Source organism: Brachypodium distachyon, chromosome 3 (genome assembly GCF_000005505.3).
Source record: "Brachypodium distachyon strain Bd21 chromosome 3, Brachypodium_distachyon_v3.0, whole genome shotgun sequence".
NCBI lineage: Eukaryota > Viridiplantae > Streptophyta > Magnoliopsida > Poales > Poaceae > Brachypodium > Brachypodium distachyon.
In genome coordinates, this window is record NC_016133.3 from 9627504 (window position 1) to 9765066 (window position 137563).

The 137563-nt window shown below is 43.1% G+C and overlaps 13 protein-coding genes, 3 long non-coding RNA genes and 1 pseudogene across 27 annotated transcripts; 12 read left to right on the forward strand and 5 right to left on the reverse strand.

The window, feature by feature from the left end:
• The first annotated feature begins 9561 nt into the window (after positions 1-9561).
• Positions 9562-16950, forward strand: LOC100845706 (phosphatidylinositol/phosphatidylcholine transfer protein SFH8). Of its 3 annotated transcripts, none has more exons than XM_010235874.3 (14): positions 9562-9831; positions 11838-12153; positions 12465-12564; positions 13071-13337; positions 13423-13500; positions 13586-13687; positions 13767-13816; positions 13908-14007; positions 14082-14180; positions 14262-14378; positions 15609-15714; positions 15876-16279; positions 16406-16480; positions 16581-16950. In XM_010235874.3, the coding sequence occupies exons 1-14, from the start codon at positions 9798-9800 to the stop codon at positions 16605-16607; spliced, it is 1875 nt and encodes a 624-aa protein (XP_010234176.1). In that variant the 5' UTR covers positions 9562-9797; the 3' UTR covers positions 16608-16950. The 3 variants fall into 3 exon arrangements, with proteins under 3 accessions (XP_010234176.1, XP_014757024.1, XP_003573093.1); XM_014901538.2 differs by having other exon boundaries at positions 16584-16950; XM_003573045.4 differs by having other exon boundaries at positions 9563-9831; positions 11853-12153; positions 16581-16830.
• A 1197-nt stretch (positions 16951-18147) lies between these two features.
• LOC106866477 lies at positions 18148-22793 on the forward strand. Of its 4 annotated transcripts, none has more exons than XR_001406848.2 (5): positions 18149-18480; positions 18560-18840; positions 18950-19253; positions 19340-20484; positions 21353-22793. It is a non-coding gene; the product is annotated as an uncharacterized LOC106866477 (long non-coding RNA). The 4 variants fall into 4 exon arrangements; XR_002965629.1 differs by having other exon boundaries at positions 18950-18991; positions 19077-20484; XR_002965628.1 differs by having other exon boundaries at positions 18154-18480; positions 18950-19407; positions 19710-20484.
• A 2065-nt stretch (positions 22794-24858) lies between these two features.
• Positions 24859-29265, forward strand: LOC106866326. The gene is made up of 5 exons (XM_024461352.1): positions 24859-24874; positions 25258-25442; positions 26356-26412; positions 28672-28744; positions 28911-29265. The coding sequence occupies exons 1-5, from the start codon at positions 24859-24861 to the stop codon at positions 28946-28948; spliced, it is 369 nt and encodes a 122-aa protein (XP_024317120.1). The 3' UTR covers positions 28949-29265.
• Positions 29266-30476: 1211 nt separating this feature from the next.
• Positions 30477-42773, forward strand: LOC100840830 (annotated as a pseudogene).
• On the forward strand, positions 38778-41039 carry LOC112271399. The gene is made up of 2 exons (XR_002964280.1): positions 38778-39204; positions 40480-41039. It is a non-coding gene; the product is annotated as an uncharacterized LOC112271399 (long non-coding RNA).
• On the reverse strand, positions 39211-40482 carry LOC112271398. The gene is made up of 2 exons (XR_002964279.1): positions 39479-40482; positions 39211-39336 (listed from the first exon to the last, which is right to left on the reverse strand). It is a non-coding gene; the product is annotated as an uncharacterized LOC112271398 (long non-coding RNA).
• A 3577-nt stretch (positions 42774-46350) lies between the features above and the next one.
• LOC100824201 (vacuolar protein sorting-associated protein 45 homolog) lies at positions 46351-53596 on the forward strand. Its single transcript, XM_003573056.3, has 13 exons — positions 46351-46664; positions 46765-46966; positions 47654-47733; positions 47833-48060; positions 49235-49360; positions 49445-49525; positions 49621-49762; positions 50388-50566; positions 51319-51474; positions 52390-52497; positions 52572-52693; positions 52887-53018; positions 53216-53596. The coding sequence occupies exons 1-13, from the start codon at positions 46575-46577 to the stop codon at positions 53271-53273; spliced, it is 1704 nt and encodes a 567-aa protein (XP_003573104.1). The 5' UTR covers positions 46351-46574; the 3' UTR covers positions 53274-53596.
• A 660-nt stretch (positions 53597-54256) lies between these two features.
• Positions 54257-56902, forward strand: LOC100827287 (SNAP25 homologous protein SNAP33). The gene is made up of 6 exons (XM_003573066.4): positions 54257-54699; positions 54872-55420; positions 55741-55834; positions 55954-56081; positions 56191-56288; positions 56585-56902. The coding sequence occupies exons 2-6, from the start codon at positions 54932-54934 to the stop codon at positions 56682-56684; spliced, it is 909 nt and encodes a 302-aa protein (XP_003573114.1). The 5' UTR covers positions 54257-54699; positions 54872-54931; the 3' UTR covers positions 56685-56902.
• An 819-nt stretch (positions 56903-57721) lies between these two features.
• LOC100829720 (disheveled-associated activator of morphogenesis 2) lies at positions 57722-62307 on the forward strand. The gene is made up of 4 exons (XM_003573074.4): positions 57722-58079; positions 58417-58815; positions 60613-61027; positions 61831-62307. Exons 1-4 carry the CDS (start codon positions 57854-57856, stop codon positions 62018-62020), a joined length of 1230 nt encoding a protein of 409 aa, XP_003573122.1. The 5' UTR covers positions 57722-57853; the 3' UTR covers positions 62021-62307.
• Positions 62308-69148: 6841 nt separating this feature from the next.
• LOC100841137 lies at positions 69149-74290 on the forward strand. Of its 2 annotated transcripts, none has more exons than XM_014901028.2 (7): positions 69149-69409; positions 71395-71589; positions 71700-71746; positions 71861-71891; positions 71982-72034; positions 72164-72188; positions 72598-74290. In XM_014901028.2, exons 2-7 carry the CDS (start codon positions 71400-71402, stop codon positions 73701-73703), a joined length of 1452 nt encoding a protein of 483 aa, XP_014756514.1. In that variant the 5' UTR covers positions 69149-69409; positions 71395-71399; the 3' UTR covers positions 73704-74290. The 2 variants fall into 2 exon arrangements, with proteins under 2 accessions (XP_014756514.1, XP_010234179.1); XM_010235877.3 differs by having other exon boundaries at positions 69151-69409; positions 72161-72188.
• Positions 74291-74483: 193 nt separating this feature from the next.
• LOC100834627 (mitogen-activated protein kinase kinase 3) lies at positions 74484-81142 on the reverse strand. Of its 4 annotated transcripts, none has more exons than XM_014901025.2 (10): positions 80565-81057; positions 79601-79852; positions 78719-78937; positions 78475-78612; positions 78182-78349; positions 77643-77756; positions 77205-77312; positions 75604-75695; positions 74998-75362; positions 74484-74891 (listed from the first exon to the last, which is right to left on the reverse strand). In XM_014901025.2, the coding sequence occupies exons 1-9, from the start codon at positions 80892-80894 to the stop codon at positions 74999-75001; spliced, it is 1785 nt and encodes a 594-aa protein (XP_014756511.1). In that variant the 5' UTR covers positions 80895-81057; the 3' UTR covers positions 74484-74891; position 74998. The 4 variants fall into 4 exon arrangements, with proteins under 4 accessions (XP_014756511.1, XP_003573136.2, XP_014756512.1 ...); XM_003573088.4 differs by having other exon boundaries at positions 74980-75362; positions 80565-81045; XM_014901026.2 differs by lacking the exon at positions 74484-74891 and having other exon boundaries at positions 75169-75382; positions 80565-81142.
• A 694-nt stretch (positions 81143-81836) lies between these two features.
• On the reverse strand, positions 81837-91860 carry LOC100841440 (alpha-glucan water dikinase, chloroplastic). The gene is made up of 29 exons (XM_003571200.4): positions 91762-91860; positions 91519-91667; positions 91307-91385; positions 88388-88479; positions 88011-88308; positions 87826-87933; positions 87651-87749; positions 87394-87528; positions 87188-87279; positions 86979-87113; positions 86676-86838; positions 86482-86571; positions 86214-86399; positions 85986-86048; positions 85844-85906; positions 85702-85761; positions 85409-85561; positions 85229-85312; positions 84750-84926; positions 84563-84669; positions 84216-84429; positions 84006-84109; positions 83767-83905; positions 83463-83588; positions 83059-83169; positions 82868-82966; positions 82517-82783; positions 82317-82432; positions 81837-82222 (listed from the first exon to the last, which is right to left on the reverse strand). The coding sequence occupies exons 5-29, from the start codon at positions 88182-88184 to the stop codon at positions 82018-82020; spliced, it is 3270 nt and encodes a 1089-aa protein (XP_003571248.2). The 5' UTR covers positions 88185-88308; positions 88388-88479; positions 91307-91385; positions 91519-91667; positions 91762-91860; the 3' UTR covers positions 81837-82017.
• A 5162-nt stretch (positions 91861-97022) lies between these two features.
• On the forward strand, positions 97023-100954 carry LOC100840540 (T-complex protein 1 subunit delta). Its single transcript, XM_003573104.2, has 2 exons — positions 97023-98348; positions 100316-100954. The coding sequence occupies exons 1-2, from the start codon at positions 97135-97137 to the stop codon at positions 100695-100697; spliced, it is 1596 nt and encodes a 531-aa protein (XP_003573152.1). The 5' UTR covers positions 97023-97134; the 3' UTR covers positions 100698-100954.
• Positions 100955-102060: 1106 nt separating this feature from the next.
• On the forward strand, positions 102061-104953 carry LOC100842970 (protein WALLS ARE THIN 1). Its single transcript, XM_003573108.4, has 7 exons — positions 102061-102376; positions 102496-102558; positions 102691-102807; positions 103237-103477; positions 103930-104088; positions 104269-104420; positions 104537-104953. Exons 1-7 carry the CDS (start codon positions 102180-102182, stop codon positions 104706-104708), a joined length of 1101 nt encoding a protein of 366 aa, XP_003573156.3. The 5' UTR covers positions 102061-102179; the 3' UTR covers positions 104709-104953.
• A 6705-nt stretch (positions 104954-111658) lies between these two features.
• On the reverse strand, positions 111659-114112 carry LOC100838010. Of its 2 annotated transcripts, none has more exons than XM_010235880.3 (3): positions 113726-114112; positions 113531-113632; positions 111659-113257 (listed from the first exon to the last, which is right to left on the reverse strand). In XM_010235880.3, the coding sequence occupies exons 1-3, from the start codon at positions 113850-113852 to the stop codon at positions 111984-111986; spliced, it is 1503 nt and encodes a 500-aa protein (XP_010234182.1). In that variant the 5' UTR covers positions 113853-114112; the 3' UTR covers positions 111659-111983. The 2 variants fall into 2 exon arrangements, with proteins under 2 accessions (XP_010234182.1, XP_010234181.1); XM_010235879.3 differs by having other exon boundaries at positions 111659-113260; positions 113726-114111.
• A 2338-nt stretch (positions 114113-116450) lies between these two features.
• Positions 116451-119440, forward strand: LOC100845100. The gene is made up of 6 exons (XM_003573114.4): positions 116451-116914; positions 117027-117155; positions 117335-117424; positions 117604-117729; positions 117840-117914; positions 118037-119440. The coding sequence occupies exons 1-6, from the start codon at positions 116770-116772 to the stop codon at positions 119197-119199; spliced, it is 1728 nt and encodes a 575-aa protein (XP_003573162.1). The 5' UTR covers positions 116451-116769; the 3' UTR covers positions 119200-119440.
• A 9965-nt stretch (positions 119441-129405) lies between these two features.
• Positions 129406-132854, reverse strand: LOC100824509 (reticulon-like protein B17). Of its 2 annotated transcripts, none has more exons than XM_003573131.4 (8): positions 132252-132854; positions 131944-132103; positions 131787-131861; positions 131557-131698; positions 131397-131466; positions 131234-131299; positions 131021-131143; positions 129406-129830 (listed from the first exon to the last, which is right to left on the reverse strand). In XM_003573131.4, exons 1-8 carry the CDS (start codon positions 132787-132789, stop codon positions 129706-129708), a joined length of 1299 nt encoding a protein of 432 aa, XP_003573179.1. In that variant the 5' UTR covers positions 132790-132854; the 3' UTR covers positions 129406-129705. The 2 variants fall into 2 exon arrangements, with proteins under 2 accessions (XP_003573179.1, XP_014755805.1); XM_014900319.2 differs by having other exon boundaries at positions 131557-131701.
• Between the last annotated feature and the right edge of the window lie 4709 nt (positions 132855-137563).

Here is a 137563-nt window from a genome sequence, read left to right on the forward strand (position 1 = left end):
ATTGTGGTTTAAAACCATCTATTTTGCTTGTTTAGGTTCATGTGCTTTTATTTGCTTGTAGATCTACCCCTTGCATCTGCCCTTGATACCCAGTATTTTCATACTCTTATGTTTTTAGATGTACCATAGTGTTAGTATTGTTTTGTAATCTATGATCGCGATTCACCTGTTTTTGTTTCCTTTTGCTCTAATCTAAAATGCGTCCTCCTACGAAGGGTTCAAAGTCAGGTATGAAAAAGCTGCGGCGCAAGTTAAGATTGAAAAATAATTCAGAGGATGCAGCCAACGATAAAGTACATGAAGAGCTACCTTTGGATGAAAATGTTGTGCAAGCTAAGAAGCAGGTCCGTTATTCTTTCATTTCCTGTCGAAGCAAAATTTGTCCCCTTGTCTTTTAATCTTCTTGTAAAAGTTCATCTATATTTTTATGTTGCAGAAACGTTTTAATCGAGCTTCACCCATGAAGCTCATCAGGGTGTGCAAGAATTTTAATAGGCAACAACGGACCAGAATAGTTAATTCTGGCTTCGGTAGTTTTCTGGATATAAAGTGCAGCAAGTTGGACCCTGAGGCATGCAAGTACATCATGGATCATTTTAATCCAGAGAGTTGTGCTCTTGAGTTTGATGATAGAGGCAGCATTCCCATTACTATCGAGGTCGTCAAGTAAGTTCTCGGGATACCAAATGGTCCTTTACCTGTTATATATCAATATGACAGTGATTCAGTCAAGGATGTTCAAGATCTGTTGGATGTTCAAGATCTGTTGGATGTTCGAGATGGTTTCCAGCCCAAGATTAAAGATGTTGAGAACCGTTTGACAAAGATGTCTACAGATGATGAATCTTTCGTTCTGCTTTGGATGATCTATGTGGTTTGTTTTCTTGCTCAAACAACTGGAGTAAGGGTCAGCCCAAAGTGTTACCCTTCTTTGGTGGCAACATCTGAGATATCAAAACTCAGCTGGTGTAGATTTGTGATAAAAATTCTTGTTCAAACTGCCAATGCCAGAAATAGGAAGAACATCTTCAAGGCATGCATGCCATTGTTAATGGTAATACACCCTTGTTCAGTTAATGTTGTTTTCTCTCAATTATTTTTTGTTTTTTGTTTACAGTTACTTATACGACCGTTTACTGTACTTGTATTTGTTTCTTATATCAAGTATGTTGATTCTTTGGATACCAAAGGCATTTCTGTTGAAGTTGAGGGTCCTCGCATTTGTGTTTGGACTATCAAAATGGTTAAGGAAGCCATTGCGCAAGACAGAAATGATGATGGAAGTTTTGGGAAATTGCCTGTATGTTCAGCTACATATCTTCCCTACTCGATATTTAGGCTTCTCGGATTTTTAGCTTTAAGCATGCTTGCGTCTCTTCTCTTTCTATATCTTGCATGCAGTTGAAGCAAATATTTAGGACTAGGTCTAATGTGACAACAACTGCATCTTCTTCTAGTGAATTTTATTTTGTTGACCCAGAGAGACTCGAATCATTTTTAGCAGCTCACACACCAGCGGATTGCAACAACCAAGTAAGGACTTGCTCTTTTCTGTACCTCCAAACTGCAGACACAAAGTGTCTTGTAGTTACTTCCATTTTTCCAACAGTGTAACTATTGTATTGTGGGTTGGTTGTTAGATGTAATTATTATCTTCTAAGTTACATTATTTTGTTATTAGTAGTAATTATTAACTTGTGAGTAACTGAGTATTCTAAGTTTAGATGTAATTATTAGCTTTGGAGCTACTTTCATATTTTTTTTAGATGTAATTTCAATGCCCATAGGTACTTCCATCATTATTGAACTTACCTTTTGTGTCCTTTTCATTAAGTATGAAAATTTTAGAAGCACATGTATATGTGGGATGTTCATGTGCACTCAGGTAGCTTGTATATTGGCATGATGTAGTTTTTCTTTCTCTATAATCAAAGTACTTTGTACTGACTTATATAGATTTAGTTCATTGTTAATTACAACTGAAATGTACTCTAAGTTTGATTGCACTGTATAACCTGTAGGAACGATCAAGGTACAGAGTAGCAGCTTATGAGATGATTAAAGATTTCGAGAAGTCACTGGGCAAGGTTATGGATACATTAACTTACAGAGGCGAAAATGTCAATGTTGTGTCTGATTCAAAACAAGAATCATCTCGTGCACGCCATACAAGAGTGAAGAACAAAGCTGCAGATCTTAAGGGGAAGTATAAAGCATCTCCAGAAGACTACAATTCTCTAGAAGATACCTCTGATGAGGATTTTGTTGGTGAAGTTGGTGATTCTGACCATTCGGGTTCTGACAGCAACACTGATCTTGTTGATGAAAATGATGCCAATGATATTGATGATAAAGATGATTTTGTGGAGAGAGATCCTGAACCAAAGAAGAGGAGATGTGCCAAGGAAATTCAGAAGAAGAGTACACTTGGCAAGAAAGTTCAGAAGGGTGCAAAGGCAAGCAAAGTGTCATTTATGGAAGCAAAGGAGTTGAAGATTATTGAGCCCAAGCAACATTTGGATGCGAACAAGCCAAGCAAATTGTTAGGAAAGGATACATAGAAGCAGAATTTTGTTGAGTCCAAGCAACCTTTGGAATTGAAGAAGGCAAGCAAAGTGTCAGTTATGGAAGCAACGAAGGTTAAGATTGTTCGGTCCAAGCAACCTGTGGAAATGGATAAGGCAGGCAAAGTTTCAGTTCATGAAGTAAAGAAGCTGAAGATGGTTGAGCCAAAGAAAACTTTGGAAGTGAACAAGGCAACTGAAGTGCCAGTTAATGATTCGAAGAAGCTCAAGAATGTGGATGCCAATGAAACTTTAGATCTGAAGAAGGCATGTAAAGTGTCTGTTAATGATTCAAAGAAGCGGAAGATTGTTGATGAGAAGCAAGTTACTTATTCAGAGTTGGAGATTGATGGGCAACTCAAATCTAAGAGAAAGCAGTCTGCAATTAAAAATGAAACAGTTGTTAGAAGAACTAAGAAGTCAGCCAATCTTATAGGAAAGGATGAAGGATGTGTTAAGGATCAGTCTTTAAATGTGCTCCCAGATTGTGATAGATTTTCAGGGCCTAATGAAAACCTTGTCAGGAATACCAGATCACGTTCAAAGTCTTCTATGGCTCATCAGTTGAAGAAGGCTTCTGTTCCACATGTTGAAATGTCACTTACCCAATTGGGTACTAATCATTTGCCATCAGCTTCTGATAAAGTATTGGAAGTTACTAGCAACGATGATGAAAATGTGCAGCTTTTATTGGTTCTGCATTACGAAATCTAAACATTTATGACACCGATTCTGCATGCAGCGGTGATTCCAAGAATGATCAAGCCCTTCATACAATAGAAGCCCAAGATGTGTTGGAGCCTGCGTTGTTAGAAACCACCTCTTTTGTTGGCAAAGAAGAAGAAGCACATAGTGTCCATGCTGACCAATCTGTTGTATTTAACCCTGATGTGCTCCCTGTAGAAAAGAAGCAATCTGTCAACCACACCTTGTATTGCCAATCAACAAGCATCTGTTGCTAGCAAAGATCATAATGCAGAGCAGGATGCAAATATTTCCCTGCAAGCTACTTCTGGATTAAATAAGAATGCAGTTTCTGTTGTTAATCTGGATGTTAAAGCGCAACATGCTATTATACTGGAGTCAACTAGTGTTGCTGCTAAAACAGAAGATAAGAATATGAAGGATGAATTGGATTGTATTGTCAGGGGTCAGCAATTGAGGTTTCGATCACTAAGCCATTCAATCCAATCAGAGACATTCAGGGAGAAACACCCACCACTGCTGCAGAGACTATGCGTAACAGATCCAACCATGATACTTTTACGGATCCTTGTTTCATTGATGACAAACTTGCTGAGTCAATTTTGAAGAATAGTATGTGCAGGGAGCTGAATTTTGATAGTGCTGAATCAAGTCACAATGTTGAATCAAGTCAGAAGGCCAGAAATAGACAAGCATTGATTTACTCTGCACCTTCTTTTCACATGGATTTAGATGAAATAGATGACATCATCATTGTCCCCCTTGTGCAAAATGTTCCCACAGTTCATTCATCTCTTATAGAGGTCAAGGAAAAAGAAGTTTTGGAACCTGGTATTTGTGAAGATTACCCTTTGGTTGTTTCATCAAGTTTTGAAAATGAGGTGCATGATGGATCTGCTGTTGTTCAACCTTAGGCAGCTCATAATGTTGTTGTTGAGATGGATGTTGATGTCAATGCAAAACAGCAAGTGCAACGTAATCCTTTAATTGATGAGCAGAGAAGTATCACCCCGGTTCCTTTGGCACATCAAAAAAGAGTTATCAGGGCTGCGAAAGCTAAAAGAACTCCGTTTACTGATTTGGAAAATGATAATCAGTTTATTGTGCCCAGGGCCACGGTTGCATTGTACAACAAACTGTTCAAGCATGGATCAAAGAAAGGATGCAAACCAAAAGAAGTGAAAATCATTGACATAGATGACAACTTCATCTATCTTTACGATCTTGCTGACTCTATAAGGCCATTGCATGAGTTAAGCAACTCAGTTTGTGATATTGCACTTCAGATATTAGCTAAGGAAATGGCGTCATAGAAGAAACTTGTCTTCCCATTGCGTATATCGGTAAGTACACTTCTTTGCTTTCAATTGTGAACCAACAAACTCTAGTTCTTAGTTGTTAGTTAGTTATTGTGGTTTCTGACTCTTAATGCTACAAGTGGCACCTCTGACTGTTCTTTACATGATCTATTTGTTATAGCCCTTGTTATAGAGTTAATTTTTTTTGGATGTAGCTTTCATGGTGATAATTACTTGTATATTAAATTTGCATGTAACTTTAATATTAGAATATACTTTCTCCATATGTTTTAACAGTAACTTTACTGTTGTAAGTTACTTTATACTATTCAGAGTTACTTTCCTGCATCATAGCTCAGAATATACTTTCTCCATATGTTTTAACAGTAACTTTACTGTTAGAAGTTACTTTATACTATTCAGAGTTACTTTCCTGCATCATAGCTAGGTGTTGATATTCCTTTTCTAATTTGTGACCACTTATATAGGTTGATGTTATGTTTTCTAATGTAAATAACTTTTGTATGTTAAATTACAGTACTTCCTAAGGCAGAATTCTTTTGCCAATAAGGAGTTGCTAAGGCTTTTTAGTAATTCATCATCTAATCGGCTTGATCACAAAGAGTAGGTAAGTTTTGTTGACGGACACTATCTCATTGCATTTACGTTCTTTCCTAGATTTTACATCTGAACAAATCTTTTTGTTCTTCTTAAACATTCAGATAATGTTCCCTATACTGCAAGTGCTATCATCAGAAGATAAAAGAAGCAAGGGTGTTGCACATTATTTTCTCATTAACCTCAATCTTAAGGCAGAGAGATTTGAAATAATGGATTCATTGAGAATGGAAGGAGATGCCAAGATGATGGAAGCCATGCAACAACTAGTGTCAGCGGTTAAGTTCCTTTGGTTATAGGAATACAAAGACTTGAAAATAAGCATATCAACATATCCTGTTCAATATGTTCCTGCCCCTTAGCAAGGGAACCTGTAAGTACTCTATTACGACTTGTTGTTGTTTATTTCTTCAATGTGTTCACATAATGTACTAGGTGATTAACTACCATCCATTTTTTGGTTGTCAAACAGCACAGACATGACTGTGGGTTCTTTATGCTCAAATACATTGAAAGCTGGGATGGTAGAAGGATGTCAGATTTCAACCAGGGCAACATATTCAACATAAGGATGTTTTTTATGAAGAAATGGATCGAGTGGCCTGAGAACATGATAGAATGGCAGAAAATCCTGCTTCCAAGCTGATCAGAAAAGCATAAAAAGGTAATTTGTTCTCAACAAGTCATGTATTTCTTCACAACTACAGAAAATTGTAAATTCCAGTCCAAAATAGATATTAATTCTAACTGGGAGATAGCAATTACAACGAAAACATTTGACATGATTGAAACTTCTTTCCATTCATCTAGACACCATGTGGTAGCTTCTCTTTCTCTGGAATTAGCTTCAGTGGGCACCTTGCAGAAGTATGTTCCCGTGAACCACAAAGGTTGCATTCATTAGGACGTGTATGTTTTATTCCCAGCCCTGTTTTTTTGTTCTTGAAACTGGTCTGCCTTTTGTGATTGTGCTCGGCGGGTCTTGGACCTTCTGATCTTGTGTTGGTTGTACATCATCGTTCTCTGTAGCTTCATTTTCACCTGCTGTAGGAGTAGTTCTGGCTGGCTCCTTCTTCTTTTTTTACTTGCATTGGTAGCAGCAGCCCTTCTAGCAGCATTTACATCCAACTCCATTGCTGTCATGTGTTTCCTAGCAATAGCTGTTATTTTCTCTGAAGTTGATGCGTTCGCTGCTATTTTGGTGAAATCTTGGCACATGTTTCCATATCTGATCAATCTCATATCTTTCCTAGACAACTTCCCTATTGTTTCTGTTGGTTTCTCAAACTGTATGGGTTCTAGCCCGTCATTTGGGTTACACTATCTTGCGAGAATGTACTGTTCTGGAATTTCATCTGTTTGAGCCATGTATGCCATAACTTTGTACACATGGCAGCATAGTAGCCCATCTCTTTGAAATTTTGAGCACTCACAACTGTAGTTCTTCTCAGCTAAGTTTGCTTCCACTGTGTATGACCTATCACCATAACCAGGAACAAACCCTCTTATTGGCAGAACCTCATACACATATCCACCCACTTGCTGTACATTGTACGATGTAACTTTCCTCAGCTCAGCTCAGAAACGCAAGTAAATGGGTTGTGTGTAGACGGCCATAGCTTCTTCCTCCAATGGATAATCTAACCAAGGCCTTAGAATCTTGTCCTCTCCTGCAAATTCTTGCTCGTCTTCTGCCACTTCTATGCTTTCTTGTAATTTCTTGTACTGAAGGAAGAACTGGAAGTTGCTGTTATGAGGATTCACATATTTTTTTAGGACAGCATTGAAGCCTTCGCTGCGAGCAGTTATTGGAGGAAGGGGAAGAAATGGTCCTTGCAATAGGCAGAAACAAAGCTTTCTCTCAACGCATAGAGATCCAACAAATGGGTGTTGTCTCCGACATTGTGCTTTTCTATCATCTGTGCCCATTTTTGTTCAAATTCATCTATTGTCATGCTGCAGTCAAGAACAGAGTTGAACTCTCTCCGCAAAGCTTCCCTTCTAGTCATGAAATTTCCTAGTTTTTCCTGTGCTTTTTTCATGATATGCCATCTACAGTTCCTATGCACGGTTGTAGGGAAGACTTCTGTAATTGCACTCTTCATAGCAATGTCCTGATCTGTGATCATGTTCTTTGGCTACAAAAACTCCATTACTTCCAAGAACGCTTGGAACAACCAAACGAAGTTGTCTATCCGCTCGTTTCTAAGGAACCCACAGCCAAGTTGAATAGATTGCCCGTATCGATTGATTCCGATGAAAGGAGCACAGGGCATGTTATACATATTGGTCAGGTATGTTGTGTCGAAGGAAATGCAGTCATTGTACACTTTGTAGGCTGTCCTAGCTGCGTCGTCCACCCAAAACAAACTCTCAACACGGTGGTGATGATCAAGATTCAGTTTGTAGAAGAAAGCCGGATCTTCCTTTTTCAGTTCATCAAAGTGATTTAGCAGCTGTCCCATATCCCCAACCTTCTCCAATTCATTGAATATTGCCTTCAGGTTAGATACATCTTTTGTGTTGTAAGGCACATTCTTGAGCCCTCCATATATTTCAGACATGAAGTGCATTATCTTCCCAGAAGATAGATTAACTGCATGCAGCATCCTAACGAAATATCTCTCTCTTCTTTTGAGATGTGCCTATGTGACCTTAAGAATTTCTTTAGGGAAAATTTCTTGATCAACTCGTGTGTGTGCTGTTCTTCAAAAAAAGTAACTTCCCACTTGGCACCAATACTCTTTACTCTAAGCCTTGCAATCTGTTCGCTTAGTTATGCTGCGGTTCCTTGTCTTCACCAAGGGTACTTCTTCAAGCTTGTCATTGTTTCTGCCATTTTTGTTGCACACAAATAGATACTTGTCCTTCTCCTTGTCTAAAGTAGATCTCCTAGAAGTACTGCTTTTGATTGAGAAACCTACATGTTTGGCATACTTGTTGTAGTGTAACTTGGCTTCCTGCCAAGAATCAAAAGACATTGAAGGGAAAGGAGTTTGTGGAGATTTCTGGCTGCTTGGTGTTGAATCCACTTCATCATCACTCTTTGGTTCATTGCTTGAATTTGTTTTTCATGATGTTGTTTGTTCCAATGAAACTGTATTGTGACTCATATGGGAATCACCAACTGCATCCAAACTAGGCTCACTTGGTGGTGCAGTAGCAGGAGTAGCAATGTCAACCTCAACTTGTGGCCCACTTGATTTTGCAACAGCTGGAGTTGATGTCATAACATGATCTTCAAGCAAATTTGGGTCACTTTTTTGTGCATTAGAAGTAGCTGTCATGATAACCGGTTCTTCATGCATCAAAAGTTCTTCTTGTTCCTCATCATATTCTTTAGGTGGTAGATTCAGATCCATATCTGCATGTGCAACAAAAATTAAAGAGAAAAGTTAATTTCTGTGTACTTTTGTTCATCATATTCTATGTTGGTTTGCCCTTCTAATCCCTCTTTTTTTGTACAGGGTAAGGTATACTTTTGTTCAGAATCTGAAGCTGTATATACCAAGGTGCAATTTCTGTGCAGAAGGCCTCCTGGAGTTCCAATGGTGGAGCTATGAACCCCATGTATCACAAGTTACTATAGCTGTCATGGTGAATTTGTCAATGCAGATGCTATGCAACATGCTATCATGGTGGAGCTGCGAACTATACAGTTGGTTTCAGATGACTGGAGATGTCAATTTGTAGGTAGGTAATGTAAAGCTACATCCCTCAAGCTACATCTATGCCCCTATGCAACATGCTAATCTCGTATGAAGTCTGTAATCTCATATGCACTGGAGTTGGTTGTAAATTTTAGCAGTTACCTGTGATGTCCTGTGAAGTAACTCTGGTTGGATGTTGTAGTTCCTCCTCCTGCGTGTTGTTTAACCTTGATTAGCTGCCATTGTTGAAGAAAAAGTAAATCTGAGGAAGAAGTCTTCGATGGGGAAAGTAGGGCGAAGGATGGCGATGGGGAAAGGAGAACGTGAGATTCTGTTACTTTGGTTGTCGTGGTCCAGACTGTCTTTTGTTGTTGTTGGGCTGCTTTCTTACCGTGGGCCGAGCGCGGGATCTCGCGGGGCCGAGCGCGGGATCGCAGGGTCGAGCGCGGGGACGAGCGGAGTGCGCGCGGGATACCGTTTCGGGATCGCACGCCACCTGGTCAGGGCGCACTGCGTAAGTCAGAAAGTGCGCGCGCACCCCCTAGCCAAGCCCTGATTTTAAAGGAGATTGTAAAGAAAAATGACTATTTCCTTTTGATTATATTTTACCTACACTGCCATTTGCGGGGAACACCTACGGAGTATTACTAATTGGGCCGGAATCCCCAGCACGCCACAAGCGTTTTCTTTTTTCTTTCCGAAACTCCAGCTGCACGCTATAACGTCTACTTGTCTCAATTCCCCACTTCGCCTCCTTCGATCCTTTCCCATCCCCGCAAAAGGCATTGAGAAGGAAGGTGACCTCTCTTGCCCTGAACGCTGCGCTGCACACCACCGTGCCGCGTCCCGCCCGCGTCTCCGAGTTCCCGGCCGTCGCCTCCTCCCGCGGGGTCACCGTACGACTGAGGCGCGATCAGGCCGCCGCGTCTTGCCGCCCGACGGGGAGAAGGAGGACGGGGGATATGTCGGGGTCCCTCGATCGGTTCGCCAGGCCATGTGAGTTCTCAATCGGTCTGGGTCGCTGGTTTTGGGCATTCTAAGAGAGATTTTGTGTATTTTTGTGAGGAATGTTTGGGGTTATGAATCGGTCGATTAGAGGAAACGAGTTCTGTAGGAGCTGGGACCTGGGAGTTCAATTTCTGTGACTATTTTTGCATTTCTGGAGGTCTAGGAGAGTCCTTATATTTCCACTGAATAGAGTTTGTTAGTAGAAACTGGAGATGTCAGTGCTTGTTATTCTGAAATTTTCGTGCTTATTACCCGATTTTAATGTGGTCGGCCGGTCACCGCAAATCTGTGGAGAAAAATGGACCGCGTATGGTGCTCTAGATTAACCCTTTATCTCTGGGTTGCCATACCCGACCCGCATCACCACATGTTTGCAAGAATCCGACTGATCTTTATTTTAATACTGCGAAGCTTCGTAGACGACTTTGATTTGTTAGTTCTATTGTTTCAACAACCTTGGAATTACATCCTTTCTTTATTGGATAGTATTGTTTACGCAAAACCAAACAAAATATCCATGCTTTTTCTTTCCTTCCTTTTCTCTTTTGATTTAATTTAAGGGGTTCGTAGAATAGCTTCTTTTCTTAGGTAGGAGTAGCAATCATTAGCTGCTCAGGCCGCGCTTCCGCTGGAGGCTGTACGAGTCCTGATTTCCGGACAGTTTTGGTCTGCACTGTGGGATAACTGAGGCGCTTGAGCTGAACTCAGGACAAAATACTAAGGGCCTCTTTGGATCAGAGGAATTGTAAAACACATGAACATGAAAAATGCAGGAATATGGTGCCATGGCATGTCAAATCCTACAGGAATTCAGAAGTCAAAACACAGGAATCATTAGTAAAAGTTGTTTGGTTGACCACAGGAAAAATGTACGAATTTTGCGTAGACACTAGTGTAAGCATAGTTGTCATAGACAAAGAATTCCATAGGATTAGGGTGTCGTAAACCAATCCATTGGGATTTTGGAGGATGCATTTCTTAGAACCAAAGAGTCTCTATAGGAAAAAAATCCTATGAGTTAGAATCCTACCAAAATGCTGTGAAAATCCTCCAATCCAAAGAGGCCCTGAGTCATGGCAAGTATTGTAGCAGACAGTTCTTTAACCGCTGACCATCTGTGAGTTCTTGCAGATCTACGTGTACTGATGGCAGTTTCATATAGTAGTTTCTTGCAGGTCTGTGTGTTCTTGTGCTGCTCTGCTCTGATGTGTAGCTTACTAGATTAGATCACATGCCCTAATCAGTTATTGGTCCTGGGGAAACAACACATAAGGGCCCTTCGTTGTTCAGTTGGGCTAATTGGAAGTATTCAGTTCTCTTATACAATAATGGTTGGTTTATCTTATTCTCCTTCTGGCATGTGCCGTGAGAGTGGGGGGTGGGGGGCATGATTGTGGCGGATCTGGCGTGTTGCATGTAATCCAACCGTCAAGCCTTTAAAATATGCCGTTTAGATTGGGGATGAGTGTATCGAAGATTCATTCATGTTGAATAGGTATTGGGCAGGATTTGGATTTAGCATCTTTCCAAGTTTTATCTAATGTGCCAGAAAATAAGGGTACGAAAGATTCCCAACGGTGAATGGAGTCTTCCTGTGTGAATTGTTTCATTTGTAGTATCACTTATTTCAGAGTGAAGATGCATTTTTTTGCGAGGAAGATGCATTGGTATTTTGGTTGATGCTATACAACATTTAAAGGCAAATAGTATGCTGGACAAGAAGGGCATAGTGGATTAGTGTGAAATATCTGACCAGTAGTGGTCAATCCTGCCGTCCCATGATGCTCTTTGCATTGTTCATGAAATCGTGTTCTATCCAAAATATATTTTCATGCTCTGTTGAACTTGGTGCCCCTCTGTACTATATCAGTCCTAGGTTGGTTGCATGTCAAGGCACTATGATATATCTTTCTAATTTTGACTAGCATTCTTCACATTTTTCTAGTAATGCCACATGCTTGTTTTGACAATTGGACTCACTGGATTAACCTTAGCTGTGCAATTATCAGGTCTCGAGGGTTCATCTAGTCATGATGAACGGAGAGAACGGAAATCAGATGTGGACAACTCTGACGATGATAGAAGAACGAGAATGGGGTCCCTTAAGAAGAAGGCCATAAATGCTTCTAATAAATTCAAGCACTCCTTAAAGAAAACGAGCAGGAGAAAGAGTGAGAGTCGAGGACACTCTATTTCCATTGAAGATGTGAGGGACTTTGAGGAGCTACAAACAGTCGATGCATTTCGCCAGTCATTAATATTAGATGAATTGTTACCTGCAAAGCATGATGACTATCATATGCTGTTACGGTAATTTGATACTATTTCTTCTCAGTTACTCTCTGTAATATAATATCATCTGTGTGTTTTGATTGATGAACTTAAAAAACCAGAATTATTTTTGAGTACTTTTGTTCTCCAGTATACCTTCTTACGCATTGTTCATGGCTTCATTTTACTGCAAGTCTTGAATATTTTGCCCTGCACAAACTAAATTGCTAAATACGCTGTCACATTGTCAGCTATCTTTACTGAACTAAGTGATTGGTTTTGTTGCTGAACTGTAAGTATATATACTTCAATCTTTTCACATAGTTATTGTCCTTCATTATTTTAAACAGATTCTTGAAGGCGAGAAAGTTTGACATTGAGAAAGCAAAACGTATGTGGGCGGACATGCTTCTGTGGAGGAGAGACTTTGGTGCTGACACTATAACAGAGGTAATGGTTTTGAGTCGTGAGTCAGTAATTTATTTCCCTGATTTTCTTTTACCAACAAACTTGTTCCTATAGGCCATAACTTACAAGCAACAGGTTCCGTGTCAACATTTCATAACAGTCATTTATATCAATTTGAGAAATATAATTTTAGTTATTCTTCTTCATTGCAAGACAATATATTTCACTTGTGCAGTATGCCACTTGCAAATGCGTCATCTGAGTTATTTGCTCAACTAGTACACTGTGGCTTACAGCGGTAATTGTCAGCATGATGTGTACCTAATCCTGATATGATGTGTTTTGATGCGTGCCTAATTGAAAAACAAGCTTTTGCATTTTCTCAGAAGAAAAACAGTAAAATGTCAATCGCTCCATTGCTTTAGTTCAGATTTTTCTGGAAAGTTCTGCCATCTTGTTTTACTTTATGCTTGCTTTTGTTCTACACCCAACATGTGCTTTTTTCTTTTTTGATAGCTAATAGTTTTAGTTTTGTTATATTTAATCAGGATTTTGAGTACAAAGAATTAGATCAAGTCCTGGAATACTACCCTCATGGCTATCATGGTGTTGATAAAGAAGGAAGGCCTGTTTACATTGAAAGGCTTGGAAAAGTTGACCCTAACAAGCTCATGCATGTAACTACTATGGAGCGCTATGTCAGGTACCATGTGAAAGAGTTCGAAAAGAGTTTCTTGATCAAGTTCCCAGCCTGTTCAATTGCAGCAAAGAGGCACATTGATTCAAGTACAACAATTCTAGATGTGCAAGGCGTGGTATGGTTCTCTGAAATGTCTCATGTATTTGGGGATACTCTCTGCACGCAGATTATTACTAATGATGTTATAATTCTCTAAGCAGGGCTTGAAAAATTTCAGTAAGACTGCAAGAGATCTGATGATGAGGCTACAGAAGGTTGACAATGATAATTACCCTGAGGTACCTATACTACTATTGTGAGAATGGGCTTCTATTATGTGGGTTTACTTGCTTGGCTAAAGTATATTACTGATTCTCTTTTCAGACATTGCATAGAATGTTCATTGTCAATGCTGGACCAGGCTTCAGGATGCTATGGAGCACTGTCAAGTCCTTCCTTGATCCAAAAACAACTTCAAAGATACAAGTGAAAAAGCTCGGCCCTTTTGAACTTTCTTGATGAATGCCTTTTCATGGTGTCCTAATTTATTTTATTATTTCATTAGGTCCTTGGAGCTAAGTATCAGAACAAGTTACTTGAAATAATTGATGCCAAGTAAGCATCAACAGTATTATTTAATATCTCTAAAAGTTGTTAAAAAAAAAGGTCTGTCCTAACTCTTATTTGTTTTGCAACTCTGGTGTAGTGAATTACCAGAGTTTCTTGGTGGCTCTTGTACTTGTTCAGAGCTTGGAGGATGCCTTAAAGGTGAAAAGGGGCCTTGGATGGACCCAGAAATTTTAAAGGTTCGTATTGGTCACATCTACCATTTTTCGCTTGTTAGCCACCATTCCTCATATCCATCCTTGCTGGATTCCAGATGGTCATTAGTGGAAAAGTCCGACGTAAGAGGCAAGTTGTATCAGTTTCCAAAGACGACGAGAAAGTACTATCATATGACAAGTCACAACACCTAGCTGTAAGACTGCTCTTGATATTTTTCATTTCTAATTCCATTTGGAATAGGAACTGAATGAAGTAAATTTATTCTTTTCAACAGACAAAGGCTAGTGACACCTCAACTGTTGAATCTAGTTCTGAAGTTGACGACATTACATCTCCAAAGGCAATAAGGACATACATCACGGATGCCAAGCTGACACCACTTTGTGAAGAAGTAAGTTTATTTTTAAAAATCTGACCAACAACCTGCATTTTACAATGAACCTAAAGACAAAGCACCTAAGCTTATATAACCTTCTATATCACTTCTTGTAAAGTTCTCTTATATCCTCTGCAGCTTGAAAGTTATGTGATAAAAAAGGAAGTGTTCATGCTACTCTTTTTTGTCCAATGCTGTACAAATTTTTCAATTATGGGATAACTCTTGTAAACGGTGAAACTGAAAAGATTAGGCATGCTTAGGACATTATAGGGCACAAATAGGAATAAAGGATCAACATATGGGGCATAGAAACAAAACTGGGGCCAAAATATGTCTAATGGCACATGTCTGTTCTTATAAATTATCATATACTATATTATGATGATGAGCTTGGGCCCTGTGCTCGGCCTGCATGTACAATCAAGCAACAGCTGCAGCAGTCGAAATTTGTGCACATCAACGAAATTTTAGGTAGGTTCATTACGAGATGTGTTTATTTGGTCATGTATCCTGTTATATACATTAGTAAGCATTGGAGTTTACTTGGTTATTAGGGAGTTGGCACAGTTAAGAGTTGTCGGCCAAGGAAAGCAACACAAGCAAGCTAGCAGCCAAGAGTATGTTTCAGTTTGGGGTGTTTAGTTAAATAGGAAGGGAGCATTTTTGTTTGTCAAGTTTGTGACAGTTTGGCTTTAAATCCATCTTGTGGATCAGGTTAGTCGTCCTATAAATAAATACCATGCAATTTTTTTATCAAGCAATAACATAACTACAAAGTCTATTAACTGAAAATGCTTCTTACATCATCCATGTTTGTATTTGCACTTCTAAACCATATTTTGATTGGTTTATGCAAATTCTAGAATCAAAATCCCTCCAAATACTCCCATCAAGGATCTGGGTATATTCCCTTATTGTGCTTTGCCACCCATAACTAATGTATGTGTCTGCAGCACTTCATCGACCCAAGAGAAAAAAGAACACCGAACCCAGAAATGTTAAACCACTTCCAAATATTTTTGAAAAATAATAATATTATTTTTATTAAGCAATTCTTTGTGCGCATAGTTGCTATACTAGTTCTTCACCACTTGTTTTTCTCATGAGCACACACATGGGCATCTTTTTTGATAATTTTTTTTTTGTAAGTGCATACATCAATCCACAATAGCATTGAGTATATTTCCTAAGTCATAGAGTGCTGGCAATGCATTTCTTATGATCTTTTTCCCCCTGTGGCAGGCTAAACTGAGGAGGGCTCCAAGTATTTCTGCTAATCATTGTGAGTATGATGTATGTGTTCCAGTGGTTGACAAGGTTGTGGATCGAAGTTGGAAGAAAGAAAACGGTAATAATTTACAACTCCAACGTAAAGGTTTTGGTACTTTGTGTCAGCTTGTTATCCCCCTAAAAGTTTTATATTTGTTTTTCTGTTTGTCATCTCTTAAAAGCTTGTGATCCCTACCCTACTGACTGAGTTTTCGGAATCTTCATGTTTATGTAAATTAGGGCCATGCTTCACTGAGGCAGAAGAATCTCCAGTGAATCTTCATGCTCGAGCAACTGCATGGCTTATGGCATTTGTGATGATGGTTTTCACGCTAGTCCGTGCATTCTCGAGCCGCCTTGCAAAGAGGTCACTGGATAAAAGTTCGGAAGTAGATGACAACTATTCTATGTATTCTCTGGATTACTCAACAACTAAAGAAGAATTTCGGCCACCTTCACCTGCTCCTGGATTTACAGAGGCAGATGTTCTTTCATCTGTCCTGAAGAAACTTGCACAGCTAGAAGAGAAGATTGATGTTCTTCAGTTGAAACCATCAGAGATGCCATCTGAAAAGGAGGAGTTGCTTAATGCTGCTGTACGTCGGGTAGATGCGTTAGAGGCTGAACTTATTGTGACTAAGAAGGTAAACTATACACATATTGAGAGTGTGCACGTACCATTCTTGAGAATCAAAATCAGGGTGCACAGTTGTACGATGTGATTCTTTTGTTTTCCTTATCTGCTTGTACTCACTGCTGGTTGTCTCCAGGCTCTGTATGATGCTCTTATGAAGCAGGAAGAATTGCTTGCATTCGTCGACCGCCAAGAGTTTGCTAAGTTTGAGGTGAGGCCAGGAATGCCTCGTTATTTCTCAAGCCGCTTGCACTTCCAATTTTTCTTACATCTATCTAACCCGTCTTTTGTTTGGACTGCTGCTGCAAAAGAAGAAGAAGAAGAAATTTTGCTTCTGAGTATACTATGCGATGCAGTTACCTGCAAACCGCTGGAGAGTAAATATTTTGATGTGCAACAACTCTTGAATAGTTTTCTTAGCAATACGTTACTCGGCTTCGGTCAAAATACGTTACTACTGCGCTGCAGGGGCAGCATGTAAAGGCTTCTTCCAATACATCTGTACAGTTGAATCCACCTAGTTTATATGAGATTCAAAGAATGTCAAGTTGGTGTGCTCTAGCTTTTCAAGCGCGTGCTGAGTTAGGCTCTCCCTGCCAGCGCCATCATACGCTTTGTATCAATCTGTTCTTTCCTGGATATTCATTGTGCGGGTTGATGGAACGCTTGAAATATTCAGAACATTTTGTGCTCCAGTCAAACTGTAGCGTCAAATTCTGTGCTGCTAAAGACCGGCACGAGTACAGGAAGCTCTCTTTCGGTGGTGACGCGACGCAGCAAGCCATAGTGCGACATGGATGTCGTGTCAAACCAGCCTCAACAAGTGTGGCGATCTCTGGCTGCAGTGCATGCAGACATTTGGGTGTGGCGATCTCTGGCTGCTCGTTGTAACTTCTTTTTAGGGAAAACCATCATGGTGCTTTATTGATTAGCAAATAGGGTTACATCATCCACTAATAACTTGCTAATGAAAGCTGGGGGATCCTCATGCCAAACATAAGCTGAGACCTATTAAAAGCTAGAGAGCATGAGCCACGATATTAGTTTCACCAGAACAGTGATAGAACAAAATATGTCCAAAGCCTCAAGATGAAGAAGTGCATTCTTCGTAAATAGCATTCCTCTGGCTGCTGGTTGTAACTTTGGACTTATATCGTACTCCTTCCTATCCATATCAATTGTCTCAAATATGGATGTATCTATGCCTAAAAAGCGTCTAGATACATATAATATTTTGACAATTATTAATATGGATTAGAAAGAGTAGTTAAAGGATTGCCTATAATTTGGGTAAGCATTTTCTTTCTATGTTCATGGTTGATTTTTTTTTGAACTTGTGGACGTAGATTCAGCGTTCTTCCTATTCCTCTCTTCCTCTTACCAGGTACCACCACCGCTACCTCTACAATCTGACCTCACCTCCGTTGGCGGAGTTGTGTCCGGCTTGCCGTTGCTCACAATATTTCATGGAAAGTAAGAGCAACTCTAGCAGTTACAGAGCCCAAACGATCCGAACTAACCGAGTTTGGATCAATCAACTTTGAGAATACGGTACCGTCCGATTTCCGGCAAAACAGATTCTGAATACCAAAACCGAACAAAAAAAAAATTGAAACTTCGCACGAAATCTATTAACTCTATAAAATTGAAACCCGCTAAATACAATTAATTTAGCAAGCCGCACATGCAGGCGATCGACGTCACCCCATTTGCCCGCTCTACTGTCGCGCTTCCGCTCGCGTGCTTCTGTTCTGCCGATACGGCACGTTGCCACGCTTCCCCGCTCATGCTCACAGGGCCCAGTTCTCGTGGCCCATGCCACGCACAACACCCACCTACGCAGGGGAAGAATTGAAATCCCGATCCCATCCATGGCTGCTGCTTCGCCTCCCATGCGCCGCTGGCGCCTTTCCTCGCAATGGGCTCGTGCCGCTGCCCTCCCCTCCCCTCCCCCTGCGCCTTCCCCTGCGATGGACTCGCGCCGCTGCCCTCCCAGCCGCGCGCCCGTTGCTGGTTGAGCCCCCGTCTCCTGCCCCACCCCCGCGACGCTCCCGCCTGCAATCAACTCGCCGCCTGGCCTCCCGAGCGTCCGTTCCTTGCTTCCGTCGAGACCAATTTTTACCGAGCACAAATGCAGCCACTTATGATTAAAAAACCGTCCCACTTATCCAGCCATTCATCAACCCTTCGATTCTCTCGCTTAATCTGCCGGTTAGTGTCACTTGATTATTTATTGATTACTCCGTAGTTGATATGGTACCACAGCTAACTGAATTGATTAATCTGCAAGGCCTTTCAATTCTTCCTCCCACGCCGTTCCCCTTCCTCTGCTCCGCGACTCTGTAACCGAAGCCTCCGGTGGCTTGCTAATGCATTTCCCTTCCTTTCTCCAATCTTCCCCACTCACATCTTCTTCCTCTTCCCAATTTCAATCCATCTCCTGGCAGCACCTTCTCCCCCTTCAATTCCTTCACTCCGGCCGTTGTGGCAAATGCTGCAGGCGGGTCTGCTATGGTGACCAATTCAGGATCGACCATGGTCAGGAAGTAGTAGGAGATACAGAGGATCAAGGTGAGTCAACTATGGTTCTTCCATGCGTGTAAATCATTTCGTTTGGTTATGTGTATCAGTGTAGTGGTCTGCAAAATCCTAATGCGTGCAATCTCCCTGAACGTTGCAGAAAAATAATTGTCAAGGAGCAGATAATTGACAGTTTGGCTATGTGGGCATCTGCAACTGACTGCCCATTGTTCTCTACAGTTGTGATGAGTGTTGTTTCCCCTCACGGTTACACTTTTTTTCTCCAGGGGATTCTTTCGTGGGAGAATATCGAGTGAAAACCACGCGGAAAACATATATAGAAGTTCCAAAATATTCTCAGAAAAATATACTGTGTTGGAGGAGTGGAGTTCTACAAACAAATAAATTTCAAGTTGCAAATCATATTGGGTAAAAAATACAGAATATTGAGACATTCAGCACTGGTACTTTCTCTTCTTTCATTGATTGGAGTTGTTCTTCCTCTATCATCATTTGTGTTTATATGTACCTTGGAATGATTTGGTTGCAGCTGACATGCAATAAGAATAGAAAAGCATGTAGAATGTTGATTTTGAACTGCAGAATCTTATTTTACAGGTTTGTAGTTCTAGAGCTTTTATTCCCTTTGATTACATTTCTACCATGTTTTATTCTCTATTTCATACATTATGTTGCATCTAATCCAAGGGATTTCCTTAACTTCCTAGAAGCTATATTAGTTTATGAATAGAACAATATAAAATTACCTTCCTATGTTTCATATTTTTCTCTAAATGTATGTGTCTCAGTCATTTTTTTTACTTTGTACATTTACCAATATGCTATGTTGTTTATCCATTGATTTATTTAAGTTGTTTGTTGTTTGATGAATTTGCCATACTGCTCATCATATTTAACAGGTATTGGCCATCCGGCCTAACAAAATCGAGCCAATATTTTATTTATCCTAATTGCTTCAAAGTGCATATGCACTTTTTGAAGAAGACGGGCGCGCAGGCTTCACCAACGTTCGTTTTCTCCTGGCGCAGCGAACCCGTCTGATTAGTGATTACCGCCGGCTTTATTTCTTACCTGGTCCACATGGGCCAAAATGGGACCCGCTTGTCTGCGTTTGTTCCACCATTCCCTCATTCTCCCCTGGAACTCGCCACCTCCGGCTCTCTCTCCTCTCTATCTCTGGCCGAGTGTTTCTCGGCAGCAGATCCATGGCGATGGAGGCCGGCGGCGGTGGATCTATATCGATGGAGGCCAGCGGCGCCTTGCAGGAAGCGCAGCAGGCGGCGGCCGGGGCCCGATTCAGCGGGCGGCACAGCAGCATCCTGCAGCGCGGCGGTCGGCGGAGACGAGGACTACGGCGCGGGCGTCTGCATGTCGGCGGAGACGGATTGACGGAGAAGAGGGGGCACGGGAAAGGGAGTGGGTCGACGGGGAATGGGAGGTTACCGAGGAGCTCGAGCTCCTCTTCGATTTCTTGCCGCGGCGTCGGGCACCCGACGGTGATTTAGGGGTTCCGGTTTGTCGGCATGGTGGAGGGCATCTGCATGTCGCAAGGCGTGGTGCCGTGGGTTGAACGAACAGGATTCGCTGATTCGAGCACGGCCGCTGCATCGACGACGGCGGGGCGTAACGAGCTCGGCGAGCGCAACGAGCACGGCGATTTCACCCGATTTCACGGTTAGTCCCTTCTCCAACCTGCTATCTACGCATCGTTTTCAATTTGCAGCCCTAGGGTGTTCGTGATCCCGTCGATTCCCATGCGCTCGCCTGTTTCGCTGTAAATTGAGCCCCTCGCAGATTGTTTATGGCCTTATGGGGGGCTTTGGGGTGTCAATTTTGCTCCTGCGCGGCGGGGTTGCGGTGTTGCAAGCGATTTCTAGCAGAAATAAAACCTGTATCACGCTCCGTAATTCTGGAGCAATTTATCTAGAATTTTGTACCAATGAGGGATTCGATCTAGAGAGGGTAATATGAGCCTGGTCTTTTAACTGTTTTTTCAATCCCTCCGAGTAGTGTGCTTCTGTTGAGGGAGGGGCGCAGATTTTTGGGGCAAATCTTGCACCCATTTGAGTGTTAGAACACAGAAGGGTTCTCCGAGTTGTCCCTGGGTTTTTTGGGCAACATGTTTGCTTAGATGTGTTTGTTTCCTAACCTAGATGTTGTTTGCTTCAGAATTTTGCCTCCAAAAACACACAGATTTGTGTGCTATGTGAGCTAACACAGTTCATATTCGAGATGTACAGGAGGACTTATAAGTTGGGGGGGGGGGGGGGGGGGGGGTGTGTTTAGCAGAGTATTTTTGTTGCCCTTTTGTTGCTTGCTGTTTTATAGATGGCATAGGGGGGCCTTATATGGTTTGTGTTGTATATTATGGACCTAGTAACCGAGATAACAACTAGCATATGGCTGTGTAAATAAAACACGGGGTGGATGGGTATTAGTTAAACCGGAGCTGCTTTTGCCTCGTCCCTGAAGTTGCTTCTGGTAAAGCCCCCGTGCTAATCATCGCTAATGGTTTTTGTTTACACTGTATATTGTTTTGCAGGGGGCCAAGAATACTGAGATCCAACGCAGGCGCCCTATGTTTTCAATATACTCGCTGATACTATGCCCTATAGTTGCCTCGTTTTAGTATAGTTGCTTATGTATATGTTTAGATCTACCTATTTAGTCACTTTTTTTTTCTTAACAGTATACTTGTCCATATACTTGACCATGCCCAGGCCTGAAGTTGCTTTTCAACTCAGCTAATGTAGTTTGCTTTTGATTATTAGTCGCTCACACACCGCCTTATAGTTGCTTCCTTTGTTTTAGTTTAGGCGGCAGCAAGCAAATATAGGTGCGTGCCTCATCGATCAAATATAGTTGCGTTTTTTAATGCAACTTTTGTGTCTTAGTTAACTTCTTATGACCTAGATTTTCTTATTTAGTTGCTTATACATATGTTTAGCTTTATCTTTGTTGCTTTTTACTTCCCAATATACTTGCACGCACAAGCGCGCGCGCACACACATCCAGAAGTTGCTTTTAAATTTAGGGAATATAGCTTCTTGTAATTATTCAGTTGCTCACGCAACACCTTATAGTTGCTTCTTTTTAATATAGGCGGCAACAAGCAATATAGGGGCATGCCTCAGTAATATAGTTGCTTGTTTTAATGCAACTTCGTGTTCTAGATTACTTCCTAGGACTTCTTCTTTAATTAGTTGCTTATACATATGTTAGTTTTACCTTTGTCGCTTTTTTTCTTTCTCAATATACCTGCAAACACACAGCCCCGCCCCCCCTCAAGTTGCTTGTTAACTTAGGTGATGTAGGTGCTTTTAATTATTTGTTTGCTCACACAATGTGTTGTAGTTGCTTCTCTTTTTTTGTCAATATGCTTGCCTAACCACGTCGGCTATATGAAATTTGGTTGTTGCTTTTTCCTCTTTTCTTGCTTTATCTAAACCTAAATACCTTGCGCAGGTTAATTTTTCCTTTTGGGTGTTGTGGTGTTATTTTTTTTCAAGAACCCCGTCGTTTTACTTTTACTTTTTCATATTTATGCCTGCAACTATATGTCGACTGTATACTAGATATGTTTTCTCTGCTTTTTGTTCCACAGGCAGCTGCTTGTGTGAAGAATAGACTTGTACATATAGAAGAAAAGTCCTAATGGAGGCTCAACAAGGGATCCACATTTTCTACAGCTGGCTGGGGTGCAAGCCTGATGCTGGGGAGAACAGATGCTGGGGCTATCTACTACACAATGAAAACTGCTTGTATGAATCGGATGTCGGGGCACCTTTTTGTGCAGGATTCAGTTTGAGTGCTGTTTTGTAACTACTGCTTTCTACGCATATATGTACTGCCTAGCTACCTACTACTAGTGGTTGTTGCTTTTGGAAACAACAAATGGGATTTGTTCTGTAACTCACTACTGGAGACTTGTCTTACACTAGCTATATAGCTCCTGCCTATGTTCAGTCCTTTTTTCTGTCTTTTTTGCACCTGTCTACATAGTGGGTTTTGCTTTCAAAAGTCCCTGAAATTTACCTGGTTTCTACAGGCATGCCCATTTTCCACCCCTCTCGGATTTTTGCAATTCTGGACGAAGGGATCATGTTTGTTTAGTCGTGTGTGTGGATTTTTCTTTTCTCGTGGGGGCAACTTGTGGGCACCCTGGCAAAAGGAGCCGGGCTGTGCTCCAGGAATCGCGTGCGGGGCCAGACAGGTTATGGGACAGATTTTTCCATATTAGGAAAGGGAAGCAAAAACTTACTATATTTGGGTGTGCACCCTTGGCACCCAATTAGTGCACGAGTACCCCCTAGTCATGTCTTTTATTTATATCATAAATCTTTTTGGAAGACTGGGAAAGGTAGGTAAGAATGTACCTACCTATTGAGCATGCATTCAGGCCAGTGCAGTTAAATTCTCTAACGGGGTAATATATTTGTGAAACTGTTTATACATGGACTATCCTTTTGTGTTTTTTACATTTGTAGATGGTTAAATATATGAACGCAGTGTATTTTTGGGCTGTCCTTGGACAAAAAAATGGGCTTTCAGGATTGGTCATGGTGTCACCACCTCCCACCTATCCTGCACATTCGACCGAGGTTGCATGTATAATTTCATTTCTAATTAATATATATAAGCATTTATAAGCTCTAAGGTCTTTGAATGTGTTTAAATTGTAACACATTTGAAATTATATATGTTTGGATATTTACCGTACTATCCAAGCCACATATTTTTATGACAGTGCGAGGTTCCATTGTTGATAAACTTTTTTGTGTGCATTCTGCATCCTTTGGCTCTCAATAAGTGATGATCGATCTCTAACATACTTTAATTTGCGTCATGCTCAAGAGAATTTTCATGATGTGTTCCTTATTCTTATAAGATTTCTTGCCATGGGTTTCCGCAGCAACGCACGGGGTATCATCTAGTTCATATAAATAGGGGCCTGGTTCTTCGCGATTCACATCGCATATCATCGGAGTTCGCCATTCGTCCACATACGTAAGTTCTACTACATCTACGAGGCCGACATTTGCCAACAGTTAGCTAAATTAGAGGAGCAAACACCCCAAAACAAAATGCTCCTCGCCGGCCCCGCCGGCTTTCCGGTCCCTCGCCGGAATGCTTAATTACTCATCGTCCGAAAGGGGGAGTTGCCGTCACCAGAGCCACGGGAGCCGTGTTGGAGAGGTCGTAGGCCGCCACGAGCATCCTCTCCTCCATGGCGAGGCGGCGCATATCGTCTTAGGCGATGGAGTGCTTTGACGCCTCCTTCGTGCGCACGATGTCCTCAGAGTCAAACCCTGCCTCTGCAGCTTCCTCCGCCTCCACCGCATCCTCCTCCTCCTCCGCCGCCGCATCCGCCTGTCCCTCCCCGATTATCTCCACCGACGAATCGGAGGAGGAAGAAGAGGAGGGCGGAGCCAACCTGAGCCAGTCACTCGTCGGCGTGGGGAGGACGCCGCTCGACTCCCCTCCCTGGCGGGCGCTATGGCCGGCCCGGCGGCCCACCTCACCCACTTGCGGGCTCCACGATTGCGGCCGAACTCGGACCGGCGGCATCGGGCTTCTTCCTCGGTGATGGTGAGCCGGCTGCCGCTAGGGTTTTCGCGGCCACAGGGATCGACGGCCAGACACACGCGGTGAGCGACGGAGATGGGGGGGGGGGGGGGCTCATTTTGCCTAGGAAGCTCGCCGGAAATGGAGTGGGTGGCGGCGGAGGGAGGGGGGTGGATTGCGGCGGAAGGGAGTTCGGAGTTGGAACCGAAAAGCCTTCTCCGAATGCTACATATAGTGTGCAATTAGGTTTTTGGTATCTGGTCTGGCCCATTTTTCAGCCCAAAACTGAAAACCGAGTTCGGATCGCTTGGGTTCGGTAACTACGCGCTATAGTTGCTATAAGATCAGATCTGGCGCACCCAAATCCCCAACGTGTGCAGTTCCACCTCACACAAACCAGCAGAAAGGTGAATTTAAGATATCATATTCAAAGATTGACGGATGTCTTGTGTAGTAGTATCGGAATTTTTCTGATCTTCGCCTATGCCTGCTCACAAGAGTATATATATGCTATCCTCTATTTCCTATTTCCGCCGTCATGGACGACCTCGCTGTCGTCAAGCTCTTCTAGGTGAGTAATGGCTGCACTTACTGTGTCATGTTGTTCTACTCGTCACCTAGAAGCTCTGTGACTTTCTCCCTTCCTCGATTGCGCAGTGAAATGAGCGAATCGAGCTCATCTTCGTCGAGGCCGGCCAAGCTTTGTTTCGTTCGATTTGTTGTCTCTGGTGAGATCCCGACCTTCTGACCTTGCCCATTGGTTTTGCCTCGCCATTCCGCACCTTTTTGACAAGGTTTCGTCGCAGCTCCATCACCCGGAGGCGTCGTCTTCGTCGACTGTGCCGCTGCCGCCCGACGTCGCCGTGGTCCTGCTTTGTTGAGCCTCGCCGAGCTGCACTGACCGCGTCAACGCGAAGCTGGTGAGCTCCTCGTCTTTTCCAGTCCAAATCCCGTGTGTTTTCGTGTACTGTAGAGGTGGACCGGCCCTGCTCCGACGAGCTCTGGCCACCGGCCATGGCGTGAGTGGTGGCCTCTGGCCACAATCTCCCCCCCAGCTCGATCTGCAGGTACAAGACCCAGCCCAACTTCCGATCCAGCATCCAGCACGTGCTGTGCTCTTTCTCCCTTTTCTGTTCTTTTCCCTTTACACCAAAAAGCTCCATCCTTTTAGCCAATGACAAGTAGGCCCAGTTTACTCTATGCTGACCAGATCTGGACCAGCCAAAGGTCCGCTGGTCAAAGTAAGAAAATTAGTTATTTTCGAATTAATCTCGCTGGTATTTTCAGAAATAGGCAGAAAGGCCTATAGATCTTGTAAAATGCATAGAAGATTCTTACAGTATCAGAAAAATGTGATTCAAGTTGGGAAAGTTTTGTTTTTGAAAGCTCTATCCAGTGGTGTTATGTGTGTTGTGTTTTCACACTGTTAAGATTGCATATTTTGATAAATGGCATTCAAGTAATGTTTAAAATATTTTAAATAATGCACTAAACCTATACTTTATATTTCAATTAATTTGGGGACTTATACCCCTGTTTAACTACTGATAGATGCTAAAAATGACATCATATTTTTGTATATCTTGTGTTATTTTGAGAAGCCCAATTCTTTTACCAAAGTTGTTTTTCCGTTTAAACGGGAAAAATTCATAACTTGAGTTAGGAAACTCCGTTTTGAGTGAATAAAATTTCAAATGCATATTTTAACATTATCTACATGCTGTTGTGTTGCATAATTAATCTCTTTAAGATAAATAAATTCTTGTGCATAATAGCTCTATGTTCCAATCAAACATAAAGTGCTTATTTAACTAAGTTTGCTTAATCATGTGCTCTAGTCCATTTTTCCTTTCATGTCCCTACTTGTGCATCATTCATCATTCACATGACATCATATTGCATTATTTATCTATGTACTTGGATGATATGTGGTGAACTCATTTGCCTTCTATTGGTTCTTTTTGCTTCTTCTTGCAATAGGTGACGAAGAGGGTGTGCTTAGTGAGAACGATTCGGACTACGAGCAGGGTGATCAAGGCAAGCAGCCCTTAGGGTGTATCAACTTTAAATTTTACTATATACCTTATATGTGATGATTGTGACGAAATTGATATGCTTATGTCTTCTATTAATTACTCGCTAGTTGCTTATGTTGGTCATTAGCATGAGTAGGAGTTGATTGTGGTAATCTTATATTTTGCTAGTCAATTGGTATTGATTATGCTCTTCATCTTGTATATCCATGTTTGTATGATAAGTGTCGAGTCATGCTTTCGGAGTCTTGGTAGACTTGGTAACCTTGAGCATGATGTTGAGCTTATATATTAATTGTTGTTCAGCATGCCATGAGTAGAGAGCGATGTCTTTACTTATGATAATTAAAACTGAAACTAAAATTGGTAGACTTGAGTGGGTACCCATCATTTGGTTCTTTATCCCACTTAGGTCAATTAAGGACCGCATTCTTGTGCCATTGATCCAAGCCACAATCGTACTACCTCATTGACTGTTATGGGACAGTCTTGACCAACTAATTCACCTAGCTCTAACATGATGGTTGCTATTTTCATTTGGTAGTTTTCCTTGATTGGATTTGGTCTTCGGACATGGTGTCCCCATTAAAAAGGGCATGGTGTCGATTTTTGTGCTCCTCTCTTGCAAATTGGAACACACCCCGCAATTCGATGGACCATAAACGAATTTGGACTTCGACCGCAACCTATGGGCCAGGATAACGCTTTCTAGAAGCGCCCTGGAATAAACCTAGGGGCAGCTAGTATGTTAGTAAGTGTTGTAAAGGTCTTGTAGCAAATCATCATCCCGCTTTCTACGGAATGATGAGATGTTTCGGTGAGGGTAAAGTTGTACACCCCCTGCAGGGATAAAATCTATTCGAATAGCCGTGTCCACGGTCACGGACATGCTTGGTTATATCACACTTGAGTTAGAGTCACTCATACTTGGTGTTAGTCCTATGTGCCAATTGGAATTGTCACAACATGGCATTTGCTTAAATCTGAAGTTTATACTTGATGTTTATGCATACTTGCTTATATCCATTTGAGTTGGTATAATATTGATGCCACGGTAACTAGTTGATGCATGTTTGTCCCATTCCTTATCTTGCTTAAGCTAGTTTATCTTGTTCTATGTCACTTGTGAGTGAATGCCATGCTTCCTGTATTTAGGTAATAGTATGACATGATTATGTATCACTTTTGGGTTACATTTGACGTGCTTTAGGCCGCTTTTAAGGTGTATTACAAATCTGGACAGATTGGTAAAAATCTGAATACTTGTCTCTTGCCATGCTTAATTGTGTAGTTGTGATGCCTATGGTTATGCTTTTATGTCTAGACTGTTCCCCACCTTTGATGCAATGTTTTTAGATGATCTTAATACATTGTATGACCTGTTTATGTGTTGTTTAAGTGGTTAAACTTGTTGAAAGACAGCATTGTACAAATCTGTCATTTACATGCTTGATGTTCATTGCTGCCCAAAAATTTCAGAACTGTTGGGAGTTGAACCTAGGTGGTTTTACATGTCATTATGAAGTCTTTTAGAATGGAAACCATGATGGTTTAGGTGCTGGATTGTTTAGTTCGGATCTGGACTTTTGCTTGTCTAAGAGACCTCACTTGCAATCTTTTGCTACTCTTTAATCTTGACTAATGAGCATGTTATGAAACAAATTAAAATGAACTAAAGTAAGACTTGCTGAGTACCCTAAGTACTCACCCTTGCTCTTGACACGTTTTTTTAGAGGAAACCCCACTGGAGAGCGATAACGATCTTGACCGTGACGAGTAGTTGCTTGGTTCTTCCCTACACATGGCCAGCCCCTTGGATTGATTTTGTTGGGCTACCGAAGGTGTTCTTTGCAACCATCTTATGGCACTACTTGAATCTTATTCCGTTGTGTTTTATTTGACTTTGGATGTGGTTGTATCACTTATGAACTCAAGTTAAAATCTAAACTATGTGTTATATCTATTGTATGTGTGTTTGAGTTGTGATGTATCAATCTTACGATATGTGTGCATGTTTGGCATCTTGAGAAACATGTGAATCATATCCCGCCGTGTCGATTATGTGTTGTGCTATATCATATTGTATTATGTTCATTGTTGGACTGAATGTTGCTATGATCTATCGGTTATGTCGATAGAGAGCAAGTTCAGGTTTCGATTGCAGCAATGAGCTTAATCCTACATGTCTTAGCTATATATGTAATCGGGGCCGCGCTGCCTCAGATGCGAGAAAGCAAAGGTGATTTTCCCTGGGCGACGGCAGGCGAGAGGCGACGGTGGCGTGCAACGGCATCGGGCGGCGGGCGATGGCATCGCGCTCCTAGCGGCTGATCTCGGTAATTTTAACTTGCGCCTGTAGCTATTGCTCCTGTGATTTGAGAGATTGGTCTGATTGGTTGATTTGAACTGTTGGCTGTAGGCCTGTAGCTGTTCCTCCTGTGTTGATTTGAACTGTTGGTTGTAGCTGATCCTCCTGTGATCTGATTGGTTGATCTGTTGCAGGACTGAAGATGGATATGACTGAAGATGGAGATGGCTAGCGGCAGGGCTGGACTGGAGATGGCTAGCGGCAGGGCTGGACTGGTGATGGCTAGCGGCAGGCTTGGAGAGGGCTGGAGATACCTGGAGATGGCTAGAGATGGCGACCTGGAGAGGGGAAAGGAGCAGGCGACCTGGACTGGCGGAGGCGGAGGCGACCTAGGCTTGCGGACAAGTTTTGAATTTGAATCCCGTAGTCTACCTTTATGGGCTGTAATTAGTTTAATTCCTTGGACGTTTTTGTAAAATGATACATGTGAAGTGCATGCGACAACTGTTTCTCTATTTTTTGGTGACAATCTCGATTAACTTTGTCGTTTGTCTAGACGGTTCCCTTTCGGCGCTTGGCGACCAGTTGAATTGACTGGCTCATTATTGGAGCACAAGCACTGAGCTCCACCAGAAGCGGAAGTAGACCAAACAGTGAATGAAGCATGGAGGAGGAGCAGCCGCTGCTCCTGGCCACGGGCAGCGAGAGAGAGAAGAAGAGGCTGGCTGGGGCAGGAGGTGTGAGCAACCCACTAGATGAATTGCTCAATCAGGTTCAGATTACAACTCAAGACTCACTGGAGTATAGGAATTACAGAAGTTCCACAGAGAAGGAAGAGGAGCACGAGGAAGAAGAAGAAACACACGCCCTAGCCAGGCCTCGGCCGAAGCCGCCGTCCAGTCCGATCCTATCCAAGCCTCTTCGTAGTTGTGTCCCTTGTATTTATACCCATAGTGGCTGCCTCTTGTTTTTTTTTCAAGAATGCGATCCAGCGGGTGCATCATCGATATAAGAAGGAGAAGGTCAGAAGCCAGTTACAACACCGTTAACGGTTACAACACCACCTAGTGGCCACACGCTAAAAGACTATGTGGCAACATGCAACCTACTCGCCAAAGCGGCCGCAAACGACGGACCACTCCCCAGGAGCCCGGCGCTCTCCCAACGAGAAGCCTCCTCATGGATACAAAGGAGCAATCTCCGAACCGATGGCGATTGACCATTGAAGACCACATCGTTTCAATGGCGCCAAATGCTCCATATCACCAGGGTGTTTGCCGTCCGGTAACTCTTGATCAGCCCTCTCGGGCCAGTGATGCCCACCCACCATGAACGTAGATCAGCCTCCGCAGTCGTCCTCCAGCCAGAACAGTTCCAAGCCAGAAGGACGCACTCCCAGACTTGCCGAGCCACCACACATCCCAACAAGAGACAAGAGAGGGTCTCCAGCTCTTGAGCGCACAACAGGCAGTGAGGAGGGTGAGGAAGCCCCCGACTCTGCAAACGATCCGCCGTCCAACACCGGTCCTTCGCTGCCAACCAAGCAAAGAACTTACACCAGCCCGGAGCCTTAGTCCTCCAGACTTGAGCCGCCAGCCTCTTGTGATATGAGCAGGCCCAATCCCAGGGTCACAGCCCATCTTCGAGCCCATCAGTACAGCTTCGGTAGAAGGATTGCTGACAGGAGGCGATGAAGAGAACAGCTTGGTGGCGAGCGAGGTGAAGAAGAAGCAGTTGTACCTTGCCGGGCCTGCCTCCTTCAGAACGTGGTCCAGATGATCTCCATCATGTTCGTGGGCCACCTCGGCGAGCTCGCGCTCTCCAGCGCCATGGCGACTTCCTTCGCCGCGGTCACCGGCTTCAGCCTGCTAGTATATAAGTGCAATCAATCTTTCTTTACTAACACGATGAAGCTTCATTCTAAATTAATCTTGGTTGGCCTCGCAGGCGGGCATGGCGTGCAGCCTGGACACGCTGTGCGGGCAAGCCTTCGGGGCTCAGCAGCAGCGGATGCTGGGCGTGTACAAGCAGCGGGCGATGCTGGTGCTGGGCCTGCCGAGCGTGCCCGTCGCGGCTGTCTGGGCCTGCACGGGCCGGATCCTGCTGCAGCTGGGCCACGACCCGGAGATCGCGGCGGGGGCCGGGAGCTACATCCGGTGGATGATCCCGACGCTCTTCGTCTACGGCCCCCTAGCTGCAGTGCCACGTTCGGTTCCTCCAGACGCAAGGGATCGTGGTGCCCGTCATGCTCAGCTCCGGTGCCACGGTGTTCAGCCACGTTTCGGTGTGCTGGGCTCTCGTGGGCTCCGGATGGGGAACAAGGGCGCCGCCTTGGCCAATGCGGTCTCGTTCCTCACTAACCTCTCCATACTTGCGCTCTACGTCCGCCTCTCGCCCCGATGCAGGAGCACCTGGACTGGCTTCTCCCGCGAGGTGTTCCGCGGACTTCTCGGGTTCTTCAAGCTTGCCGTGCCTTCCGCTCTCATGGTCTGGTATGTCCCTTGATGACTTGCTGAGGAGTAAGATTAAATAGTTAATGGCGCCATTGCTGATCAAATGCGTGGATTGATATGGATGCAACATGGAGTGGTGGTCCTTAATTCGAGCTGCTAGTGCTACTCTCAGGCCGCCTCCCTAATCTCAAACTCGAAACGGCCGACCTCTCTATCTGGTACGTATACTACATCTTCTTCTTTGCTTAATTGCTTTCTCTTAATTGCTGAGGATTGTTAGACTTGTATAGTCCTGTATAACTCCTGTACCTGTACATGTACGTGTATTGTGTAAACGTACCTTTGGTGATCCTATAAATATATGTGATAGGCCACCCCCAGAGGGTTGAACCAGTTCACCCAAATCATCTGTTTGACATGGTATCAGACTAGGTTAGGGAGCCCCAGCTGTCGCCTAGGGTTTCAACCTAGCCGCCGCCGCAGCCCCCTCCACCACCGATCCACCCGGCTCCGCCCACCTCTTGGCCGCCGTCGCCCTGGCTGCCGCCAACTCCATGCTTCCGCCTTCTACTGCCGCCATGACGAGCGTCGCCTCCGCCGGCCTCACCAATGATGGGTATCTCCCGGCCTCCCTCGCTGCCCTCCTCAACGTCCCGCTCGATCGCGCTGCCATGACGGCACCACAGATCGGTACACTGTCGGTGGGCTCGATGCTTTCCTACCCGAGGTCGGCTTCATCGTCGTCGGCCCCGTCTGTTGTCGCCTCCTCGCCCGCTGCTGCCCCGTCCCTGGCCATCGAGTCGGCGGCCTATGCACCTGCGGCTATGGTGGTCTTCACGTCCGGCCCGCCGCCGCCGCCGTTCCACTTCGGCAACCTCATCACCGTCAAGCTGTCGCCGGATAACTATATTTTCTAGCATGCGCAGGTCCTTCCGCTCCTTGGGAGCCATTACCTGCTTGGCTCGACGGCACTCTATCTTCCCCCCCCCCCCCCCCGCGCACTGCTGGACGGCGTGAACAGTCCGGTCTACAACCCGACGCACCGTGTCTGGATGGGGCAGGACTAGGCCAACCTCTCAGCCATCCAAGGGTCACTCACTCCAGAGGTTGCCGGGATGATCGTCTTCGCCAAGACCTCCCACGAGGCCTGGACCATCCTGGAGCGCTCCTTCGAGTCACAGTCGCAGGCCTGCTCCAGCGCCCTTCGTCGTCAACTTGGCGACTGTGAGAAGCTCGACGCAACGGCGACGGCCTTCTATAACAAGGTCAAGTCCATAGTTTTAAATAGCGGGTTATGCTTCTTAGCGGCGGCATTTTCCAGCCGCTAAAGCATTTAGTGTTTTTCTCGGAAATAAGGTGTCGTAGCACAGGGTTTAGACACCGGGGATGCAAGGCACCCCATTTTAGGTTCGGCAGTGGGCGCTGGGGGATCGCTCCGGCGATCGCCGGCGAGGCCAATGTCAAGCGTAAAGATGCACAAGATCGTTTTACCCAGGTTCGGGCCACCCTGAGGTGTAAAACCCTACGTCCTGCTTCTGAGCTTGTATTAACCGATGAACTAGGGTTTACCGGTTGCCGGGGGGGGTCCCCAGGCGCTCTCTCCTTTTTCCTAAGTGCTACTTGCTACTTCTGGCTAAAGCTAGTAAGAACCAAACCGAACTGAACCCCCTGACCATTGACGACGGTCCTCCTTTTATACTCAAGGGGATACCACAGGTACCTCGATGCATGGGTGACAAGTGTCGAGCTTAGACCTTAGGCAGCTTGCCCTTACTACGCTAGCATGCATGCACGGTCCAAAGCACTGTACGCAGGGCGGTATGTGCCTTGGATTCACTAAGAGCCACTTACTGTGCTGACTTGACAAGGAACCACCCTTCTGTCGGAGCATTTAATGCTTGCTTGTGCCACACTCCTTGCCCTGACGAGTCCGGCGCACAGGTAGCCTGCCGGGGCGGCCACGTGGCGCAGACGCTCGGCCCGCTGGGCACCGGCCCCGTCGTAGGCGCCAGCGCCCGGGAACACCCTCCCCGGCAAGTGACCTTCCCGGGGGGGCGTTCTGACCAAGATTCCCTTGCCGCCCTCCGGGGTAACCCCCGCAGCCCGGCTAGTCCCGCTGGGCCAGTGACTTCCCGGGCCGCTCGAGCGGTGCTACCCAGGGTGCTGTCCTTGCAGGAAGCACGTGGAACGACCCACGCGTTAGGCAGCGGTGGTATCCCAGGTGCCACTGGTGCGACATAAGGAAATTTTCATGAAAATTAGGCATCATATATTCATATCATCTAGAAAATATGATAAAAAATTCAATGACACAAACTTTTACTGAACAAGCATTATGGGATTGATAAAGTGCATATTACATAACTAGGTGCGACTTTCAAATTCAAATCAGAAAATTTTGGGGCTTAGCAGGAGAAATAGTGCTATTTACCGCCCCAATTTAGCGTTTTAGCGCATTTTAGCGAGCTACTAGCGACAGTTTCTGTTTAGCGCTAAAAGTTCATAGCTTTAGCGGGAGTGGTCCAAATGTGCTATAGCGAAGCTATAGCGTCGAGATAGCGCGCTATTTAAAACCATGGTCAAGTCGCTCGCCGACACGCTGGCATCCATTGGCCAGCCCCTCACCGACACCGAGTTCACCTCCTACATCCTCAATGGTCCCGACGAGGAGTACGATGGCTTGGTGGAGGTCGTCAACGAGCGCAAGACCTCGATGATGGCGCACGAGGTTTACTCACGCCTCCTCCTCACTGAGCAGCGCGTGGAGGCGCGCCGTGCTCAGCGTGGCCACGCCACCCCCTCGACGCACGCCGCCCACAGGGGGGCCGCGGCCCCTCTGGTACTCCATTGCATGGCTCGGCCAAGGGCCGCGCCGCGCCACTCCAACCATCTTCGGTTGCTCCCTCGTCCTCGAGCTCATCTGGGGGTGGTCACCCGCCTCGTGTATGCCAGCTCTATGGGCACAAAGGCCACTGGGCCTCCAAGTGCCATCGCCACTTCCAGAAGAACTTCCTCGGCCTCAACAACGATGGCAAGGACACGAGGAACAACGAGCGTCAAGCCGCCATGGTTGACCACCCGGCGCTGAAGGATCAGCAGGGACATACTCAGTCCTACTTCGTTGACCCCCACTGGTACATGGATACTGGGGCCACGGATCATCTGACGAGCGACCTGGGCAAGCTTCACACCCGCGAGGCTTATCATGGTCCCGACAAGGTTCACACCGCCAATGGAGCAGGTATGCACATCTCTCATATTGGTCAAGCATCTCTTCTCACTAGTCATTCCACTAGGAATCTGCAGCTTCGCAATGTCCTTAGAGTTCCATCTGTGACACGTAACCTTCTTTCAGTTCCTAACCTCACTTCTGATAACAATGTGCTTTGCGAATTTCACCCATTTGATCTTTTTATTAAGGATCGGGCCACTAGGGACGTGCTCCTTAGCGGGCGTCTTTGCCATGGTCTCTACCGCTTGGAGCTGCCTGGAGTCTCTCGAGTTTTCAGTGGAGTTCGTGTTTCATCGTCCTAGTGGCATGCTCGTCTTGGTCATCCAGCCACTCCTATCGTCCACCATGTTTTGTGTCGTCATGAGCTTCCTAGCATGCCTAGTAATACAGATGTAGCAGTGTGTGATGCTTGTCAGCAGGGGAAGAGTCATCAACTTCCTTTTTCTGAGTCTAGTCATGAAGTTAAACATCCTCTAGAACTTGTGTTTTCAGATGTATGGGGTCTTGCTCAGACTTCTGTCAGTGGTCATAATTATTATGTCAGTTTCATTGATGCCTATAGTCGCTTTACTTGGCTTTATCTTATTAAGCACAAATCTAATGTGTTCGATATTTTGGTTCAGTTTCAAAAAAATGTTGAACACCTTCTCGAGCACAAAATTGTTTTTGTTCAGTCAGATTTGGGTGGCGAGTGTCGCAACCTCAACTCCTTCTTCCAGCAGCTTGGGATCACGCATCGTTTAGCATGTCCACATACACATCAGCAGAATGGCTCTACGAAACGTAAGCATCGTCGTATTGTCGAAACTGGTCTCACGCTTTTGGCTCATGCATCTGTTCCCTTTAGATTTTGGAGTGATGCCTTCACCACTGCATGTTTTCTCATCAACCGTACTCCCACTCGTGTTCTAGACATGAAGACTCCCCTTGAACTTCTCCTTAATGAATTGCCTGATTATACTTTCATTAAGATGTTTGGGTGTGCTTGCTGGCCGCACTTACGCCCTTACAACAAACGTAAGCTGGAGTTTAGGTCCAAAAAGTGTGTCTTTCTTGGCTATAGTTCCCTTCATAAAGGTTATAAATGTCTTCATGTCCCCACTAATCGTGTACATATCTCCGGATGTCGTGTTTGATGAGCATGTTTTCCCTTTCGCCAAATTACTTATGTCCAACATTGAGTCCCCACCTATGCATTCATCCTCCATTGCCACTGACCAATTTGAAGATGTTGCATACTCTCTTGTGTTGTTACCAAACCATGGTGCAGGAACTGGGCGTGGTGCCCGTTTAGAGCTGCTCGAGTCAGCTCCTCCCCCGTCACCACCGCCGGAGCACGTCGAGCACGTTGTTCCCCTGCATGGCCTCGGTCTGCGTGCTGGCCATGCAGCGCCGGCCGCTTCTACGCCTGGGCCAGCCGTGGCATCGTCCGCCTTGCCGGCCTGCCACTCGCGACCCATGACGCCACCATCGTATTCGCCTGTGCGGTCGGGAGACTGTGTGTCGCTTGCGTCTCCCGCCTCGCCCTCGCTGTTGCCTATGTGGCAGGAGGCCCGCTCGCCGCCCGCCCGTGCAATGCCTGTCTCCCTGTCGCCCGGGCGGCCCGGCCTCCGTACGCCGCCCGGCCCCTCGTCGGCTGGGCCGTCTATGCCGCCCAGTCCCTCGCCGATTGGGCCGGCACCGTCGCCCAGCCCCTCGCCGGTTGCTTCTTCGACATCGACGGCTCCTGCGGTTCTGCGTCCACACACACGCAACCGCGGTGGCATTTCTTGCCCTCGTCGGCGTACTGATGGGACCGTTGCCTGCTATGCTGTCTGTATGACAGCTGCTCTTGCAGATAGCCGCACACGTACCAAGCTGTGATGAGTATTCCTCATTGGAGAGAGGCCATGGAACAAGAGTATCACGGTCTTATTCGCAGTGAGACGTGGACACTTGTTCCTCCACCACCACGAGTCAACGTCATCGATTCAAAATGGGTGTTTAAAGTGAAGAGGCATTCTGATGGGTCTATTGAGCGCTATAAAGCGTGTCTTGTTGCCAGAGGATTTCGGCAGCGCTATGGTCTTGATTATGAAGACACCTTTAGTCCAGTGGTCAAGCCTACAACTATCAGACTTCTTCTCTCTCTTGTAGTTACTCGAGGTTGGTACCTTCGTCAGCTTGATGTGCAGAATGCCTTCCTTCATGGCTTATTGGAGGAGGAGGTTTATATGCGGCAGCCTCCTGGTTTTGCTGATCCTGATCGTCCAGATTATATTTTTCGTCTCACCAAAGCACTCTATGGTCTGAAGCAAGCTCCCCGTGTCTGGCATGCTCGTCTTGCAATAGCCCTCTGTGCTCATGGTTTTGCACCCTCCACTGCTGATTCATCATTGTTTCTTCTCCAGAAGCCTGAGGTTACTGTGTACCTGTTGGTCTATGTAGATGGTATTATCCTTGTCAGTTCGTCTCAGTCAGCTGGCGATGCTCTTGTTCATGCTCTTGGTGCTGATTTTGCTGTCAAAGACCTTGGTAAACTCCACTTCTTTCTAGGTTTGGAGGTTGCCCATCGTGATGATGGTCTAGTTATGACACAGAAGAAGTACTTCTTGGATCTGCTGGAGTGAGCTGGGATGCTTAAGTGCAAGATGACTACCACGCCTATGTCTACCACTGACAAGATCACTGTTGTTGATGGTGGGCTTCTGTCCTCTGAGGATGCTACAGAGTACCGGAGTATTGTTGGTGGCCTTCAGTACCTGACGATCACGTGACCAGATATTTCCTTTGCTGTCAACAGAGTTTGTCAGTATCTTCACGTGCCTCGCGACACTCATTGGTCTGCTGTCAAGCACATCCTGCACTATGTACGACTCACAGTGTCCCATGGGCTGCACCTTCGACCGAACCCCTCTAGGGTCCTCTCGGCATACTCTGTTGCGTACTGGGCAGGCAGTCCAGATGGCAGGCGATCCATGGGGGGTTATGCTGTGTTTTTTGGCTCCAACTTGATCGCCTGGAGTGCTGCAGAATACAAGGTTGTGGCCAATGCCACTATTGAGCTTATTTGGGTGCAGTCTTTGCTTCAGGAATTGCGAATCTCCCAACCGCAACCTCATATACTTTGGTATGACAACATTGGTGCTACATACCTCTCGGCGAATCCAGTATTTCATGCCCGAACAAAACACATCGAAGTTGACTATCACTTTGTAAGGGAACGTGTCTCTCGGAAGCTATTAAAGATCAAGTTCATCTCTTCAAAGGACCAACTTGCAGACATCTTCACCAAGCCATTGCTTCTACCACAGTTCGAGGCATATAGGCGCAATCTTACCCTTCTAGACTCTTTAGGAAGTGGCTAAGATTGAGAGAGGGTGTAAGACTTGTATAGTCCTGTATAGCTTCTGTACTTGTACCTGTACGTGTATTGTTTAAACGTACCTCTGGTACTCCTGTAAATATATGCGATAGGCCACCCTAGAGGGTTGAGTTAGTTCCCACAAATCATCTGTTTGACAAGGATTAATCTAATATCGCTTGTGTGCGTGCTGCGTGCAGCTTGAACACTAACTCGTTCAATTCGCGTTCATGGCCCCGCTGGGGCTGGGTGGCGCCATAAGCACGCGCGTGTCGAAGAGCTCGGAATGGCCCCGCTGGGGCTGGGCGGCCCGCGTGGTGATGCTGCTGGCACCGGCGGTGGGCGCGTCAGAAGGGCTAGCCGTGCTCCTTCTGCGCAACGTCTGGGGTTACGCCTACAGCAACGAGGAGGAAGTGGCTGGGTATGATAATGCCCATCCTTGCCATATCCATCGTTTTCGACACCATCCAGTATGTCCTCTCAGGTACATCTTGTACATTGGCTTCAGTTTTCCATGAAAACAGAAAAGAACATTAGCAGTAGTGGTATTTTCCATACGTGTCAGATACTCCCATGTGAACTGTGGACCGGTTTTCCTTCCTAAGATGATTTTCTAGCTCCCTCCGGACGGAATTACTTGTCAAATAGTACATGTATCTAAATGGTTTTTGAACATAGATATATCCATATTTTGGCAAATTTGAGACAAGTAATATGGGTCGGAAAGAGTAGTTGTTTTTACACAAAAATTACTTTTCTTACTAGGATACTACAAAAAAAACTAGCTAAATGTCCTACGAAATTAAGAATTTCTATTATGCACGAGTTGTTTAAATATGTGTCGCTCATATTTTTTAAAATTTTCTAATAAATAAGAATTTTTTCAAATACTATTTTTGAAAACAACAATTATCTTAAAAGTCATGAAAACCAATCAAGTATAGTAAAAATATCGTGATATGCATATAATGAGTGGCAATTAGATGATTTTGTAGCCATTAAGGGATAGTTTTGTTGGAATGAACTCGCCACCACTAACTCAGATCTTTATAAGCGTAAAGATAAAGATTAACATTGTCAATCGGTTTTTGTAGCATTGTCAAGTAGCAGTATTAACAGATACATGCAAGAAAATTTGGCAAAACGAAGGAACCCTAGCTTTGCCTCCCGGGTCGCTTTCCTGGGCGACTCCGGAGGCCGCCGCCGCCACCCAGAAAAAACCTCCCTTCGCAGAAAAACCGCGGGCTGCTGCTTGCCGGGCGGCGGTCGGGCTGGCGTCCGGCGTTGACGACCTCTCCGTCGCGCGTGGCGGTCCTCCTCGGGCAGATCTGCTCTGCGGCCGGTTCCTTGGGCCATCGGCTTCGTCCCCGGACAGATCCCGCCCGCTCTCCCGTTGGCCCGGCCAGCGGCACCAACGCAGTATACAGAAAGTTCAATGAAAATAAAAGAGAAAAAAAAAGGTAAAATCATGAAAACATAATTTTCTTGATGGAAATCAAAGTATACAATTGTTCCACAAGCAGTTAGAGTAGTTTCTAGAGATCGCACAACCAAAGCCCCATATATTTTCACTTGCTTGACCTCCTTTTGACCTGGCATTATTACCAAAACAAAACAAAACTGGAAATTGTCCCCATTATAGTATGCTAAAACTTGACAGGAAAACAAGAGATTTTGCACCTAAGGCTGTGCTAGGGCTGTCATCAACATCAGCATGCAATGGACAATTCGTACCTTCTCAATGGGATGACTTGTGTGCTCTGATAACTTGCCATGACGATAGTTCTTGATTCGATTAAGTTTGTTTGCTTCGTTTTCTATATCATCAACCTGCTGGGAAACAAAAGTGTAGTAAGGCATTTTAACAAGAAAACAATAACCATAAATTGTAAGCATTTTCAATAGGAAAATATCAGGTAAGCTTATGAGGTAAGCTTATGCTAAGACCCAAACCTGGCGTCCAGCTGCTCCAGCAGGTGACTGAAGTTAAATCCATCATAGAGGCATACCAACACATGAGTATAAAACAACCAAAAATTCCAGAAAGTTGATATTAAAAATAAATCCTGCCAAGTTGAATGCAAGTGGAGATAGTCCTAACAACATATTATGATTGTTGATACAGTAATGACAATGTTAAAAATAGAGAATCATTTGGCATGTAGAGCAAGAATAGTTCGGTCAGTATGTAAGCCCTGCACTTTTCACGATCTAGAAAGTATTGTATGAAGTTAACTCTATGGAACTACCATAGAATCAGTAGGAAGGTTCAAGATGAGTTTTATGTTAATATAGAATCAGTCCTTAATATTTACAAAAGAGATAACAACTTAAAACTGCCTGCACGTCGTATAATTAGATTTTCGACGGAAATGAAACAAACAGCACAAACTCTAGAATTGGGAGCACTTCTGAACCAACAAAAATATACCTGATGCTTTACTGTATCAACTAATAGGACCTTCAGCCTTCATTTGAAGTAATGGTCACCAATCTGATCGGAGAAAAGCTTTCAAAGATATCAGTTATATTCACCTCTCCCTGAATGTGCAGATGCCTTCTATTCTACCATCAAAACTGAACCGAGCTTAAGCGGGATAATTTAAAATTACAGAAGGGTGCAATACTATTTTACAGCCACAAAATATATACAAAAGCTTGCATACAATCCCATTGCTCTGTTCATACGAAATACCTTCGTCAATTTCCTTTCCGAACATATCAATTTATTCCAGTTGAAGAAGAGGCCGACAGAGCATCGGGACGATTCAGCGGTTAGCGGAGCAGCGGCCGGTGGGAGGCGGGCGCCGGAGCAGCAGCCGGCAGGATGGCGGTCGGCGGAGACGAGGACGGGCGGCTCCGGCTCTAGGTCGAACGCCGACGGGGATTCCACCTAGCCCGCACCCAGCCGCTGGAGATCTGAGGCGGGGAGGAGGGTGGGCGAGGAAGGGAAGAGGTCGACGGTGCTGCAGAGGAGAGCTCGGGCAGCAACCTGCAGGGGCCACGGCGTCCGGTGGAGACCTCGCGCGGAGAGAGCCGGATATGGAGGGCAGAGGGGAGGCGGGGGCGGAGGAGAGCAGGGCCGGGGGTGGCGCGACGGCGGAGGAGAGCAGGGCTGCGGGCGGGGGTCGGACGGTACGAACGTAAGTACCAAATTCGAAATCAAGTAGCAGTAAAGAAAGTACATTTGGTAATCAACTAGTCTATTAAGTACCAAATTCGAAATCAAGTAGCAGTAAAGAAAGTACATTTGGTAGCAGTGTTGGTTGGTCAACTTTGTTAAAATTACAATCAATATGCCACTGCCTCTTATTTTCTTTCCCTCCCGCCTTATTCACGATTTCCGTAGCAGAAATTCTACGGTTTAGATTTACCGAAAGTTATCGTACAGTCTAAATTTGTCACAACATAATACGAACAGTCCTAAAATAAATCAATCTCCTTAGCATGAAATTCAAAATTCTTCGTATCCATCTCAGTATGAAAATCAATCCGAACGAAAACAAAAAATCTCGGTATCAATCTCAGTATGAAAATCAATCCAATCGAAAAATCAATGTCCAAACTTCGCCTCCACCGGCTCGTGCTTGATACACTTTCCGTTGTTCCGTAGCATTGCACGGGTTTTTTTGCTAGTATATATTAAATTTAAATTGGAATCGGTGGTGATGGGTGCGCGCCGTTGGTCGATGTTGGTCGGTGTTGGTCGGTCAACTTCGTTAAAATTACAATCAATATTCCACTGCCCCTTATTTTCTTTCCCTCCCGCCTTATTCACGATTTCGGTAGTAGAAATTCTACGGTTTAGATTTACCAAAAGTTATCGTACGGTCCAAATTTGTCACAACATAATACGAACAGTCCTAAAATAAATCAATCTCCGTAGCATGAAATCCAAAATTCTTCGTATTCATCTCAGTATGGAAATCAATCCGAACCCAAACAAAAAATCTCGGTATCAATCTCAGTATGGAAATCAATCTAATCGAAAAATTAATGTCCAGACTTCGCCTCCACCGACTCGTGCTTGATACACTTTCCGTTGTTCCATAGCATCGCACGGGTTCTTTTGCTAGTAATGATTGTTTTTGGAAACCATATGAGCAAAAAACTTAAATCACAGGGTACACGATCACAGATGAAGCTGGTTGATTTTGCAGGTGTTATTAGGGGCTGTGGGCAGCAAAAGATGGGCGCTTTCGTCAACCTCGATGCGTATTCTCTCGTCGGTATCCCTGCGGCATTCTTTTTCGCATTTGTCTGCCATCTTGGAGGAATGGTATTTTCCAGTCTCGTTAACTCGTATATATCCACTTTTGAATCCACGATTCTTTTTGTTCATGGATTTGAACACACGTGATCTGAACAGGGGCTTTGGTTTGGAATATTATGTTGTCTAGTGGTGCAGATGCTGCTGCTACTCACCATTTCGTTGTGTGGTACTAACTGGGATAAAGAAGTAAGCATAAGTTTGGCAAAAGAAAACATGTACTCCGTTTCATCACATATACATATTAAGTGACGAAATATTACATGTGTCTAGACGTTTTTTAGATATACATATAATCATATTTGGGTAAATTTAAGTCACTTAATATGGGACGGAAAGAGTAATGTTCATTCCTCTTCTCGGTGTTTGGTCCGGTCACTGATGATATTTGTTTTGTGTTGGATGCCCAGGCACTGAAGGCAAAGGATAGAGTTTTTAGTTCTTCACTATCTGCAGATATGACAACAACGTGAGGTCATACGGTGCAAAGTTTGAGAGCACTCTATTTTGTTGGGGAAAAAAATTCTCAATGAACCACGGAAAACATACTTACTCCGTTCAACAAAAAATGTCTCAAATTTGTCAAAATTTGGATGTATCTAGACATGACTTAGTGCATAGATGCATTCAAATTTAGTCAACATTGAGACATCCTTTGTTGGACGGAGGAAGTACATTGAATTGAATGATCTGTTGACACTACGCAAAATTTCTTCAGCAAGGAAAATTGCATGCATCACAACAGATCTATCGATCAAACTGCATTTTCCTTGGACAGATCGACACATCCATTGTAGGGCCTTTAATATGCAGGATTTGAAAATGAAGCAATATGAAAACACAAGACTACGTAAGGTCATACAGTGCCGTTTGATTTGCACTTAACGGGTTGGGTCGGGTCGAAAGCTTATGTGGCAAATGAAACAGGTCAGGGTTGACACGTGCACCACATCTGTCAGAAATCGTGTTAAATGGCTTAATCTGCTAGACTATGATTTTTTGAAAAGGTCTTCCCCAAAGGTGATGGTTCGTTGAGACAATTAGTCATACTTGTGGTTCCGTGAAAAGTATGTCGCAAAAAGTGTGTTTTCTGAAATTTACTCTAAGAGAAATAGACAAAAATTCCTATGAAGCTCTTTTGAATCAAACAAGACCATGCACTTGTTTCCTGAGTTCATATCCATAGAGTAGACGATGACACATCTGTCAAAAGTCTGCATGCTACGGAGTTCTAAATTTGCTTTTATTGATTCTAGATAGGGATGAATGCGATGCCAAAAGAAGATAGGGATCGCAACTAAGATAACAAAATTATCATAATGTCTTGATCATATGGCGTTTTAATTTCTTCGCCTTTACATGTGGGCTCTAACATATAGGTCTCCTTTCTTTTGCTTCCATGGCTACAACCTTAATATGACATATAACTTTGGGATATACTCCCTCCATTCCTAAATTCAGTAAAACCACGACAAGAATTTACGAACGGAGGGAGTAGATCAGGATGTCGATCTTCACAGTTTTGACACAATAACTAGCCTAGCAAATCTAAGTTCAAACCCAAGAACACACACCAAACGTGAGAAGAACTCAAATCAACCAGACTCCATAATTAGCCCCTAGGCAGGGCCGTCTCCAAGAATTTGAGGCCCCGGAGCGAATGCAAAAATGAAATCTTATTTTTGTAAAAAGATCACATAACTAACACAGCTAAATATATTTTCAATTAATTATTCAACCTCAAAATTTTGATATTTTATAGTACAATATTAGAAATATATCATATATCAATGTAAAGGAGTCTAGCGATGAACTGGATGATTACAAAAACAGGATTTATAATGAGCGAACGTTCGCTCTTTAGTCTCTCGGAGCGAACGTTCTATTGGCCATTCGATCAGAAAGATTATGACTGGGATCGTGCCACGTGTCTTTGTGGGGTGACAAGTTTAGTCCATGGATGGCAACTTTTAGTATGTAGAGTGGCAGCTTTACTTCTATACGGATGGCAACTTTGTCTCGTCGCGCTAGAAGACTATGGAGCAAACGTTTTAGTTGCGTGAGATGGCAACTTTAGTTGCATGAGGCCGGCAAATTTAGTCTGTGACGATGTCAACTTTAGTTCTCCGAGGCTAGCAACTTTACCCGTCGCGCCAGAAAGCTAGAGAGCGAACGTTCGCTCCCTATTCCATCCTTTAGAAAAATAGTTTAACAATGGACCGGTGAATTTATTGATCGATCGAGTATGGACTTACCAATTAGAACGGAATAGTGGCAGATGTGGAGGGCAGGTGCGGCGAACAGAGTCTCGCCGAGATGACCGGATCGATCAATCGGTCGATTGCATTGCAAAACAACAAAATTAATGATCGATGGACTGGCCTGGAGCTGGTTAGGTCAGTCGACCATCACAATGCATCACTGAACTAGTCAATGAGTGTACGGGCCTCGAGAAGCTGCGCGTGCACGGCCCAACAAAGTATCGAAGGACGGACTAGACATTTCATCAGGTTGGGTTTGTTCTATGCTTAAGCATGTAAATAGATGGATTAATTAACCTACATAAGTGTGTGATTTGGAGGCCCCATTTTTTGGGTGGCCCTGAGCAATCGTGCACTTCGCTCACCCTCGTCGACGGGCCTGCCCCTAGGTCCACACAATTGGAGATGTTTGTCACAAAATCTCGGTAGAAGAGAAAAACAAAGGTGAGAAAATCTCTCTTGAGAGGAGGACTTGATTATCATCATCATGAAAAGGGGATTTGTTCTTGGAGGAGCATGGCTCAACAAAGTCTAAAACTGGGTCTAATTCCCTTAGTGGGAGAGAAGGAGGTGTTCCTTTTTTTAGGCAAGTACATAAAACCCTAAACGTGTTGGGCCCGAAATCGGTACAAGCCCGTGGGCCTCAAATGATTTTAAGTGCGGCATTGCTATAGAGGTGGGATGATCCAACCTGCCTTATGTCTTCGTCGTTTGTTGAGGCTGGATGATCCGATCGTTGCTTAGGCAGTCATGTTCATCTTTTTTTTTCTCATGCCACATGTGCCATTCATATGTATAACTTTATTATGAATGGTCTGCTTTGACTTCTATGCTTCTCAACACACTAGACGGTCCAACTAATACCGAAAGGCTTTAATAGTAGTTGGCAGTATAAGGGTCAATTAATTTGGAGGTTCAAAACTACAACACATAGGGTCGACGCACTAGGTACCACTCTATCCTTGCCAAATAATATGGGCACGAGTTAAGGAATAGATTCACATTGGCTTGTATTGACTTGACAAGAACTCATGTCATTGGACTTTCAAAGGTTCGTGGGGTGTTTGTAAACTGGATGGAGGAATCCAGTGTTGCTGAAGCTATAATGCAGTCATGTGTATATAGGGTTTCATGCATGGAATGAACAAGAAATGGCAGTTTTTAGTAGTTCTGTTTGGTATGTATGGTTTAGGGTAAACATGATTATAAATCATAATGTTGTTTGTTCTGTATGACATGTTGAACAAGTCTATGCTGACGTTTGCATTAGTTGCCATGTTTATATTATTGTGTGGTGTGGGATCTAAAATTTATTTTGTGAGCATGGATGGAAGGGGAGGTGGATGATGAGATGTAACGTTTTGATATAGACATACATGTGTCAATTTCTCAGTGAAAAATTCGGTTGCTTTTTCTAAGTTCATGGTTGGAGCTTCTTGTCTTAATGACTCATGCCATCAATATAGTTCTAAGATACTACCTTCGTCGCTATAAATATAAAAAGTTTTAACTTTGTGCTAAGTCAAAAATTTTAATTTACAGAAAAACATATTAACATCTGACAATACATATTTAATTTACAGAAAAACATATTAACATCTGACAATACATATCATGATGAATTTGATAAAACTAATTTAGAGTTTTCTACTACTATAAAATTTGTCTGAAGTTCAAAAAGTTTGGCCTATAAAACTCCTTACATTCGAAGCAATAGGCTATCGGCTGGCAAAGAAAAAAACATGATAAACCACACCATAAATTGAGTTTTTTTTTCTGCACAAATAAGTGTACTTATATGTTTTGTCTAAGTCAAAGATATTAAAATTTGACCGATTTATTGGAAAACGTAGCAACATTTAGGAATTAGTATCCTTAGATCCATTTTAAAATGTAGTTTCATAATATACCGATTTGATGTCGCTATTTTTCTAACAAAGTCGGTTCAAATTTAGAATTTTTTTTAACCTAAAAATACACTTGTTCGTGGACGGAAGTAATACGGAGTAAATACACCGTATTTCAATTTTGCGAGGAAATCGGCTATCAAAAGCAGCGCTGCGTCACTGCGTGTGCTTCCTTCGTCTCTAATCACGCGAGTCGACGACACGACTGCGTGCGGTGATCTTTGCGTACATACAACTTTGGGTCGGGTGCGGGCATCGTATCTGCTCTACCACTTTACCACATCCCAACCGCGCCCTGTTCCAACTCCGGCGAGACCTCGCCGGCGGCGTCCCGTGCTCTGATCCCTATCTCACATCAGCACACGGAAGAGGAAGGTGCAGCTGTAGCAGCAATGGTGCTCATCCCTCTCGTCCGCGACTACATCGACCGGATGCTCCACGACATCTCCGGCATGAAGGTCCTCGTCCTCGACCCCGAAACCGTACGTACCGCGACCCCCCAGAATCTCTAACCCTGATAGCCTCAGCTCCACCTCGAGAGATCCGATCTTCTCTGACCAGATCCGCGGGCTCGTTTTCCAGGTGGGGATGGTCAGCGTGGTGTACAGCCAGTCGGATCTGCTGAAGAAGGAGGTGTTCCTCGTGGAGACGGTCGACGACGCCTCCAGCTCCAAGGCGTCCATGGCGCACCTCAAGGCCGTCTACTTCCTCCGCCCGTCCTCCGAAAACGTCCAGAAGCTACGACGCCACCTCGCTGCCCCGCGCTTCGCCGAGTGCCACCTCTGTGCGTAATTTATCCCCCATTTGCTACATTCAACCTGAAAACTTGCTGTTCTCTTGTTGCTTTCTGTATCTTCTGTGCATTTGCTGTGGGAATTTCGGAAGGGTTGATGGTGATGAGAGATGGAAATAATTTGGTACACAACTTAGATGTTGTGGGATCGCACCTCTACCAAAAAAAAGTATCAGCACATAACATCGGCATGACTTGACAGCTCGTGTTCCCTGGGAGTTTGGGGCAAACGAGATGTAAGGCAACTAATGAAGACTAGTAACTCCTTTGTCCCGACAGTATTTTGGTCACTCTGCTGTTTTAACGGTTGCAAGCTATAGGAAACTGCAAATAGTCAAATACTCCCTCTCTTTAAAAAGTGTAGGGCACATTTGTCTGTTCAAGCATGAGCTTTGACTGCAACTCTTGTGCAATATTTTGTTTGCAAAGTCACAATTGTAAGTACGTCCTTTTGAAGACGAACCCTATAATATCAATTTTGTATAACATAGCTCACACATCATAGGATTAGTTACTGGTCAAAGCTTCAATTAGGATAGTCAAAATATAAAGAAATGGCAGGAGTTGTGGTTATCAAGTTCTATACCTTGTTCTGAGTGGGGTCTGAATGGGGCGAAATGGTGATTCGGTGCAGCGGACTATTGCTGATTTCATTGAATTAATGTTTGCCCCCTGCAGTCTTCTCCAATATATTGAAGATTCCACAGATTCAGGTGCTTGCTGATTCTGATGAGCAGGAGGTTGTGCAGCAAGTTCAGGTATATGTTGTGTATGATTGTTAATACTCATCAGAGTGAGGTGCTTGAGAGTTGAAAGGGAGGATGGAGTTGGTATATGAATATTGTTTTGTTTTGCAGGAGTTCTATGCCGACTTTTGTGCCATTGATCCCTTCCATTTCACTCTGAATATACACAATAACCACATCTACATGCTTCGAACGGTGGTGGATCCTCCTGGTATGCAAAGCTTCTGTGACCGAGCTGTTGATGGCATCGCTTCTGTCTTCCTGGCTCTGAAGCGCCGACCTGTTATTAGATGCCAAAGGACATCGGATGTTGCAAAAAGGATTGCGCAAGAAACTGCGGTGAGTATACTGTCCATGCTTAACATTACTACCTGGAGCCCATGAATAAAAATCATCAGCTTTTAGGATTGTAGAGAAAATAGTGCACAGGCTTCTCCAAACATTGAAAGTACGTAATTGCCACTTCAAAATTGTCAACTCTTATACTTTTGTTACTCTAGCACATCTTCAGGTGTCAACTCGCTGAAAAATAGAAACACTCAGTTTAGTACACATGACCAATTATGTTATGCCCACACCACAACATGGTTCCTTTTCCTCTGCCTCCTGGGTATTCTATTCATGAGTCATGAAGGCTTTGTATGCTGTCAGACCAAATCACCTATGCCCTCCTGATTATACTTTTGTTTTCTGATCAAGATGGCACAGTGCCATATCTCTCCTTCCACCTAGTGATATCTTCACCTTTGCACACAGTGCAAGCTAGTCATTAGTGTATTTCTGTGCAGTTGATCTAAGCTAGTAATTACTGGATTTCTATGCAGTGGAACCGCTATCACTTTGATGTACCTTATGTTATTACTGCAAGCTTGACTTCTTTGTTTTCAAGTTTATTTATATGGCGTGGAGTTGCATAACATGAGATGAATAGCCAATGTTTCTAGATGGACTTTTGATATCTGTATATGTTAGGATGGTTTGGCTATTGTGCAATTTGTCTAAAAATGAACTAGATAATTTTAATCAATATAATTTATATTGATCTAACACAGTATGTGGCATTAGCTCAGAAACTGCTTGGAAGTTACTATAAATCTGACCTGTTGAACCAGCAACGTGAATGTAAAAAATGGTAGGTTTGTAGTTATTTTTTTCATATAAAAGTGTGAAGCGAGTTGTATAAATATGCAAGCAGTAGTTTTTAGAGTGACATTTTTCTGATCAGGCCCCTCCGGGGTGTTGCTTATTAATTTATTTATCTTCTTGCGATAGACCATGGTACGGACTGCACAGCCATTTGTTAGTTATGCATGATACAAAGACAAATACGACATTTTCATCATTAACTTTGCATCCTACAAATGGGAGTGGGATGAAATGCAATTAATATAGCCAAAGGAAGGTTTACAATCTTGTATGTAAAAAAAGTCTGCAATTCTGTATCATAACTATCCTTTATTTTGACTTCTGTCTGAAATACTTGTTCTGAATCACTTGCAATTGGAATGTGCAGAGGTTGATGTATGAGCAGGAAAGTGGCCTGTTTGATTTCAGACGAACCGAGAACTCTTCCTTATTGTTAGTGATAGACAGAAGGGATGATCCTGTTACCCCGTTACTTAACCAGTGGACATATCAGGTATTCTCAAAAAAGACTATGCTTATTTTATTGCTGTTTCAAATGTACTTTTATGTTAATGTACTTTCAAATTGGGATTCACAGGCAATGGTTCATGAGCTTATTGGAATCGAGAACAATAAAGTGGATCTTAAGGAATTCGCTAATGTCCCTAAAGACCAGCAGGTTGATAAGTGTTGAATTTGTTCTGTTCATATTATGGTGAAATACTGCATGGCATCTTTGTTGAATGTTGATTGATGTGAAATTTATTCACACAGGAGGTGGTTCTATCAGCGGTACAGGATGATTTTTTTAGAGCTAACATGTTTGAGAATTTTGGGGACCTTGGTATGAACGTCAAAAGAATGGTAGATGACTTTCAACATCTTTCAAAAAGCAGCCAAAATTTTCAGAGTATAGGTAAGTAGTATGGACATTTCTTTCGTTTCCTCTGAAAGAAATGGACCATGGAGAAATTATGTACATTTGGCTTATTTTTCTTAATTCCACACTCCTGTAATCCCAATTTATACCTAAATATGCTCCTCTCCCTACCCAATGCTAATTGATTATATGTTATCAATCTTACTATAGTACTGTCTTTTTTTTTGCGCTGTATAGTACCGTCTTTTTTTGTACTGTCTTTTTTTGTGGATAAGTACATTTAAGTATTAAACATCATGTGTTCTTTTCATCTCTTTATATTGCACTGGCTTAATTTTTAAATGTGCATATTTTCAACAAAGCGAACCATCCTTGTCATATAGTTTTCCTGCAATTGAAAAACCCCACGGATAAATAATACATTTAACCTAAATGGGCTAGAACAACATACCATGGAACTATTTTTGGGATGGGTGGTGGACTGCAGATAATGATGACATATAGTGTGGGATGTCACAAGGAAAAGAAATGAGCAGGGTATATTTGTATTTCTCAAATATTATGTTAATAACACTGTTCGATTAGGTGATTTGGTTTAAAAACAATAGGCGTGGTTTGTGGTTTTGTTAAGCTCTGAATATCTGATATGCTAATGCTTTAGGTGATATGGCAAAATTTGTGGCCAACTACCCTGAATATCGGAAGACACATGGAAATGTAACAAAGCATGTCGCTTTAGTGAGCGAGATGAGCAGAATGGTGGAGGAAAGGAAGCTTATGCAAGTTTCACAGACGGAGCAAGAGCTAGCATGTACAAGTGGACAAGCCGCAGCCTTTGAGGTATTTATTTGATGCCCAGAAAATGTTTCACGCCTTTTAGGTAACTTATTCTTAGTATATATGTGTATTTTTCTGACCATCCTAAGGTGTTAACTGTTAACTTTGGAATTAGTAATCAAGGTATCGGCTTGTTCTATTTTGCAATGTCTTAGACTGCTCATGTTTTATATCAATATATTGATCTCTGCTGTTTTAAAAAATGTCCCCAGTATACTTTTTGAACCCATTCTACTCTTTTAGTAGAATGACACAAGATCAGGCATACCTACAGCAGCCTAGTGGAGTACAGTAGCTTTCACGTTTTGGGTCTATGAATGAGTTTATTTTGTATGCCGACATGGTGGATGTGGGTATGTGCCCATACAGAAGTAACAACCAATTATTCTCTTTTTGTGCCGATAACATCTCCCATCTTTCTTCAAATTTATCTTTGTTCTTTTTCATTGTTTATCGTGTTAGATTTTCATGGCCTTTAGAATTTTTGTTGTCTGCTTCCGAAGTTCACAGCTTAAAGACTTGAGGTTTTCTTTAAAAGAATATATACATTGCTGTTGCTTTAACCACTACCGTTAGACGTGCTAGTCAAAATTGTACCTCTCCTTAGAACTGCTAGCCTATCTGTTGTCTTGCTCATTATATGGGATCACATTGTGTATGACATTAGGCTAATTTATCTCATCAGTTTGATGCTAGTTGAATGAATGTGAGTAGGGTTTACTCCAAGTTGAAATTGACCAGTTGATTTCCTGCAGGCTGTTACTTCCTTGCTTAACAATCAAAATGTATCTGATATTGACCGTCTACGACTTGTAATGCTCTACGCCTTGCGGTATGAAAAAGAGAGTCCAGTCCAGTTGATGCAACTTTTCAACAAATTGGCTTCTCGTTCTGCTAAATACAAGTCAGGGGTACGGAAGTTAACTTGTTGTTTTTGTAGATCATGTTTTCTCTGTATTTTCCTCTACTGTTCTCATATGTTGCTTGTTTCTTTTGCTGTTAATTGTCTTTCAAATTTTTTTAGACGAAGCTAATTTTTTATTGGTACTGTTAGGTAAAGAATTTCAGTCTAAAAAATATCACTGAACCATGCTTCTATGCATAGTAGTGATTACCTTTTCCTTGCTAGCCAATGGGCAGCCCCACTTTAGTTCTAGACTATGATATCTGCTATGTAGTGCAGCTTCTGAAAATCATCCTCTATTCCTCATGACGTACTGAAACTCTGAAAGTGATGATGAATTGTTGGATCTAGTTGCAGCCAAGATTGAATGCTTTGTGAATATTTAAGACCAGTACATATGTAATTATAGTGCTTTCTAGAAAGTAGGTTTGAGTACCAATTTTATCTCTATATTTACTATTTCCAACCACTCTTATTTATTTAAAAAATGAATCGTACGATTGTTCGCAAAATGCTTTTCTTCAGTCATGACTACCTTAGCAGTTGTCACAATATACAACAGCGTACATGTGGAGGGTGGACACCACAAGTTGTGTTATTTTTAAATATATTTTTGTATCTTAATTTTACCCTGTAAACTCCAATGCATAACGGATCCCTAGAATTCATTGAGCATAGTTCCTCGGTTTCTGGGAAATAGAATTTCTTCAGGTCAGACGACACCATTTTCATTGTTGTCATAAACATGGTGTTTATTAGAATTGAATAAATCGTCTTTATACTCGTGCTTTAGTGAACACAGTTATTGGGACCTCGTTCAGCTGGCCTCATTTTTCTTTATACTGCAGACAAAAGTTGGAATAACTCGTGGGTCTTTTTTACTGGAGGTTTTTGTGAGTCTAATAAACGTTATTACTTGCAGCTTGTTCAGTTTCTCCTTAAGCAGGCTGGTGTTGACAAGAGAACTGGCGACTTGTATGGGAATCGTGACCTATTGAACATTGCTCGCAACATGGCTCGTGGACTTAAGGTTGACATAAAAGTTTGTCCCTGCAGTCATGTTACATGTCCGTAGCTCCTTTCTTATGTGCTTATTGGTTGCAGGGTGTTGAGAATGTATACACCCAGCACCAGCCTCTGCTCTTCCAAACAATGGAAGGAATCGTGAAGGGGCGATTACGGGATGCTGACTATCCACTTGTTGGCAATCATTTCCAGCAGGGCAGGTTTGTCCAACCATGTGAAATTGTTTGTGTGAAACTTATTTCTGTATGGACGTGAAACATGCTATCCTTGAGCTTGTCCTATGAGACAAAGCCAAAACATTAGGGACTTTTTAAATCAGTACATTTGATTTTCTGTTTAGTTTTTCTTAAACGGAATGGGCTAATTTATATAGAAGTGATCACTTCCGCACAGGCCTCAAGACGTGGTGATATTCATTGTTGGCGGGACAACTTATGAGGAAGCAAGATCAGTAGCCCTTTATAATGCAGCAAATCCTGGAGTTCGTTTCTTCCTTGGAGGTTCGGTGGTTCTAAATTCAAAGAGGTATGCACTGTTTATCACAGTTTTCCTCACAATGCCTCGTAAGTTTTATAATTCTATTTGTAGTTAGGTGTATCCTTATTTTGTCGGAGTGGAATATGTGGCATTGCAATTCTTGCAGACTTGGTTATCGTGCCATTAAATCAGGATTTAGGTGAAATTGTGACTTGATTTATGATGGTGTTGCCGTTGAATTGCAGATTTCTTGAAGACTTGGGAGAGGCACAAAGAATATTGAAATCAAGCACCCTAGTATAATGGATCATGTTGCCCTTTCCAGCTCGAGGCTTGGCAGAATATGACAATTAATAGTTTTGACTCAATATATATGCATAGAGGATGAAGTTTGTGGTAAATTTTGTAATGTATAGCTTTAGTTGTGTAGTGTAACACTATACAGAAATAAGCAGATCTATAGGCCGGTTCAGCTTCTGTACATTCTCACATTTGTTGTTGATTCTTTTCCTTCTCAGTTGACGCAATGAAGTGCAATCTACCGAAACCTTCTGTGTCTATCCTGATACGACATTGTTGCTCGAGATCCTATGACAAGCATTAGATTTTCTGTGTTGCTGGCTTTACTTTCATTCCTCTGAACTGCTGGGCATACAAATTATAATATTTCATTTTTTTTAATATGAATCTAATGATATAATTTTTGTGGTAGTGCATATCAGAATATAGCCGCTGCTAGTTGTGTGGCATGTTCTAATTCAGCGAGAGCTTATTTTCCTTTTACACGCAGCTTTGGCACTACATGCTTTTGTTGCGACAATATCAAGTCTTATCTTTCTCTACTCTGCTCCGTGTAATTACAGCTGATGTCGCATCTTACTAATATTTACTCCCTCTGTCCTTTTGCAGTGAATGTGTACGCGTTTTGAGATTCTAGCTTGATAATTAATTATGCTGATATAGTTTGTGTATCATAAAAATATATCAATAAAAAGTTTATAGTGCATTTTCAGGGTATCATATAATTTATCGGTTGTTGCTGATCAAAGTAAAATTTTAAAATAGACGGAAGGAGTATATATCGAAAAAAAGAAAACTACCGCCATTCTAGAAGTACAGCAACCATACCATCTGTTTCAATTGTCCGCGTGAGTGGGTGATGTAAACGACGAGCAATTCCACAGGAGAGGATGCATCGCAAGTAACCATATATGGTCAGATAGATAATCAGATTTGGATTATGGCTAAAAGAAAGGGTCAGATTTCCTAACCATACATACGTCCGTGCTTGACCAGCGCCACCGTGTTGTAGACACGCAAAAACGCAGGTCACGATCGATCAATTCTGGAGTCAGATCTTCCGTGCCCCTCCCTTTAATTTCGATTTCCTTTCCTAATCCAACGAGTTACTATTCCGTATTTTGTTTTTCCAACTAGAAGCGCGTGAGCGTGCGCGTGCGTGGACGCGAGGAAGTTGTACTAGTTCCTCACAGCCGGAGCGGAGGAAGGAAGGCAGGAAGGTGGCGGTGGTGCTGCTGGGGACAATTAAATCGACCGGGTCCTCCTGTTTACCTCTTCTCCTTCGCGTGGATTCGTCTCCTCCTCTCCCCTTCCTCGGTCCTCTACTGCTTACTGTTATATAGCCGCCGTCAGAGTCTTCGCTCCTCTTCTTGTTCTCGCGCAGTTCCCAGGCAGCCAGAGCCAGGGCGTTCCATCCGTTTCTGCCGAGGTGCGGTTCATTTACTTGATTCGAATCGTTTTCCTTTTGCTATGCCTTAATTTCCCCTTCTTGTTCGTCAAGTCAATTTTTTTGCGGGTAAGTCACTTTTTGGTTCTATTGAGTTCTTGGAGTTTCCCAACTTGATTCTTGACCAACTCTACGGTGTCCCGATCCTCTGCAGGTAACTGAATTTGCTGCGAAAATTTAACTAGCGATCTCGGTCCGGCACCAAGTTTCCGCCATGAGCGCCGCCAAGAGGTCCTTCTTCGCGCCCAAGAAGAAGGCCGCCGCCGATGGTGGCCACGGCTCCTCCCGGAACCCCTTCGACTCCGACTCCGACGACGGCGGGATGCAGCAGAGGCCGGCGAGGGCCTCCTCCGTCCCGCCCCCCACCGCCGCGGCCGACCAGCGGGTCTCCCTCTTCGACGGCGGCGCGGAGGAGAGGGCCGGGGCCGAGTCGGGGTTCGCCTCCTCGTCGGCCGCGTCTAGGAGCCGCTACAGGAACGACTTCCGCGACGCCGGCGGCGTGGAAGGCCAGTCGGTGCAGGAGCTCGAGGGCTACGCCGCGTACAAGGCCGAGGAGACCACGCAGCGGGTACATGGCTGCGTCAAGATCGCCGAGGAGATGAGGGACACCGCATCCAAGACCCTCGTCACTGTCCACCAGCAGGGGCAGCAGATCAGGCGCACGCACGCCATGGCCGTCGACATTGACCAGGATCTATCCAGGGTAAAGAGAAAATTTCAGCATCTCTTTTTTTTTTTTTTGCCTTTCAAAATTTCCCTGGCTATTCTACTTAGCCTAGTCCTGTTGCGATCGTTTCCTTTTGAACTGGCATCACATCATAAGCTTGAAGTAGGAACTAATGATGTTGTAAACAAAAGTTACTTTCTCAGACTCTTATAAGCAAAACTTGTTTCCCAAATTTTCAACCTGGAAATTAGTTACTAAGGAATTGAGGATACTTTAGAAAGTTTATGTGGGCAAACCGCTTCCCGGGCACATTGAAAAGTTTGTGACAATTGCTGTGTTCTCCAAACATTATTCAGGGCGAAAAGCTACTAGGGGATCTTGGGGGTATCTTTTCGAAGAAATGGAAGCCAAAGAAGAATGGTGCAATCAGGGGTCCTATGCTAACCAGAGGTAATTTCCAATGTTAACTTAAACTAGATTGCAAGAACAATTCCTGAGATGAGAAACTTGAATACTGGTGTCTCTTCTGCCCTAATCGTAACTGAATGGATGGAATTACATGGATACAGATGATTCTTTCATACGGAAGGGCAGCCATTTGGAACAGAGGCAGAAATTGGGACTGTCAGATCATCCACGTAGGTCTAATGCACGCCAATTCCAATCTGAACCAACTTCAGGGCTTGAGAAAGTCGAGGTATATATAGTTAGTGTCAATATCAAAGTTTTTGCTAAGAATCACGTCTCTGGAAGTGATTTGATTTCAACATCATTGTATTTCCTGATCATCTGGTTGTTTTGCTCAGGTGGAGAAGGCAAAACAGGACGATGCCCTATCTGATCTTAGTGACATACTGAGCGATCTGAAAGGCATGGCCATTGACATGGGCTCTGAGATTGACAGGTAAATGTCTCACTTAGCTCTTTGTTCTTCGTTCCAGAATGATTGCCTAATAGGCACTTTCTCCAGATTGCTATAACTTACAGAATACATTTTGTTAATTCTCTAATTCATAGGAATCTATACCAATAGCCAGTATATATTTTCACTTGGTCCATTCTTCTTAATAGCAGCCCATGGAAATACTGCAACAGCTATAGAAAAACGGTGTTGACCAATAAACTAATCATTTAAGCGTTGTTGCTTCGAGGTGTAAACTAATCCATGCATGAGTGTGACATCCTTTTTATTTTCCTCAGGCAAACAAAGGATTTGGGTCATGCAGAGAAGGACTTTGATGAACTTAACTTCAGGATGAAGGGAGCGAGCGCTCGAACCCGCCGTCTGCTTGGGCGATAAGACATGGATCATATGTTGTCACTGGAGGATCGCTACGGCACTCTTTTATCTTGCCCAGTTTGGTTTTTAGGTCATTAGTTGAGATGATTTTGTGCATAAGACTATGATCAGGACAGTGAGTTACTGGTTTATTGTGTACATGTAAGACAGTAATACATTATCCATGTTACGGTTCTATTGCACTCTTTGGGAGAAAAGGTGTGGATGAGATTCTTGCATCTTTTTCACCATGACAAATACACGAAGAAGCAGAATCGCAAGGTCCAGATGGTTTACCTGAAAGTGATATAGACCGCACATGTCTTGCCATCTTTACTTAGTTGAGTCTGAAGGCGAAAGCACCCGGCTGGAGACCAAGTAAAGATGGAATTGGATTTAACATATGGACGCTACACTGCGAGTCTGCGATGGTAAACATGAAAAACCAGAGTCACAAAACATGATGTTTTTGGTTTGGCTTCGACAAAATGCCACAACCTCCGTATCATTCAAATTGTTTGGTGTGAGACCACCTGTCTTTTTTTACCTATGTGTGTGAGAATTTTTTGCTCGACTGGCCTCCTCGCAGAAGTTTTTGACAACAATAGCACCTTCCCGAACCAAATGGCAAAAATGGACTGGCGGAAAACCCGTAAAGCGACACGCGGCCTTTCTACCAATGACATTGGAGGAAAGGTCCTCCTGCCAATGACATTGGTGCAAGGACACATGAAAGAGCTTTTCGGTTACAATACGTGCTATAGTGCATTCAGCCAATGCCATTGGCGGAAATGACACGTGTCGCTTTCTGTGCTTTCCGCCAAGCTAATTTTGTCGATAGTTTTTGAATGAGATCATTTTTGATAAAAACGTTGGTCAGGTGCCATTGTCGCAAAAAATTCTGCGTGCAAGACCACCTGTCAATGACACAAAGTATCCTATATTCTGTCAATTTTTGCGAAAGCGAACAGGGTGTGCGAGATGACAGACAGCTTAGGTCTTTTTTGGATGTCGGGGCTTTGGCCTGTGTTTCGGCAAAGGGCCTGGGCGGGCGCATCATCGTCTGATCGGGTTCAGACTGCAGCCATTCGGCATTTCGGTCCCTCCGGAAAACCCTAAGCCCCCATTTTCCATCAGCCCCTTCAGAGTTCAGACTCCGGCTGCCCTCTCTCTCTCTCTCGGCCGCCGCGATGAGGCGCTTCCTCACCCACCTCCACCGCCACTCCCACCGCCTCCTCCCGCCTCCGCCGCCGTCTCGTATCCCCACCAGCAAGGTCAACCTCCCTTTCCTCCTGTCCCGTCGCCTCCTCTCCGACGACGCCTCGCCCCCAGCCTCCGCGCCACCGCCTTCCCCACCTCCGTCTGCCGCGCCACCGCCTCCCCCTCCTCCATCCGCCGTCGACGTCCCAAACGAAGGTACTTTCTTCAGTCATCTCTTGACCGAACGGACACACCCACACCAGCTGCTCGACCAAATGCCCCGCCAGACTGGAAGGACGTGCATTTGCCTCTGTTGCCACTCGCACACCATCATTGTCTTGGAGAGAGATCAAAATGTTCGCCACCTACACTGCCTGCTCGACCAAATGCGCCACCAGCAGTAGTGCTCGCATTCTTGCACTTTCCCCGCCAAAGGAACACTTGGTGCCCAAGCGTGAAAACATGCCTTCCCTTCCAATGCCATGGCACATGTGTCATGTGGAAAGGATCTTCTTAACGAAGCAATCATTCTTACTGATGCCTCTGATTGCAGAGTTGAAGCGGAGGTTGGAGTCTTACTACAAGGTGGATGATGAGTTGGAGCTATCGTCCGTTGCCGAGGCTGTTCTAGAGCGCAAGCTTGCAGATGCGCACAGTGAGACCGACGATGACCTTATTGAGGAGCTGCGGAGCAAGCCGCTCCCCGAGGTCCGTGATCGGGACTTTGAGTCCGACTTCGAGGAGATGCATGACACCGATGAGGAGCTGACCGACCTATACAATGCGAGACAGCATGTTGAGAAAAAGATGAAGAGCGATGAGTTCTATAGCATGGATGACACCAAGTGGGATGAGATGATCAAGGAAGCAACAGACAAGGGCCACCTGCGTAACATGAAGGAGTGTGAGGATATCCTCGAGGACATGCTCCACTGGGATAAGCTACTACCTGGTAAGTTGAATCTATGCCTCCTTCTTGCCCTAATTGCTTTGAAGGAAGCAGTTCTTTCTTGCAAATGCAATCTTTATTTTGCTTGGGTAGTAGGTAATGCGTAGGACAAACTGAGGCAAGAAGATGGATGAAGAGATTCTATTTTCAACAAAATGATGAGAAATAAGACTTGTTTGGCATATTAGTCCGTGATAGCTAGATTCTTAAGTTTTCCGGTTGGGTAAAGTCGCAAAAACTCAATATGTGATTATTGTTTAATGAGACTGCATGGAAGTTTATTGTTATTTAAGTTTATCGAGGTTTGCGTTATTTTCATTTTTTGGTGTATAAAATGAAGGTGGGCTTGGCCTTTTCAGGAAACGTAAGCTGTTTATGCAACCAAGTAATAATCGCCAATTATTTTTTCATGCAGTATCTATGTATATTCTTAAATTTGAGTAACTGTAGAAGAATATGAAATCCAAGTGAAGTTAATGCAATCATGCTTCCTTTTGTTCCTGTTGGGTGATGCATTGCATAATGGTATTGTACTGCCGTTCGGAAATTTTTTGCCCACTTTCTAGGGAAGAAGGCATATTTCTGTATATTCTTGCTCTGACCTCTTCAAAGATATGTTATGATCAACCAGCTAGACATGCCTGTCATATTTCCACCATATGCATGCTTCAGTAATTTGGCTACAGTGAATTTTACCAGCTCTCCTTTCTTTGACTTAGTGATCAGTCCTAAGCTTATTCAGGCTGTTGTCATGTAAGTGGATGACTTATTATAGAGGCTAGTCTATGCAAGCACCACTTATGTATGCCCTCACATTTTGTAAAGCATTCGAGATAGCAAGATTTTGCATTCATTCTTGATTCAAATCTACAAGCCTAGAACACTGTCATATTCTGTTCACCTGTTTGTGGCCACGTCTCTTGTGGTGCAAGGCCTGCCCTATAGTTAGGCAACATCTCTTCATATCCAGTAGCAATAAAAGATAATTAGCTTCAATGTACTAGAGATAGATTTCCGTATTTAGTTGTTTCTACAATTTAGTTTATTACTCTGTGTCCATCTCTTCTGCACGAGTTTTCAGCCTCCTGTTTGGCCAGCATTCCGGCTGTTACCCTAGCAGGCAATACAATCAACAAAACTCATTTAGTCCAGGTCTCTCTTGCCTCCCTATTCAGTCAACTGGTACCTGTCTGGTTTCTGCTTGATACCTAGTAGTATGTCTCCAGTTTTTTACTGTGTAAAACTACAGATGTGAGAGCTTTGTGAGTTTCCTGGATAATTTTATTAGCACCACAATGGGAGCTTCTATGCCAATGGAATATTATCGTTAAGTGTGCAAAGTATGTGTATAGCTGCCCACTAATAGAAAGTTCTTTTAAAAATAAGAACTTATTCATTAGTTTAGTACTGAAGCAAAACACTTACATATTAGGCTATAAGTTGCACATGGCAGTGATTATTGATGAGATGTTGGTATGTTGGACTACTATTATAGAGTTGCTATTCACTGAATATGCTTCTTTAGCTGAGTCCTGATAGGTGTCCCTTATAGACTTGGTATTCATTCAGGTTTGCTTTCAGTAGATCCTGTTTTTCCCTTTCTTTTGTGCATAACACCCTAGTTATCCACTTCACGTTAGTAAATCATGTTTTTCCCTTTCTTTTGTGCATACTTCAGCATGCTGTTATATTTGTAATTTTCTAAGGACTCTATTTCTCTCAGTTTGATATTCCCTGTACCGATTTTTTTCTGTATTAGATATGTTTTGACTTGTTTTGTACTTCATATGTTACATCCAGATGAAATAAAGCAAAAGGTGGAGGCCAAATTTAATGAGTTGGGAGACATGTGTGAGAGGAGGGAGCTTGAACCTGAGCAGGCTTATGAGCTATTCAAAGAATTTGAGGATAAGATGGTCTCAGAGTGCACAGAACTAATGGAAGCAGAGACACCAACTGTAGATGAATTTTCTCAAACTGATAATAAGAATGTTAAGTTGAATGATCCACCTGGTGAAGGACCTGTTCTCAGGTGGGAGTCACGTATTGTATTTACTCCTGGTGGCGATGCATGGCATCCAAAAAATAGAAAAGTTAAACTCAGTGTAACTGTCAAGGAATTGGGTCTTTCACGGCATGCTTTCCGTCGATTACGTGAAGTTGTTGGAAAGAGGTATAATTCAGGAAAGGATGAGCTCACAATAACCAGCGAAAGGTATGGGAAAATTACCTGCTTCCATCATTCATTGTAAGATTATTTAATTGTGTGTCATGTAGCACTAATATTTCTCCTCGTGAAAAACACTAATATTTTTTACAAATATCCGTCCTGTTCACAGAACTGTACTTTCTGCTGGTGAAACACGTTATGTGCCTTAATATAAATACTGTAACTGTAGTATGCTTGAAGTTTTGGCAGATTCTTTGTCCAGTTGGTAAAGTAAACTTCTTTCTAGAAGAAGGTTGCAATATTAATTATCAGATAAAAATTCAGGATTAAACATGGTAAAACTACTTTATGTTTCTGGTTGCCATGTTAGACAATCTTGTGTCTCGATATAAAGTTAATTAAGCACGATCTATATCTTGCTCTTGCCTCCGTACTTGCCATTAATTTGCTTACAAATAACCTCTCCAGTATTGAAGGTATTTCTTAGGGATGTTTAAAAATACATAAACTAATTATTGGATTATACAAAAAGACCAGAAAATATCTGCTGGAAACCAGTGCAAACCGCATGCAAACCATTTTAGAATTTTCCAGAAGTTCTAAAACAATGTGATTTCCAGACATTTTCTCAAAGCAGATATCAAAGAATGCCTTAGTGATTTTCAGCAATCCAGTGACATTTGTTGTTTGGGCGTGGTGCGGTGAACAGCCCTATTGTGGTCAGGATGTGTGTATTTTAATCTATATGGCCATATTTTATCCTCATATTCTTATGCAGAATTCCGGATGATAATCTTACCAACATCACTTGGTGCTACTTGTAGATAATTATTTTATTGCCACTGTAGGTTTGATCATCGAGAAGAGAACAGAAAAGATTGCTTGAGGACACTGTATGCTCTAGTGGAAGATGCTATGAAAGCTGACCAGTTGGCTGATAATGCTAGAAACGCTTACGTTAAAGACAGACTTAAGGCTAATTCTCGGTTCATGGACCGTCTGAAGACGAAGACACAGGAATTGAGGCTAGCTGCATAAGGTGTGTTATGGAGCTTCACATTGGAACAATTTCATCTCCCTTGTTATCAGCAAGCTGACCATCCTGTTTAACATTTGTATTGTTAGCCACGATACATGGACAGGGAGAAAAATGTATTTTTACATTGCAGCATTTGTTTGCACTATTTTGTAGGTTTACTGTATATTTGTTCCTTCCAAAGAAAGCTATATTTTATTCTGGACATGAAATGCCCGTGCAAATCACAATTTGCATGACTGTTAATGGTTTCTGAATAACAAATTTGGGCTTAAAATTTTCAGTAGTAGATTCTTGTTAAATATACAGTTACGTTGGTTGATTTTCTTTGGCTGATTGGGTAAATAGATAAGAGTTCAGTTATTTTGGTCGATTTTCTTTGCTACACCAAAATAAAAAGGGTTTGATCGTCCTTTTTGTGTGTGATCATGGGGAGAAAAGGGCGTTCGTCTGTCTTTTGATTCTTTTTCTTGCTGGAACTTCGAACGGCTAAAAGTCTACGAGTTCGCTTGAGACAGTTGAAGTGATGCTCCCGACCCGGAGTCTACGTGCTTCGCAAAGTCGATAAAAACCTTGCGTAGTTGCCGAACTTCCAGGGCTCAAGACGTTTGACTATCACGCACAAATGCTACCAACTGGTATACAATAGTACTAAAGAATAAGATAAGACTTTCTAGGTCAGCAGCACCAAGTTTGATTTCAATGCTCACAACTGGCCACGCGCTAGAAGGACCAAAAATGGCCGAGAAAAGATTTAAGAATTTGAAAACCATATTTAGGAGTTTTTAAAACTTCTAATTAAAATCCTACAAATGTGTAGTACATACCTATAAAGTTTTGCTGAAAAGGCTTTTATTTGTAGGCTACACTAAAAAATATACGCAAATATGGATCTATAATAAATGTACGGTTTCATTTATTGCGGATGCATATATTTGTCTTTTCTATAGCTCACAAGTTAAATAACTTTTTGTTGACATTTTACACGTACCTAGTACACACTCATATTACGTGTACTCCCTCCGATCCATTCAGTGATTTAGTACAAAGTAATGCCTGAGGGAGAAGAAGTTTCTGGAACTCACAAATATCATTTCCGAATTGTAAAAAATCTGGGTTTCACGGATCCTGAGCTCCAGCTGTCTGCAGTCCAAAATGGCCATCTTTATAAAATAAACCATGTTCTGAAACGTTATCTGCCCGCAATCCACATTTTGGTAGTCTGGAGTATAGAATTACTCCTTGGTTCTGGTCAAGTAGTCGATCGGGACTTCCTCGATCGGCTGGCAACTGATTCTATCCCCGGATCCACAAGCTATATATTGACTCCATGTATATCGTTCACCGCACAAGATTCACGGCAGTCAACTCGTCTTAACACCCAACTTGCCATTTCCATGCATACATGTACACCGTATAGCTACCATGCGTTTCTTCTATAAAAGCCAGGCGAGTTCCACGTACATCTCCATCAGCCGGCCGTAGTACTTAGCGTACACAACAGCAAGTTAATTTGCTCTCGATCGTAAGTTCGTAACGGCACAGCATTTCGACCAACGCAATGGGACAAGCAAAGGTTAAAGTGGAAGCTCTCCTCCTGGTGGTGGTTATGCTAGCGAGCTGCTTCGCTCCATCCTTCTCCGCCACCAGATGCAGTACGTATATACATACGCTATCCGTGTTTATATTATGTCTTTGTTTTTGTTATAATTTGGTCGTTGCATTTCCATATATTCGAAAGTTCTCGCATCAGCTGCCTTTTTTGGAAGAATAAAAACGAGCTGAGGTGTGTGTGTGTGTGTGCAGTTCCAAGGAGGCTGCTGGCAGTCGCGGCGTCGCGGTACCAAGAGCCGTGCAACGAAGAAAGGATCGACCGGGGCCGGGCCACGCCTGTAGCGGATAGTCCGCAAGGAAGAGAAGCTGTGGCGGGGTCCAGGAGGCCCAAGGGGCCGCAGCCTCCTGTGGGCAGGACCATGACCGCCATGTCTGCTCCCCGAAATATACCCGGGAACAACAACTGATTAAAGTCACATGATATCTTGTACTCCGGGAAGAAACTTATGTTTTGTTCCTGAATTCGTGGCATTCCCTAGCAATAAAGAGAAAGCGATTTCTGTGTAACAATCTAAATTCCCCACGTGTGTACCCTAAGTGGCTTGTTTGTAATTTTAATTTCCTCAAAGTCTGGGTTGCACCTCAAGTTGTAATCCTATGTGTCCTACTGTTTTAATGAAGCAGGGTCCATTTATAAAAAAACAATCTAACCTTCTGGCTTCTCAAGGCAACGATTTCTATAAATTTTAGGCCGTTGCAAATTACAACGATGACTGCTTGAAAGTATCTATAACATACTACATTCGTTCCTAAAAACAGGGTGCATTTTGTTTTCTTTAACCGAGTTAAAAAGAAAAAAGAAATAAAGGATAAATTCGTTCTTGATAGCCATTTCCTTAACAAGTGAATGGAAACATACTCTGGATCGGAATCCCAAGAAAGTACTACTTGATCATTTCCACTAATTTCAAGTCCTTATTATGATTCCTTTTATGGGAAAAATCTCTAATTCTTAGATTTCCCCATTACTAATCCTTTATGTACTTTAGTGTTCCTGACCTTTCACTAACTTTTGATGGATTGTCAAGAATTAGTCGATCATTATATACATTTTTGTGAAATAAAATTGATATCGTTGCTTTGGTATTTAAAATTACTTATTTTATGGTGATTTGTACATTTGTACTTCCTCCGATCCTAAATTGTTATCGAACTAAAAACACGACAAGAATTTAGGATCGGAGAGATTATTACATAATTCACATGTTGATGGAGTAATCCTTCATCAAAGGATCGGTCAAAAGAAACAAAATACGCTCTAATTTAAGAAACTAAGAGTATTTGACTAGAGCCTCCACAGGCGGATCCACACGGTGGCCAGGGTTGTCCCCTGAGAATTCGGCTCATATATCAACATATCTAATATCCTGAGCCCAAAAAGAAAAAGAAAATCAGGCTGCTAGCCCATCTCCTTGTTGCCGGCTCCACGTGCTGCTTTGGCCTTGTCTTATCAAATCCATCGAATGATCAGCTGCCATCGATCAGAAACACGAAGAGGCGGAGGCGGAAGTAACGGAACTCCCTCCTACCGGCCCTAGCTTAGCTAGCGCCTAGCGATCAGTGGAGATCAGGACATGCAGCCCAGCCGCAATCTTGTTGGCGAGTAATCATGTCTCTCGGCTACCAGGCGATCAAATTAAGATTTGCTTGTTCAATATTAGCATATTTACTGTTGGCGAGTAATATTTGGAGTAAAAATAGCTGGTTCTAATATATATTGAGGTAAAAAAAATTGTGCATTGGACCACCCTGACTCGATCACAAACCTGGATCCGCCACTGAGAGCCACTACTTTTCAAGATTCATGTGGCATGCCTTAGGTGGACAATTTGCTAGCTATTGACCGCACCTATCAGCCTTCTCTCTCCCCCTCCCACTTTCCTCCTCTCTCTACCCCCCATAGCCAAAACTCCAGGTACCCCGCATGGTATTTACATCGTTCATTCTTTAAATGATTTGTTTTAATCTTCTGTCATATACTTCCTCTGATCTATAATAAGTGTCGCTGATTTAGTACAACTTTAATACATTTGTGTACTAAATCATAAATCAGTGACACTTCTTATGAATCGGAGAGAGTAATTAGCAGAGAGAGAAACACCAGTGGGCATGTCGTTTAGTTTGCATGTCCCCTCCCTCTCTCATCTGTCATCTCTCGGACACCTACGCATGAACTATTTTTTTTCTTCATCACATCGCCATGGATGGTCTGTGCATGCAGCAAGCTGAAGTAGTTTGTACATGGAGGTGTGCTTAAAATTTATTCGGCCATTCCTCCAAAAATAAATTGATTCTGCCAAGATTGAGGAGTTACTCAGTACTTGTTAATTTTAGCATCAATGAGAATTGACAGTATACTTGATCTAACGGTATATTTGTCACGTTTAAAATTGATGTAATATATTTGCCATGTATATTGAGATAGCTATCATATACCTTGATGTATTTTGTCAAACTGATGTGATATATTTGCCACGTATCTAGCTTGATTTACCTATCATGTTCTGCTTCACGTACTACAAACTGATAGGTGTTGTCATTAACAGGATTTACTTACAAATGAGTCGGTACTAAGTATTGGCGATTTACTTGTGTCATCGTCGGAAGAAAAAAGATGGGGACAAAAATGTGTCATCAAGTGATATGCAAAAAGGTGTCAGCATGTCACATGAAGCAAGAGAGAGAATGAGAGAAAGAGAAAAATGTGTCAGCTGGTCACATCGGTACAAGTCAGACTAGAACAAAGAAATACCACCTTTTGCTTCCGTACACTGTTAATCATCTCTCTCTAATGAAATGCATAGTAAACTAATTAGTTGGCGCTCATCTCAAAGCACCATCTTATGGTTAAGATCACGCCGAGGGTACCTACCACCTCTTTAAGTACTTCGTTGCGCTCACCCAGCTGGACGTGGACCCAAAAACGCCTTCATTAGCTTGTCAATAACCTCTATCGCTTGCAACTGATGCATATCTCATGATTTTGCAACCTCCGGGTAAGAAATTTCCACGATGGACCAAACTACCACGCTAGCACTACCTCTTCTATATCAACTTGGAACCACGAACCCAACTCTTATACCACTTGTTAGAAAATCCTAAGGCACGATGATCTACCGAGGAACGAGCTATCACAATAACATGGCATCGAGACACGATGTTTGGTCATGCTGTAATTCATTGTTATCGGCACATTTATCCCAGCTCTGACTACAGGCGCTCCTCCGCATTGATACCACTATAATACCACACCACCCTCCTAGGCGACTCCCTATGTGTGCTATAATTATGTTGGCGTAGTGATGTGGGTTCTTGGCTCGATGTTCACGAATTGGACGATTTTGAGTAAACCAAAGAGAGAAAGCAAATCCAACAATAAACTCTAGCGAGAAATCCTTTGGATATGATCTCAACTCTCAAGTCAACTCTAGTTGGAATAACTAGCAAAGGAAATAAGAGGTTGCAATATCCAACAACAAATTCCAGCAAGAATACTTTGGATTTGAACACAAATCAACTTCAGTCCAATTGAAACCTTAGTCGCTCCAATGGTCAGTAGAATTCCACAACAATTCTCACAGAGGAAGAAAGTAGAACTGATGGTGAACTGAGTTTACTACCACGCTCCATGATGGATGCCTTGGAAGGGGTAGGAAATTAAACTTGACATAGGGCTAGTTCTTTTAGGCTTCTTGAACCGGCTTCTCCAAGAAGCTGTCCTGACCCAGATTCCTGGAGAAGCCGTCACCTAAATTTGATTAGGCTATCAAACAAGTATGGCCCAAACTACTTTGGAAATTTAGCTAAATTTGTGATGCGGCTTCTCCAGGAAGCTAGGTGAAGGCAACTTCTATGAGAAGCCGGTTCTAGAAGCCGAAAAGAACGAAGCCATAAACATTCTAACCCATCATAGAGGCATACATAGGTATTTATAGGGGGTGTAACCCTCATTCACTAAGTGGAATTAAGTATGGACTTCAGGAGATGTAGGGGCGAAACCCGGTTTACTCTCAGTTAGGAGATCGGTTGTTGTGCTGAATGAAAAGATGTCATTGTAGCGAGATGTCGGTGGTGCCGAAGGCTCCCTCATCGGTAGTGCAGATGGCTTGATGTTCAACAATAGCTTCGGGCTTCGGTTGCCGATAGCTTTTTGGTCAGTAGTATCGTCTAGAGGTAGTTGGCTCTGCCTTTGGTCGGTGGTGCCAACAGAAGCCACATTGGTGGTGCCGACTTGGACCTTACCATTTGTCCTTGATGTTATGCTCCTGCTGGAAACAAATATAGAGCAAATGAATATTGGTGGTGTCGACACGGACACCAAAGTGAATATGTGTAGGAACAGAATACCCCCTTGAACCATGTAGCAAAACGAAACCAAATGGCATGGAGAAATAGGTGACAAATAAGGAGGGCGGTATTCAAAAAACACCTACGCCGCTGCATTGGGCTCATGCATGTGGTTGCACAAAGATGGAGCCATGGAGTACAGGTTGGTGAGGACGTGAAGGATATATATGGGATCACAAGGACCCAGTAATCATAAAATTAGGTTGGGTTGAATGTCTATAGGCTATGTAGAGGCCAATATAAACATAAAGTTTCACATTAAGAAAACGGAAGATTCCGTTTCCACGAGTGTTTTCGCCGAAAATTGTTGTTCCATTTTCACAAGAAAAAAAAGTATGTCTCCATTGTACAAATTTCTAAGTATTTTAATATGTATTTTTTTTCTCGAATAGACGGAAAGACTTGGTTTTGGTTTCATCCTTTGCTCTAGCTCTTGGAATTGGACCACTAGGTTTCGTTCTTTTCAGCTTATAGGCTTCACCGAGAAGCTGTCCTCCTTCTGTTTCCTAAAAAAACCGCCGACAAATTTGGTTAGACTTACATACTGTTAATGAGTTTTCTCGAGAAAGCCTTGGAAAGCCAGAAGCGGCCAAAGATTAGGTCTGAGTTGTCACTGAGCTTGTTGAAGAACTTGACACATGGAGATCCGCATCACCTAGTTTTTTTATTATCCTGAGAGTTCCTTCATGTGCTTGACTAAAAAACCCTAATTACTGCTAATTACATGTCCACATATTTTGGAGAGACAGATTCTAACAGTTAGTCCATTCTATACTAGATCTAGATCTGAAACAGAGGACGATTGCTTGCTCCATAGCCTTGCGCTACTATGACCCCTTACGCCTTTGTCTTTTCTTTGCGCTCTCTCTCCCTTCTTCTCTTTCTGTTCTCCTCCCCTTCTCGATCTACCATTGCAGTCGCCGTTCTCGTTGCCGCCTCGCCGGTTAAAAATAAAGTTAGGTTAACCCCTCCCCTTCTGCTCGCCCAGCCGTTGGATCCCTCCAGATCCAACAACGCACAAAGCGTCCGTTGCCTGAGTCTTGGCACCGAACGTTCGGTGAGCTAAAACACTACTAGCAGGATCCAGCTCAGTCCAAAACAGATTAATCTTGGGAGCCGATCTGTTAGCGGGCTGGCTCAATTTGGGCTGGATCGACCTGACCAGCCACCTTCCTTCTTCCCACTTATCTCCAATTTTGTATGCGTCCTCCGCTGCAACTTGCAGCCAGCCAACCCTCGAAACCCCATTCCAATTCCCTATACTAAAATACTATTTCCAACTATAGAATTTGCTTAGGCATTCTTGCCTTTACCCATCTCAGTCCTCGCTCGTCCCGCTCCTTCGTCAACCCTCGCCGCCGCCCCCCCGCATCCGCCGCCGCCGCCTCCCCCGCCGTCGCTGTCCAGTTGCCACCTCCAAATCCTGCACGGTATGCCCTCGGATCACTCCTGCTGTCGCTACTACTTCTAGCTGTTGCTCTGTTTGTGCGGGCCAACACTTTATTGGAGAGATCTGAGCTGGGCGCCTGGAGTCGTTAATAATGCCCTGTTTCTTGATTCGGCTAGGCGTTAGCAGATCGCTGGCGGGGAGGCTAGGATTTTGGGTTCCGGGGTTTTTCTGCTGCTTAGGTTTTTTTTTTTGGTTTCCTTCTTCTCCTTTGGGATTATGAGATAGGTTATGATGTCCCAGATGTGGAGTAATGTTGCTTGTGCCAGTTTGTTGCTTATTCGCTCAGTTTTCTGTTTTATGTTATAATAACTTGATTACAGCCGATCACATTAGGGGCTGTAATAAATCATGGCAGAGCAGTAGAGGTTTATGCAGTGGTAGTTGCTTCAAGAGTTGTTCATAGGATACTTAGGCATACGCTTTTTGAGCCTTTGTCCTGTTCTTTTCTTTTTGTGCAACCTTTAAATCCCATTTGCTTTGCATAAGAAAAGGTTTAAGGTTGGAGCTAGACAATTATCAAAGAGTTCTAAGGATGTTGGTGGTTTAGAAGCTAGTTTCCTTATTACAGACTAGAACAACAGGTACTGTTGATACCCAAAATGAAATTGTACAAATATCTTAAACTATTCTTGTTGCTGCTAAACCTAAAATTGGGCTGAGCTCTCTGTTGATTGCATATTTCCTTAGACTGTCAGCCATATAACTCGATTGCATTTTATGCTTCAAAAAATCTTTAACTTAGGCGGAGCTCTCTGTTGATTGCATAGTTTATTAGATTCTCAGCTATATAATTGTATGCTTCATTTTTTTCATTCTTAACTGCTTAATCATCATATATAATTCTGTCCTGTTAATAATCAAGGTTTCACATGGTTATATGTAGGCCATTTTCTGTAACCACATACCATACATCATATGCTTCTTGACTTGAAACATTAAGGAAACTGGGTTACATCCATAAGGTGTTTACTTTGTAGTGCTTTGTTCCCAAGTATGTTTCCCCTCAGTCGAGAGCAAGCCAAGAACTTGACCACCATCTGCAATTTCTTTCTTGTGGTTGTACTCAGCATTTTTATTCTCTGCTCATACCGTGGGAAGGAAATGGAGGCATACTGACCACCATCTTCATGATGTGAACATTGACATTGGTGGTTTGTCTAAAGTAACCAATAAAATTGACTCAGTGCACGCATAAGATGTTCAGGGGCGTTATGGGAGCAAAACTTTATCTTGCACTCATCGTTTTGTGGTTTGCCCAAACTATTAGAAAAAGGAAAAGGTAAATTCTTAAAATGGAGTATTGGTAAAAATGTAGGAGTAATATACAAATAAAGAGGATATCTACTGAAAGTTCTATTCATACACCAAATTGAGGATCGATTGAACGGGTAGATTCAAAAAATTTACCTAAAGCTGGAGGCTGCTGTAGATGACTTTGTGCAAAATCTATCTAGTTTGGGGTGAATTTGGCTGGTGATTGAGGCAGATTTGCTTACACTTGATGGAGAAATTGAAAAGCAGGCAGTAAGCCGGTGACATTGACTGTACAGCACAAGGAAAGCATAGTAGAAATTGTTATTACTAGCACAACAGCCGTGCGTTGGTACAGATTCTCAAGGATAAGAAATAAACTCAGATGAAATCATTTATATCTGCCCATATATCAACCTTTTATGGTGGATCTAAGAGATGATGTGGCCAAAGGGGACTGACCACCTCCACCGATTGAAATCTTTATAGGAGTAAAGATTTTGACGCAGATTGCTATTTTTATGTTTACAAATAAATTGGCTCTAGTTGTTCGGGGAACAGAACTTGGGGGACGTTCTAAAAGAAATTTATCATACATATGGTTTGTCAAATTCTGATAATGTTTGTCTAATGTACTTAATTGCTGTTGAAATACTTGCACTGTTTCTTCTCATGTAGTTTGGATTGTTGATAGTAAGAACATGTTGTATATAGATTTGATGAGTTCCCAAGCTTCGAAGGCTGGATTGGAGCTCACAATACAGACACCGGCATTTGGTTACAATCAGAAACAACTGGAGAGTAGTAACCAACCTGTAATTGCTCACAATATAAGAACCAACTTATCTCATTCACTTGGTTTTTCTATGTCACAGACTTTCAATCAAACTGGTAGCAGAGAACAAAAAGGTTAGCAAATATTGCTATGTAATAAACTTTTGATATGTCCAACACTAAAGATAAAAATTTATGGCGTGCAAATAATGTGGTTTTCTTTCTCCATGTATGTTTGTACTTAGATCAACCAATCTCAATGATTGGACATGGTCATTCTTCTCAACAAGGGGTAATTTTTCCCTACTCAACAATTTAAGTTGTGCTGCTTCAGAGATAACTTATCTTCAAGCATGGTCCTCTTCCTTGAAAATTGATTTAACATCTATATTAACACTCCATGCAGGTGTATGCTTTGGAGCCTTCTTTCTATTGTGGTATGTATTTTCTATGGTTAGTCTTATAATTTACTGATCTGATCAGATGCTACCTCAATTTCGTTATTAACCATGTAATGCTTGGATCAGGTGCAGATAAACATACAATTATAATGGGGCATGACCATATCGCTCATATAAAGGTAACTTGGTCAGTCCCGAGCAATATTGTCCTGTATAATTACTAAATTCTGACATTTTCTGTGGTTCTTACTTCTCTGGCAATCACTAATTTCTGACATTTTGTGTGGTTCTTACTTTTCTGGCAGAAGCTCATGGCGGATGATTCCCTTGGGGGTATGTTCTCCGCCTCACTTCCCTAAAAGCATGTGATTTTGCAAGGATTTTTGTTCATACCAAAACCTTTGTGTGTCTGTTGTGTTTCATTGTTCTGGTATTGAATACACTGTCGCTGATTATGCAAGTTTCTATTATTTGTTCTGAGATGATTCTCGTCCTTAAGCTACCGAAGTTAATTTCTGGCCTTTGTTTTTCTTTGGATTTACCTCTACATTTGATGTGGTCCTGTATATTTTCCCATGACTATCAATATAAATATGTGAAATACTACTGTGATTAATTGTCACTTGTCTCAGTACTTATTATGGAGTAGTTATTATGGTATCAGCTATTATTTATTGTCATTCTTTATATTACACCTTACATACAATCTATATCTTCTTATGTGTTTCTTGTTGTAAAATAGACAGGAAAAGTTGCCAGGAACCTGGTTGCAATGAGGTTGTCGATGGAAGGGTAGTGTACTGTAATATTCACAGTGCAGGGCGTTCATACCAACAGAATAGTTACCTCCAGAGTGCACATAAGAGCTCAGATTTATATATGCCCCCTGTTAAAGGCAGCCATTGCACCAAACCTGGTTCCAGTACAGTGACATGCACTGAACAAGATGTACATGTCAAGTATGATGTGGATGATCAATGCAAACTGAAGGATAGTTCTCGGAACACTCAGGGTGACACTGGTCAAGTTATCTTCCATGGGGCAGACATATGCAAGTACGAGAACTGCAGAAAGCAGGCCCAGGTGAACACAGTGTACTGTAAAATACATAGTGGTGGTACAAAGGGTTGCATGGCACGGGGGTGTATAAAAGCTGCACATGGAGGAACACCTCTATGCATTGGCCATGGAGGAGGGAAGCGGTGCATTGTTACTGGATGCCCGAATGCAGCATGTGGCCAAGGCCGTAGTGATCACTGCGTGAGGCATGGTGGTGGCAAGCGATGTAAATTTGAAGGCTGTGGGAAAGGTGCACAAGGGAACACAGACTTCTGCATCAGGCATGGTGGGGGAAGGCGTTGCAAATCTCAAGGATGTACGAAGAGTGCACAAGGACGGACAGATTTCTGCATTAAGCACGGTGGCGGTAGCCGGTGCAAGTTCGTAGGATGCAATACAAGCGCAAAATGGGGGACAGATTTCTGCTCTGTGCATCGGAAGAGTCTGTCGAGCGAGGATAATGCTGCCCCTGAAGCTTTGCCACTCCCTTCTGGAAAGCGCCGTCGGGCCAAGAAACCCAAAAAGGCAGTGAAGCCATCTGTGGTCTCCCAGGGAACTGTCACTGCTGGTGTATCTGTAGCTGGAAGCAGCACACAAGCAATGGGTATTCCTGTGGCAACCATGGTTTCAAACCGTGAATTATCACACAGGATTGTGATGGCAGCAGGGCAAGCTGCAATGGCTCCCTCTAAGGTGTTACCACTGTCCATCAAACCTCCGACAGCAGCTGGAGCGGTGGTTTCAGCGGAGAGGGAGGCGGCAACAAGCAGCATGATGCCAGGTCTCTAGAAAGGCGATGTTGGTGCATTTGGAGGCATTGCATGGCTGCCAATCTCTAATTTATTGTCTCCAACTGAGGAACATCAAGTCTTCAGGAGATTTGTCCATAGTAACAAGTCATGGCTGTCAGCGGCTGATATTGCTCTCCATTTGGTTTGGTTTCTTTTTTCTGTGCAACTTGTCCATCTCATGATGTTCTATAAACGCTGTGTGGTTATTAGAGTAACAAGTCATGGAAACTGTTTTCAGACTATGTGGATTGTGGAGTTGGGAACGGACAACTAGCAAAGGGGGTCTTTGCATCCTGCAATCTGGTGCTGTTGGAAAGACTTGCCGTCTTGATGATGGGCAGAATGGGAGATAATTTGGTTATTGGAGTACTAGAATTATATTATGTTTACGCAGCCACCCATTTGTTGAATGTAGCCGTTGCCTGCTGCTCGCTTTGCATAATTTCTGTCCATTTCTTTTCTCAGTCTTGCGGGAAAAACCCCCTAAGAAAGTGCAATAGCAACGCACGGGCTGTCCGGATTTAACCCTTCCAAACAGTTTTAAGTGTAATACGACTTTAGGATTTTATGTTTGTGCCTTTTGAATTCGTGGACTGAGATGTTGATCCGCTCCAAATTTATGGACTAGGGTATTTTACTGTTTATTAAATTCATCATGATATATATCATCGTCTTATATTTATTTGATATCATAAATATTAGTGTATTTTTCTACAAACTAGTTTGACTTGGTAGTTGGTACAAGGCCAGGACATTTTATAAAATGTAACGGAGAGAGTTTTGGTTATGAGTTCCTGAAATGTATTCCAATGTAGGACCAACTCCTTCCGATGTACGACCAACTCCCTTAAATCTATCACTAACGCGTGTAACATCATCAGAATATAGCAAGTCCAACACAAACGAGTTGGATATGCACAAATGACAAATGCAATGCACTTCCTCTCCAGATCCATACTGCAGTCTAGCCTATCTGAGATATGCAGTTCCTTGCACTGGAAAACCTCAACACTGACAAACTTAATGATCTGTCAAATGTGATATGCCTCAAATGAAAGTCAGCGATTCCTCGATGGCTATATTTGAATGCTCCAAGCCATATTCTCAGTTCACTGTAAATTGTCTTGATCCTTCTTATTGAATAGATTCCAATACCTCAATGTTTATCTTCTAATATTATTTTCAACTGCAAATGGAAGACAACCGACATGATATATCAGTTTAGAAAATGGACAGCAAAATCAGCAATGATACAAGTTAGCAATTGTACTGACCACAAGAAGGCAAATGACCTCATGTGTCGGCGATGTGCAGCTCTTGCTTTGATATGACGTAACATCCCAGGGCAGTCCCTGGCTCCATGAAAAAATCTTCTTGGAAATGGCCAGCCTGCTTACTGAGAATGTCAGGGGAGAGTTCGTCGATGCTTAGCATCCCTTCAGCACGCACCCCATCTGCACAGACGACGAACTCATTCCCCACAATGAATGAGCCAGACACCCGAACCCTCATCCCTTCTTCCCCATGTGAACGGCAGTAAACCTTCTCCATTACATGAGCAATCTTCTCGCAAGGGCTGTTACCTTTCAGCATTTTCCTTATTCTTGACAAAGTCTCGAATATCTCGCTCTTACCAACATGGGTTTCCCCTGAGAAACTAGAATTAAAAAAATAATACTAAGAGTATGTCAATTGATTTGCACAGTTCCTGTGTAAGAATTAGATTTTGCTCTCAGCTGTCGCAATGGTAACAGGAACATAAAAGTTGAATTTAATTCCAGAGAAAAAGGGTAAGGACACATGCCAGCAAAACAGTGGAAACAAAAGTACTTTGGACAACTGGAAAGCACAACAAGGGATTGCTTGCTACAACAGAATCTCTCGAGATTCTCCCATACCTGAAAATAGAATCTTGTTGATAGAATGTCTTCATGTGACACCATTGGTCATCGCCGCCATCAAAGATCAGGTAGTAATGTACAGCAAGCATCTGAGATAAACATATCAATATGATTGTAAGTCGTGCAAATGAATAGTTGAACCAATTCTAATCATCAACCTTTGGCCTCCAGAGTAAGCATTCAGACATGTGCTTATGATTCAAGCCACAAGCAAGGAAAGGGAATATCACAAATTCAATATCAAAATTCACCTCAAAAAAGAAAATTCAATATCAAAATGAGTATGTGACTTGCGTTCTATTGAGGAAATAGCATTTCGGGATCAAAAGGTTATACTGTTCAGATGAGGAGGTGTAAGTTCTTTTTTGAGTAAAATGCATCAGAGGTCCTAATTCTTTCGCAAAGATCCCAAGTTAGTCCTAATTCTTTGAAACTGCACGTTTTAATCCCAATAGTTTCATAAGTGGTTCAGCACAGGTCCTAATGTGGCATGGGCGCGTGTCTTCTGTCCATGTGGCTATTTGGGCTCACAAGTCGGGCGACAAGCTGGACTTCCCTTTTGCAAAAACAAAACCTGCCTCCTTCCTTTTTCTCCCCTGTAAGCCCTTCTCCTCTTTCTCTGCTCTGCTGCTGCATGCCGAGGCCATTGTTGGTCATTGTTCATGGCCTCTTTCCGCCGGCGCTGGCGTTGGCGACGACGGCAGCAAAGGAACAGAAAGAGCCGTGATGCATTTTTCTTCCTTTTTCTCTCCGTTACGCGGCGGGGAGGACGAGGCGGGCGGTAGCGGAGGTGTGATGCATTACGCGGCGGCGAGGACGAGGTGGGAGGTGGCCATGGCTTCGAGGTGGGGATTTGCTGCCGTGTTGGTGGGGAAATTTTGGGGGCGGGGGAGCAAAAGGAAGAAAAAGGAAGGAGGCAGGTGTTTTTTGCAAAAGGAATTCCAGCTTGTCACGACATGTGGGCCCAAATAGCCACGTGGACAGAAGACAAGCACCCATGCCACATTAGGACCTGTGCTGAACCACTTATGAAACTATTGGGACTAAAACGTGCAGTTTCAAAGAATTAGGACTAACTTAGGACCTTTACGAAAGAAGTAGGACTACTCTTCTTTTTTCAGAAAGAGTTGCCTTCTTACTGGTCCTAACATATGGTGGCTTTTAGTAACTAGATGAAAAACACAAACTTCAATGACCCTAAGCTATCACAGATGTGCACACATGGTCATGTGCTGAGAAGATGACATCTATGGATTCAAGTTATGGCCTTCTAAATTATTATTGTTAGTTTTTGCATATGAAAGAAAAACAAATTCCATACAGTTTTTTCTGGGATCGACCAGTGTTAACCGATTCTCGGTGAGCTCTGAAATTTTAACAAGATTTCAATCCCTGATCATGAAAAGTCTAGATTAAAATCATTGAGACAACTGTGGTGATCATTCAATTTATTTGTGACATCATCCTATTGTGATATTGTTTAGGCCTAGTTAACATCATTGTATGTGAACTTTTGGAATATCAGGTTCAGTTTCTTGTCATATGGAAATGAAGTAGCACAGAAAAAAAAATGCTGACAAAATCTATAAGGAACTCACATGTGCTATCTGTGATAATCTTTCTGATGGATCGTGAACACTTTTATTGTACTCTGACAAGTCTACACCCGGTCCCTCATATCTCTTGATGAAGGAATGCGACAAAAGCTACAAAATATTCAGCATACGATTTAACATTAAGAAAAACTCTGATTTCAGAGAAAATAAACTCAGATTCATCTTCATGCAAATGTAATCTATTTACTTGGCATTAGACAATTAGGTAAAGTATTTCAGCATGTTAGTCTGTTTTTCTCCAATCGACACTTCATACTGTTCTTTCTTTTGTGATTAACACCTTATATATATTAACTAAATAATCTTAGATACTGTGTTTCAAAATCCTATACAGCATGCGTGTCGCAAAATTTATGAAGTAAGATAACTCCTAGTGTTTCTCTTTAAAAAGAAGGCTAATCATACTAGATGTCACTTTACCTGATCACATGTTGGCCTTGCATCAGCATCTTTCTGCAAGCAAGCATTGATGAATGAGCAAAACTCTTCTGAATAAATATCATGTGGTGGTGTTGGCGATGGGTCCTCCAATATCTGCAAGACTGCAACACAATAAGGTGGGAAGGGAGGATTGCATTATACGTCAACAAAATAGTATTCATAAGAGGAACTAGTATAAACGGTAGATTATTGCACTATTATAAGACCATTCATCTCAGAAAGCACAAATGAAATAGAAGTTCAAGACCAAGTAGAAACTTAGAAACGGATGCATAAGATGTCTGGAAAACAAGCCAAATTCTGAAATCAGCTTTGAGAAATAAATATACCAAAGGATGGAAATGCAAAACTTTTTTTTAATAAATCCAGTATCTTAAGAAAACAAGATACCAAATGCTATGGTGGTCAGACATTATACACATAAAAGAAGACCATGTTTTGTTCCATCATAAATAAGATGATTAGGAAAGCCAGTAGAAATTATAAAAATGCCTACTGCTTGACTACCAACAGTTCACCTGCAGCATGAGATCGGCCTCGCCTCCATTTACATCATATGGGTATCTTCCAGTTGCACACTCCAATGCTGTTAGTCCAAGGCTCCAGATATCAGCAGAATATGAGTAGCTTTCGTTCCGAATTCTCTCAGGAGACATATATGTGACACTGCCCAAGAAGGTAGCACACTGGAAGAAATTTACTACTCATATATATTGCTTATCCAATCCATATAGTCACATGTTGACTTCATACTATTTTTAAACAGTTTACTGGCACTAAGAGAACTTTTGGTCACCAAGAAGTAGCATACCATATCAATTGAATCATGCAGTCCTGAAGTCACACCAAAGTCCGTAATTTTCGTATCACCCTTTAGATTTAGCAGCAAATTTGCTGGCTTTATATCTCTATGCACTAAATGCCTCACTTCATGCAAGTAGCGCAGAGCCTAATAAATTAACATAGAACACCTAGTTACTTAAAGAGTTTTTCTGTTCACAGGCCTGATTTGAATAGAGTTAGAATCATAACATATAGGAATAGAACATGCGTACTAGCAACACTTTCTGCAGCATATGTGAAAGAACTGGTTCTGATATAAATTTCTTGACCCTGATAATGTCTGCTAATGAACCACCATCCATATACTCAAGAGCAAAGTATATTTCTCCAGAATCAGGGGTGTAAAACACTCCATGGAATTCGACTAAACCTGGATAACAACATGCTTCAGATAATGTTATAATCTCATTAAGAATCTGTTGCCTCCTTTCCTGTAATATATATAAGAGAACATATAAAAAATCAGCAAATACTCAATAGAAAGGTCCCTTTTTTTATACCAGAGGTCAAAATAAACTCTTTGAATCAAATGCAACACCTGTGTGAATCGAAAACAGCAGGATAGACATCATGAAATGATTAAAATGCTGAGTATCTGACCATATAAAATGGTACTCCCTCCGATCCATAATAGGTGTCTCAGGTTTAGTACAACTTTGTACTAACTTTGTACTAAATCTGAGACACTTATTATGGATCGGAGGGAGTAGCATATGGACACAGAGCACCTTTTTTTCTTTTGAAACTCACAGAGCACCTGAATTGGTAGATATAACAAGTAAATTAACTGGGCCGAATGCTCATAAAATTAAAATTCTGTATGGCCTCTATTTCAAGGTTCATCAAGTTTGGGTTTGGTGTATCTTATCCAGTTCTACTTGCTGCATCTTGATCCAAACAATTTGCAAGCAATGCTAGCGTACTATAAACATCTGCAACACAGAATAAGCTGAGAATTCTACTTGTTCCATGTGAATATTAATTAAAAGAAAAATAGGAAGAAAAACTGGATGTACATAACATTTTTTTATGTAAGACAGGGCGCATAGAAATGTCACCTTATGCCATATGGATAATAAAAATGATAAGCTCACCTTCTCAAAAATGTTTATTTTCTTCAGTGCCAAAACTCGATGAACTGGTACATAAATAGCTCTATGGACAACACTGCTTGCACCATTACCAACTGAATCAAAAATATGCATATCATGACAAGAACACCGGAATGCCTTTTCAGAAGAATACTCGTCATCTGATCTAATTGTTCGTTTATGGAAGCCGCGCTCATTGATGTTATATTCATCAGAAGATCTACTCAGCAAGTTGATAGTCCCACCATCCAAAACCTTTACAAAAAAAAGAGAGTAAAGAAAAAGAGCAATGTTATATTGTTTAGCATGTTTAAGGACAAAATAAATATATTATAGTTCATAATGTACCAATAAAAAATAAGGGTTGTTGTTATTGAGCAGGTGACTATTGCTTAACTTTCAGTGAAATTTCTCAACCATTGGCTCTAGATCCACGCAGATCACACCCTGACCTCCATATATAAAATTCCAGCAAAATCCTAACTGTGTGGCTCCTACCTCTTCTCTAACTCTGAGCTACTTGCCGTCGCCTTCCATTGATCTCTCTAGTGAGCTACCAAACTTACCACACATAAATCTCGCTGCATGTTTTTCTCGGGGGAATAACTCGGTACATTTCGAGAAATCTTTGGCTGAACAGCTGCAATAGTGTCTTGTAGCTCACTCTGATCTTCCTCAGTAATGTGTCTACTAGGGATAGTGCATATGAAAGGGGAAACACCTTGTCCGTTAAATTTTTTTTTTTTGAAAAAGCCTTGTCCGTTAATTACGTTTGTGTGGTTTGACTATTCCTAGAAGATAGAAATAGAGTGGAGTAGCATACAAGTGCCGCGCATCATAGCACGACCTCGCAATCTTCAACCAAAATAAAGAGCTGAAACCATGCGCGTAATAGAAGTAGAGTGAAGTAACCGGACGCTTGCCGCTGCACTGAAACGGAATCAAGGGATGGGGGTCAGTTACCTACCTCACTGTCGTCGTCGGGGGCCGGCATAACATTGCCGTCGGCGTCGAAGAAGATGGGTTGCACCCTCCGCCTCAGGTCCTCCAGCCCAGCAGCCATTATCACGAAGCAAAAGAAGATGGCGCGCGAGGTAGAGGCCGGAGGGCGTTGAAACAAGAGAGCCGCAAAGAGTGAAGCTGCGATTTTGCTTCCGGGGCCGGGAGCAGTATGGCACGCGCCGGCCGTCACGAAACAAAACTCGAGGGAGGCGGCCAGGCCAGGGTAGGTCGGTATGGGGATTCCGGCGCGGTGCCTCCTCTTCCTTTGTCCCATCCCATCCCATCCCCCATCCATGTGCTCTCTTGTGCTCTCTTCTTCCTATCCCGATACTAGGACTGACTGACCTACCCGCGGAGGCAGACTTGACCAAAATGGAAGGAGCCTGCTATACCTGCCACGTAGCACACATGCCGGCCATTCTCTGTTTGACCGTTCCTTGCTGCGGGTCCTCAATCTTTGGGGCATAGCAGAGGGCGTCTTGCCGCCACGCAGCACTCACGTTTGTCAGCACTCGGCGGCCTTGGGCTAGACCTGTACGTCCTCCTCTCCATCTCTCCGTGTGTACGGGGCATGCGGGATCTCGTGTGGACACCATGGTAGCAAGGTGTTCGACGTAATGCTCCTGGCTTCCGATGCTGTCCCACTGGATCAATCCGAGTGACAACTTTTGTAGGAAATGCTCGAGAAAACTTTTGCATAACTTCCAAACATATCGTATGTATTCTTCCCTGATTTTCTTCGAATAGGCTATTCCCTTATTGTTACTTCCCGTCCATGGGACCAACAAAACTTTTTAACACAAGAGGTAAATCTATCCCAAAAACAATTGCTTTCCAGTTATAGAAAATTGTCAATAGCTTGTGTTGGGGCAATGGGATGCTTAAATGGGCTCGTAAGAATTTTAAATTATCCAAGCTTCTGTAACTTTATTGTTTGCATTGGAGTGCATTCTCTTGTATAGACTCTTGGTGATGTAGCATAATTCTTTCTCTTCAAGCGTCCCTCTAAGCATCTTTTGCATTAAAGATGGCCATAGCTATCTTTAGTGAATCAAGTGCGAATCAGTACTCTTCGTTTTACCTCTTTCTGTCCATCCTAAGAGCAATTATTCTCTTCTTAGAATCGGTACCAGTTGTAATGTTGGTTTGCAATATTTTATTTGATAGATCTTATGAGCTCTTCTTATAGATAGGTTTATTAGCATTTCAATCCTATTACTTTCTAAATCGCGTACGCTTCAGGATAACTCACTCTCCTTTTATTGCTCTGTACTGTAAGCCGGACATTGGCATGCTTATATATACCAACAACAAAAACATATGCACATCTTTAGTACATCAAGGGCAATTGTGCAACTCTATAGGATGCATATTTTCTATACCGTGGTTCCATTTGTGAAAAACGCGGATTCAATAAGTCACATTTGTGGTCTTGTCTGGACAACATATATCTTCCCATCCTTCACCACTCCTTCAATGTCCTGTGGAGATCCATAGAGCTCCTCAATATCATAACCAGTACGAGCAATGCTTGAGAGGATTGAGTTACGGAATTTGCAATCTGTGATGAGGGGATCAGTGGTGTAGTCAAGAACCACTTCTTCTTCTTTGTCCATTGGCACACTGTAACAGGAAGAACAACAAATTTGTTAGTTAGCTACAAGTCCCATAGAAATATAAAATGCACAGCTGTGTGTCATGAAAGATTTTCAATCACCTGTCATAGAGTCCAGCCCCAGCATAGCCTTCCAAGTCTTCACCATTTGAGTCAGAACGGAAGATGATTGATTTCTTTATGAAGAGGCCAATTGGCTTGCTTGGGTAACCCAATATCTAGAAGACAATAAGGCGATGAACTCATTATGCCTTCTCAAGGACCACAGTACGGAGAAATGCTAATTGCTAATGTCTATTTACCTTTGGAGAGTTAAGATTATCCTTCTTGCATACAAAGCTCATAGCTCGACCAGGAAAGGCTCCCACAAGGGTCTCCCCAAGCCCTTTAACAACTTCAGCATAGATCTCTGAACACTCCCCAGATGATGGGTTGGTAGTATGTATCACGAAGGCATAGTCTGCACTAACAACTTCTTGCACAAGAACAGACATGGAAAGGTAGGCATGATCAAGCTTCACTTTGCGAGTGCTCAAGTATGCTCTTTCATTCCATTTTGAGGCCCACACCTGATAGTACATAGTTTTTCAGTTTCACTTTCGAACTACTAAATGGTTTGGTGTCCACAGTGAATTCTAGCATTAGCTTCTGACCTTTTTAATTGCCATCCATGCTTGCTCCCAACGTTGTTCACCTTCATCTCCAGGCCAGGGCATTCCACTACCTTGCATCTTCTCCTTGAGCTCCTTCACCTAATAATAAATAAATTTAACCACTCAGAAATCGAAGTAGGGACTTACAAAATAACAGTTGCAAGTAGGATTATGTCAGTGTATTCAGTTACCAGATTAGGAGGAGCTGTCAAATTTAAAATAACATTTCGGGTTTCATTAAGCGCACTAAAGTCTCCTTGATTGAGCTTGTCCTCTAGGATCTGTACCTGTTGTGCTACTTCCTGCCAATTGAAAGATAGAACCAAAAATGCATTGAATATTATCATGTTAATTCAATCAGTATAACAAACCAATATTGTAGGCTAGTGTGGTCTGTTCCACAACCAAGAAAATCTTTTCAGCAGTTGTGTTAAACGGACTACAGTTTAGAGAAAACCACGATACATATAAGTATTGCTCTGAGAGTTAAGTTTGAGAAGAAGCTATGTGATGCTTATAGAAGGATAATCTAGCTAGTATCTTGGACTTGTAAGACTAATATTAATCTGCTAATATGAAAATAAGAATTACTAACCTTGTTTATCTTATCAGACAAAACTGTTTCAAAGGTTCCAAATGGGAGTGCGACTGAAGTTGGGACACTGACCCATGATGGTACCTTTCCGTTGATGTATGCTATATTTCGAGATTTAGCTCCAACCTAATAATGAAAACCATGAGTTACTTTTTTTTTTAGGTAAACCATGAGTTACTTGAATAATGTTAAGATGCATAATCCGTTGTTAACAGGATAAAAATATGCTCTGTGCCATGGCCATGTTCTGAAAGTAAAGATGCATAATCCATTTATAAGATAGGATTAGCATAGGAGTAATTACCATTTCATCAGAGAATTCGTCAGCAGATATTGCATATTTTCCAAGGAACTGCTTCTTTGCTAGTGACAGAGATGGTGCTGATTGGTCATCTGGTGTATTTGGGGAACTTGAATCTAGAAGTTCGCTCTCTGCGATCTCTCTATTGAATGTGCAGAATGGTAGATAGTAGTCATTTATATATGTATATATAAAGTATGGTTATGAACTTATAAATTATGATGTAATGAACCAAATGTTACCTGTAGCTTATATCTCCAGCAGCTGGCTTTAGTGAAAGTACTTTTCCTTCATTTTTTCGAAGTTGAGATAATATCTCTGGTTCAAAGCATGTTGCAAACAATACCTTTAAAGGAAGGGAAATCAATTATTGTCTAGCATATACACCGGGAATTAGAGTTGCGTAGGGTAATACTAGTATTCGAAGGATTTTTTTTTCCCAGAGAGGATACCTTGCTATTCCTTGCTCGAACTGAGACATGGGACAAGACATCTGGCATATCTGGTGTAAGGACTGCAACCGCACCATCAGGTATTTCCTCCTCTCCCTTGACAGATTTTACCACCAAAACTGTGGGTTTGTCATAAGATTGGTGTTGAACAGTGAGCAATTCGTCTACAACGACCACATAACCTGCTACTTCAACTGGACTTATGATCTGCCAACTGTTAAAACAGGTCAGATGTTAGCTAGACGGTGATAAATATAAAGGGGAAGTTTCCATAAAGATTGGAGATCATCATAATAATAATAAAATAATGGACATCATAGCATCAACCAGGAGTTTATGTGTGTAACCTTCCTAGGTTGGCGACATTCCTAAGAACAGGATCAAGACGATTCAGGAGTAGAGAAAGCGAAGCGGCTGATCCACTACGGATAATTTCCTCTGTAAATATGTCAACCTGTAGATATGGTATTTAACACAAGTGTGCAGATAGAAAATTAATGAGTAAAATGAAGTATGATTTAAGGAAGCACGCACTGTCCATTTTTCAATTCCAAGTAATGAACCAAGGTATTCTGCTGAAGGCTGAAGAATTTCATGGTATTCCTCTCCCTTGGTTGCAAGTGCAAGTCTAGTTCTGTCTAGAAATGCTTTTGCATACAATGCCCATTGATTATCAGATTGCTTAGACATTTGAAGTGCATGGTTCCATCCCTTCAAGAAACAAACAAGAATACGGTCATGTGCAGCAAGACCCAAGAAAAAAATCATTATCCATTTATATGATAAAACATGAGTCTTTTGATCATCAAATAATTATTGTCTTCATTAGATGCACTTTCCTTGTCTTGAAGTGGAAACTATCAAATAACAAAATACAAATTGGTATCCTATTTTTAGTAAGTAACATTCCAATGTTTTGCTCCAATATAGCAACCATATGGCATCATAAATAAAAACTTTGGGGCAGCACAAGTTCTACTATTTGCATGATTATTCTGTGGGTAAGTTTGTACCTTTAAGCAGCATAGGAGATTCTCGTTGTCATCAGTGGACAATGCAAGATTTTCAACAACTAGACTGATGAAGTACATGATTTTCTGGATGGCAAAATGATAATGAGACAGTAGGCATTTGAAAGTAACAAAACAAGATCTTGATAAAGGGGAAGAAGCACTCAGATATGTTTACTTAACCTCGGGTGCTGCATTGTTCAGTCTTTCATATGACCTTTCAACCGCCGTCCTAACAGTAGAATCAAGAGCTATGTCCAAAAATATGAGATCCTTCAATCGGTCCGTTGAGCCAAGGAGTAATGGGCGAAGTTCAGCTCTTGCCTCCAATAAACCCTGTAACATAGCAACTCATATTGGTAAATGTAATGTGTGTTTTGTTCAATATAAATGGTGCAGTAAGGAAAAGATTGCATCATATATTTGTGAATATTTGATGTGAAAAAGGATTCTTGAAACAGACACAGTAGTGGTACCTCAACAAGTGATTCCACTGATTGATCCTCAATATGGTTTAGAACAAATTTAAGCAATTCCTGCACGAATAATGAATTTTATTACCAGCTGACATTCATATCTTATAGATAATCTATTAAAGGAAAGGTTTAGCATAATTACAGGGAATCCAGAGGGCAACCCCTTCACAGGATTCACTTCAACACCAACCATGAAACCTTGACTCTGCAAGAGGAAGATAATTGCTATAGCTAACATGAGCATGGTTTTAATAATTTAGGTGATGGATCTTGTTAGATGTTACCTCTGCCGTGTACCCTGTACAGGTTCCTATGGCGGATTCTAGATCAGCACCAGAGTGAACAGCCTGTATTTATAAATAGTTCAGTAAAGATCAGGAAAATGATATTTTCATAAACAGATTTCCTATATGCTTTCTATGCATATATTACTGATGGTATGGAGTTAACCATCCTCTTGATGTTTCTATTCAAGATTCCGTCCTAAGCATATGTTTCACAATGAAGCTAACCTTGAGGCTTCTCATGTAGTTTGCCAAGTCATGTAGTAGACCCTCCTTCTGCTCATTCTTTAAATTTGGTTCTGAGTGAATGGGGTGGTCATAGCTTAAGAGTCGTTCCTTTGTTATGCCATTTTTATTTAAAGTATCCCAGTAAACTTTGATGTCAAGGTCACTGTTCATATAGTCGATCAGTGCCTGCGAAACAGGAAACAGTCACATACCACCAAAGCAGAATTCCTTATGGTTCTAAGAATTTCAAACATGCATGCATTATTACTTGGCAAATCACCACATCATCTGGGCTTGTATTATTGTGTAGCTTTTGATGCCATTCTTCCATCATTCCACCCATGCAATTATTGTTTCTCTACAATAAAAACAACTTCTGAAGCACCATAAAATAATACTATACCTGTTTCTTGTGTTCTTTCAGATCAGCAAATAGAAGTTGTTGAATAAACTTAAACTTACCTGTATTACTAAAATCTCATCACGAATACGTTGACCAACATCACCTTGACCTCCACGGCCAACTGCTGACATTATCATTCTTAGCATCTCTCTGTATTGTGGGTATGTTTTATACAGACTTTGAAGATTGTTTGTAAACCTATCTTGTGCTTGGCTAATCTCACTGCATATTTGTAAGAAGAAGCAAGTTATCCAAGCTAGTTGAGTATTGTTTGATGTAAAATCCAGTACTGATTATTCTGTTGAAGTGCATTATTTCTTTTCCTCTGCAGCGTTGATGAGATGTAAGAATACAGTACATACCGTGGCTTCACATTATAGTTCTTGTTCCAAACAAGTTGCCTGGTAGCCATGAATCTCATCCAAACAAGTAGTCCAGCAAGACCCAAATGTCCAGCATCTTTTGCTTGTTCAACTAGGTCAGCTGCTATATTGAATCTATAGAGGAACAACAATAGTTTATTGATGTACCAAAGAACTAGTGTGTTACTAGTCATCTTTTGGCATTTTACCTATGCATAAGAGATCTTTGGGCATCCTCCTCTAGATCGGCTATTGTTTCCAGCAAACCCTTTGCAGTCCCTTTACTTCCATCACTAGTACCCTTCAGTTGTATAACAAGTATTGAGATTTGCTAGCAGTAGCATTTATCTAGGAATTGATTGGCTAGCATTGGGGAGAAAATGACATATGGTGGATATCTCAAAGGTAAAGTCACCTCTGTACTCTTGGCAATTTTCCTGCTAAAATCAAGGTAAAAATCCGAGTTATTATTTTTTATCCATGTTTCGTTGCACCGGAGAACAAAGGGCATCCCCTTATAGGCATCATCATCAAGCTGTATCTCCAAAACCTTGGTATCACAAACAAACAAAAAAATGTCATGACATGCAGAAATTATGCCAAGTCAAAACAAATAATACAATGATACATCTTAATAAAGCTTACATTGTCTAAAAAAACATCTATATTTACCTGGTAATGCAAACCATCTAATTCAGCATCAGAGAATGAACTCTCACATGCCATTTCAAGCACTGTTGAACCAGGAGGCTGTGTTCCTGGAGGAGGTGCCTGGAAGAAAGAGAGGGAACATCACAGTTTGTTTTGTACTTAATCTTACATTGAAACCTGTGATCAATAGTGTTACCTTCCACTCTCCAGCCTTCTTTGCCAGTGCCCAATGAAGAATAAGGGGCTCCATATGATCAGTGGCCAAGTGAACTTTGATGCTACCTTGTAGATCTGACATCAGTGCCTTCGAAAGAGAGAATTTAGTCTGCATTGTGAAATGAAGCTTGAAGCATCAGATTAAGGTGTACCAATTTAGAATACCAGGATCTCCTTGTCGCCCAGTTTGAAAAGCTTTTTGCAGAGGACTTGGCAACCATGTTTCTCCTGGAAAGACTTTAGGAAAAGATCAAGAACAGTTGGACTCCTTGGATTAGCAGCTCCTGTTTCCTTATTTATTATATGACTAGATGATGCATGTTTGTTGAGGAGCTGCATGACGTCTCTGTTTTTGCGGGAGACTCTTTCTGATGAGATCTCATTTGATACTGCAGAAGAATGGTGTTCCTGATGGTGATCTGTCCGTATATGAATTTGGAAATTCTGTCCGTTATTTTTAAACCTGTGCAATAAAGAAGCAGTAAGGTCGTCTGACATTATGCGCATGGGTGAACATGTAGAACTGCCTGATACACACTAACCATTTGTTTTGTGCCTCGTCGACGACAACAAACTCGATTGACTGAAGCGCTGGATCGTCTATCTCGATTTTTAGTGTAGAGTTCGAACCAGACTGAAAAAATTGCAAGACAAAGTTCTTTCAAAATGTCAATCAATAAATTAATGTAACATTACTTGTTAATAATGTTTGTCTGACTTCTCGAAACATAAATTTCATCTGCATGTGAATTTCCATTTCTTCTGGTTGTACTCCATTTCTTGTAACATACACTCTTTAACGGCTTCATGTATATTACTCCTCCGTTCCTAAATTCTTGTAGTGATTTTCGTTCAGATTTGAACTAAAACCATGACAAGAATTTAGGGACAGAGGGAGTATCTTTCTATATAATTTCATGAATATATTTGACTTGTTAGCAAAGACATGAAGCCAAACTTTGATAAATAACTAACTATTTCAAAAGGAAATTTAATCAAATTTATGGAGAAATGTTTGGATTGTTGTTGTACAAATTGTTGTCGGTATATAATTTTAGAAAAAGTTTACATAACCGCTAAGGTTCAGTCACTTGACTACTTAACCCCTTGAGGTTTAGGCTCCTTTTGGTATTGCAGTGGATTTTCACAACCCATTTGTTTTCAGTTTTTGTCTATTTTATTGTTTAGCTAACCAGCTTTTCACTGATTTTGTGTATATTTTTCACTGTAAAATATAAAATAAGTTCTAGATGACACATTTTAGCAATTGAATACTAAAGCTTAGCCTTAAAAAAAAATACTAAAGCTTAAAACCCTATGGCATGTCCCCGAAGTGCATACCCTCTCTCATTCCAAATACACAGGGTCAACATATAATTTTATGTTAAATTTTGACCAACTATTAGACTAGCAGTATGTTATTGTGACACAGAAGTCATATCATTAGATTTATGTTAAACTATTTTCTAATTTTATAAATTTTATACACATGTGTCAAATATAATTTAGCGTAAGTGTTGGCTTCCTATAGTAGGAAGGAGGGATACATGGCAAGATGTACGGTGGTCTTATCTAAGTGGTCATTTATGGACATTCTTGCATCCATGTGTGCCAAAGAAAATCCATCCAAATATCCTTACGGGGTAACTTAGATATTTTCCATAAATTGGAGCGTGTGTTCGATATATGGTTTTTATATTTGAGGGATATATGAGACAGACCCCATAGTCAGATGATGCAACGTCCATTTGGTATTTTGCAGAACATCGGCCATGGTTCTTCTTGATTTCTTCCAACAATTCTTCTAGCCTTCTAGGAATGAATTGAAGTCATCATGTACGTTGGAAATTATACTATACAATTTGGTTGTTATTATAGTTAATTATGCTAATCCTATCGGCTTCTACATCGATTTTAGTTGATTAATTGGTCAACTGTCTATCTACCTTTTGTCCATCAAGTTGCAAACATACCCATTTTTCCTTAGAACATGTGAGATGGACTTGTCTTGGAGTGTGGTATGATTTTTTTTTTGGTCTCTTGTTGTTATCCCGACGAGTCCTGGAGTGCCGTATGATTATTTTGGTCTCTTGTTATTATTTTGGTAGATTGGTTTCTAGAAATGGGTTTTTGGTAGATGACTGAGATGTTGGTTGTCGCGATGCCAAGAGATGGCCCCAGTTTTCTTTCTTTCTTTTGCTTGGCATTTTTGTAATAAAAAAGATTATTTCTATGCACCAAGGATACAACTGCTCGGAGGGTCACCCTTCCTTTTCGAAAAAAAAGTATGTGAGATGAAAACGAGAGGATAACAACTGGATAAGCGTACTCACACAAAAAAAAACTGGATAAGACATCATTGTAATAATCTTTGATGATCATTTTGCGTGCTAATCTTAAGATAAGCTGGTACGACACATGCATGTCAACAAGCACAAACTAAACGCAAGTCTTGTAATTTATTTTTCCAACTTATAAGTAGATTTATCTATTTACTCCTCTATTGTATCCATTTGTCGGGTCGGTAAACATTCAATTTGCAAACACTTCGTATATTTGGAAATTGGCTATAGAATGGGTCATTAGACGATTTAACGCTTAATTTCTTGTTGGGGTGTGTTTTATGTTGGTCTATGAGTAATCGTCCTAATGACGTCGTTTTTAACAAAAAGAGATTCAGGTTTCTTGCGGTTCGTCCATGCGGCTACCCACGGGATCCATGCTTGGTGCAGCGCGGGATACTCTGGTTTCTGTGTGCATTCACTGTAGACGGTATAGCATGTGATTTTTTTTATGGCTTGATATTTATTGCCAGGTAGAAATAGGATCGGTGATGCACGACATGTAATGTTCAATGTCTCTTGCTCGCTCTATTGAGAATTGTACTCTCTCGATACTATATATTTGAACTAAAACAACGACAAGAATTTAGTATCGGAGAGAGTACCTATTAAACTTTAATAAGATGTCTGCGTGCATTGGTTGATGTTGAGGGCTAGGGACATGTCCCATTTTTCAAGGAAAAAAAGCTCTTGTCATTTTTAATTACAAGTACTTAATAAACCCTTAAAGCAGAGGCAACACGTAATCATCGTGTTGCTTGACTTGACATTGTAATTTTCTTTATGCAAACGGGATGTTTTTTTTTCAAATTTACTGTCGGGCCTGAACTTTTTGTATGAACTCTGTGTTAATTTGTAGAGCATAGTGTACCTGAAGGGTTTTGGCAGCTCCGATGTGCATCGATCGGCAGAAAGTCCTACGCGTACTAAGGTTTTCTTTTCTTCCATATTTGGTAGAAAAGCTAATCTTCTTTTTTGACACACCGGGAGCTAGCTAGGAAAGCTAACGTTAAGAATTATGTGTTAAGGGGAAGCTAGCTAATGTTAAGAATTAACTAAACACAGGAAAAATGGAATACGAAATGGCACACAGCCGAATATAGGCCCTAGAGCACGCACGCTTTTGAAGGGGGTCCTGAGAGCGGCGTTGTCGATCGTCCTTGTCCCCTCCGGTGTCCGGGACGGCAGCACCCATTCCCTGCATATACACCAAGTATCCATATATATAAGCAACCGGAGTACTCCGGTATTTAAGCAAATTTGAGACAAGTATAATACCGGTCGGAGTGAGTAGCATTATTTAAGCGACGAGTGCATATGTGCATACGTACCTTCTCCCGGGCTGTAGTGCACCCCAGTGAAGAGCGAGCGAGGCGCCACTGGTGTTGGTCGCCACGAGCTCGACCACCACCGAGCCCCCGGCAGGATTCGCGGTCACCTGGAGTTCAGAGTTGGAATCCAAGCCAAACCTCCCACCATTCTGCACAGGCTCGAAAACAAAGTTGAAGGAAGATGGAAATGAGAAGTACAGCGCTTAGCACAAACAGAACATGCATGCAATGCGTGTTGCCTACTTGGGAGAAGACGGGGCCCAAACGTCGGCGGTGTCGGGAAGACACCGTGGCGTGCAGCCCGCGGCCGCCGGTCCCGAAGCGCGTCGGGACCCGCGTCCGCCGCGGCCCGCCGACGGCCGGCGCGTGGACGCCGACGGCCGGCGTCGCTGTAGCTGCCAAGGATCCAGCCATTGCACCTGGCCACTAGCTACACCGATCAGCAACCCGATGGATACACTCTCCTGTAGTATGTGTTATTGTTTATTTGTTCGATCTCTCTCTTATTCCTAAGCTTCAGCGATCATTCCAATTCAAAGCGAGAGCGAAGATGAAACAAGCTTAGAAGGAAACCAGTTTGGGGCGTAGACGAAAAAAGGAGGAGGAGGAGAGGCCAAGAGGAACATGCGGAGGGTTGTCGGCCAAGAAATGGCAATGGCCTTTTTGGCTTTCATTTGACCTTTTCTGATGCCTTGTTTGAGCATAAAAATTGCGGGTTAGTGAGATATTTTCTTGAAGTGACTTGACAAAAAAAATTTACGTGACTCGGCGGCGGCTGTATACATGACAGCCATTAAATCCAATGATGCAACTGTCGGTAAACCCAGCACCTGCGTCGCTCTCGGGGGCGGCTCGGGCGAAACCCTAGCCCCCCCGCCCACCCAGGTCCTCCTCTCCCCTCGCCGTCACCGGAGGAAGCCGGCGGGCTAAGCCCATCTGACGGACGGCGGCGGCGGGGCTCTCTCCCGGTGCTGTGGCGACAGATCTCGAGGTGCGCGGCGGTTTGCTCCGGCGGCGGCGGGCGGCGCGGCGCTGGCGTGCTTTGGCGGCAGTTGGTGGCGCGGCACGAGGCGGCGGATGGGCGCAAAGGGCTGGCGTGCGCGGTCGCCGGCGGCGGGGGCGGCTCTTTCGGCGGCCCAGCGCCGCGACGGCAGATGGTGAGGCCGGGCGCCGCTGCTGCCCATTGTGGCTGCTGTCGGGCGTGCTTGCAGCGGCGGCGGCCGGTGGCAGGAAGACATTGCGGTGGCGCCCAGGTGGGCCTCTTCTTGGTTTGGGCCGATGAGGGCCAGATCTAGTCCGGATGGGTCCGTTGTGGCTGGTGGCGGCTTCGCGTCGCTGCGGTGGCTGGTGACGTCGCTCTCCGAACAGCGGCGATGGGCTTGGTGGGCTGCAGCAGCGACTGGTCGGCCTCGGCTCCTTCGTTGTTGCTTGCAGTTTGGTGGCTGGCCGGTATTTGGGTGGTGGAAGGTGCATCAACATCGTGCGGAAGCTTTCTCTGGTCGCAAGCCAGAGCCAGCAACGGCGACGCCTGCGGGCGCCGTTTCCTTCTTGAAGATGTTGTTGTGATGTGGTGTTTCTTCGCTTATCCTGTGGGTCGTGCTCCGAGGGAAACCTCAGGTTCAGTCGTGGACCAAACGATGATGACGCCCCGCGCCGTTCCCCTCCTTGGAGGCATTGTCTTTGGAGCCGACGCCGGCTGGAGGGAGTTGTGGTTGCTGGTTGTGCCGTCTGGGTGTCCGTTAGCGGCTTTTGTGGCAGCAACGACGGTGTTGAGTAGAAGTTGGGCTGCGGCGATGGTTTTGTTAGTCGGTCTTCCGACGTGTCCGTTGGCTTTCCAAGTTTGGTTTTGCTTCGTTGTTGGGGAGTCAGGTGCGAGGTGCTCCGATCTCTGGGATTGTTGTTCGGCGCAAGCCTTGCATATTGCTCCTCAGAAGCTCAGCATCATAATCAGCGTCTTTTGTTCGCTAGCGAGGGTGGCTGGTTGTTTGGCATGGGCCGATGTGAGCTTGCGTACCTGCTGAGAACTTCAACATAGTCTCTCTCCCATCACTCGCATGCATATTTGTGACTGTCTTACCTCGTTGTATGTGCATCAAGTTATTTAAAAAATCAAAATGCTACTCCCTCTGTTCCTAGTTAATTGGCCGGCCTTTTTGCAAAGAAACCCTTGTAAATGTCCGAAATAAACCTCCAGTCCACATCTTCAATTAAACGTGGACTGCCCGTTAATTTCGAAAATTTAAGGGGGGGTTTCGCAAGTTCCAGTAGAACATGGACTGCAGATTTATTTCGGAAAGGTTTTTTTTGCAAAAAGACCGACACCAATTAATTAGGAACGGAGGGAGTATGGCTGTCAAATCGGGCATTAGAATTTTGATCTGTTTTCTTTTTAAATTGCTGTTACTCCCACCACTGCTTTTAAGAATTTTTTATACACATGTGTGATTAAGAGACGCCTTAGTTTCCAAAGTCGTACTAATATTCTCATGATCCCATCGTGTCAAACTATAAATTTGGGTTGTGATACTTCCCATCAAAGATTTCAGAATCCCCTACATTTGTGGGTTATCAATCAACACCTGGCCTTGCAATTGAGTACCTCCACTTGCAAACTCTTTACATTATGGAATTAAAGTGGGCAAGATTTGCGAACCAAATCCACAAAGGAAAATATTGTGTTTAACTTGCAAAGTCATAGCTCCATAAATCAAAATACCAACTCAATGAGTGAATTATATAGCAAAATAACTCCAAATTGTCTAAATTTTTGCATATGCCTTTCGAATAATTTGTAAAAAAAACATCAAAGCCAGTTGGAGGGATTTTCAACATGGTTAGCACTGTTAGCTTGCAATTAGCACAAGAAAAGAATAAAAATGGAAAATTTAAATCCTAGTCGCTTTTCATGAAAGATCAATATGACAAAGACATACTACTACCTCCGACCCATATTATTTGTCTCTAATTTGCCCAAATATGGATGTAGAGTAAAATACACCCGCGGCCCAACTATTATTGACGAGGTGCCAAGTTGGTTCTAAAATTACTAAATTCCATATTTAGGTCCCAATATTTTGTTAAGTGGGTCATGACGGGTCCTAAGCTTGTCCCGGAGCGTTTGACCGACCTATGTGGCGCATTGACAATACATGTCAGCAAAGGAGCCCATTGGACATGATTGACGTGAGGAAAAATGCACCTGTGGTCCAAATATTATTGACGAGTTGCAATGTTAGTCCTAAAATTATTAAACTGCATATTTAGACCCTAATTTTTTGTAAAATGGGTCATGACAGGTGAAAGATCGGTATGGTCGACTAGAGGGGGGTGAATAGGCGACTAACAAATTTTACTTTTACTTTTCACTTTTAAGGGATACAAGCATCAATACATGGGTTCACTAAAATGTCTAAATGATGAACACCCCTAGTATGATGCAATAGCCGAAGCACTAGCAGAAGCACAAGATAAACAATTTAGCTTAGCAAGTAAATAAGGGGGCAAGAATGATACCACACGGGGAGACGAAGATTTCACCGGAGTTCCACCTATTGGGATCGGTGTACGTCTCCGTTTGGAGGAGTGCTCTACCACAAAGGGAGAGATGCTACGAAGGCTCACTCTATTCTCCAACTCACCACACCACAAAGATGGGATGAGCTCTCACAACACCACAAATGCGAGGTGAGTTCCACTAGTGGCTTCCTTGAGTGCGAACGCTGAACCCTTAAAAAAAAGGAGAAGGGCACAACTCCACAACTTAATTAGAGGCTCCTTCCCGAATCCTCAAGCTCCTCCTCACAAGATTGGAGGCCTTGAAGAGACAACTTCCGGCTAGGGATCCCAAAATTCCAAGAGTAACAAAATCCACCAAGGGAAACGAGAGGAATCAACTTTTGATTTGGTGAAACCCTGGATCGAGCTCTTCTCAACCCTTCCTCAAAGTATTGGCTTGGGGGATGCACTAGGGAGAGAGATCTCGAGATTTGAAACTCTTGGTGTTCTTGAGTGAGAGAAAAGGGATGAACTGGGTGAGCTTGGGCTGCCAGACCCGTTGGGGACAAAGCCCCTATTATAGCCCTTCAAAATCCAAGAGTTACGACCAATTTCAGTTAGACCAGTACCTGGGCGGAGGAAGACCAGAAGTTCTAAGGGGTAGAACTTCTGCCCTGCTACCGGCCTCCTACCGCTATACGCAGCTGGATTCCAGTAGCTTTTCAGTACCTGACTAGTACTTGGGCAGAAGTTCTACCCACCGGAACCTCCGCTTAATTAGGCGGTAGTACCAGCTAAAACTGAAATTTTCTGGCAGGCCTAGCAGGATTAAAGCAACTCTCAACTCAAAACTGGGTTTAGGCTTTATGTGGCTGCATTCTAGTAGATTTGTGTACGTGAAGTTGATTCACCCAAAGCTTTTCCAAATGGACTCCCTTTTTATAGTATGGATTTTCCTACGACTCAATAAAATAAAAGGCCGTTAATCCTTATACGCTTCTTTCCTTTTTGAGAACGATGAATCGTGTCACAACACTAGTTATCAAATCTGAAAACACTTGGCGCACGATTAGTCCACAAGTTATGTTATCATTAACACCAAAACTCATTAGGGATCGAAATGCCCTTTCAACAGGTCCTAACCTCAATAACTTAACAAAATATTGAACTGCATATTTGTAAAATTGTTAAACTGCATATGTAGGTCAAACGCTCCGAGACAAGGCTAGGACCTGTTGTGACCCACTTAACAAAATTTTGGAACCTAAATATGCAGTTTAGTAATTTTAGGACTAACTTGGCACCTCGTAAATAATAGTAGGATCGCGGGTATATTGATGTATGTATGTTTAAAAAGCGTTTAAATACATGTAATATTTCGACAAATAATATTCCGGCCGGAGGGAGTAATTAATTTCAAATGCAATACGATGCTTACAAATTAGAAAGTTAAACAAGATCCTAGAGTTTAGGTCACTGCACGTGTGGAACAAAAAAATGCGTTAGGAACAAAAAATATAAGGGTTCGTGCAAGCTAAGCTTGTTTGGGTCCCATCATTTGGGCATGGAATCCTGCAATTTATTCTGGATGATGAACCAATTTGTTTGGTTGGAAAAGAATTTGGCACATGAATTAAATCTGAAATTTCATGGACTCACACCTATTCTAACTCAAATCATCTCTAAAAGACATCATTTTTCTATAATTTTCTCTCATTTTAAAGATACATATGGCCCACGAACATGATTTTTGAATTCGAAATTCATATTGAACCAAATAAAATCCTACTCCCTTCATTTCATATTAGTTTTACTAAATTCTTGACAATTAATATGGAACATAGGGAGTATCCAATATTTGATTCCGATTCGTTTTTACCAAAATGAAATCAAATGACTACCAAACGTAAAACGAAAACGAAAACAGGCCAGATTTCTGTTGGGCCTCCAGTTTCGGCCTGCTCGATTGCTGCGATATCTGCGAAAACCACCGCCATCCTATCGCGCACACTCTACGCCCTTCGAGAAAGAAAAGCAAGGGCGACGCCACGATCTGAAAAGCCCTAATTCGCACCTCCCACCCAAACCTCCTCCCTCGACCCCTCCCGATCCGCCGCCGCCATGGCAGCCGTCGCCGCCGCGCCGTCCCGCAAGACGGAGACTTACACCGACACCAAGCGCCGCGACGACGTCCGCGGCGCCAACATCTCCTCCGCGCGCTCCGTCGCGGACGCGGTGCGCACCTCCCTCGGACCCCGCGGCATGGACAAAATGATATCCTCCGGTGACGGGGATGTCATCATCACCAACGACGGCGCCACCATCCTCTCCCGCATGTCGCTTCTTCAGCCCGCGGCCCGCATGCTGGCCGAGCTCTCCCGATCCCAGGACGCCGCCGCGGGCGACGGCACCACCACCGTTGTCGTCCTCGCCGGATCGTTGCTCCGGCGCGCGCAGTCCCTCCTTGCCGCCGGAGCCCACCCAACTGCCGCCGCCGACTCCCTCCACCGACTCGCCGCCAGAGCCGTCGAGGTCCTCCACGGCATGGCCATCCCCATCGAGCTCTCCGACCGGGACTCCCTCGTCAAATCTGCATCAACAGCCCTCAACTCCAAGGTCGTCTCCCAGTACTCCAGCCTCCTCGCTCCCCTGGCTGTTGACGCGGCACTTTCTGTGGTTGATCCTGCCCACCCAGACCTCCTCGATCTCCGCGACATCCGCATCATAAAGAAGCTTGGTGGCACTGTCGATGATACTGAGCTTGTCCGTGGCCTCATCTTTGACAAGAAGGCTAGCCATGCTGCCGGGGGTCCTTCTAGGATCGAGAATGCCAAGATCGCTGTCATACAATTTCAAGTCTCCCCGCCAAAGACTGATATTGAGCAGAGCGTCATCGTGTCAGACTATGCACAGATGGACCGCATCCTCCGTGAGGAGCGTAATTACATCCTTGGGATGGTTAAGAAGATAAAGGCATCTGGATGCAATGTTCTCCTCATCCAGAAGAGCATCTTGCGTGATGCAGTGACTGATTTGTCGCTACATTATCTTGCAAAGGCTAAGATTCTTGTGGTGAAGGATGTGGAGAGGGATGAGATCGAGTTTATCACCAAAACTCTTAACTGCTTGCCTATTGCCAACATTGAGCATTTCCGTGAGGATAAACTTGGGTATGCTGATGTTGTCGAGGAAGTGTCTGTTGGTGACGGCAAGATCGTGAAGATCATTGGTATCAAGGACATGGGGAGGACTGCAACTGTGCTTGTCCGTGGGTCGAACCAGTTGGTTATTGATGAAGCTGACCGCAGTCTCCATGACGCCCTATGTGTCATCAGGTAATATGTAACTTCGACTGAAGTAATAATACTATATTATATGCTTGAGTCGTCTAGATTGTACTTCTGCTTTCTAAGTCTTTTACGCTTATTTGTGAAAAGTTTTATTAGTAAATGATGAAGAGTAACTAAAATCTATTGGGTAGCGTAGTACCAGATATGAAAATTTGTCGAATGCTAGAATAAATGTTAACTATAGTTTGTTCATTGCACCTAATTGTACCTACACATGTGGATAGCAACAACTCATTTTGTACAAAAGTAGTATGTGATCCTTGTATTATTATCAGATTGGATTGCAAAAGAGTATATGATCCTCAGGCTTAAGGACATAACGATTTTCTTTCATATTGTGTACACATGCTGTTCCATTTTGCATCTGCCATGACCATCATGGTTTTCTTGTCAAGGTGCTTGCACAAACTCTGTAGCAACAGCTTGTTTGGTAAAACAGAGTCAAGTTATCTCCATCTATATGCTGCCGTAATCACACATATCGGATACAAAGCTTTGCAGATGCCGGTAGTGTTAGGAGTCTGTTTAGCCTGTCAAATGTGCTACAGTTCTCAGTTCCTCACTAGGTGGTCAGGTGTGAGAGTGTGCATAGCTTAGTCAGATTCAACAGAAGTTCTTGTGCTATTTGTTTATTGACTGCTCAGAGTACTCATCAGGGTGGCATGTAAGCTTGTTGATATGTGTGGTAGATTTCTCACATGATATTGTGTTAAAAAAAAGTAGGCGAGGGTAAATAATATAACTGTTACACAAGAGCGGACCTAATTGTATTGGTTGTCTTACCAAATGTAAGAATGCAAATGTTCTAGTAGTGGCATGAAACTTTATAATTTGTTATTTAGTGAGATGAGTTATAAAAATTAATCAATTATATGCTAAGTTACTTACATGTCTGTTTATGGTATACATGAGGTGACCTGTTGTCATGTATCCTTATCTTATGGGCATCTGGTTCTCTGTACTGGCAATAGGCTTGTCAAATTAACTTACAGCAGAGCAATAGGTGAGAGTGAAATATAGCGATGTGACGTGTGGGCAAGTCTAATTTTACTAGCCTATGATGAATATTAGAATGCGGATGTTTTAAGGTTTGGTTTTGCTCAGTTAGATACTCTGAATTAATTTACATGCAAGTTGCTGTCATTTCTTTTACGGTACATGACAATGGCCCTTTGTCAAGTATCATTATGATCTTTGATCTAACTAGTAAATGTGTGCTGTCAAGGTACTAAATTATTCTGCACCTTCTGTTGAATTTTTTATTGCTTCAGCCTTCAGTTGTCTATTATTGTCTGTTTACACACCTAAGAGGCACCTTTTACCGGTTTTGTCACATTCGTGCCAAAATTGATGACTGCTTCATATTTTTTTTCTGCCTGTTAATATTAACACTTTTACATTCTTAGGCTTTTGTATGATCGATTCAATTTGAGAATATTTATCGCGCAATTTATTGCTATATCCTCTCACCAACCTTGCAATAACTGCTCATGGTTGAAATTCATCTTGTGAAGTTTAGACGTGACAATATTGTGTATATAATGGGCTGGTAGAATTAACTTCCAAGCTTTCACCATACCGGTTGTTTCTGAATTTTAGTTACAGAACATCTGCTTGTTTGCAAAGTTGTATGCGTGATTTGTTGGTTTATGCATTAGTTCAGTGCGGTCTCTGTCTGTGCCTTATAGTCTGCAATAGTTGTGTAATCACAGGTAGCACTTGTGTAATTTGTACGTCCTTGTCCTAAGTGTGGGAGATGGCATCTTAGTTTGTAGGGCCTTATAGGCACAAGTATTTGCATACTTGTAAAATGATTAATGCTGTATTTCAAGCTTTTTACGCCATTTTTATAGTAATGGTGTAGCAACTTTCATGAAGCAACTGAAACTACTTTAGAGTGTATAATTGATTATTTCTTCAATGTTCTGACCCTATTGATGTTTATTTTCTAGGTGCTTGGTGAACAAGAGGTTTTTGATCGCTGGTGGAGGTGCACCTGAAATAGAAATGTCAATGCAACTGGCTGCTTGGGCAAAGGAGCTCCATGGGATGGAGAGTTACTGCATCAAGGAGTTTGCTGATGCACTTGAGGTCATCCCTTACACATTGGCAGAGAATGCAGGGCTTAATCCAATCGCCATTGTCACTGAGCTGAGGAATCGTCATGCCAAGGGCGAGAAGAACACTGGCATCAATGTGAGGAAAGGCCAGATCACAAACATCCTGGAGGAGAATGTTGTGCAGCCCTTGCTGGTGAGCACAAGCGCCATTTCGCTGGCGTGTGAATGTGTTAGAATGATCTTGAAGATTGATGATATAGTCACTGTAAGGTAAGGTCGTAAGGGAGATGTTCTCTTTTGGTATGTTTTGTTCTTTGTGGTGGATGGGCGCTTTGGCCTGTCCAGCTCTGTCTGGCTTGATGCTATGTAGGTTTGCTACTTAATTCTAGAATTCTATTTGTGAACGTGTGGCCTTAAATCTTGTTCTGGACTTGAGGCTTTGATGTCTGCTGAAGATGTCTGTATCCTGTATCAGTAATTTTTGCTCTACTTGGGTGAAATTATCAGGGGCGTTCCCATCTCTTCACTCCACGTGGACCACATGCCTATGTGATGTTAACAATGTTTATGTCCTTTATTTGCATATTAATTTTTTTGAGGTTCTGAGGGAAGTTCCAACTGCTGAGCTCCTCGAATCAAACTTTCAGTTGAGTAAAAACAAAGAATTCAAGCATAGTGGGATATTGTAATCTCCATTTTGTTAGATGTTGTTCCCTATCTACACCACCTTCCAGGTCATCTCATTGTCAGTTGGAATCAATCACAAAGATTTTGGTGATTGCTACCTGTTGGGTTCTCCACAATGATGGATGGTTAGGGGTGGTGGAACAACAATAAGATGGACGGAGGCGAATCATTGCCATGTGATCTTAGCTCATTGTGCTGGCCATTTTGACCATATTTAAGCAGAGGACAAGACCTGATTGATGCACATGGTCAGACTCGTCAGAAACGATATGTTCAACATATTCGGCGTATGGAGACAAATACTTGAAAAAGGGAATATCTATACATATAAACTAGATAAAAACAGTAGTGCATCCTGCGACCTGATATATTCTCATCATTGGAATCAAGATACACTAGTTCATTATATAGCGCAAAATGAAAAGAAAAAAAAAGAAACACTTAGCCGTTGTTGTGGTAAATGCCCAAAGAGAAAGCAGCACATCTCTCGCACACCTGATCTCCTCGTTCAGGCATCGCATAAGATGTAAAATTTCTCTGACTCTTAGTCGAGACGTGATACCAATCATACAACACTTAGTCGTGATAAGCACGGAGTGTATCTCAGATCATTCGTTTGTGAGTGTGAACCATGCTGGACATATCTTGGCAAGTTGCATCATGCATGGCTTGTGGTGTCCCCTGCAACATGGCATTGCATAATGCTTGGATCAACTTGGATCAGTTGATGCATGCTCAGGGAGCCGAATTCTAATTATTTCTTTCTTGTGTCTAAATAATTCGTTGGCGCATGATCCTCTGCCATGTATTTGATGGAACTACTACTTTGTTTATCAAACTAGTCTAACTGAATCTATAATCAATGTATTACCCGCAAAAAAAAACTATAATCAATGTAGAGAAGTAGAGGGCGACTAGAGGTCAGAGCTCCTCCTATATAAGGTGCAACCCAGGAGAAGAACATGACACAAACACCTGCAATACTTGTCATGAATTGATCATATATAGGCAGAGGTAAACACAACAACACACAGAGAAAAGAAGAGGATCGGAGAAGATATCTCTATAGATGATGAAGATGATGGAGAGGAGCCCAGAGAAAGTGAAACTGCTGATGGGGGTGCTGGCCCTTCAGTTCTGCCTGGCGGGGTTCCATGTGGTGTCCAGGGCGGCCCTCAACATGGGCATCAGCATGATCGTCTTCACCGTCTACCGGAACTGCATCGCCTTGGCTCTCGTCGCCCCTTTCGCCTACTTCCTTGAGAAGTGAGTGACCTCATCCATTAATCAATGATGCATCCATCAGAAGCACACAACTTTGATTATTTCCTTAATGCATGGGCGACGTGTACGTCTCTGATTTATCTTACATTTTTATCTGCTAGGAAAAACAGGCCACCCATTACCTTCTCCTTGCTGGTCCAGTTCTTCCTTCTTGCCTTCTGCGGGTAATTAAGCAAGCTCATCGCATGTGTATTTTGTTCGATCTAATTAAAGTCCAGATTACATGATGATGTAGGTTTGCTGCAGCCTGCGGATTATAATCAGTATTTCCTTACGGTTGTGGCCTGCCTTTTCAGGATTACATGCAACCAGGGTTTCTATCTTCTTGGTTTGAATTACCTGTCTCCGACCTATGCATCCGCTATACAAAACACAGTTCCAGCGATCACCTTTGCCCTGGCTGCTTGTTTAAGGTACATATCAAACTTGCATGGTAGTCTTTCGTTCTTTCTTATAAGATGTTCTATCCTTGTACTAAGTTAAAAAAAATAAAGTTTGACCAAGTTTATAAAAAATATAGTAATATCTCAATATCAAATAAGTATGCTATAAAGGTATATATCATGACAGATTTAATAAATTGATTTATAGTTGTAGGTGTTGATAGATTTTTCTACAAACTGGGTCAAACTTTTAAGAGGTTTCAATTAGGATAAAGCTAAAGCAAAAAAAATGGACGGATGGAGTTATATTTTTATTAATGATCACTATGCCCTTCTAATATAGTTTTGAGTTTTGAATGTTAGTCTCTGTTTTCCAAAAGGAAACTGCACTAAGCATAAGTATGGTGTACTTTCGGTTGTTTATATTGATTTTTATTTCCTTGGTGAATGAACCTGCAGGCTTGAGCAAGTAAACATTAACAAGAGACATGGGATGGCGAAAGTGATCGGCACGGTGGTAAGTATAGGGGGAGCCAGCATCATCACTCTCTACAAAGGGATGCCACTGATGAACTTCAAGTCATTGCATATCTTGGGAGCCAGCAGCATTGTGTCTCCAAACCTTGTTTGGAATTGGACTGTCGGCTGCCTATTCCTCCTTGGGAATTGCTTTGCCTGGTCTGGATGGATGGTACTTCAGGTGCCTACTTTTACTCAACTCACCATATGCACTAACAGTACTTATGTCGAGTCATACTAGTATTTTGTTGTTTTCACAAGCTTGAACTGGGCGTGTATACATGTGATTGAATGTTTCACAGACAAATCTTTAGTAATTTTGATGTTTTAATGGCCTGAAAAAATTCTTATGTGAGATATAAGCTTTACATGTATCACATTAAAACTCTCACTTTATTGATTATCAAGCATATATATGTTGCAATGTTATGCATCATTTTAAGTAAGCATGAGGTAACTGGAACTCCATACTGGCAAAATGGTAGAACATGACGTCTGCATGAACAAATATTCTTGTATGGGACTATGTTAAATTGAATAATATAATGAGTCGGGCCGAAATGTCCAGGTCCTATAACTCCTTATATGTATGCACATTATGGTTATTCCTAATAAATGTTTTTTTTATTATAGGCCCCAGTTTTGAAGAAATACCCTGCCCGATTATCAGCGCTTTCTCTCACACTAGTATTTGGGCTAGTACAACTCTTGGTCATAGCAGCATTCAGTGAGAAAGACCCTGAGAACTGGAAGCTTCACTCTGGAGGAGAGCTCTTCACAATCCTTTACGCTGTAATTTTCTCCCCTGACGCTCCACAGAATCTATATATTTTTCTTCATATGGAAGTACCTACATTTCCTCTATGATCTACAAAAGAAAGTAGATTGGTTATTTGTTTTGAATCTTTTTTGCATGTGTAGCAAGGAAGCACCAAATTTTTCATTAATCGTTTGGACTCATCTTTTCTCCAGGGTCTGGTGGCTTCAGGGATTGCGTTGTCCCTTCAGATCTGGTGCATTCACAAGGGTGGTGCTCTCTTCACTGCTATTTTCCAGCCAGTACAAACTGTCATGGTGGCCATACTGGCTGCTGCTGTTCTTGGCGATGAACTATACACAGGAGGGTAAGATATTCTGTGCTAAAAAAGAGACGACACTTTCCATATGTTGGTATTTAAGAAAATAATATTATTCCGAGCATTCAAAATGTGGGAGCTAACTTGTCATCCAAAACTCACAGGGTCATTGGAGCTGTCCTTATAGTGATTGGCCTCTACTTTGTGTTGTGGGGCAAGAATGAAGAGAGAAGCAAAACCGATAGTGACCAATCAAGTGAAGAAGATCTATCGAGGCATCTCCTCAACGAAGAACCTTCTCGAGAAGCTAAATGTGTGACAAATGATGTTCCATAAGAAAACAACCATCATTTCTTGATTACGATTTTCCTTAAACAACATATAACACTAATACGGGAGATGCAAGGTCGTGAAGTGTGGATATATAGTGGTAGTTTTTGCAGTTCATCTCTTTGTCTAGTTTAGGAATATTTACTTTATTGTATTATTTTTTCTATTGCTGCTGGGCAGTTGATTGTCACGGAAAGAATTCAGTTCCATCAAGTAATGGATTGATCTACTTAACACGAAATATCCAATTATCTGGTTTGAGTTCTACCCGGCAGTACACAAAATATTTCCTTTGCATTTCATTATAAGATAATCAGATATAATCTTAAAAAGACTAAGATGTTCTTTTGGGTGTATACTTCCATGACCTGCATACTGGTTATCTTTTTACATGTTCAATAGCACCATTCAAGTACATATAGACCACAGGAATAGCCATACTAAGAATAATAGCAATTTAGTGTTAAAAAAAGAATAGTGGCAATTTAAAATAAAAAACAGCAACAATGATTTCAAATTCGTTTAGTAATTTCAACTTACCAAAAGCATTATACTCCCCGGCAACTGTGCCAAAAATGTCTTGATACCAACTAGTGTAGGGAATCGATTGTGGCACCTTTCAACAATAAAAGAAAAGTAAATATCACGTAACCCCTACAATGAATGAAGTGTATTAAAGACTACACCTTTTGGAATCTTATCACATAACCCTGACTTCTAGACTAAACCATATCAGAAAACCCTTATTTTGTCCATCAGCTTGGCTAATAGCGAAACTGACCATGGGTCCCACACATCAGCTTCAGAATAATAAAACGTCTTAGGTTAAGGCGGCCTAGTCCGGATCTCGGCCACGTCTTAATTTTGTAATAATGAAGTACCATTTTTCTGTCATAATTAAAAAAAAAGCAGCACCAAAATTTCATGGTCATATAAATAAGAACAAAGAGAAAAGAAGGAAAAATGACAAGAAAATAGATATATGCCAGAATAAAGGATCAAAGTAACTAATTCAATGTTACGTTTCTCCAATCGAAAAACTCTATATTTGTTCTAGCCAAATTATTTTTTGGGCCAGCCCACGTGTTGAGAGCTTCAGGCGTAGGGACGCAAACAGGATCCCACAAATGACCCACTGCCCGTTCAAATCTCCTATTCATGGGATATCATTTGGGTCCCTATTCGGGTATTCCTATTTGGTTCACTGTTCGGGTGTCATATTGCACTTTGTCATTTTTCTTATGTTTTCTCACCAAGAAGTGACCCTAGATTATACATGGCCATCGGGCTGGGCCTTTTCGAAAAGCCTGAAAGCCCATCGGGCTTGGCCCGTTTGCGCTGGCCCGGCACAAAACTAATCGGGCCAGGCCGGCCTGAGGCCCCGCCTGTGCCAAACCTGGGCTTCTTCCTTAGGCCTGGGGCTGGCCCAGCACGGCCGATTATATTTTTTTATTATTTTTTATTTTGTTTTCTTATATTTTTCCCATCTATCCTCAAAACTCTGACTTAGCCAAACAATTTTGGCTCATTATGTCCATTTTTGGCCCATTCTAGCCTCTTTTTTTCTTTTCTTTTTCCTTAGCTAGGCCTTAGCGTAGATGGGCTTTCTCAGGCCGTGCCGGGCCGTACCTAGTACCGCGCCTGGGCTTGCAGAAGGAGTTTTCGGGCCTGGCCGGCCCCTCTATTGCGAGGTCCTCCTCCGTTTCCGAAGCGGCAGCCAGACCAATTTCTGTAGGATCGTTGGATGGTACATTTGTTGATTTGTTGCATTCGTATAGAATTGTTCATGTTACATTAGAGGCCCTAATAAATTTTCAAGGTCAGTTCTTGATTAGAATATTTTTCAGCACCAGGGTTATCCCTCTCCTCCATGCGTTCAAGCCACCAGAATCACACCCCAAATATGGCACAGCCCATTGCAACTTCCATATGGGATCAAAAAGAAAAAATAAATCCATATGACACCCAAGCACCAGTGGTCTCTGCTTCCAGGCCATGTCAATGAATAGGGATTGGCAATGCTCCTTGTATACGCACGTATACCTTCCAATACTTTCTGCAAGAACCAAATATTTCCTTTTCTTTCTGAGTGAGCTTACCAAAACCATCCCAGATCAGTTATTGTGCATTTATCTAGAGGAATCGTGCTGCTGATCCAAGTTACCTTGATGTGAACCAGCAGAAATTTATTAAAATCAACATAAGCAGACCCTATCTGATTCAAAATTATTATCAAGTTTCCTATCCATTTTCAGGATTGAGCACTAAAACCATCATGATTTGAGTTAGAATTGTTTCTGATCTGGGATGGTTGAAGAAGATGAAGACTGGGAATATAGCAGGCAAAGGACGCGACTGTGAATCCACCAGCCATGACTTCAGTTATATGTACTAGGTGTTGGTTCCAATTTTGTTGCACTTTAGATAATTTAATTTTGCCTTGTCATGATAATTTGTAGAATTACTTTTTGGTGAGATTTGTTAAACTAGCCCATCTGCAACTTTGGCCAAGCCTTATTGGCAGAATTCACGCAGCGGCTTTTAAATGTATTTTAATCGTCTCGACGTCTCCACCTTCTGCGCTAGTACTTGGTCAAATAGCTTGTTTTGCTCATTGTCAGCACTACCGCCCCCGGAAGGTGTATGCTTAAACTATCTTTGTAAAAAGCGTAGCCTAAACTGAGTCTGCTCGTAGTTTAGTACTGTACTCCAAAAGCACAAATCGAGCGGTTCTCGAGGCAACTGCAGCCCGATTTCCGCTTAAAAGACGACCACGTGAAGTGAGAATCCTGCCTTTGCTGCCCCTTTTAAATCGGCTTCTGTTTGTTCCGCGTTGTCCGTGGATTATCTCGTGCCGTGTGACCACATCGAATGTTTATCACTGAATATTTGCGTTGGCTGCCTCTGGTGATCATACAGGCGTCAAGCCATGAATGGAGAGCACGCAAAAACAAGTTTGCAGCGCAGCCCCTGTATGGCTATGTGATCTATGACTACAAAGTTGCTTACATAATTTTAAAAACTGGAACCGGAGACCTCACCAGTCTATTGAGCGCGCTGGACTGTGCCCGCTACCAAACCGGAAAAAAAACAAAAAAAAAGGGCTGGTTTTTATAAAACCAACAAACTGGCTGATTTTCGTGTGAAAATACAGTGGTAACTTTGGAAAGGTGTGACATACTGCCTATGACTTAATAAGATTGATAGAATACGCATATCAACAAGGTATGTTTTCTTTTCCGGGAGCCCATCTGAAATGAACCTCAAAGTTAAGCGTGCTTGTATGAAAGTGAGCTCAAAGTGTGCTGAAAAGACATGTGTTGATCTGTGGTGCCGGTCTGTCAGGAGTGACGCTGAGCATTACAAAAGGGAAGATGTTAATGCTATCTCTAGGTTTTCCGGTCCATCTTGATTCACTATGTGAAATTGTTATGTGAATTATTATCCATATCGCCAAGAATGAATTTTGCAATATTCATTTGTATTTGATTATTGCATAATTTATGAACAAGAAGTATTATATTATCTATACCTATCTAAAAAATACGGACCGTTCCCTTCACCGTCGTCTATCAAACTTCCCAAAAAATTTGTGGGCCCCCAAGATTGCATGTACATTAGGCTAGTAAGCCGGCTGGCTTATTACCTGCACCGAATTGGACTGGAACTCCGTGAGGGAATCCATCGCCAGCGGGATCGGTCGGGCAACAACTCCGAATCTGACCAGAAATAGATCGCTTTGCCGAAACACTACGGGAGTCAGAAGATGAGACCCAATTGGGCACCCATCGGGCAAGTAATCGAAGCCACGGCCGTCCCCTCTGTCCGTCAGGCGCGGCCACGGCCGGTCCCCTCTTTCGTTTCCCAGCCACGGCCGTCTCCTCCTAGGGCTAAATTACACGAGGAGACGACGAATTGTTAGAAGAATCTGATGAGACAGACTGCGAGAGAGAATGATGGCGGCGCCTAGGGCATATAAAGTAGAGAGAACGAGAGATGATGGCCGAGTGTAGAATGGGGGATGGGAGAAGGCACCTCAATGCCTTTCTTCTGTGAGCCTGACTGAGCGAGAGAGATGCCCAAACATGCCAAGTTGATGGGTCATCGAGTCATGTGCTATTGGGCCAATTTTGCACTTGGTCTTTATTTTATTTTACAACAGAATTCATTCGTTAATCCTTATTGCATCAAAGAGTCCATATTTCGCTAAAAAAAATCAAAGAGTCCACATATTATATGATAAAAATAATATTTATTTAATTAAAATATTAACTGGGCGACCCATCGGGTATCCATGGGTACCCTATCCATGACTAATCGGGCGAGCCATCGGTATACCCATGGGCTTTTTTAAAGGGATATTTGGTGATCCTTAGAGAAGAGCAAATAGAGGTTTTGATGCATGTTTGAATGTATCATTTTATTTTGTTATTCCGTAGTAACGCGTGGGCATTTCAGCTAGTAATCTTAAAAAACTGGACAGTGAATTGCTATACCAGCAGTTTGGCCGGTAAAAACTTGAACCGAGAACCTCACCGGTCCAACCGACGGTTTGTTACTGTTTAAAACTATGATTACTTCCCATTTACGTGTAGTACGAATTACTAGCACTTCATATGGTGAACTAAACTGGCAAGGGCAAGCACTCTCGCATTGGCGGTGTGCCTGGCTACAAGAGAGAAAAAAAAAAGGGAATTCCTCGGTATGGTAGACACCTAGCACGTACTGTAAAGCCGGCTGAAACCGGAATAAACATTAGTTAAACTTTTACAAGAGAGTGAAATCTTTTCTCAACGAAAATTTAAAAAAATTACCGGTCTAGTCATAAGATCTCAAATAAACACCGAGGTCTTTAATCATGTAGGGTTTGTTCATAAAATATTTACTCTTATAATATAAAACATCCAAACTGTGACGGCAGTCCGTTACCTCCTCGTACTATAAAAATGTTCCCCCTCTTCTAATGCAAATAGTAATTATATTGCAAAAGACTAGAATGGTACCGATGTTTGTCGCCCAAAGTTGGATAAAATTATTAGCATATAACACTAATATATAATAGTACTTCTTTAGTCTAAGTTATCTATAACTAGTAGTTTAATTTGTTTTATCCGAAGGAATGCACTGGTCTTTAGCTAGTGTGTTTAGGTGATTAAATGGTGTGGATACGATAATTGTGTCTTGGAGTTGTTGAGTTGTTGCACAGGAGACATGTAGTCTGTAGTTGATCATTACCTTGATTTGGCTGATTGGATTGATATTGTTGGAGTTAATTAGTACGTGAAAAAGGCCTAGAGAACAACTTGTATACCCCAAACCACAGGGTAGCATATGAAAGGTTGACATATGTATACCAAATTCTAGTATCTGTCTTCTTCTTTTTTATGTATTTCGGGAAAACGGTATTCATAACGAGATTGTATACCCCAAACCAACGGGTAGCATATGAAAGGTTGAGATATGTATAGCCAAATTCTTGTATCTGTCTTTTTTTTTATGTATTTCAGGAAAACGGTATTCATACGAGATTTTACATGAATATAATAGACATCTATATATATATCTTTTGCAGGGATTTCTCGAAACCTTAGAATATGACTGATTTTTGATTTTGAAAAGAGTAAAATACATCGCTAATCTATAAAGTTGAAGTGAATGCACAATTTAGTCCACAAAGTCAGAACTCGCACACATAAAGCTCTAAACTGATATTAGTGTAACACTTAGGTCAAAAAACAATTTGGCATGATTAATTCGTGGTCTAAATTGTGCATTTGTTCCGATTTTATGGACTAGTGGTGTATTTCACTGGAAAGAGTATAAAAACCAAGAGTAATCGATATATTTAAATTTAGTCAAAATTAAGACATCCTTTGTTGGACGGAGGGACATCAAGCAAAATAAGAACGTCAACTGAAAGTCGTCAGTATAGAAAAAGTATATTTTGACCATAAAGGGAAAGAGAGCTTATCTTCGTGACTTCGTCCCTAAAACGATCTTCAGGAAATAGAAGCTCTTTTTCATCGGTTGCTAAACTATTCTTTGTTAAAATTGGCCCTAGCGATATAGGCCCAGTTCATCTATAAGATTGCGAAAATATGTAGATAGTCGCTATTTTTTTGTTTAGGTAGGCCCCGCTCGATAGATTGTATTCCTCGGAGGTCAAGGACGAAAGAGGCAGTTTCCCTCTATTAAAATGGCCATCATTATTATTTCAGACAAACAATTCGATTTCATTTATTCGTTTCTCATGGGCCGGTCCTTTCTGGAGTAAGGTGAGACGCATGGGCATTGGGCAACCACAGCGAGTGAGATGTAACGTACGGCGGCGACGGAAGAGCAGATTTACAGCCGGGTGGCCGGGGTTGCGGACAAGGTGCGTGATGTCACGTGGCGCGATCCACGGGAAGATTGAGCCAAGAAACACCGGCCTAGCAGCCGCGTGCCGTCTGCTCTGGCCGCGCACATTTGGCGGCACCGATCCCGCCCACCGAACTCGGCCCATGGTGCGAGTGCCAGCCAGCGGGGGGGTGTCTCGTCAAAGCCGCGTCGTCTCGTCCCCTTCCGCTTCCGTTTCCGTTTCGTTTCGTCCCCGCCACGCCGTCCGACGCCATCAGCCGCTCTCGCCCTCGCTCGCTGTCAAGCAATTCCTCTCGTTTTCTTTTCTTTTTTCTTTTTTCTTTTTCTTTTGGGTGCGAGACAAGGACGCACACGCAGCGAGGCGGAGCGGAGCGGTGGCATTTTCCTCGGCACCGAACGCCACGGCTCACGTCTGCGATATCCGACTCGCCTCCGTTCGCGACATGATCACATGATCACGCCATCGTGTCTAGCTCTAGCATCATCGCGGACGAAGTTTGGTACGCATAAAAGGAAAGAAATTAGAGCCCCGTATTACGCCATCCTTCTTTGTTCAGTTATACCAATAACTTCTTTCTTTCTGATTCCACGCAACATTTCCCGGCTCACATCACATGCTTCTTACTACATTTCTTTTTTGCAGCAGGAGTTTGCGACACACAGAAAGAAGGAGAGGGAGAACGGGTGGATCGAGCCAACTACTTGTACTTTGCATCATCTGTACAAAACTACTAGTGAGAACTCCGGTAGTCACTGAACTCGGCCTTTGTGACAACCAACCAAAGAAACCGAAGAAACGAACAACCATGATCCCGAGATATATCAATCACGCGCGACTAGTTAATTACTTGAGCGGCAGCAAGATGCCGCTGGTATATACCACTACTCCTGTATTGCTGAGGTGTAATCTGCCTCATTTGATCAGTTGCTCTGTCCACGGCCATGGGGCAGCAGCTTGAGAGCCTCCATGAAGGTGATCTTGAGCCTGCCCAAATGCGGCCTCACGTTCTGCTTGTCCAAATAGACCGTCTTGAGCTTGTCCCACCCTTGCTTGTGAATGGAGGCGGGGTCCCTGAGCACGGGGTCGTCCTTGGCGTACTGCTCGCTGAGCGTGGTCTCGTCGAGCTGGATCATGTACTCGAGGTAATGTATCCGCATGTCGGGCGAAGGCTCCTTGAAGGTGCCACGCGCGAGCCACTCGAGCCCGCCGTAGGGCACGATCTGGACGAGCACGGCGCCGGCGGGGAGGAAGAGCATGTTGGTGAGCCCTGCGCCGTGGACGCCCACCATGACGTCCGCCGAGTTCACCAGCCTCGCGAACTTGCCCACGTCCGTGCTCACGTCGGGCTCCCCGACACGCACGTCGAAGCCCAGGCTCATGGCCATGTCCGCCATGGCGCGCTCGTTGAGGAACGCGCGCGTGTGCTTCCGGGAGATGATGAGCAGCCTGGGCCGGCGCCGGATGTCCCACCGGTCGCCGCTGGGCTCCGCCGCGGCCCGCTCCAGCCCGAAGGCCTGCCGGAGCATGGCACGGAAGTCCACCATGGAGTAACCCGGGGACGGCGTCTTGGACGCGTCCACGCCGAGTTCCTTGTGGAACGTCGGCCCGACCACGGCCTTGTCGTAGCAGCGGACCTCGTCGTCGGCGTCGATGTCGAGCACCTCGTAGTTGCTCAGCTGCTGGAAGATCTGCAGGTAGCGGCTGGTCCACCAGGACTTGTAGCTGCTGACGAGGAACTGCACCTCGCCGTGGAAGCGGCGGGACGTGATGAAGGCCGGGATGAGCACGTCCGTGTAGTCGTGGAACAGGTTGCCCGTGAAGCCCCCCGTGGAGAGCACGAACGCCGTCAACCCGGACCCGCTGCTGTTCACCGTGCAATGCGGGGAGGATGATGAAAGGGGGCGGAGCGTCCATTCCTTGACGTGGGACTGCGCGAACGCGTCGTGCTTCCGGCAGTAGGGCTTCACCTTCCATTCTTTTTCCAGGGGCCGGATGTGGACCGTCTGGGTGCGGCCTTGCACGCGGACGTCGCCGGACGCCTCGCACGTGTCTGACCGGCGGCTCGTCTCGTAGCAGACCGGCTTGGGAAGCTGGTCGTGGTTGGCGACGGCGGCGGCGGTGCTCACGCTGGCGCTGCTGCCGGAGGTGGAGGTGTCGGTGGCTTTGGGTTGAATTTCCTCTTCCTCCTCCTCTGCTGCTGCAATTTGCAGAGTCAGATCCGGTCTCCACAAAATGCATTTTCTAGAGTACTAGTAGAATAAATTTAGAGCTGATTAAGATTGCAGAGACAACAAAAAGGGGAAAGAATTGCATCAGCCATGAGGATTGATTGTTACACGGCCAGCCGTAACTGATTTCCATAGAATTGCCGGATCATGAGGCTCCCTAATCTGGCAGCCTTTCTTTGCTAAAGAAATTCCCAGGACCAACAGATAAAGAAATTCATCACAGGAAGCAAAGAGCATACCGGTTGACGCTGCTGTAGCATCATCGACGGTCTCCTCGATCTTCGCGCTTCCCTTCCTCAACCCCTGCTGCTCCTCTGCTTTCATGGCCTCCCCTGTCTTGCCTGAACAAAAAGAACAGGTCAAAATCACCGCAACCATGGCCGGCCGCCGGCCAAAAGCAGAGTGAAATTAGCACCGAAATCAAGCAAGCGTACCGATGGGGGAGAACCTTGCCCTGAGGAGGGAGAGCAGGAGGAGGGATCCCAGCATGAAGGCTATCAGTGCCGCATTCCCCAGCCTCCTCCCATCCCCTCTCGACAGGTTCCTGTTAGAAGACTTCATGGCCGCCTTCTTCCTCCTCCTCCCCTGACTTTTTCTTTCTTGCCCTCCGCCGGACTAGCAATAATCTTTTTGTGCGAGGATGGTTTCTCGAGGGAGCCTTTATGCCTCCAGGCAAGGCACGGCAACGGCGGCAGCACTTGGTTTTGTCGTTGAACAGGGCAAAGGGTGCCTGCTGCTGCCGTGCCGCTCGTTGAAATGGTAATGTGGTTGACCTGACCTGGTGTCGTGACAAACACACGATGACACAATCCGCAGAAGAGGAAGCGAACTACTCCTGCGGTTAAAAGGGTTTTTCCGCTTGGCAGCGCATTAAAAGCTAGCATGAGAGAGCGAGCTCGGAGCTTTGCCTCCGTGTCCCTTCCTCCTCGCGACTTCGACAGTGCTGGCGGCGTTGCTGTCGTCCTTCGGCGTGCCCTACTTTACTCGCTTCAAGGCAGATATAGCACGCTGTTTTTTTTTTTGAACGGGTGAGATATAGCACGCTGTTATTAGTACTAGCAAAACCCAAAGCGAGATTCTCTTCTTTACGCCGCGGTGTATCCATGTCTCCTGCCCGTTCGGTTAGTTTAGGTTTTCTTTTTCTACTAACACTCACTTCTATCTCGATAGGTGCGAGCAGACGTGCAAGGCTGACCTGAACTTACCTGTAGTTTCCTTTTTCTGTTGTACGGGAAGTCTCATAGGTTTTAGAAGTTGCATCCCCACCAATTTAGGAATGTGCAATCGGTTCTTTTGGTTCGATTTGTATGGTTTTTTTTTGTTTTTTAAAATATATATAGTTAGGTTTCGGTAATAACAACAATTACGGTATAGTTTCAATATAACCGAAATAATTTACGGTTTGGCTATTGAGAGGTTGCCCTTTTCTAATTGGGGCCAGCGTAAGTTGGGACCAAATTTGTCGTTTCATTAGTTTCTTGGTCTACCTGAATTTTCGGTTTTAAACCGAAATAAACGAATGATAAATGGTTACCTATTTTACTAACTGTAACCGTAAACGGAAAAAAAAATCGGTTTCAGCTTATGTTTTTCGGTTTCGGTTCGGTTATGTGCACCCAGATCGGCGACGAAGCTATGCTCATCAACTACGACTTACATGAACAAAGTGTCAGAGTTTGGTGCTAGTCAAGCCAAGGCCCAAGCCCATCTGTCAAAGAACTTTAGAAAAATCTCAAAAGCCCATTGGTTAGTGGCATGAGAGGAGTTGAATAGTCCCAAACTTACTAGTGGAGTGAGTGAGAGGTTCTTGAAAATATGTCTAAACACAATTATGCAATGATCATATTTCTATGTATTCATGAGTTAATGATATTTTCCTAATCGTTGTAGCGGGAATTTTAATTACATGTATGATTAAAACTGAGTAACAAAGAAAGATTATCAAAAATTATAAATCGAGCATATATAAAATTGTACGATAGATTCTTTGCATTACAAAAAGCAAAAAGATGAAGCAATATATAAAAATTGACACTACATATTTATTGGTCCACTTTATAAATCCATGACCTGAATGAATCTTGGAAAACACAAAGGAATAATAACCCTACTGTCCAACTAAATAACAAAATATATATAATGATTTACACGACTAGGTCGGGCTCCACATGGCAACTGAACGTATCGATGTGTTCTCTCTCGCTAGTGTGGAATATCCTTCTCTAATAATGGCGACGTACACACTCTAGTCCATCGGCACCCGCTAATTCTAGTGCTTTTCATCAACGACAACATGTATAAATACCATATCGTGACAAGGCTATATTATTTCATCCCTCGAGACATTAGTCTCAGAATTTTATCTACTTTATTTCCATTTATTTGGAGTAAATACCGGTGTGGAAACTTTCTGTTTTAGGATTTATGAAATGCCTTTTCTAGGTACCAAGTAAATATGGAAAACCTTGAAACATTCATAAAAGAGATTGGAAAGTTCCAAAAACTATGAAACCAATTATGTTGGACTTGTAATTGAGGACATGGACAAGTATTACTGGAGTTGATGTGTTTTCCTAATGTTAGTATCTATGTCCTTTAAGTGATTTACAAATCCATATGAACTTCCGGTACCGTTGTGGGGCATTGATACATTACCCTTAGACACAAACGTGTTAATTAATTCACATCTTTATCAATTTATTTGTTGTTTCGGCAAGTCAAGAAAATATATCTGTTCCTAGCAGAGAGAAAAAGAAACGTTTCTTCCATTGCAACACAGGGTTACATAACTAGTCTTTTCTTTCTTTCTTTCTCGAGTACTAATCCACTAGTGTGCCTAATTTTGACCAATAGTCTGTCGGGACCTAAACGAACGAGGAAGTTAGGGGCAACATTGAAGTCTACTCAATAAATGTAAAATTGCATTCTTCTCGCAAGCCAAGCAAAACTGCGAAAAATGTTACACTCAAGGTGTGTAATGGATAACCAAGTCGTTTGTTGTTGTGGCAAGTGCACGTGGGGGAGAGGTGGCACCGCACCGACCGTCTCCAGATCGGCGTAGAGCCAGTCGACGAAGAAAACCACAAAATGTTGGCGGCGTATGGCTAGAGTTGGGTTTTTGCGCACATCCATCCATCCATCTAATAGAAGGAGGGAAAACCCAATTAATCAAGCAAAGTGTTCCAATAGGAATCGCATCCGACTCTCCGTGGAAGGAGCCAGCACAGGCACCGCACAGCGTGGGAACGGAAAAGGAAAGCTGACGAAAAGAGCCGGCCGTCCCCTCTTTCGCCCTTCCCCACAGTCCCTCCCTGCTCGAATGCTTCCAGCTCCTCTTCTTCTACTAGTTCTACACTTCTACTTCTCCCCCCACTCCCGTCTCGATTCCCGATCCATAAGCCATAGCCCATCCCCCTCTCCCCGCTGGGTACCACTGCTCCAGTGGCTAGGCGCGAGCTTGGTTGCTGCTGGGTGAGAGATGAAGGCCGTGGAGCGCGCCAAGCTGGTCCGGAGCCTCCGGCAGGAGTCGCGGCGGCTGCGCCTCCTCGTGCTCGTCATCGGCTTCTTCCTCGTCACCCTCACCTTCGTCGTCGTCTCCAAGCCCGACGCCCTCCTCTTCAACTGTACGCAGGCGACTCCACTGCTGCTGCCCCCCTTAATTTCCTTCTTTCTCTTGGATTCCTCGAATCTTTGCTAACCCAAGAGTGCCGCTCGATTCGATCCTTGCGTGCGCAGTGAACGGCCGCCTCTCGGTCGACCAGGCGCCGCGCTCGCTCCTGATCCGCCAGAGGGTCGACGCCGCCACCGACCCACAGAGATCCGCCGGCCAGGATCCCAAGGTGCTGGACGACGACGCCGACCAAGGTGAACGAACACCTTCCTTTCTGCTCGCTCATTAGTCATTACTACCACCTTCCGGCTGCAAATCTCGGGGCTTTATCCTCTATTAGTGTACTTGCTTATCTTGGAATTCCTCGATTAGGATGTTATTCGATGTCATGTCGTACTGATGACCGACCCCCTCTCTCCCCTCTTTGTGACAGGGACCAGTGTGGACGAGAAGAGGGAGCTCACTGGTGAGCCCGAGCAAGGCGAAAAGGAGCAGCAGGAGGCCACTGCATCCGAGTTAGTAGGTGAGCTGTCGCCGTCCGATCCCTCAATAATTTCTTTGTCTAGCACCGTCTTTCACGAGATTGTTCCTACTCCAATTCCATCCGCGGTGTCTTGACTTGAGATTGGAACAGATTTGGGTTCATTCGACTCATGCTCTCCTTGCTTTATCTCTTAACCTCAACCTGTACTGGTATTGTAGGTGGTGGAGGTCGTGAGGCGAACAAGGGCCAGGAGGGGCACCAAAAATATCACAAAGTGACACTCCCAACGGTTTCTAACTATACCATCCATGACGCTGAGGACAGCCACAATGTCAAGGAAGAAGGTACCACAAGCTGATGCTTGTCATGTTTGTTGGTCTAGCCATTCGTAATTTGATATATAGCCGCTTTGGTATGTATTAACTGGTGGGTGTGGTGCTAATGTTGACTTCAGATAGCAAAACAGAAGAGGTACAAACCAAGCTTGAAGCACCCGTGGACAATAGTGATGGCAGATCTCGACAACCAGGTTCGTATGTTAACATATATGCCATGAGACCAATGTATAAGCTGAATCTGCTGGTTTTGGTCCTAATTCAGAGAATCGATGTTTCTGTTACTTCAGTTTCAATGACACACTCCATCTTGCAGCTTGGGATAATGTGGAGTGGGAGAGGAAACCGCTGTGTGATTTCTCAAACTTCAGAGCTAATGTGTGTGAGATGCGAGGCAATATTAAGATTCACCCGAATGCAAGTTCCGTCATGTACATGGAACCTGCCGGTTCAAAGAGAGACGAGCAATGGAAAATCAAGCCCTACCCTCGTAAAGGTGATGAACTCTGCCTCAGCCATATTACAGAGCTGACTGTGAAATCAAGCAAAGTGGCACCTGAGTGTACCAAGTACCACAATGTGCCTGCTGTGGTCTTTGCTCTGACAGGATACACTGGAAATCTGTTCCATGACTTCACTGATGTGCTTGTCCCCCTTTTCACGACTGCAAGCGAGTTCAATGGTGAGGTTCAGTTCCTAATCACAGACATGGCTATTTGGTGGACAAGGAAGTACCATGTGGTGTTTGAGAAGCTATCCAAGTACCCCTTGATTGATTTCAACAAGGATGATCAAGTGCATTGCTTCAACCATGCCATTGTTGGCCTTCATGCTTACATGGAGTTTACAATTGACTCGTCAAAGGCTCCCCATAATTATTCTATGGTGGATTTTAACAGATTCATGCGCCAGACCTATTCATTGCCTAGGGATGCAGTCTCAGCACTTGGTGAAATCCCCAAAACCAAACCGAGACTGCTTATTATCTCAAGGCAGAGGACAAGAATGTTCCTTAATCTCCAGGAGGTCGTCGCAATGGCTGAGGAGTTGGGTTTCGAGGTTGTGGTTGAAGAAGCCAATGTGAGCTCTGACCTTTCCCATTTCTCCAAGGCAGTTAACTCCGTCGATGTGATGATGGGTGTCCATGGTGCTGGGCTTACAAACTGTGTGTTCTTGCCACATAATGCCACGTTAATTCAGATCGTGCCATGGGGTGGCCTAGAAGGTGTATGCCGAATTGATTTCGGCGACCCATCGGAGCAAATGGGACTACGGTACAAGCAGTACAGCATCAGCGTGCACGAGAGCAGTCTCACCGACCAATACCCCCTGGATCATGAGATTTTCAAGAACCCGCTCGCATTCCACAAGGGATTTGAATTCATCAGGCAGACCTTCATGGATAAGCAGAATGTCAGGCTTGATTGCAACCGGTTCAGGCCGATACTGTTGGAGACCCTTGATCAACTAAACCAATAAAGGCCGCTCATTTGTCATTGAGGCGTTGTATGAGATGGTTTTTACAGATTTTTTTTTTGTTTCACAATTCTTCTCTTCTCTAGTAAATTTGTTGGTCATCTTCTGATTACATGAGCATTCTATAAAGTTATCTGTCTAAAATGTAGGTCATCACATGGATTGAAACTCGGATGTCCATGATTTGTCACTTAGACCATATTTCTTGACTGGAAATAGAAAAATAATACTTTTTTTTGGTAAATTGTTTTACCCTGTTGTTGATCCATGGATATTAAACATCAGTGAATGAATCGACATTTACATTAGTGATGGAAGCAGAATGTTCCAGGCATAACAGCAAGGACATCAACTGTAAGCACCAAAAGGATTGAAGTGGAGAGCACCATTTTTGTGCGGTGTGATTCATTCGGACTTTGTTTCCACGTTGAGCTGGTGCCCAAGAAGAAAGCCTAAAGTTATTGAGATACTTAGGTGTCAAGTGTCAAAAGTTTAGCTGAGCAGGTTCTTTTTTTGCAAACTACTAGTTGACCAACCTTTTGATACTGCACACAAGAAGCCTTGTTTTGGTGCTCGGTTGTAACCCGAATAAGAAACTCGATAAAAGGAAAGAGCGCAGAAAACTGGTCCAGGTGAAGATTTAACATTTAACGCTGATTTATTTAATTTCATGTGCACAACTAAAGTTGTTCATTTTTAGTACTAATAAGATACCGACCCACAGTCAATCTTGTGATTCTGTAATACAGTGACTAAATTGAATTTCCAATCAATTTCAGTGACCTTCATGCGTAGTAACGCGATCTACGCTACTACTATAAGCATACGGGTGAGCATCGGCGGTGGGAGCAATCCATGCCGCTTGCGGCACGCCAAAACTCAATGGCATCCCAAAAAAGAGCTCTTAGATCCAGTGATAATGGCTTGCCACATGCGAAGGTGCTGCTCTCCTTTCCTTCCTTCCTGCCCTTGTCTTGCAGGGAAGGGCATATATTGATTGTGCTGAAAGCTGGTTCCTGATGCCGGAAAGCCTTATCATCTCCGCCATCTGTAGCATGTGTTTATTGGCGGTAATTCCCTGCCATTGACAAAGCGTATGTATGATTATTATTTGCAAACGGTGCATGGATCACAGGATCAGATCAACCCAGCCAAATGGTAACAGTAGTAGATTGGAAGGCAAGCACATGTGGAGCACATGAAGGGCGTGCGTCCCATGTTTGGCGCCAGCTCACGCCTGGGCCTGGCCAACTTACACCGACAGTCCACGCTCGGTTGCTCATCGCTCACAAGGAAGGGCTTTGTGTCGGTTGCCTCAAGAAAATATACGGAGTACGAGCTGTTTAGGCAGGGAAGCAGTAACGACTTGTCGGATTTTGTTTTCTTATTAAGTTGTTTCAGATGTCCAGCCGCGTGTGATGCTCCGTGACTCCCGGTCTCTGTTAACGTGGAAGCCCGCGTGATTTGCGGTCGCTGTTTTTGCTAGTGTCAGCAAATGTCTCATCTTATTCTACTGGGTTTTGTTCATAGCGTTACGCTCCCCTCGTCAGTCCATGTAAACCTCGCTGTCAGAACGCTCTCACATCGAGCGTTACCGTCGTCCAGTCAGCCACCTTTGACCATTGATCTCTCAAATGGATCTAAAATTCTTGACGGTCAACAAATCGAGCTCTGCTCAAATGGATCTAAAATTGTTGTTGACGAGCGCATCTCTGGTTCCTTTGTCATCTTTGCATAATGATGAACTTGTTGTTCAAGATAAACCCAATGATCTAGATATTAGACCAATTACACGAGCACGTGCCAAGTTATTAAAACAACAAGTAACTCACTCCTAACTGCACCTAATGTTTATATTGATGAGAATTTTATATTGGCTAATTCTTTATATCTTTGTGTAATCAGATTTGAGGCTGAGACAACCGTGGAGCATGGAGGAGAGGAGGTCGCGTACGAGGATCATCACATGTTGTTATCTAACATCAAGATATGCACGAGGGAGGAGAGAAAGGCAGGCGCACCACAAATGAAGATGTAGGATGCAAATCCCTAGAAGAGCAACTTGTGTGCAAGGGGCAGCCAACGACAAGAATGATCTGCCCACCACAAGTTGAGTACGAGTATGAGGCGCACCAGGACAGCCTACGACGACTCCGACACGTCTAAGAGGCGCCCGCACCTGCGAGTCCTAGTTTAAGCCAAGTCCTATTCGGATTGGTTGTATAAGTTTGAGTCGAACCTAGTTTGAATCTGAGTCCGTTTGTCTGTTTGGCTGCCCCTCGCCTATATATACAAGGGGTATGCCTAGGGTTAGAGTTAGACCACGTTTTAGCTATTTTCAAGACTCTTGTTGACTGCGAGAAGCATTCATCTGGAATCCTATACACTATATTCGTTTCGATAGGGTGTTTGTTATCTACTGAAATTTCGAGCGTAATCCGTCGTTCCGCTGTGAATTGAAAGATTGCGAAACCGCTTGTGGTCGGCGGACTACTGCGCAAGTGTGTGGTGTTGCGAATTTTCATTGGGTTGCAAGTTCGTCGTGCGGCGACGGGTGAATAGTCGGAAAATTTGTAGAATCATACAAGTTATCCTCATTGCTCTCTAAGAAGATCGGGCCATCCCTTATCATCTTGGTATCAGATTTCCAGTGTTTACTCGGTGAGCATAATTTTACCCGTAGTTAGATTTGTTTTTTGTCCTATCCAGAAAAAGCCATACAAAAAAATTTAGATTAGATTTTGCCATAGTCTTAGTTGCACCGTTTTTACTTGTGTTTAGTTGCTGGTCGTTTTCCTTTGCGTAACTTTTTCTTCCTTTTAGTAGATCATCTAGGTTCTTGTTTCCGAGTCCTTTAGCAATTGGCGAGATTGGTTTTCTCCTTGTTCTAGCCGGAGTCGCCGGGATTAGTTTTGTATTCGAGTCCTACTCCAAGTCGGTTTGCTATTTCCGTGTCCAAGAGTTAGATCGGGTTCTTTTTCCAATCCGAGTTCAGCTTGGGGTCGGTTTTCCTTTGCTGATCCGAGTTGCCGAGTCCTAGTAGGTTTTGGTTTCCGAGTGATAGCCTTTTTCTTCTTTGTGTAAGCCTACCTATTTGAGACTAGCATATCTTTTGCTCATGGGCTGCTCTTGTTTCCTTTTTAGAGTTGTTTTCCATAAGAATAGATCCAATTGATCTGTAAGTGATTTGAGTTCTCGGAAAGCTTCGGCCGCAAGGAAAGAGTAGGGGAGAGCAAAAAAAACAGAGTCTGGAACTCTCTCTGAAAGTTTTACACTTCCGGGAACGTTTTTAGCTATCCGCCGTTGTAGCGAAAAATTTGTGATCCAAAATTTGCTGTTTTCAATTATCGTTTGAGCAATCTTGTGCCCGTTTCTTTTGAGCTTTTGCTAGTGTCTTTCCTTGTGCATTGCAACACGAGCTTACCTCCGACGTATATCATATTTTCAGCTCTTCCATATAGTTGCATTTGTCCCAATTATCTCCACCGTGTGAGTCGAGTCATAGGATCAGCACTAGGCCTTGTAAATTTGGTGTTGTTAGGTATCCCAACCAAGCTCCACCTTATACACCTTAGTTGTCATGTGATAGTCTTGACCCATAAAATTTGCTTGATCACACACACGTGTGTTTCAGCCACCATAGCGGTAAGTAGCCTTTTCAATTCACTTCGGAACGGTAAGATACCTTGTTATTTTCAGTTTTGAGTGAGTTGAGAGTTTCCACCTATATATATACACTTGGTTTCTGCTGTTTTCTGTCTACCATGTCTACAGACGCTGATCAGTACGATGTGGAGAAAGAAGCAAGATCCTACGGCCCCGGTGCAGTTCTATCAATATGAGGCGCTTCGTATGCACTTTCAGCATCAACTCGGCCTCCATATTGATCCCCTCGCAGAGCAAGTGAAGAACACGGAACTGAAAGTGGACAATACCGAGAAGACCGTGAACAACACGCATCAATCTATCACTACGTTGCAGCAGTCGGTTGACGCGCTACAACGGTCCATTGGTGCTATTCAAACCACTTTGAATGGGTTGCAAGGCGATGCCAAGAGTGTCCATGATCGCGAGAAGGCACACCGTGAGGATGACTGTGGTCGACGTGAACGGTTTTTGCAAGACAATAATCGCCGAGTGCACCATGACATTACCAATGGTCGCGAGATGGGTGGTCGTGGTGGTGGTCCGCATGGTCGTGGATTTGGTCATCGTGATGTTGAAGGTGATTTCTGGCAGCCACACCATCGTGATGATGATGGCTTGGGCAGGCCCAAGTTTACAATTCCAAAGTTTGAAGGCTCCATTGATGTTGAAGAGTATCTCAATTGGGAGCTGAAGGTTGAGAAATTATGGCGCATGCATGAGTACACCGAAGATAGAAAGATCAAGTTGGCGTCCTCTGAATTTGATGGTTATGCTTTGCTATGGTGGGAGAATCTTGTGCAAACACGAGCAGAGAAAGGATTGCCCGCTATTGTTACTTGGTTGTCCACGAAGCGAGAGATGCATGAGCGTTTTTTATTCCACGCAACTACATCCGTTCTCTTTATGATAAGTTGCAGAATTTGAAGCAAGGTACCAAGTCTGTGGATGACTATCATCAGGAGATGGAGCTTATTATGCAGCGTGCTTGCGTGCGTGAGGATGCCGAACAAACCATGCAGCGTTTCCTTTCTGGTCTGAACTTCAATGTCAAGCGCATTGTCCGGCATTACCAATACCATGATATCACGGAGGTGTTGCATCAAGCGCGTGAAGCGGAGGCTCAGTTAGCGGAGGATGCGAAGTTTGCTGCACGTACTACCGCTGCCAAGGGTCATTTTACACCACGGACAGCGAGCAGCGCGTCTACTCCTAGTACGACATCCGGGTCACGTGACACGTTCACTACCAAGCCCGTTGCTGCTGTTTCTAATGCCAAGAAGCCGGTGCAGCCCGTTGCTAGTTCTGCGTCGTCCTCTAATTTTACAGCTCGTAACAGGGATATAATTTGCCATACCTGCGGCGTACGAGGCCATATCCAGCGAGATTGCCCCAATAAGAGGATTATGCTTGTGAATGAAGAAACTGGTGAATATGAGTCCAGTGATGAGGTTGATCCCGATTCTGTTCTTGACGAAGATGAGGAGGATCCCCATGCTACTGTTTATGCTGATGCTACACATCTTCCAACCATAGTTTGTACGCCGAAAGTTTTGAGTGTGGTACCTAGCTCGGCCGAGGAGCAGCGTTGCAATTTGTTTCAAACCAAGTCCATTGTGGGACACGATAAGGCGTGCAAGGTGATTATCGATGGAGGAAGTTGTCACAATTTAGCTAGTAAAGAGCTTTGCACGAAACTGAAGTTGAAGTATTTACCGCATCCCAATCCATACTATATTCAGTGGCTTAGTGATCACGGCGAGATTAAGATTAGCCACATGGTGCGTGTTGAGTTTCAGATTGGACCAGCTAAGGACACCGTTGAGTGTGATGTGGTTCCAATGACCGTGTGTCATTTGCTGTTGGGACGCCCGTGGCAATCCGATAGAGATGTTCGTCACAATGGGAGAGCTAACACTTATAGTCTCCATTGGCATGGCAAGTAAGTGATATTGCGTCCGATGACACCACAACAGATTGTTAATGAATCACGGTAGAAAGTTGAAGTAAATCATGAGAATGAGCGTGAGAGATTAGATAGGCGAGCGACTGCACTTTCGGTGAGTGAGTGCCACAAGACAAATTTGAGTGGTAAACAGAACGGTGAGGGAGAGAATTCCTTAGTAATGGTAGCCACCAAATCAGATTTGAGAGAGTTCAGTGAGGATCCTACTTTGGAGCCTTTTGTGCTTATGTGCAAAGGTGTCTTTTTTTCTACTAACGAGATAACCCCGCTGCCTATTAGTGTTTCTCATGTTTTGCAGGAATTCAGCGATGTGTTTTCAGATGAAGTCCCTGCTGGTTCGCCACCATTGAGATGGGTTGAGCATCAAATTGACTTGATTCCAGGAGCGTCGCTGCACAATCGTCCACTATGACGAGACGAAGGAAATTCAGAAACAAGTAGAAGCGCTTCTCGTCAAAGGTTATATTCGCGTATGCTTAAGTCCTTGTGATGTTCCTATTATTTTAGTGCCTAAGAAAGATGGTACTTGACGCATGTGTGTAGATTGTAGAGCGATTAATAACATCACTATTCGATATCGTCATCCTATTCTGCGTTTGGAAGATATGTTAGACGAGTTGAGTGGTGCTGCTATATTCTCTAAAATTGATTTGCGTAGTGGATACCATCAAATTAGGATGAAAGAAGGGGATGAGTGGAAAACAGCCTTTAAAACTAAATTCGGTCTATATGAGTGGTTAATCATGCCTTTTGGGTTAACTAATGCACCTAGTACTTTCATGCGTTTGATGAATCATGTTTTAAGGCATTTCATAGGCAAATTTGTGGTTGTGTATTTTGATGATATACTTATTTACAACCGCACCGAATCTGAACATGTTGATCATATTAGACAAGTCTTGCAAATGTTGCGTGATGCTAAATTATTTGGTAACATGGAAAAGTGCACATTTTGCAAAGCTAGGGTCATTTTCTTGGGTTATGTTGTTTCTGCCCATGGGGTTGAGGTTGATGAATATAAAATTGAAGCAACTAAAAATTGGCCTACTCCTGTCAATGTTAGTCAAGTTAGAAGTTTTCATGGTCTTGCTGGTTTTTATAAACGCTTTGTGAAAGATTTCAGCACCATTGCTGCCCAATTGAATGAACTAACTAAAAATGTGTTGATTTTGTTTGGGGACCAGCCCAAGATAATGTTTTTGATGAATTAAAGAACCGTTTAACTGCTGCACCTTTGCTTGTTTTACCTAATTTCGCTAAACAATTTGAGATTGAGTGTGATGCTAGTGGAATAGGTATTGGTGGTGTTTTGATGCAAGAGGGTCGTCCGATTGCATATTTTAGTGAGAAATTGAATGGTGCACAATTGAACTATCCTGTTTATGACAAAGAATTATATGCTCTTGTTCGTGTTCTTGAGATTTGGCAACATTATTTATGGCCTAAAGAGTTCATTATACATTCTGATCATGAGGCTTTAAAGTATTTGAAAGGTCAAGCTAAGTTGAACTGATGACATGCTAAGTGGGTGTAATTTATTGAATCTTTTCCTTACATTATTAAGCACAAAAAGGGTAAAGAAAACGTGGTTGCTGATGCTCTTTCTAGAAAAGTTGTGCTTTTGAATCAATTGGATGTTAAAGTTCCTGAATTAGAGAGTTTACATGATTTATATACTTTTGATCATGAGTTTGCTGCACTTTATAATCTTTGTAAGGATGGGAAAGGATGGGATAAGTTTCACATACATGATGGGTTTTTGTTTCAAGCTAACAAACTTTGTGTACCCGAGTCGTCCGTGCGTTTATTGTTGCTGCAGGAATCACATGCCGGCGGCTTGATGGGTCACTTTGGACGTGAAAATACTTTGCTTATGCTTAATGAGAATTTTTATTGGCCAAAGATGAGGTGTGATGTGGACAGGTTTGTCAAAAGGTGTATTACTTGTCATAAGGCCAAGTCCAAGCTGAAGACTCACGGTTTGTATACCCCTCTTCCTGCCCCTAGTGTTCCATGGGAAGATATTAGCATGGATTTTGTGTTGGGATTGCCTAGGACCAGGAGAGGACATGATTCTATATTTGTGATAGTGGATCGTTTTTCTAAGATGGCGCATTTTATTTCCTGCCAAAAGAGCGACGACGCGTCGCATATTGCTAATCTGTTTTTCGAGGACATCGTGAGATTGCATGAAGTACCAAGGACGATTGTTTCTGATCGTGACGTGGAGTTCATGAGCTATTTTTGGAAGACGCTTTGGGGGAAGCTAGAAACGAAGTTGCTGTTCAACACTACTTGTCATCCCCAAACCGATGGCCAAACGGAGGTGGTGAATCGCACACTTTCAACGTTGCTGCGATCAATGATCAAGAAGAACTTGCGTGCATGGGAGGAGTGTTTGTTGCATGTGGAATTTGCATATAACAGGGCGGTACATTCAACAACGCAGCTTTGTCCAACAACATGTGCTGTTATCCAACATCAAGATATGCACGAGTGAGGAGAGAGAGGCAGGCGCACCACAAATGAAGATGAAGGATGCAAATCGCTAGAAGAGCAACTTGTGTGCAAGGGGCAGCCAACGACAAGAATGATTTGCCCACCACAAGTTGAGTACGAGTATGAGGCACACCAGGACAGACTACGACAAGTCCGACACCTCTAAGGGGCGCCCGCACCTGCAAGTCCTAGTTTAAGCCCAGTCCTATTCGGATTGGTTGTATGAGTTTGAGTCGAACCTAGTTTGAGTCTGAGTCCGTTTGTCTGTTTGGCTGCCCCTCGCCTATATATACAAGGGGTACGCCTAAGGTTAGAGTTAGACCACGTTTTAGCTATTTTCAAGACTCTTGTTGATTGCGAGAAGCATTCATCTGGAATCCTATACACCATATTCGTTTCGATAGGATGTTTGTTATCTACTGAAATTTCGAGCGTAATCCGTCATTCCGCTGTGAATTGGAAGATTGCGAAACCGCTTGTGGTCGGCGGACTACTGCGCAAGTGTGTGGTGTTGCGAATTTTCATTGGGTTGCAAGTTCGTCGTGCGGCGACGAGTGAACAGCCGAAAGATTTGTAGAATCATACAAGTTATACTCGTTGCTCTTTGAGAAGATCGGGTTATCCCTTATCAGTTGTTCTACAACGATAGTAATAATACAAAAATAATAAATATGAACAAGAGATAAGTTTGATAAGCCAATTATATAGCATAAGAAAATACGAGTATTATTGTTAATAAATTGTCCCACAGTTTTTTTTATCACTTCGAGCACTTTATGACTAAGAAATATGGATGTTGGACTACAGAAAAAGAAAGATGAAGTCTCGTCAATGTTTTATCTTAGTTTAATATTATAATTCTGGTAAAACTGTAATTGTCATACTCCCTTCCCTCCGATCCATATTAATTGTCTCAAATTTTGCTCAAATATGGATGTATCTATACCTAAAAATGTCTAGATACATGTAATATTTCGACAATTAATATGAATCGGAGGGAGTACTGTTTTGGATTAATGTAATTTGTATTGTGTATTGGAGCTAATAGCTACAAGCTATGGCAATATCTATTTGGAGCTATACTGCAGGTCATTAGTTGCGGAATACTGACTCGTCGCATATCATTTTGGATCCAAAAAGCTATGGCTAGCTTTTGAAAACCTTGCTCGGAAGATAGAGACAAATGAAAACAAACAAAATTCTTGCATTCTCTTGACTTAGAGCTGATTTATTGTATAACATTAATGGCAAGAGACGGCACTAAGTAACTATTGTATAACATGTCTTATTGTCTTATCGCAAAAAGTGTTCTCTAAACGATATGGATCACATACGCGATTGTCACAACACCTAGGAGTGCTTAAACCAGAAACCACCCCAAGGTAGCCGTCTCGTCGCCCACACCACTATTGCGTAGCCATCAACACCTACGGACACATGACACTAAGAGCCGTCATCATGGGAGAATTGCGAGGTTCGCCGTCGCCATCCTCCACGATCTCCTCCTGCAGCGGGGCTAGGTGCCATCCCCATTGATGGTTTTTTATTTGAGGGAAAACAATAGGTCAAAGACCTAATGCAGATTTTATAAAATCGGAAAGAGAGTTATTTACGAAGAGCAAGTGAAGAAAGAAAATGTACAGAGAGAAGGCTATCTGAATGAATCTGTTCAATCTCTAAATGCAGAGTATTTCTTCTGCATCTGAGGAGAGTGGTGGTTAGGTAGGATGCTGGCCGGCTTTGTGTTTCCTTAAATAACCAATTAACTAGGGTATGACATAATTACATGAAATTGGATTTAAATTTATGAAACCACTGGTAAGTGCATACTGCGATTGTTCCATGGGTAAACCATTGCAAAAAAAATCAGAAACTTTAAATTACATAACAATGCAAGTTTATCCAAATAACCAATGTGCAATTTTAGGTGATGGAAAGATACTTAAATTGTTTTCAGGTGTAAACATACCAAAAGAGAACATCTTTTTGTCGAGGTAAACAAAGATTTTCTTCTTCTCTTCTTTTGACATGAAACTGAAATAGAACTATTCATTTGCATCAAGCCTAGCGCCACAGCTCGCAATGCAACATTGTTCTCATTGTCAAATCGTTAACCAGATAGATCTAAGGGTGCGAAATTAACTCGGGTAAACTCAGACATGACACTTTCAATTACCAGCAAGGAGCAACACTACCCATAGCCTGAATAGCCACTGACTGATGCTGCATTATGCAACAGATCCGCTGCTGGTACATTGCAGTTAGTTGGTAGCTAGCAAGAGAAAGAACAAGTAGAACCACTAGATGTGGAGGAAAATATTATTGTGCAGAAATACAAAGTTCTGTTCTAGCACGTCACAGGCTTTCCTGAGGCAAGAAGCATACGTGCAAATGCAACTTCAGTCTTCCGACGGATCTATCTCCATTTCCTGTTCTTGACCATCTTGACAACATTCAACTTCTGGGTTCAACTCAGCTTTGCGGCACTGATGATTGCACCTCAGTATTACTAATGAAATGAAACCTGGAAGAAAAGATACACTTCCACGTTAATATGTTTAGTCATGCATACGTTAAATTAAATTTTATTTCAGTCAATCAAAAACCAAATGAACGATTTCACAGGCAACTGTGTCCACCATATAAGATGTTAACACCTTCTTTTTTTACGAAAGATGTTAACAACTTTACTTGTCAAAAAGACAGGCATTGCCATATTGGAGATTATGAACTAAAACATCTCACATGCTGGCAGTTCAACAATCTCTAAGCCTTGAGTACATATCCAATACAGTAAATTGTTCCAAACCGCCACAACCATTCACTCTTTGTGTTTTCTTTAATGCTAAAACTCGGCAATCAGTGTTTTCAGCAACGACTTGCCCTATGAGTGGTTGTTGGAAGAAAAAAAAATGAAGAGTGGTGGTTATGTTGTACGCCATCCTTAAGTGTGGAGGTTTTGAGCAATTTACTCTATCCAATAAGACATTAGACCAACCTTCTGATGGAGGCCCACTGTTCCCTTAAGCGGCGCAAATAGGAAAGATATGATGTAGAAGTAGACTAGGACTTATTCATCACCAAACAGTAATCTACTCCACCGTTTACAAATGTGTTTGGGTGGTCACCTTCATTAAATACGTTATGTAATATGGAGCAGCGTCCTCCTATACCCCCATAAGATAAGAGAGATAGCCATCACATTAGGATTCTATTGGAAAAAGGGGTGCCATACAAATTTCAGTACTTCAACAATATTTTTCATGATGCAAATTGATGATGATCAGTCAAATCTTTTTATTACTACCTAATAAAGGATATGTTTTTTAGGGAAAACAGTAGGTTATAAACCTACTTCACAATTTTATTAAAAATTGTTGCTAGTACATGGAGGAAATGTGCAGAAAAAAAGAAAAGCTAAACAAATGAGTCAATCCAAGCTTTAGACTCTGCATATTTCTTTCTTTTTGCCCGGCTACTAACCGCAGAGTTTAAATCACCCTCTTGAACTCCAATACCAGTTAGAACACAACCTCCAACTATTCATACCAGTATTGGAGTTCAGGGGGGTTTACACTTTGTGGTTAGTTCAGGGTTGTAATATGGACTCATCTCTGAAATAAATGACCATATTCTCTTCAACATGATATTAGACTTAAAGTGATTAAAAGTTTGACACGATAAGTTATCCAACTGTATCAATGATGTAGATACCTGCCATGAAGCGTGTCTTAATACTAAACAAATTCCAGCATATTGTCACTGCTGTGGCGGTAACGAGTTTCTTGCGAGGGCAAGAGTTCCATGCTTCTAGAGCCCGATCTCTCAAGATCTCAACTGGGGTAAGAAAGAGGGGAAATTGGTTATGCTCCGACAAATAGTCATACGTAATAAAGAAGGAAATGTCAGTGGGACTAGTAATTATACCTCCCCCATGAATTTGAGTCAAATAGCAGATATAAAGCTTTGGGAGTGTAAAACCAGCGAAAAACCCTGCAAAGTTTCATGGATAAGAACGTGATATAACACTGAGTCATCCAAAGATTGATTTAGTAGTTCTTTGTGCATCCGATTTAGTAGTTCTTTGTACCTGTAGCTAGAAGCCTCCATACTGTCACCAGACTTCCATATTTAACACCGAACAGAAGAACAGGTAATACCTACATTACAGCGATCACGGAATTTTAATTTAGCTTGGAAAACATCAACTTCAGCAAGATGTCAAGTCACAAACTGAAATTGATGCTTACTTTTAGAGTTATCAATGGGTCTCCAGAGAAGATCACTTGCGCCGTAGATATCATGGAGTTGGCAATAGGCAACACAGCTCTGGAAGCACGAAGCACATCTTCTTCAGTCAACTGGAAGTTCCTCCCCCTCTCCACAGGCTGTCTGCTACAAATGCGACAAATTACTTGCTCACCTCAAATAAATTAACAAGTAGATGGTCATTGTGACTGGTTTGGTTGGTACTACATACCTCTGTGGCACGGAATCTTTGAAGAAGGCTAGACCCAAAATCATAACACCGAGGCGACAAAATGCAGAGATTGGGCTGTAGATGATCACCCGAAACACATTATAATGCATAGGGTGAAGTAGCAATTTAGGATAAAAGAGTAGCAGGTTGTGCGTACCTGAAGGTGATGTCTCTTGAAAACGAGCAAGAGAAGAAGAACATGGATCCCAGCCCGAACCAGAGTGCTGATTTCGCCACATCTTTCCACATAACTAACTCAAAGATCCTTTCCCACAGAGTTTCCCGCCGAGACTGCTCCACGGCGTCAGTTGCTGTGACTGAAAACGATGAAGGGTTACTAGAGTCTACTCAGGGAACGCAGGGCGGCATGGGTAACTCCCCAGACACGAAGAACCAGCACGCACTCGATTTGAAACAATAAGTCATCGATTAAACAAGCAGCAAGAAGAGATTAATCTCGCTCACCATGAGTAGCATCGGTAGAAGCTGGAACCAGAGCCAAGCTCAGGTTCTCCTCCGCCGCCACAGGCGCAGGCACGGTGGCTGCCGACTTCGGCGCCACCCTAGTGGATTTCCTCCTGCGCGCCTTCCTGGCGGCGGCGTCTCCCTCCGGCTCGATCTCCTTCTCCAGCCTCCGCCTCGCCCGCCTCGCGTTCCTCGGCGAAGCCCCCGCGGGCGCCGCGCGCTGCTCCGCCGCCCCGCGCCGCCTCCGCCTCGGAGGCGTCCCCACCATCTCCAGGCTCGAATCCACGCCCGTCCCCGCCGCGCCCCGCTGCCTGGACAGATTGCGGCGGGAGGGCGGGGACGGAGACAGTAGGAGCAGTTCGTGGAGCGAGTACCCGGACAGCTGCAACGGCGACGGCAGAGGCGACCTCTGACCGGTCGGCTTGGCTGGCGGCGTCGCGACCTCCTCCGCCGCGGAAGAGTGGTGGTACGGAGGCGTCGGGAGCTTCGCTGCCAGAGCCGGCGCCGGCGAGGAGTAGTCCATGGGCACGGTCGCCATGTGTTTGTAGATTTGCTTCGCTTCTCTTTGGTCGGTGCGGGTATAGCAACGGGGTTCGGGGATTTCTCGGATCATCAGAGTTTAAGGACATGGGAAAGCGAGAGTGCCGATACCTGCTGGACCCACGTGTCAGGGATAGCAAGTACGCGATATAGCCGTTGTGGAGTGAGACACGCGGCCATCTATTACAAGTTCCCTTTTTTATATGAGCGTGTCTTTTGGAATTTTGTATTTACGGGAATTTTGAAAGTTTCTGGCGGTGACGTAGGTGGGGTCAAGCTCGAAGTAGGACCCGGGTTTCGTAGGACAACGAAGGTAGGAAGGTAGGTGGGTCTAGTTATTTTGTCGATGCAACGGTGACAACAAAAATACTATGTCATCTATATCAGTACAATAACCAGTACATATCTATTACTATCTATTAAATTAGAATTGGTGGTGATTGACACGGACGCGGTAGGTCAACTTTGTTAAAATTACAACAAATATGTCACTTCTCGTTATTTTCTCTCCTTCCCGTTTTATTCATGATTCCTCCTCCTCCTCCTTACGACCGACGCCACCGCGACCGCGTGAGCCCATGCCCGAGCCTCCCCCTCCAACCCCAGCTCGATTTCTCCTCCTCCGTCTTATAACCGATGCCAACCCAGCCGTCACGTCGTCGCCCGCTTCACCTGTTCTCCCACCACCTCCACCGCCACCAGCCGCCGGACTCGTGGGAGACGGCCGACCTTGACGGCGCCATGAGCTGCTTGGTCCATCTTGCCCGCCGCATCAACTCCTCACTAGACCTTGCAACCCGGTGCAGCCGCATGACCGCATCCCCTAGCGCCCTAAGCGTCCCGACCTTTCCAGCCTTCGCCAACCACCTGTGCACCCCCTTGCAGCTGATTCCAGCCACCGGGTTCTGTAGCAACACACGGGCACACCTGCTAGTAGATATTATGTCTTACCTTCGACACACATCAGCAGCACACAACAGCAAGCAGCAGCAATGGAGGTGGCTCGATGAAGACAGTGGCGAAAAGGCAACAGTAAAACAAAATACTTGCTATTTATAACGTGTAATGTACTATGTATGTTGAGGACAAGTGTTGGGCAATTGAATGCATGTCACACACGTGTTTCTCAGCTAGCAAGCATCAAGTGACAAATGGCATTCATGCATTTGGGCCCACCTAATGGTTTCTTAGGTGCTAAGAATCTGCCCAAGGGCTGGGTTGTAAAACTATAAGGACTTTTTCTGTAATTTTCGAAATATTTAATTGTAATAAAAGACTTTGTATTTTTTTTGTGATATATGTTGATTAGGCTATATAATTTAGGTGCTTGAAACCTGGGGTTTCACATCCCCCCCCCCCTTAAAAGAATTTTCATCCTCGAAATTTAGGGTCGAACCTTAAAAACGTGTGGACATTTCTTGCATAGGTCTTCCTCTTTTTCCCAAGTCGCTTCTCGCTCCGGATGATATCCCCATTGCACCTTGCAATATCTAATCGTTCTATTTCACAATTTCTTTTCGTCGGTTCCCAAGATTCGGCTGGGTTGCTCTTCGTAGGTTAGATCCTTTCGAAGAGTTAATATTGTTCGGGGACCCTTTCTCTTGGTGGTTTTATGCTTTTGCAGAGTTGAGAAATATGGAATACATCGTGAATCCCTTGCAAATGCGCTATCAATTCTAATTGGTAGGCAACGGGTCCTCTTCTCCTTAGGACTCGATGTGGCCCAATATATCTTGGACTTAGTTTTCCTTGTATCCCAAAGCGTTTGACACCTCTCATTGGGCGAGACCTTTAGGTACACACCCGGACTGTGTTACCGAGTTGACCAGAGCGGTACCAGGCAAGTCGCATCCTTTGAACATGTCTTCGAAAATGCTTTTATGAAATTTGGCGTATTTCAAAATTCTTGCATGTCACTCAAAAATAAGTTTTATAAATATTAAGAATATTTATGTGGATCAGGAAATATGGTCAATACTAGGTATGCCGGCCCGAACAGGGTTACAGCTAGAGTATATTCGGTGGGTAGGGAACTCATGGAGTAGAGGGACCCGAATAGGGTTGATGGGAAGTCGGAACTCTCCTACATAGGAATATCATATAAGGACAAACCAACTGGTGCTTACTTCAAAAGCGGCGTAGACCGTACTAGCCATAGACCCGGAATGGGACAGGCTGAGCTAAACCACGCCAAGTAGCTGCCTCTGCCCGGGTGAGAAGGTGACTGTATCCAGGTAGGTGCAGACAACCTAGGGCGGGACATACCGGTCAGGGGTCTCGACCCGCGGCCCTACGCAAGGCAAGGCGGCGAAGCAGAGGTAGTTTACGGGCTGGTTTTGGTTCTGTTTCCTTGGTCTAGTCGTGTGCAGATGATTAGTGCGGCGACAAGGATTGACCAAGTGATGCTATGGGCAAAGCAATACACCTCTGATCAGAGTCAAATGTGATATCACTCCTAACTTCCGGGTTTGGAAATGCGTCATGTGGGTTTTCCTCTAACACAGGATGTAAGATCCCACGTCGATCCGTTGCCAGCAGATTTTTCAAATAAAATATGGTTTTCAACAAAATACTAAAAATAGCTTATTTTTGGATATAATTATTTTTCGTCTGACGGCTTGATGGTCGACTTGCGTAGTACATATTTTCATACGTTGTCAGCCTTGCTTCTTATGTTGTTTTCAGAACCAATGGTCTCGGTGAGCCCCGAAGAGGTAGAGGCTGGTACTTATGATGAGTCCGGTCCTTGCTATGAAACTGAGTATGCTGAAGTGGAGTATGAGTATGAGGACGCCGCTGGTGAAGACTATGTTGCGTAGACCACTAGGAGGGTAGTTCAAGATGGCCTAATAATGTCTAGATTAGAGGATCTCTTGCCGTAGTAAGACTTTGGAGACACTTTGAGTGTCCTTGTAATAAGACACCGTGTGCGAACGGTGAAGGTTTTTATTGTACATGCTACTGTTTTCCTCAAGATGATCTTGACGCAACTCTATACGTGGCGATTTTTCCATTACGTTGACTTTGTCAGAGCTAACGGGGCGTCCAGATACCATGTCATCTATATCCAGTACAATAGTCGGTACATTAAAATAGTACCGTGGACACTGAAGCTTGTTGCTGGTTAGACCTTGTCTTAATGTTTTTGGACTTTTATAGATGCAGAGTTTGTATATAATCACAAGGGGTACATTGTCATGGATGTGCCTTGTGCCCAGTTATGGCTCCACCCAACTAAGCAAAAAAAAAAACTTTCACTTTGCAGTTACTAATACTACTAGCCAAATGCTTGGAATGTTACTCCCTTTGGTTGTCACTTTCTTTAGTTTTCATATCTTCCATATTAGTTTACGATTAGATCTATTCTTTATTAGTTTCATTTTGTTATTTGCATCTTGCATTGCTCCGATCTTCTCTAGTTACTTGAACTGTCATCATATACGTCATTTATCTTGTCAATGCATAGATGGCTATTTATTGCGACACATCTAGTTGAGAGGATATTTTGACTTACCTACTTGTACCTACGGTTCGACACTCTCACTTTCATATTTGAACTTGTTATGATTATCTCCTGCACTTGGGGGTGATTAGTAGCACATGAACAAGGTTGGGCTAGTCGAAACCGTTAATGTCCCCATGGTCGTCCTAGGTGTATAGGGATGAAAGATTGCTTCCTCGATATGATATATACGGGCCTCCTACTTGATTTGTTTCAGTATGAGGGCAACCTTAGGGTTCATATCAGATAATAGCCTTACTCCTGCCTTATATATATTATTAGGAACTCAGTGTATGTACATAAGTGTTTAGAATCAAGGGGGAGGGGGGTATTCGGTGAGTCGGGATGACTCGCCAGGTTAGGACCTGCAGTAGATTGCAGGTCTGGAATTCTTTGATTGCCCTCTCTTTCTTGCGAACCTCTGGCCACTCCTTTTATATGCACGGTATAAAAGTTATTCCAACCTATCCATGTAGAATACCATGTCGTGTGCAGGGCATGTCCTCTGCCGGACTTGCCCTGATGCGAGTGAAATATGTATCATACCTTTCAGGTATCTCGCAATGTTTTCTTTTGGCCCATGGGATACCCTCAAATAGGTAGATGGGTCCCCGAATGTGCCTGGCCTAGGGCTGATGTACTTATGGGTCTGTTCAACCTCGTTACACGACATTTACTGTATATTTTAATTCCTTATTCTAAAACAAAGCAAGATCAACTAAAAATGGACAAAGACTAAGCCTAAAGGAAACAACTGGAGTACTAAAATGGTAGAGAAATGAAATACATACTCCCACAAGCTTAGGATTTTGGCATATCTTGGAAATCGCCGCTGCCCATCATACCAAGATGGCCACTCGGTGGAGGTGTAGTCATAGTGCTAGCTGTAGGTGGACTGCAGCGTAGGCCAATCTCCCTGCAGCAATGATTTGTAGCCCAAAGATGCAGCTATCGACGCCCTCGGTGCAGTGTAGGAGTACTTTCTTGAAGTTGACACGATAGGAAATGCAACAAAACTGGTTGTTGTGGCTACTTGGTATCTATGGTGAGAAAGGGGCAAGTTGTCAGTGGTGATGCGGTAAAAATCTTGTATCGTTTTTCTATGTCTATCTGGGTGGCGGCCGAGAACTTTGTTAGAGCACAAGACAAGAAGACGGGTAGAGACACATGGCTTGGAAAAGCCTCAAGAGATATAGTTAAACTCAATGTTGATGCAAACCCTAGATCAAGAATTAGCTAGATTGGTTAGGTTCTCTCCTCCCTTCTGTGT

Coding starts and splice junctions, on each gene's coding strand:
- LOC100841137 (XM_010235877.3), top strand. CDS start 71,400: ATGAGTTCCCAAGCTTCGAAGGCTGGATTGGAGCTCACAATACAGACA. Junction 71,590..71,699: donor TGGTAGCAGAGAACAAAAAG/GTTAGCAAATAT, acceptor GTTTGTACTTAG/ATCAACCAATCTCAATGATT. Junction 71,892..71,981: donor GGAGCCTTCTTTCTATTGTG/GTATGTATTTTC, acceptor TGCTTGGATCAG/GTGCAGATAAACATACAATT.
- LOC100845706 (XM_010235874.3), top strand. CDS start 9,798: ATGTCGGGGTCCCTCGATCGGTTCGCCAGGCCAT. Junction 12,154..12,464: donor GACTATCATATGCTGTTACG/GTAATTTGATAC, acceptor TATTTTAAACAG/ATTCTTGAAGGCGAGAAAGT. Junction 13,501..13,585: donor ACAATGATAATTACCCTGAG/GTACCTATACTA, acceptor TTCTCTTTTCAG/ACATTGCATAGAATGTTCAT.
- LOC100834627 (XM_014901025.2), bottom strand. CDS start 80,894: ATGGATGGGGGATGGGATGGGATGGGACAAAGGAAGAGGAGGCACCGC. Junction 78,350..78,474: donor TGCATGATTCAATTGATATG/GTATGCTACTTC, acceptor AATTTCTTCCAG/TGTGCTACCTTCTTGGGCAG. Junction 75,363..75,603: donor CAACAAGATTCTATTTTCAG/GTATGGGAGAAT, acceptor TTTTAATTCTAG/TTTCTCAGGGGAAACCCATG.
- LOC100824509 (XM_014900319.2), bottom strand. CDS start 132,789: ATGGCGACCGTGCCCATGGACTACTCCTCGCCGGCGCCGGCTCTGGCA. Junction 131,300..131,396: donor ATGGAGGCTTCTAGCTACAG/GTACAAAGAACT, acceptor GAAACTTTGCAG/GGTTTTTCGCTGGTTTTACA. Junction 129,831..131,020: donor TAAGACACGCTTCATGGCAG/GTATCTACATCA, acceptor CTTTTCTTCCAG/GTTTCATTTCATTAGTAATA.
- LOC100838010 (XM_010235879.3), bottom strand. CDS start 113,852: ATGAAGTCTTCTAACAGGAACCTGTCGAGAGGGGATGGGAGGAGGCTG. Junction 113,633..113,725: donor GGCAAGGTTCTCCCCCATCG/GTACGCTTGCTT, acceptor CTTTTTGTTCAG/GCAAGACAGGGGAGGCCATG. Junction 113,261..113,530: donor TGCTACAGCAGCGTCAACCG/GTATGCTCTTTG, acceptor TGCAAATTGCAG/CAGCAGAGGAGGAGGAAGAG.
- LOC100829720 (XM_003573074.4), top strand. CDS start 57,854: ATGAGGCGCTTCCTCACCCACCTCCACCGCCACTCCCACCGCCTCCTC. Junction 58,816..60,612: donor CTGGGATAAGCTACTACCTG/GTAAGTTGAATC, acceptor TGTTACATCCAG/ATGAAATAAAGCAAAAGGTG. Junction 61,028..61,830: donor CTCACAATAACCAGCGAAAG/GTATGGGAAAAT, acceptor TTGCCACTGTAG/GTTTGATCATCGAGAAGAGA.
- LOC106866326 (XM_024461352.1), top strand. Junction 25,443..26,355: donor CCCCCCAGCTCGATCTGCAG/GTACAAGACCCA, acceptor TTCTTGCAATAG/GTGACGAAGAGGGTGTGCTT. Junction 28,745..28,910: donor GCTCCTAGCGGCTGATCTCG/GTAATTTTAACT, acceptor GATCTGTTGCAG/GACTGAAGATGGATATGACT.
- LOC100841440 (XM_003571200.4), bottom strand. CDS start 88,184: ATGCAGCTCCTCAACAAACATGCATCATCTAGTCATATAATAAATAAG. Junction 86,049..86,213: donor ACTACATGAGAAGCCTCAAG/GTTAGCTTCATT, acceptor TTATAAATACAG/GCTGTTCACTCTGGTGCTGA. Junction 83,170..83,462: donor TGTCTGATAAGATAAACAAG/GTTAGTAATTCT, acceptor TTCAATTGGCAG/GAAGTAGCACAACAGGTACA.
- LOC100824201 (XM_003573056.3), top strand. CDS start 46,575: ATGGTGCTCATCCCTCTCGTCCGCGACTACATCGACCGGATGCTCCAC. Junction 49,361..49,444: donor TTAACCAGTGGACATATCAG/GTATTCTCAAAA, acceptor TGGGATTCACAG/GCAATGGTTCATGAGCTTAT. Junction 49,763..50,387: donor CCAAAATTTTCAGAGTATAG/GTAAGTAGTATG, acceptor CTAATGCTTTAG/GTGATATGGCAAAATTTGTG.
- LOC100842970 (XM_003573108.4), top strand. CDS start 102,180: ATGATGAAGATGATGGAGAGGAGCCCAGAGAAAGTGAAACTGCTGATG. Junction 102,377..102,495: donor TTCGCCTACTTCCTTGAGAA/GTGAGTGACCTC, acceptor TTTATCTGCTAG/GAAAAACAGGCCACCCATTA. Junction 102,808..103,236: donor GCCCTGGCTGCTTGTTTAAG/GTACATATCAAA, acceptor ATGAACCTGCAG/GCTTGAGCAAGTAAACATTA.
- LOC100840540 (XM_003573104.2), top strand. CDS start 97,135: ATGGCAGCCGTCGCCGCCGCGCCGTCCCGCAAGACGGAGACTTACACC. Junction 98,349..100,315: donor GACGCCCTATGTGTCATCAG/GTAATATGTAAC, acceptor TTTATTTTCTAG/GTGCTTGGTGAACAAGAGGT.
- LOC100827287 (XM_003573066.4), top strand. CDS start 54,932: ATGAGCGCCGCCAAGAGGTCCTTCTTCGCGCCCAAGAAGAAGGCCGCC. Junction 55,421..55,740: donor TTGACCAGGATCTATCCAGG/GTAAAGAGAAAA, acceptor AACATTATTCAG/GGCGAAAAGCTACTAGGGGA. Junction 56,289..56,584: donor ATGGGCTCTGAGATTGACAG/GTAAATGTCTCA, acceptor TATTTTCCTCAG/GCAAACAAAGGATTTGGGTC.
- LOC100845100 (XM_003573114.4), top strand. CDS start 116,770: ATGAAGGCCGTGGAGCGCGCCAAGCTGGTCCGGAGCCTCCGGCAGGAG. Junction 117,156..117,334: donor GGACGACGACGCCGACCAAG/GTGAACGAACAC, acceptor TCTTTGTGACAG/GGACCAGTGTGGACGAGAAG. Junction 117,730..117,839: donor CCACAATGTCAAGGAAGAAG/GTACCACAAGCT, acceptor TGTTGACTTCAG/ATAGCAAAACAGAAGAGGTA.